Genomic DNA, 129210 nt, shown 5'->3' on the forward strand with positions numbered 1-129210 from the left:
TGTTAGATTGCATGACAAGACTACAATAAAAATAAATTGAAGAACATTCAGGACAGAGCAATACACAAATAACAATATAATAGAACGTTACGACATGCTTATAGTTATTAAATATACCAGGTTTATCATTTAATACGCCAGACGTGTGTTTCGTCTACATAACACTAATCAATGACGCTCAGGTCAAAATAGTAAAGAAAGCCAAACAAAGATGAAGAACAATGATAGTAAATAAACTTGGCTATGACAAAGAATTGTATAAAGGCAACAGTATCAAGTCATAAATTGATTGAGAGAAAACAAATCCGGGTTACAAACTAAATCCAAGAGAAACATATAAGAGGAAAACAACTAAATAAAAGAAACACTAAAGTGCAACAAAAACAAACGACAATGCAACACACACAGAAACGAACTAATAAAAGATAACAACTGCAATTTTCCTGACTAAGTACATACAAATAGAAAAAAATAGAATTATAACTGTCTAAATTAAACATATCTATACTAAAGAAGGAAAAGTTAATCAAGTTTAGCTGTGACAACTCATATCGACATAAAAACTATGAAAACCACACAAAATATATATTTGATCAAAGCACGGCAACTGACAATAATGAATCATTTTGAAAATCAAAGAACCTTAGGAAACAATGACCATAAAATGACCCAATTTATTGCAGTTGACGCAACGAAGAAAAAAATATTGGGAAATTTATCCAAATTAAATTGATAAAATATAAGGTATCCTTTGACAGCCACATTGCAATATGCTATCACAATTGAAACAGTAACAACGTATCAAATGTATGGTTTAACCAAACTCATATTAATCTAGGATAATAGAAGTATATTACCTTGTGATAAAATAAAGTGTATTAACATTCTGAATTTTTTTAATAGTGTGGTAGTATTTATATTTGAAAGAAAGTCAAATGAAGGTCTGTCATCACAGCGCATTGACCAGTCCGTAGTAAACAACTGGATGGACAGGCTTAATAAACTGTATCCGTATTTTGACAAAGTAATGAATGAAGTGTTTATATCGGAACATTCCATTAGTTATTTGTCATTTTATACGTCATTCCGTTATATAGTTTGCCGCTTTAAAATGACAGACCGGAAATTGGATCGCATGCGTAGAGGAACGAACATGAATTGAGAGATACTATACTGTTTTGCACATTGTATGACCGTTTACTGACCTTCATGTTAACATTAAGACCGTAGTCTTAATTAAATGCCTCGATAATTATATATAAAACAATTTATTTATATTTTTGCAACATAATACTTGTAACTTGAAAGTAACGAACACTAGTTACAGAGATCGCTTATTACAATCAAAGCGTGTAGTAATAGTTTCAAACGATGTTTAACCAGTAGTCTCTTTATGAAAGTCATTTTAAAACTTGTTAGTATATATGTAAATCCATGAGCTGTTGCATAATACATTTGGTCACTTTTTTGTTCATTTTCCTTGTAGGCTTTGTTTATGATTTGGGATTATGCATATATAGCCTTTGTAAGACCATTATACACAATAAACAGCAAAAATTTACCATGATATATAACATGTAATTTACATTTTCGTAAATGAGAGAAAAATATCCATTAGTTTTATTTTGATAATATTTAAAAGAAAACAAGATTTCTATGATTCGAAATTACATTTAGGAAGGTCAACGTCTTTATACTGTCTCAATCTTGTCAAAATCTGATTTTTTTTCTCAAGATAACTGAAATCGTACATCGGATTGGAATAACACTTGGATTAATTATGATTTGATATACGAATAAAAAAAAACTCTTCGTAAAATTCGAGTGTCGAAAGAGCTTTCTAATGAGGTCATTTGGGAATCTCTTTTAAATGTGGTAATTTTTATAAATTTACTGTTTACAAAACTTTGAATTTTTCGAAAAACTAAGGATTTTCTTATCCCAGGAATAGATAACCGTAGCCGTATTTGGCACAACGTTTTGGAATTTTGGATCCTCAATGCTCTTCAACTTCGTACTTGTTTGGCTTGCTTTATAAATAATTTGATATGAGCGTCACTGATAAGTCTTGACTTATGTAGACGAAACGTTTTACTAAACTTATGGAAACTGTTCGGTTTTAAAATAAACACGTCTTGATTTTACATACCTTTAGAAGAACAAACTTGAATCTAATCTGAGAGAAGTGGAGAAGGAGTGATGAAAATGTTGTTTTAGTACATAGGTTCAAAACAAAATATGCTTTGTAGACGTCATGACACACAAAAAGTTTCCTGTATTTAATACTTATTTAAAAAAAAAATTTAAATGTCATTTAGATTCGTTACAGCATACCTTAATCATTTAATGTCATGTTTCATTAATTGATTTTTTTTTTTCATATTAATAACATGGGTCCGTATTTACCAAGGATAAATGTCTGACATAATTCAACACCCCCTAATATTCAATGGAATTCTAAAGTAACTGGCTGTCAACTCGGATAGTTCAAAGCTCTCTTCACATTTGAGAGCACATGCAACAATTCTCTGATTGCTACGTAGTTGGTATATTGGAATAATAATAATAATAATAATCTGTCATCTTTCTGATGTAACATCGTTAACCAGTGAAATTTATTTTCTACCCTTCATTCTTGTCGACCCATCTTTTAAACGTACCGTTTGAATTACAACTCATTAGTGTTAAGTTTATACTGGTTCATCAGATCAACAAATAGATCATAAAAGCGTATAACGAATATAAAAAAAAATATGAGCCATTTTAGTGATGTTTCAACAAAGTTGTGAACCTCCACCTGACCCACAGGCACTTATCTCAGAAAAATATTCCTGTATACCTTAATATAGCCCAAGATATATAGTTTTTTTTCTGAGACATGTGCCAGTGTCCTGACTCTTATTTAAAATTACAATTTCTAGCTTTCACTTCATGAATCCACAAATTTTCCAAAATATTTAATTGTAAATGTTTTCTGGACAAATTTCATCTCCTTAGTTAATTGATGTAACAGTTTAATACTTGTACTTAATCAAGAAGAAAGGGATTATAATTATCTTTCATATAGTGGATATTCCTGAGTAAATATATATATACTGGTTTGTGAGCTAGAACAAAAACAACCTTCTCTGCACTGACGAGTAATGGATATATTATATCAATCTCATTATGTCTATTATCTTATGTACATAATCATCATTGCATAATAATTGATCCGGTATAGACAACCAGGAAGTTATGTAGAGGAACTATGTCGATAAAACCTCTTGCCGTAATGATAACTTATGTTATGTAATACTTTTGTCCAATGATGTCGCTCTATATCTGACTACATAAAGCTTTCAATTTATTTCGTCATGTACTTTTCGTTACAGATTGACATTTTCCATAAGTTATGCAAATGAAAAGAATTTTGAATACATAAATCACAACAGTACCAAATAAAGTGAAGACAAACGAATCTGGGTAGCTTTTAAGAGTAAAGGTCAGATTTCTTGTATAACTGGTTAAACAACAAAAATGGAGTTTAAATTTTATGTGAACTATCTATGTTTAATAGATTATATATAACAAACTGCCACTTTATATATACCGGGTACACTGTTGAATCATTCCAACACTGCAATATAGGATTGACAAAAAGGTCAAGGCACGATAAAATGGATACGACAAATTACACAAATTTAATTTATGAAATCGGGAAGGAAACAATAAAGCAATACAGCTTAATTAAACCGATTCATTTATTAAACATCTGGTGGTTTTGAAATTCTGTTTTCTTTACTTTTAGAGGAGGAATTCATTTTTGAGTGTGTGAATTTTATAATTGGAAATATTTTCAACCCCTCTCCAACCAATTTGATTTTTCCCTGTCTTTAAACGAAGCCATATGGTTTCTATTTAAGAAAAGGAACTGCTGGTTATCCAGTTCAAGTTAGTTTAGCATATTTACTCTCTACCCCTGAACAGATATAACAAGGAATATGATGCAAGATAGCGAGCGTTTTAGTCTTATAATGACATAGTACAGGAAGCAGATATTTAAAACCGCATATCGTTCTTGGTCATACATCGATATCTAGAACGATTAGAGAGAATGACGACAGAGAAGACAACCTATACAAATTGCTTTATAGAGTAATGTCTGCCCCTATTTTGCTATTACTCGACCTGAAACATTTGGATTTAAAACCTTTGAATGTTGATATTCAAAACTGGCCTATTACAAAATCTAGTTATTGTAAAAAGAAAATTCTGACTGAAAATGTATGCCTCAGGCATATGTTAATGACGGCTACAGAAAAATTCATGATCCGTTAATGTACAATACAAAGGGACAGGACATTGCTGAATCATTACTTGTAACAATGTTGACGTAAGTGTAATATGACTGCTATCATGGATTAGAGTTTAACAACCAAATATTCAGGACTTTATTGTCATCAATTTACATCATGCAACAAACGAAAGCAATGATTTTAAATTTACATATTCAATAGAACGCATAAACAAAAATGTTCAATATTTCAGCGCCAAACAAAAATGAACTATTGATTAAAACATTTGATCTTTCAATGCATGAAGCATCAATCAATAAAGATATAAGACAACAGTAGTTTACCGATGTTCAAAACTCCTAAATTGATTGAGACAAAGGAAGGTTACAAACAAAACATGAAGGCATCTGTTTTACAATACAGCAATTTGTGTGTACAAGAACCAAGGTAATCAAACATAAATATACTTCCGGTGACACGATCACGTGATATCGCAACACATATGAGGTGTCTCTTGTTTCCTTGTTTGTCTATTATTCTTAAGCATCACACATTTTTCTAAAGAAAAAGGTTATGAAGATGGTTTTCAAGTTGATTTAGCATTTCAACTGCATGGTTTGTCATCATTGTAGATCCATTTGATAGGTAAATCCATAGGTCTATTTCCCGTTTAAACGTTATTTTGACTACTATATGTATCTTACTAATTAAAAAAATCGCAAATTGGTACATTTATGTTTTGTCTCTGTCAAATCTTTATAGGTAAAAAGAAGACAAAGTATTGTTTAGCAAGGCGTTTAGCCCTCGAACTATACTAAACATTCAATAACATCGATTTGAGGGCCATCTTAGTCAATATCCCGCAAACAATTTGTATAACCAACCTTTATATCAATTTTTTTCATATCAACATTGAAATAATCTGACCTTACGAAGCAAACATTTTCATTATTTTGTCATTGATTGCACTACTTGTTGAACAGGCTACCTTTCTCAGCTAATGCTGGAAATATGATAGAAATCCGGTATATTAGCAAATACCCTAACTGTGGACGTCTATAAGATTTAATGAATCTCTCTATTGCATGATGCTTAACAGACGTAATTAAGATTTCAAAAGGTTTGTCAAATGGTTTCTAGTCCAGGATTTCTCTATGCTTCCTGTAGGAATCACAGTATCTAAATTAGCGGGCTACTCATCACACTAAAAACATACTTGAGACACCAATTTACTTATATTAATTAAACACTACTTCCATATAGGTTAAAAAGTTTACGAATTAATGATGAATTGTGGTCCTGTGAAACATGATGGATAGTCCTGCATTAGTCTTCTAGTTAAAAAAAATGAACTTCGTGCTATGTATGATTATTCCTGTCGTCTAAACTATCAAGATCGACTCAGACAGAAAGCTGGTATTGATATGTGGATTGATGGGACAGATGCGTTCTCAAAGACTTGTAGTCTGTAATCGTAGATATTTAATTGTACAAATGCAACTTTCAATGTTCACTACCCGAGCAGACCTTATATGTATCGCTAAAAAGAGTATCTTACCTTCGGTCTTCAATGCTATGTTTTAATTGAGCGACACAAATGAATCTTTTTTAAACGAAACGATCGTCTGGCCTACAAAATTTTGATCCTGGTATCTATCATGAGTTTATTACTAACATGTTGAGACCAGTCGGGTATTTGTCGGTTTTACCTTATACAGACGATTAACATTGTACGAACAGTAAAATTAGTTTTAGAGTGATAGTTTATTACATAGCAGGATATATTCAAGAGTAAAACAACATATTTAGACTTGTTGTAGCGAAAACATTTCTTATAATTAATTTTATCAATAAAACAAATATTTAGATCAATGGATTTCATCTTTATCACAAAAAGTTTGCGAAAAACTTCCGAACACTGGTAAGCCCATCTGCAGACCAAGTTCATCTTACAGCTGCCTTGTTGCCTGACTTACTTTTACCTATAATTTCAACCTCACCTACACTGCTAAAAACTGTTTGGGACTTGTTAGTTCGTTAATTTCTTTTTAATGTTTTTTGTTACCTTGAAACCCTCACTTACAAAGTATTATCTTTCTGTCTGCGAATTCCTGTTGTATTTAAAGTAACATTGTATTTGAAAATGTCATAATATTTAAGCATCATTACAAACCATCACACATCAGCGAAAGGACTATTGCACATCGGCGCGGCCCATCACATGATCGCATAACCATAAAACGTCAGCTTAAATAGAGACAACAGTAGTATACCGGTTTTCAAAAGTAACAAAACCATTGAGATATAACAAATCCGGGTTACAAACTAAAATTGATGGATAAACATCAACTATCAAACTCCGTACATTGATCGTTTCTGTTCCGGAACCATTTTCTTTACTCCATTAGTGAAGAGTAGTACGCGGATCGGAGCTGGAACTACGTGAGAGTTTGGTCAACTATAAAAGTTGACGCATAACCATCACAATTAAGCGTAACCTTCGCACCTCCGACTCAAAATATTGAAATATAATGTTGAGGTTAGACGATAATAAGATAAGACTGTATTCAAAATGGTTGTTCTCCACTCAATCACTTATAAACATGAAGCTCTCCATCATTGATACGTAGGTTAAGCGTTGTCTATTGGTACTTCTACAAGATAATTTTCAGACCCCTTTTCAGGATCAAATGTTTGAAGAATTTGTTTTGGCATTTATCATTTCAACCTGTTTGTTTGGTTTTAAAACGATTGTATTCATAATTCATAAATATGTTGTAGTTCAAGATACTTGATTACGTGTCTTTTTTTCTGTCAAACTTCCGTATTCATGTATAATATTCTTAGTAGGGATCCTTAACAAAGTAATGACATAAGTATTACAAGAAAGCCAGAATCAATCAGGAAAGAACTACATTTACATTTGATGACATTTAAAGAGCTAACTTTCCTGCAATAAAGATAAGGAAGTGAGGTCTCATTGCCAAGGAGATATATTTGTGTTTGTTTATTTCACTATTAACCCGTACAACATACTAACTACGTAAAAATGATCATCAACAGAAAGTTTGAATCTCGGTCAAATCTTTTTTATTTACAGTCAACAGTCAGCTGTGGTTTCATTCATGACATTTAAGACAAATGAAATAGATTTAAGACAAAAGAAATAACAATTATGACGTAGTAAAATGCAAGGAAATGTCTCCTCCAACCATGGAAAAAAATAATATCTAAAGTTATTTCTTCTGGTTTTATTTAACTTAACAGTTATATCTACTAAGAAATTTAGATTATAAATGAAGTAAAATAACCTCTTCTTATAACTGAATTGTATTTTTAGAGTTTTATGATAATACTATAAAATTTCTACTTTGAATTATTATCCATAAACACGGAAATGTGTCGTTTCCCCCTTAAGTTTATACCATAAATGTTTTAATGATTGCACTTATATTTTAGAAACATTTTTCAACATGAAAATATATTTCTTTGTGACAAATTCAGGGGACACTTAATAAGTTTCATTATCAGAAGTTAAAAAAAGTTCAAGCTTTAAGATTTCACAATTAGAATGAAACCAAAAAACGTCTAAAACATGGATATTAGAAAAGTACAGTAAAACATGGATATTAGAAAAGTACAGGAATCTGTATTGATGTTAGAAACTTAATGTAATAATCAGACCATACTACATCATTGTCTTCGACCTACTCTTCTTACGACTATTGTATCAACCCATACATTTTCATGTAAACTTGTGTAATTCAAAGTTTAACCTATGGCTATCAGAATTGCAATAACCCACATACAAAATACAAAAAAGGACCGTCATGGTCAGTTTTGGGGCATGGTTGATATGCTCAGAATGTCGTTTGAGAAGATGTATTTTTGAAATTGTTCAGAGGATTATTGATTTTTTTTTTGGCAATGATATTATCGTCAATAAAGATTATATTAATGTGAAAGTTTTTCCAATTACAGTTTTGTAAAACAATATATCTTCACATTGTATTAGATTTTTAACTAAATATAGACTTTTCCCGAGGAGATTAGGGCCAGGGTTTGGTGACAAAAAAAAAAACCACAGTGTTATCCCGCCTTCTTCTGTATTTGCCTGTGCCAAGTTAGGAGCCTACAATTTATTGGTGGTCGTTTGTTGATGTGAACCATTTTCGTTTTTTGTGCTTTATTTTGTTCATAAATTATGCCGTTAGTTCCGACTAAACGAAAAAGACACCTAAACGAAACATTTTTTATCTCTTTTTATGCTCATGTTCATGCACTATTTTTGTAATGAATGTTAAGCTCTGATAGATTACAGGAAAAGTCAGTCTGTCACATAATTGTCCACAATTTATTATTTAAGTGCAAAATGTAATAAAAGTCTGGTGCTTGAGGAGTTTTTAGATTTACTGCAATCTTGAAATATTGATCTTTGCTGTTTTGTTCGGAATTGATGTTACTTCTTTGATTTAGTTTATAAGCCTAACGCAGAAATGAAAAAAAAAATATCAAAACAGTGATCTTTATGAAGGAGACTAGAGAAGGTTGATTATATCATTCAGAAAATTATACTAAACATCATCCTTTATTCATGAATAATAACTGTTACCATTGTGTTTGGTCTGATTTAAATAGTATAAGTGTATATTTGCAGATGATTTACAGATGTTGTTCTTGAATGAATGAATGAATGAATGAATGAATGAATGAAGAGATATAAAAGTACAAATATTGTATTTATAGCTGTTTTTAATAGGACCAGACTGATCCTTTGAAATTCCAATTTATATGAAAACTAGAATGTTTTATGTATATTCATTTACTATGACAGGTGCAAAAGACATTTGTCTGAATAAAAAAAGGTGCAGCATGTACTATTTGTAATATTGATTACATGACATATCCTCAAATCAGTCAAAAATGGTTTTATCCGTTTTTTATCTTATGAAATGATAACATGATGATTAAGAATATCAAATTGGATAAATTTCCTATTATATTTTTTTTTGTAAAAAAATAAAATTCCCCTCTTAAAATATTCATGGTTATTACTTATTTTTGATATTTAGAAGAAAGCTATATATTTTTTAATTTACATCAGTTCATTGTTTTTAATGAAGTTATGTGTCACCTTATATGAATTGCAATATGTTAGAGAAGCAGAAGTATTTCGTAGTTATATGTTTTTATGAACAGAAAAATCCTGTTATTTAGAATTATCCCCGGCTTAGTATATTTCTAGGTATTTGATTGGTTAACGAACGTCGTAACAAAACCATTTTCCCCTGGGTGTTGCTTACCCATATACCCGGACGTTGTTAAACATTATCCCGGGGGACGTCACGCGTGTTTCCTTAGTTCCATGCTTGTTTCTTGTGAAATATAGAAATTATATCCACTAACGATTTTGTCCTATTCTGTCGATCACCTCGACTCAATTTTAGTAACTGCTTCAATAGGCTTCCACATTATCTCTCAATGGAACTACTGACCTGCCTATGCAAATGACCCACGTTGACGTCACACCGTCTTTGATGAAACTCTCATAACAAAGAGAGCTATATTCGACCTTTTCAAGTTTCACGTCACACTTTGTGGCCGAATTTCTCAAAAATCGCCAGATTCAGAATAAGACCGGGATAAATTCGTTATCTACGTTCGTATCCGTAGATATTGATATCTTTACATCCTTCAGTACCCTCTACACCATTCGGCTTCGCCTCAGGGTGTACTTGGATACATCAGGGTGTTAAAACGTTCATATCTATGGACATTAACGTAGATAACTTATAGAAGCTTATTATGTGATGAAAGGGATATATTCATTTCTTTAATTTTACTACATTTACATTTTGCATCACCTGCGGTTCGTTTGATCTCAATTTTCCATCGGTCAAACTTCGATTATGCATCTGATGTTCTTGCTTTCTTCGGAAATTCCTAATGTGATGTAATAAAAATGGTTACATGTCACACAAAAACAACCCATTTTTTTGCAGTTCATTCGATAAGAAGGATTATGATTGCCTGCATATCGTGTAAAAATCATCAATGATACAGATTTCACCTCTAAATCTCTTGCAATATGATATGCATCCACTCTCAAAGTTAAGTTCTAAATATTTAAAACGATCGGCGAGACTCGCATTCTAAATTCGAAAAATCAGACTTTGTGAAAAGTGTTAGTATTTCAAAAATATAAACGTTAAGCTGAAAGAAATGACCGAACAAATAATATTTCATGCCAGCATTGTAGTGCTGACTGCTGGACTGGTTAGACCCCAAAAATGAAACATACACAGCAGTGACAACAATGCATTTATATTGTTTGCAAAACATTCATTCAAATAAAACAGTATTACTGTGTTGATGGCTCTTATTAATCTAAAATGATCATAAATGCATGAAAGTATCATTTGTTATAAAAAGTTTAGTAAAAAAAAAAAGAAAAAGAAATAAACACAATTATCGAATCCATTCGTTTAATGTGTTTGAGCTATTGATTTCGACATTTGATACGGGACTTTCCGTTTCGAATTTTCCTCGGAATTGATTACAAAGGGTGTTGGTATTTTCTGCACTGAAATGATTTTCTTTTTAATTTCAAGGCTCAGGAAATCAACAAAGGCATTATATATCAGTTCCGTGTTTCTGAGATGAATTTATATGTAGATTGACAGGGGTAATTGCTGTCTACTGAAATTAAAACCGTTCTTTGCAAGTTTTCCCATTGTTAATCAGATTTTGATATATATGCTTATAATGTCCTTCAAGTGATCTTCTTGACTTATAAATTGAATGAGTAGTTATTGATTGCTCTATAAGAGCACAGGTTAAGATTTGAATTACTAAAAACAAAGTTTTAATTACCTGTTATCATATCTTTTAATTACTTTTTGGTATTCTAGTTATCTTTTTTTGTAGTGTACACAAGCTAAGGAAATTCAAATCGCAAAACTACCACAAAACTCAGCAGACCATATCAACCACCGAAATCCGACTCCAAACAAAACTCAATCAAGCCAAAGATATACACAAAAAAATAAAAACAACGAACACGTGGTCCAGATATCCTGTCTCTATGGTCAGACACAACAGTAGGGTTTAACAAGTTTCATCTGCGACGAAACCTCCACAATGTGCCTGTTGTATTTGGATTTGTATGATCATTAGTCTGTTTGAATGTAGATTATAACTTTATTCGTATATGTCAATGTGTATGTTTGTGTTTGTTTATGTTGCACTTCAGTGTTTCTGTTGTTTCGTTGTTTTACTCATATAGTTGATGTGTTCCCTCGGTTTTAGTTTGGAACTCGGATTTTCTCTCGATCGATTTTTAGATCGGTATGCTTCTGTTGCCTTTATTTACGATTGGACCTATAATATTCGAAAAGTAGTTGCTCGATGCTCTTGAACTTAGATTTTCGTTTGATTTTCTTTGTGGTTTGAGCGCCACTGGTAAGTTTGAATTAGACGAAACTGCGTCATTTAATAAAAAATTATCAAAATTGTATGAAAAATAACATGGTGTTTTGATTATGCCATTATGAGATTGATTTGTACAAGAAATGCAGCTGATCCGGTTGAACCAATAAACGATGAGTTGGATAAACTAGTACAAAACAGATTACTTTGCATAACTATAGTAAGACAGATTATAAAGCAAACAACATCACCAACATACAAATATAAAAAAAATACAATTTATAAATGTTAAATCTTGAAACATAGTAATGAGCAAAACCAAAAACCTTAATCCATTTAAAATAAACTATCTGAATATTATATGTTTCAAACAATCATACCGGGTGCATGCATGTTAGCAATATTTCATGTTAAAGTTTATTTTTGGAAGTACAAGGGAACTATGCGAAAAGAGTTTTTTTTTTTATATTCATAATAGAAATCAATTATCAGATGTTTAAATAACTGTGTATTACACACAACAAAAACTGAATTCAAATAATTATGCTGTAATTTACAATCCAAAATGTGCAAATTGTCGTCATGTTTTTGTTATAATTAAGGGATATTATCTTCGTACTCATATAACATTTATGACTGCTCATTTACTTTGAATAACATACTAAATGGAGGGTAAATAAAGTTCATAACTGAAATATTATCATCTTTTCTTTTTTTCTGACCGAAGAGATAACTGAAAAAGAGATAACTATCACCTGACCAACAAAATGGAATGCTACCTCTTGGATAGTAACATGCATCATCATTGCCTTGTCATCACCTGATCGGTAGCATGTAATATTATTGTCAAGCTAGATACATTCAATACTATCGTCACACAAAACAGAAGATGGAATCCCATCGCATCGTTATAAATATAATGAAGTTTGATGCAACTATCATAAAAGTGAGGGGATTAGCGCTAAATAAACAAGGTTCAATCCACAATTTTGTACGTTTTAAATTGCCTGTACCAAGTCAGGAATATGACAGTTGTTGTCCATTCGTTTAGTATGTTTTATCATTTGATTTTGCCATTTGATTAGGGACTTTCCGTTTTGAATTTCAGTATTTTTTTTTAATTTGACCTTTTATGCTATTGCTTAACTGGTCCTCAACATAAATTGATAAAATTCGACAGCAATATCGAAAATCCCACGCAGTAACAGTGAAAGCTATCATTTGCCAAAAATACAACCATGTAAATTGAAAACGGAAAAATATTACTGTCATGAGTCGATAAAACATCACACAGAAAGCCATAGAATGAGCATCTCAAACTTAGAAAAAAAAAGAGTTGCACTCAATGGTTCAATTCATGTTCTATTTGTACCATCCATAGCATTTTTAAGACAAGTAGTATTCCAATAAAAATTGTTTCAATGAAAACAGTGTAATGAAGTAAGAGAATGAGCTTCGACAAAAAGAGGTTGTTTGTGTATTTTTTGTTGCCGGATATTCCATAACGGAGATAAACTTTAAATCTTTAAAGCATTTACTTTTAACATTTTAGTGTTATATTTAACATTGCCATAAAAGCGGGAGGTTTGGCTACTCACAAAACCAGGTTCAACTCACCATTTTTGTCTTAGATGTCCTGTACCAAGTCAGGAAATGGCATCTGTTATTTTATACTTCGTTTCTGTGTGTGTTGCATTATCGTTTTGTTTTTTGTTGCACTTTAGTGTTTCTTTTTAAAATCTGTTTCCCTACGCTTTTGTTTGTAACCCGGATTTATTTTCTCTCAATCGATTTATGACTCTCGAACAGCGGTATAATACTGTTGGCTATATTCACATCAGTTAGAATATTACTTCTAAAACGCCATCTTTCGAAAGTATTACATCTCACATTTCAGAAAATAATATTAACGCATTACTGCCTTGTAAGAGACGATACCAATATTTGATACAAAACGTTAAAACGTTATCACTTGGTATGCAACTCAATCTACTTAGCAAGTATCACAGACAATTCTAATGACATATTACTACTAAAATAGCATCAAATGGTGAACAACAAATTTATTTTAAACACATACTAAAATATTATCGACTTATTAGAAACATGACTGAAATCAAAAATAAACTAAAGTATGATCGACTTACCAGTAACACAGCTTACACAAACAACAAACTATAAATATACAATTAACTAGACAGTAATACAAACAACATTAAATACTAAACAATTATATACATTCTTAACCAGTAATACTACCAATGTAAAATACAGGCTGTCATGAAACCATGCTTGCCAACCAGTACCGCAGCCAAAAATATTCTTTAAATTTCTAAATTGTATCAGCTGACCAGTACCACAGCCTTCATTTAAAACAACCTTGAAACATGCCATCGATGGGCTAGTCAACGATCCAACGTTGACAAATTGCAGGAATGGCATCAAATTCTAATTTGAGACAAAACCCTTCCGACTGTCCGATAAATCAAACAATATAAAGAAACTTTCAAATAATATTGAAAAACACAATCACAACTATAACGAAAAAAACCAATGACCACTGCTACTTGCCAGTGATGCAATATTTAATAAAGACAAATTACTGAAATACAAAAAGTGGTCAGTACCACAGACAACATTAAAGTAAAACTACTAAAATAGTAAACTAGTAATAAACTTGTTTGCACCTGTCCTAAATAAGGAATTTGATGTCCAGTAGTTGTCATTTGTTGATGTGATTCATAAGTGTTTCTCGTTTCTCGTTTTTTAATGAATTAAATTAGAACATTGTGTTTCCCGTTTGAATGGTTTTACACTAGTCATTTTTGGGGCCCTTTATAGATTGCTGTTCCGTGTGGGTCAAGGCTCCGTGTTGAAGATTATACTTTGATCTATAATGGTTTACTTTTATATACTATGACTTGGATGGAGAGTTTTCTTATTGGCACTCATACCATATTATCTTATTTTTGCATATGATAACTATTAAAAGCAAATTACTGAAATTCCAAGTCTTGCCATTACAAACAAACTTCTCGTATAACCTCGACTGACAAGTAACATAACCAACATTACAGACAAAAAAAAAACTAAAATGCAATCAATGCAACAGGACTGTTTTGATAAACCATTTTTCCATAGTTTTTAAAAAATATTTTGGTATATATCATCTACCACTTCCATCTGAGCAAGTATTGAATGTGTTTTGTGAGATAACATGGGTCAAAGAGGTTACAATAATAATTTGAATTTTAACTTGTAGATGTTTGATCCATAAGGAAGTTGAAAGTTGAGGGTACGAATGATTAAAGTCTTTCGTTGAATTTTGGAATAATATAAAAGATTTTCACAATGAAGTACTGGATGAGGACGGCAAATGGTTGCAAAAGTTTAATGTGATTAAAAATGATTATGCTTTGACTGCCACTCGGTCGATGTAGCGGGTATATAGAGTGGTAGGGTATCATTAGCCCATTAGCCAGTATCCGATACTGGCGTTAAAATACGGATTTTTTTGTTATTTATTAAATTTTGCTGATACAATTTTGGATATAATCCTGGTCCATTTGATAACTATTACAAAGCCAACTAAATACAAACGATTCCTTGATCTGCATGTACAATGCACCATTCCATTTTTAACAATTCATAATTTCACATTACGACTTTCATTATTCTCTAATAAATTGTACATGATATAACACAATTTCAGAATTAAGTTTACAGTGAACTTAAAGAAAAAGGGCATGATTACAAATTCCAAAATATAATTTTTATTTTAACGAACTAATAACAACGAATAAGCCGAATACATCACCCTCCAATTTCCATACACATTTCACCAGTGACACATCATTCACTTATTATTTATAAAAAATAACACAATTCACGATTACTTCTTGCATCATTCACACTTGTATCATACACAATTCACCATCGCACCAAACACCAAATAACAAGTAATACGTCAATTATTTAAAATAAAGCACTAAAATACCGTCGACATCAACATTAAAAACAAACTAACAGAATATCAAAAATTGGTAATAAATAGACAAATTTAAAGACAGACTACTTACATACCATCAGCTAGCCACTAAAACATGCTGAAATTTTCTCTTTTTTTTTAATTTTAAAACACCTATGCGTACATGTACATGTTCCTTTTTATTTCCTTCGGTTATTTTCTATCTATCTTCCCGTCAAGGAGTGGACTCATTTTTGAGTGTATATACTCCATCTATATCTTTATAATAGATCTGAATAAGAAAATATACATCGAAATAGTAAATAGCCGTTAAAGTCATAATTGTTTACACATTTATATATATATATATTGGTTGATATACTTAGATATAAATTACACACATATATATATATTAGTCAAATGCGTTTTGTTTAAATATACTTTTTCACTTTTTTGGTCTTTTGGAAAATGTTGTTTTTGCTGTATTAAGACCCTTCTACAACGACATTTGTTTTTTACATGCACACGTATAAAAATTGCGGGTTTTATCCAACGCAATCATAGGTTTGAACGAAGTTTTCAATTAAGACTTGTTTATAGTTTTTTCGTTGTGGATTCTATATGTTTTCCCTCCGGTTTATATGATCCGTTCATTCTATATTGACTCTTAAAATTCAAGAGTCTATTTTAAATTTAGGGTACGTTTTATGGCCTTCCAAATACCGTTTCGATCCCTAACATCACTGAAGAGACATTTATTGTCGAAATCCAGATCTGGTGTACACAAAAAAATATTTACACCTTATGTTTGTGGCATAACATCTTGGCCACAAGTTTATTGTTTTCTGTTTAGTATTAAATCTATATTAAGATCCATTTTGTTGCATCTTGTGATCAATTTTATTTGGCAATCGCCAATGGCAGTCAGTAGGGTTAAAGGACATCAGTTGTTCGACCTGTCAGTCAAATGCGTTTTGTTTAAATATACTTTTTCACTTTTTTTGTCTTTTTGGAAAATGTTGTTTGTACTGTATTTAGACCCTTCTACAACAATTTTTTTTTTTACATGCACACGTATTAAAATTACGGTTTTTATCCATAGGTTTGAACGTAGTTTTCAAATTAGGCTTGTATATATATTGGTTGATATACTCAGATATAAATTATGAGAAAAGATAACAAACTCTTTCTAAATGTATACTTAAGTTGTTTATTCATAAGGCTAAGCATCAATTTAATCTCCTTATCATCGGCCATATGTTCAACGTTTGTTTTTTCTGGACAGTGAATTGCGTTTATTGATAAAGGGATCGTAACCTACAGGATTATGACATTTTATTTCATTCTCTTTCACGGTATATGTCATGGCGAATGTTACTAAATGAAACGTTTATTGCCATTTGGTTTATTTTCAATCATAATGTAATTTTGAGTGTTAATTCAGAACAGAAAGCTGTGCAATAAGGATGTAAACTTCCAAGTGTTAATTCAGAACAGAAAGCTGTGCAATAAGGATGTAAACTTCCAAATGACAGAAAGCTGAGCAATAAGGATGTAAACTTCCAAATGACAGAAAGCTGAGCAATAAGGATGTAAACTTCCAAATGACAGAAAGCTGAGCAATAAGGATGTAAACTTCCAAATGACAGAAAGCTGTGCAATAAGGATGTAAACTTCCAAATGACAGAAAGCTGAGCAATAAGGATGTAAACTTCCAAGTGTTAATTCAGAACAGAAAGCTGAGCAATAAGGATGTAAACTTCCAAATGACAGAAAGCTGAGCAATAAGGATGTAAACTTCCAAGTGTTAATTCAGAACAGAAAGCTGAGCAATAAGGATGTAAACTTCCAAATGACAGAAAGCTGTGCAATAAGGATGTAAACTTCCAAATGACAGAAAGCTGAGCAATAAGGATGTAAACTTCCAAGTGTTAATTCAGAACAGAAAGCTGAGCAATAAGGATGTAAACTTCCAAATGACAGAAAGCTGAGCAATAAGGATGTAAACTTCCAAGTGTTAATTCAGAACAGAAAGCTGAGCAATAAGGATGTAAACTTCCAAATGACAGAAAGCTGAGCAATAAGGATGTAAACTTCCAAATGACAGAAAGCTGTGCAATAAGGATGTAAACTTCCAAGTGTTAATTCAGAACAGAAAGCTGTGCAATAATGATGTAAACTTCCAAATGACAGAAAGCTGAGCAATAAGGATGTAAACTTCCAAGTGTTAATTCAGAACAGAAAGCTGAGCAATAAGGATGTAAACTTCCAAATGAATACACAGAACAGAAAGCTGTGCAATAAGGATGTAAACTTCCAAATGACAGAAAGCTGAGCAATAAGGATGTAAACTTCCAAATGACAGAAAGCTGTGCAATAAGGATGTAAACTTCCAAATGACAGAAAGCTGTGCAATAAGGATGTAATCTTCCAAATGACAGAAAGCTGTGCAATAAGGATGTAAACTTCCAAATGACAGAAAGCTGTGCAATAAGGATGTAAACTTCCAAATGACAGAAAGCTGTGCAATAAGGATGTAATCTTCCATTGAGTGTTAATTCAGAACAGAAAGCTGTGCAATAAGGATGTAAACTTCCAAATGAATACAAATATTCTAAGATAAAGATAGCAAGTGTACAAGAAAAATGTAAATCGAAGAAAATCAGACAATGTTATGGCCAACATAAAAACGACGATAAGACAAGCTACAAAACACTACAAACAAAACAAACAAAATGATCAGCACAAACCACACAGAATTACATAAAATAGTGTTCTTTCTAACATTCACCAAGATTAAATAAATTAAGTACAAATTTACCCTGCAATTGGGTGTCTTATCATACAATAACAGTCCAACAAATATCGTTAGCCTGTATTTGTATACTATACATATATTGCTTTAAAAACTCCACACACTGCTTGATTATTTTTGTGTATTGCTGTTGACAAGTGTTGAATGAACTTTCTTCACATTACCTGTATTTCAACCGGAGTAATTCTTTTTCTGTGAATGTTCAAGTCTCCGATCTGCAACCCGACTTCTGCTCATAGATAGCAGGACTAACTTCATTTTCTATATCGCCAATCTTGTAAATATGGATCACACAAATCAATCATGCAACAATGTCAATAATAAGTGAATGCACTGACAATTCGCAATTCTAATGCGCAGGACAAATCAAACACGTTTGTCTCAAATATTTTATTATTTCTTTGAACAGTTGAAATTACTAGTAGTTATTATGTTTTAATAAATACTTGTTAACTTTGAGCAAAGTTATATTGTTAAAAATATGCTTTTCGGTGTACCGGCCATCAGTTGATTGTGTGTGTGTGTTTTTTTTTAACATACAAAATAAGTGTCAACAATCAGTGAATGGATTGACAATTCGAAATTCTAAAGCGTAGGTAAAAAATAACACCTTTGTCTTCAATGTTTTGTTATTAATTTAAACTGATGAAATGTATTATTGCTCAAAGTTAATAATTATTTATTATAACATGTCAACTTATTTAACTTAATCAGCTATCATCATCTTGTCATTAGTTCATTGTGTGAATTTGTTTTAAACATGACTATGGTGGTGTCAAAGTAATTTACATCGAAAATAAATGCAATAAATGTGAGTTTTCTGTCTTCCAAAGCAAAAATTAAATATTCGAAAATTAATTGCAATAATTTTAAAGTGTCTAAGTATTTAAGTCGGCTTGAAACAGGAGTTATATCTCACTGAACCTTGCGTTACATCGGTTTCTAAGCCTCTTAATAATACAGCTGATATTTAAAAGCACTAAACAGTTATTCTAAATATGTCATATGACAAATTATGCCGAGTTTTTACGTTTGGTTTGTGCTGGGTGCAGGACAAAATTAATGCCAACTATGTTTTTTTTTAAATTTTTTTTTTTATCGTTATTCAATTATTCAAAATTTATACACAATGCCAACTATGTTCTACAGATATTCGTTTACACTGCAGGCTGATATCCGAACCGACAGGTGAGAAGAGAGACACATATGAAATATTCACCTGTGTAAGTAACTGATTTGGCTAAATTCAATCAATCATAATGTTACATTAACTCCATTCAACCCACCATTTTTTTCTTTGAAATGTCCAAAATTACCAAATTAGGAATATGACAGTTGGTATCATATAGTTCGTTTCTATAATTGTTGGCATTTGATTGTTTTGCACTTAATTGTTTCTGTTGTTCCTTTGTTTCCCTTTAATAGTTCACGGGTTTAGTTTGTAACCCGAATTTGTTTTTCCTGTATAGATTTATGACTTTTGAACACCGGTATACTATTGCTACTTTTATTTACAATAACAATTTGTATTACGAAAAAATATAGGCTATTTATTATGGATACCAACGAGTACTCTAGTATTGCTCGGTAGAAGCAAGTATTAAATACCAGTATGATACTCGAGTAATCGGTTTCCGGTTAAAATGTTGTTGCTTTTTTGTTTTGTTTTAGATAAAATTGCTTTTTAATGAGACCTGCTCTCAGAGCAATTATTTTCGTTGAGTTTAGTTGAAACGGTTCTAGTCAGAAAAAGTTGCAATGAAGATATTATTCCAAATAAGAACAAAATCGTCTCATGCTGTTGTTTGATCTGGTTTGACTTTGTAAACATTTTCCATAGTTGTTAAATTTAAAAAAATACAGTTATAAATGATAAATAAGAAACAACACGAACTCCACTAAAAACTGGGAGTGAAATCAGGTGCTCCGGAAGGGTAAGCATTTCCTGCACCTTATACGGCACCCGTCGTGTTATTTCTTTGTTCAGTTCGGTAAATCGTGTCATGCTGTTGTTTGATCTGGTTTGACTTTATAAACTTTTCAATAGTCGTTAAATTAAAAAAAAATGAATATTGTTATCCTAATTAATACATGTAGTAAATGAGCTATTGAATATGTTTTTTTTAATTCCGGTGAATATTAACTAGTTAAGTAATCATGTTAAGGACTTTACATCCGACAACACGTAAAAAGGGTGCGTTCCTTTTTTTTAAGATATTTTCCCGAGAGTGTACTCGAATATCGTTCGGTAAAGCCAACGATTATTGGATTAGTAATTCCTCACCGAGTTGATATCCCTACTATATATAAGTAGGTACTAGATATCTGTATGGTACTTCTTTAGAACAGAATGCCAGATAGAAATATAGAAAAATATAGAATATACAAAACCAATAGTTGATACAATTTACAAAGACTTTGATAACGAGCCCCTTAATCAGCACTTTGTATAGATGCATTATCATTGATAGTTATAATTAAATTTTTTAACAGATTTAGATGCATTATCATTGATAGTTATAATTGGATTTGTTTAACAGATTTAGATGCATTATCATTGATAGTTATAATTGGATTTGTTTAACAGATTTAGATGCATTATCATTGATAGTTATAATTGGATTTGTTTAACAGATTTAGATGCATTATCATTGATAGTTATAATTGGATTTGTTTAACAGATTTAGATGCATTATCATTGGTAGTTATAATTGGATTTGTTTAACAGATTTAGATGCATTATCATTAATAGTTATAATTGGATTTGTTTAACAGATTTAGATGCATTATCATTGATAGTTATAATTGGATTTGTTTAACAGATTTAGATGCATTATCATTGGAAGTTATAATTAGATTTGTTTTACAGATTTAGATGCATTATCATTGATAGTTATAATTATATTTGTTTTACAGAATTTTTATTTTTTCCAAATCCCTTTTGTCTACCACCCCATAACTAGATTACCTTAGCTGTATTTGGAAAATCTACCATTCCATGACTAGATTACCTTAGCTGTATTTGGCAAATCTACTAACCCATGACTAGATTAACTTAGCTGTATTTGGCAAATCTACTACCCCATGACTAGATTACCTTAGCTGTATTTGGCAAATCTACCACCCCATGACTAGATTACCCTAGCTGTATTTGGCAAATCTACTACACCATGAATAGATTACCTTAGCTGTATTTGACAAATCTACTACCCCTTAGCTGTATTTGGCAAATATACCACCCCATGACTAGATTACCTTAGCTATAATTAGCTATCATTGATAGTTATAATTAGATTTGTTTTACAGAATTTTTATTTTTTCCAAATCTCTTTTGTCTACCACCCCATGACTAGATTACCTTAGCTGTATTTGGCAAATCTACCATTCCATGACTAGATAAGCTGTATTTGGCAAATCTACCACCCCATGACTAGATTACCTAAGCTGTATTTGGCAAATCTACCACCCCATGACTAGATTAACTTAGCTGTATTTGGCAAATCTACTACCCCATGACTAGATTACCTTAGCTGTATTTGGCAAATCTACCACCCCATGACTAGATTACCCTAGCTGTATTTGGCAAATCTACTACACCATGAATAGATTACCTTAGCTGTATTTGACAAATCTACTACCCCTTAGCTGTATTTGGCAAATATACCACCCCATGACTAGATTACCTTAGCTATAATTAGCTATCATTGATAGTTATAATTAGATTTGTTTTACAGAATTTTTATTTTTTCCAAATCCCTTTTGTCTACCACCCCATGACTAGATTACCTTAGCTGTATTTGGCAAATCTATTACCCAATGACTAGATTACCTTAGCTGTATTTGGCAAATCTACTACACCATGACTAGATAACCTTAGCTGTATTTGGCAAATCTACTACCCAATGACTAGATTACCTTAGCTGTATTTGGCAAATTTACTACCCAATGACTAGATTACCTTAGCTGTATTTGGCAAATCTACTACACCATGACTAGATAACCTTAGCTGTATTTGGCAAATCTACTACCCAATGACTAGATTACCTTAGCTGTATTTGGCAAATCTACTACACCATGACTAGATAACCTTAGCTGTATTTGGCAAATCTACTACCCAATGACTAGATTACCTTAGCTGTATTTGGCAAATCTACTACACCATGACTAGATTACCTTAGCTGTATTTGGCAAATCTACCACCCCATGACTAGATTACCTTAGCTGTATTTGGCAAATCTATTACCCAATGACTAGATTACCTTAGCTGTATTTGGCAAATCTACCACCCCATGACTAGATTACCTTAGCTGTATTTGGCAAATCTACTAACCCATGACTAGATTAACTTAGCTGTATTTGGCAAATCTACTACCCCATGACTAGATTACCTTAGCTGTATTTGGCAAATCTACCACCCCATGACTAGATTACCCTAGCTGTATTTGGCAAATCTACTACACCATGAATAGATTACCTTAGCTGTATTTGACAAATCTACTACCCCTTAGCTGTATTTGGCAAATATACCACCCCATGACTAGATTACCTTAGCTATAATTAGCTATCATTGATAGTTATAATTAGATTTGTTTTACAGAATTTTTATTTTTTCCAAATCTCTTTTGTCTACCACCCCATGACTAGATTACCTTAGCTGTATTTGGCAAATCTACCATTCCATGACTAGATAAGCTGTATTTGGCAAATCTACCACCCCATGACTAATTACCTAAGCTGTATTTGGCAAATCTACCACCCCATGACTAGATTAACTTAGCTGTATTTGGCAAATCTACCACCCCATGACTAGATTACCTTAGCTGTATTTGGCAAATCTACTACACCATGACTAGATTACCTTAGCTGTATTTGGCAAATTTACTACCCAATGACTAGATTACCTTAGCTGTATTTGGCAAATCTACTACACCATGACTAGATTACCTTAGCTGTATTTGGCAAATCTACCACCCCATGACTAGATTACCTTAGCTGTATTTGGCAAATCTACCACCCCATGACTAGATTACCTTAGCTGTATTTGGCAAATCTACCACCCCATGACTAGATTACCTTAGCTGTATTTGGCAAATCTACCACCCCATGACTAGATTACCTTAGCTGTATTTGTCAAATCTACCACCCCATGACTAGATTACCTTAGCTGTATTTGGCAAATCTACCACCCCATGACTAGATTACCTTAGCTGTATTTGGCAAATCTACCACCCCATGACTAGATTACCTTAGCTGTATTTGGCAAATCTACCACCCCATGACTAGATTACCTTAGCTGTATTTGGCAAATTTACTACCCAATGACTAGATTACCTTAGCTGTATTTGGTACAGTGCTTTTCGTCTTCGTACTTTATATGACTTTTATGAATAGAGCGTCACTGGTGAGTCTTTGTAAGACAAAACGCACGTCCAGTACATACACCACTTAAAGCCTGGTATATATGTCTTGTTCAATTACATATTACGATTGTACAATCAATATACTTTTTATTTTGACTTTTAACTTTGAACTTTTAGAATCACTTTTGTGATGTTTGTTACTTATGTTATTTTGCTAAAAGATTAATCTTGATTCTTCACACAGTTATCCTATAAATAAATTCCCTGGAATGAATTGATTGCCTTAAGCAGAATGTATGGAAAGGACGAAGATTGCTTAACAATTCGTTAGATTTTTTCATTTAAATATGCAAAACGATATCTTTGACATTGTTGTTTTGATTCAATTGAGGTAATTCTTTTTAATTTTAAGTTTTGTTTTCAAAATAAGACAGAATACAAAAAACATCAGTTGCCAGTCATATAACAGATGATAATTACAATATTACCATCCTACTGATATTTTCCAAATTCATAACATTCCCAATTAAACCTATCACCATGTAATTCACACTTAATTATATGCTTTCGTTTTTTGACGAGTGAATTATTGTAAAAAGGCAATTACTGGCTAAAGATGCAATTGTTTTAATTATGAAAAAGTATAACCACTTCAAGAACAATGAACTAAGAACCTGGGAAACGAATAATAAAAGCTTTTTGTGCGTGCTTAACATTGATAACATATGTATTTTAAGTGCAACAGTTACTTTTGAATGATTTATGTCAATCAGAATGCTGTTTTGAGGATTGTTATTCATATTTTCCTGGTACTCATCCTTTCAATACATAGTTTCAATAACAAGTGGAACAATAAAAAGACATGCAGCAGATTATATATATATAACATAGTGGATATGATGAAGATTGCAAATGACACTTCATAAAAATAAATTTTTATTAGGGAAATACGGTAACTCAATTTTAATCAAGTTGCCGGACTAAAAAATAATCTGCAAATAAAGACAACATTTATAACGCTGTTCAATAGTCATAAGTCGATGAAGCAAAAACAAATGTAGGTCACAAACCAAAACTGACGAAAACACATCAACTTTAAGAAGTAACCACAGGAATAACAGAATCACTGAACTGCCAAAAAAAAAAATTAAATTAAAAGCAAAAACAGTAAATCTTTTTAAATAAAAAAAAAATCTAAACAAAAAATGATGTGATATAATTGACAATGAGATAACTAAATGTTTTCACTCTGTCATTGATTCTGTTATTAAATTGTACTGTTAAGTATTTAATCCACTACATGTACACTGACTAAAATATTTGGATTGTTTTTCATTGGTGTACCGTTGTTACACCTGTATTCAAATGTTTTTAAATTCGGCTATACGGCCTAACTGTAGACGCATACTGATTGGTATTAAAGTTTTAGAATAATAGTTTATTTATATAAGAATTATCGAATTAGACTGATTACCGGGTTTTACTGTCATGAGCAACACAGGTGCCACATTTGAAGCAGGATATACTTACCCTTATGAAACACCTGATATCTCAGTCTTTAGTTTGTCTATATTGTGTGTTGTGTACTATCGTTTGTCTGTTGATCTTTTTCTTTTTTGGCATGGCCTTTTCAGTTAATTTTCTACATTTGGTTTGAATATCAATCTGGTGTCTTTCACCTCTTTCTTATTCATTAGTTTACATTTGAACTTGTTTTTTAGCTGTGATTTTACTTAGATCATCTAGTTTTGTGTTTCTTTAACATAGTAAGAATTTCTTTATTGTGATTTGCTTGATCGAAAAAAATAAAATGGATTGTAATTCTCGCCTTTTTAAACAGGATAATGAGCAGCAATGATTTCCAAGCATTCGTCATGGCCTAATATGCGGTGAAGAAATTAATGTCAAGTTATGTAATTAAATTATAATGATCAAACTCATAATCATGTTGACCTGTAATGTGATCTTTGAATTTCCAAAGCTGTTTTGGGGTTCATTTCATATGCTAGACTATTACTGTTGATACCCTATGTCAATTGCATGTCTGCTAAAAGTTATGAATCTTTGTGTTTCTTTCAAGGTAGAGATGGAATTTCTAAATTTGTCTACAGCTTCACAATATTTTTATGGATAAAATATACATTTTATGTTTTGATAAAACAGTGAAGATACATATATATCTCATAAAAATCATTTGTCAGAGGAATTTAAATTTGAAGAGCATTAATTTTTAATAATTTTGTTACGTTAAAATTTATCACCAACAGCATTTGGTTGAATTGTACAAGATATTTCATTTTCTCGTTTATCAGACAGCGTGAGTACATGTTTACTAGCAGAACTGTGTTGTACATAGCCTGTATGTTTGTACCGTTTGCATGTTTTGCTTAATGTGTCTTTCGATATCCTCTTTATTCTGTGTCGTAAATATTGTTTTAACAGGATTATATTCGAGACACACATTGGTATAAAAGTTATAATGATCGATGGAAAAACCTGTAACTTTATAGATATATGTGAATATTTTCTATCTCGCCCTTTACCTAGGATTATTAAATTTACCGAGCAAGTTAATGTGTTTTGTACATCTATACGGCGAGAAATATCACGAGAACTATAATTGTATGCAGTTTTTACAAAGCACTTTATTTTTGGAATACCAAAATACACCGGAACTGTTGAATGAAGCGGTGTTCCGAAACTAATCGTTTTCCTGAACCAAATCCTACAGGATTTCTTATATGTTTACAATGAATAAGAATAAGGCTCTACCGGAATTAATACCACGTCATGTAATATACCTATGAAATCATGTTATTCACTTGAATTACAAAAATACAATTATTTATTTCCCGGAGGCTTCCAACTTAAAATATTGTTGCATAAATTTTATTCAAATTACATAGAAAACAATTCAATCATGTAAGTATAGCACACGACACGGAAGATGACGAAATCATTTAAATGTTTATGACATAGTATTGTAGGGGAAGGAAAAACATGTGCACATGAATAATCTTTATTCCAATATATCACTGATAAAGGAACCAACCTACAAAACGGAAGCCGTTCGAAGCATACTTGTCAGACTATATGAGGACAATAGTCCTTTCGTAGAATGTTTATCCATATTAAAATGTACAAAGCTTTATAAAACATCCACAATGTAATTAGCTATATGTATATTAATATATATTTAACGGGGACCAAATTTTTAAATGGAAATATGTTTAATTAAGATAAGCATTCCATCAATACAATCAGCTGATAAGGAAATATCGTCAATGTTTCTTGGTTCAATATTAAAACATTTGTTTTTTCTTTTACCAATTACTACATGTTCTTCCATGGTTTTTAACATCTTAGTACTTAATAGATTTTGCATGATACTACACTCTCTTTGCAACCTGTTAAAACAAGAAAGGTAAGAAGAACTCATACACGTTTTATTTGTGTCGCTAAACTACAACTAAATACTATGATTCCAATTATTTTTTCGCAATATATTTGTTACTGGATATATGTTTTAGCATCAAGGCAGAACGTAAAGCAATATCACAGTATTGCACAATGAAAAAGTAGTCTATTTCATTTTTCACTTTGTTGATAATAACGCATTTTAATTTGAAAAATACATTTTTTTATTCTTATTTTTATGTTTAAGACAGTGTAAATCTAAAAGGCGTGTAAGATCGAAATGCTTATAAATGAGTGTTAAATTCACTTCACGAAAATCTTGTCTTTTGGATTTTAGAAGCGTTCTTTATAGTTTTTTTTCTGGAAATTTGTTTTATGTTCAATCAAGTAGATTTACGGTGAAAATAATGCATTATTAGCTAAATATTTTATCTGTAACAATCGATAAACATAAAGAAAATCTTATCATTAAAACGCCCATGATCTCAAACAACATAGTCAAGGAAAAACTGATTACGAAAAAATGTATTTTATTGATTTAAAAATAATATTATGTTTTATCTTTCACTTTGTTATAGGGGTTGTCACAAAATATGGAATATATTTATAACTGCCCTTGAATTTTTACTAGACAACATTTTTGTTCGATATGGAGATTCCGTTCAGGTTACCGGAATTTCCATTGGGATTAACTGTGCACCACTTATTGCGGACCTGTTTCTGTATTGTTAAGAGTAACAATTTACGACTAAAGTCAGCAAAGACCCATCGAAACAATATGTGATTCAAAAATCTAATAACACCTGTTTACAAAACTTTGATTTTTTTTTTTGAAAAACTAAGGATTTTCTTATCCCAGGCATAGATTACCTTAGCCATATTTGGCACAACCTTTTGGAATTTTGGGTCCTCAATGCTCTTCAATTTTGTACATGTTTGGCTTTATAACTATTTTTATCTGAGCGGCACTAATGAGTCTTATTTAGACGAAACGCACGTCTGGCGTATTAAATTATTATCCTGGTATCTTTGATAACTAATCAGATATTTAGATGATATATTGTCTATGAATAATGACAACTTCATGCAGTAAGTACACTAAGGATATTTATCCTGCCAAACTGACTTTAATTAAAGCGAATACTAACAATGAATACTGCCCTTTCCTGTATCTTGATATCTATCTCTTGAACGGGAAGCTTAATACCCCCAAAATTTACGAGATGATTTTTTATTTCCTATTGCTGATTATCAATTTTTAGATAGTGTCGTTTCCTTGTCACCATCTTATGGTATTTATATATCTCAACCTGTTCGATTCGCTCGTGTATTTAACAACCTATATGATTTCAGCGAAAGAAATCTCTGTAATACTGAAAAATTATTACACAAGGGTTTTGAAAATCACAAACTAGTCAAAACATTTACTTAATTTTATCTTCGGTACAAGGACATCATTCGAAAATATAAAATCAACATGCAGGCATCTTATACGTCGGAGATAAACACATTTATTCTGAAACCAGTTTTTGGCATGACATGTTCTTCTCATATATTTTGTGATGGGAGGGATCGTACTTTCTTTTCATATGATGAAGACATAATCTTTCAATCAGTTTTATTGAGGTCTAAAGCTGGCATGTCAGTAACTGCTAGTAGTCCTTTGTTAATTTATTACCTTTCTTTTCATATGATGAAGACATAATCTTTCAATCAGTTTTATTGAGGTCTGGACCTGGTATGTCAGTAACTGCTAGTAGTCCTTTGTTAATTTATTATCTTTCTTTTCATATAATGAAGACATAATCTTTCAATCAGTTTTATTGAGGTCTAAAGCTGGCATGTCAGTAACTGCTAGTAGTCCTTTGTTAATTTATGACCTTTCTTTTCATATGATGAAGACATAATCTTTCAATCAGTTTTATTGAGGTCTAAAGCTGGCATGTCAGTAACTGCTAATAGTCCTTTGTTAATTTATTACCATTGTCATTTTGCTTAGTTTCATTTGTTATCTATTCTGACTTTGGACTCAAAACATCAAACTTTTCTTTTGTATTCACCTGCTTATCACATAAAATATTTTATAAGACAGCCTACAGAAATTATTGATCGTTTTGGGATATAGTTTGGCATATTCTATAAAGAACCCGATTATAAAACATGCTACAGCGTAGAAAAGCAATAGGTAATCTGTAGTTTCTCATTAACAACATATTTGCTAAATTTGGAGGTAGAATTTTCAAGCAGGTTGTCGGCATCAACCTTTCCAATTTTTCTCATTTTAATGAAAGTTCCTTCAGCCACTTGTAAAAACAAAAAAAGATTACAGAAGCTAGATTTAATTCTGATAGTTTATATTGATGATATTCTTTCCATTAGCAATCCATTTTTTTTTTGGTATTATTGGATCCCATAATTATAGAGATTAAAGAACCTCTTGCTTTGATTTGACTATAGCTTTCATCTAAGTATTAGTGTCTATAGTAAAGGAGACAATTTTAATTTTTAAAATTTTTAAAATTTCCTCATCTGAGTAGCAATATTCAACTTCACACGTATGGATTATTCATTTCTACACTTATACGTTATCTATTAACTAGAAACTGCTAGAAAAAACAAATAAGTAAATAAAATAAGCGTTTATTTTGTCAAAGAACGTCTCGTCCTTTTTGTCAAAAAGTTCAACGAAATGTATCTGTATCTATTATTAGATCAAACTAGACGAATATTCAATAGACGTTATTCATCGTTTATTTACTTTACAACGTTTGTGTATTTGTACTATTTACGTTACTTTGAATGTATTTGTGCCTCCACATTACGGATTTTTAGCTTCTCGTGTCCCTGATGAGGTTGGATCTATGAGGTTTTATAGTGTTGGTTTCATTTTGTATACTTTAGTATTTATATTTTACTTAAGTTGTACTTTATTGGTAAAGAGTATATATAATCATGTTTTTCTATACTGTATATTTAACCTATATTTGTATCTTTGTTTGATTTTTTTAAATAGGTTGCGGTCTATGTCTGTGATGAATTTTGATATGTCAATAAATAGAAAAGTCCTATTGCTGTTTTCAAATACATATTTCCACTAAAAGTACGATGGTTTAAAGAGTATGTTAAAAAAGAGAGGCGGAATATACTAAAGGGATATTCACACTAATTATAGTAAAAACTTTAGAGCAGACTACTTCAACTTCATCTTAGATACCTTTTGGTTCAAATGCTACCTTGTAAAGACAGTGATCTCTTTAGGAATTTATTTAGAAAAAATTAAAATAAACAAAAGTACCTAATTCAAAATTCAAAACGAAATGTCCCTTATAAAATAGTAAAATTTCAATGAAAAGCTCAATCACATCAAACAAATGGAAAACAATTGTCATATTCCTGACTTGATACAGGCATTACCTTGTGTAGTATAAAACCTGGTTTTATAACCTCTTACTTGTATGCCAAAGGCATACAATTCCGTTATAGTGACAACAATAGATCATATTCTTGACTATCTCGAAAAAACGCTTTGTGTATTTTGACTTCACACTTTCCCAATAATTATATTTAAGAGGAGGCTTAGGTACACAAATACAGTACCAATGATATACATTTTGCAACGTATTGAGTCAAACAAGAGAAAAACCCAATGATACTGTATATTACCTTGTCAGGTTTTTTTTATGAATGCCCTAATGAAGTGGAAATACAAGAAGCATACGTTACAGACGATTGAGAGTTCTTTGTAGATTTCAGTAGATTCGAAAAAGAATCATCATCGACTAGAATATCTATTCAAAATATCGTTTCTTTTAAAAGTTGTTTTCCATTCGATTGATTTGGTTGAGCTTTTTATTTGGCCACTTTATAAAGAACGTTCCGTCGAATTTTCTTTGAATTTCGGTATTTTTGTAAATGCAGCGACCATAATTTGTCTTTTAAATTATACAAGTTAAATGCATATTAATAAATGAAAAAGACAACTTCTTATTCTTATTGTTTTGGTATTGAAAAGATTAATTTATGTTTGTCTTTTGATCTATTTTGTCCCCTAAACATGATACGTATATCGTCCTGGGAAATTTATCGTTTGATGTATGACTTCATGACTTAGTTATATTGGTTTTCTACCTCTCACAATGTTTATATCTATAATTCAATAACTGCACTTTATGATAGTGTTAACTGCACTTTAAGTTAAAGCTAATCGTTAAAGACATTTGACTCAAAAGTCTGTCAGTCGTAAACCATTTCGACAGTACCATGAATAAGGTCGGACAAATCTACAAAAAGAATCCACGTGTCGTTTCAACTTATTGCATAATGGATGTTCCAACGTTACTTTGTCACAAGAGAATAAGACAATCTAATAACAAGTGTTGAAATATTGGTATGTATACTGAGAGATAAAGAATCCTTCCCATGACCGTGCTTTAATGGATTTAACAGTCACCTGATATATATGTTTTACAGCAACTAGATACGCATACATTTTTTGCTCTTAAGCACAACACTGGGAATATGTTTGTCAATGCACTGTAATCAGAAATATATATTCTGAAGGCAGTTCATCATTATCCATTTTTATACTTTTTTTTATCTTAAAATAAGTTATGAACTTTTTGTACACAGGGAGTGATTATTTGATGATTCCTTCATTCTTTGGTTGTTATCATCGCATTTTCTCTCCTCCGTCGTACTGCTGCGTAATATTGGGATAGAAAAAACTGATTATACCTAAAAATCTTCTTTTATAATTTATAATGTATGACATTGGCGACACATCTCCTCTTACCAAGCTTTTTGGATCACATTTGTTCGTATTCAATTTACATTTATTTTGTGCGTGTGAATCGGATCCCACGCTAGTATATATCATTAGATATGGCCATTTCACTTTGAATAATACCATATAAACTCGAACGACATTCACTCAAGGGGGAAGTGTAACCACTCACAATACAACAGAGTTACAAGTGAACACTCACGAGTCTGTCTTATGTTTTAATGGAATTTCAGTCAAAGATTAAAAACTGTGACTCTGTTTATTAAAAAATCGTACGATCATTCGGAAGTTACCTTATGAGTTTATACAGTATTTTCTCTTGTGAGATTTTTGTGAAATGTGTGCTTAATTTTGATCTTCCCTCATTATTCTTGACACTCAAATGCTATTTATGTCATTCTAACACAGTTATATCGTCGAATCTGTCAATGCTGCACGATTTTTCTTTCGGAATATTAAAAACTTTATATATCAGATATATACGATTAAACATTTAAGGGAGTACTAGCTGTCAAATTCATGTTCACCGATTTGACTCAAATTCTCATATTTGGTTTATACCAATGTGAAACATTTATCCAAATTATAAAGAGTTTAAAATAAACAATTTACAGGGTATATGCTCACATATATGTTCCAACTATTGTAGCCGCCTAAATATGATTTTAGTAAGGACATCAAAAAATGCGATTAATCAATAGATTCAACACGACGGTCGAGTGCCACAATAGGGACATCGTATACTTTCCTCTATCGTTACTCCTGAATCAGTTCCTGATTTCTGTCGTTCTTAGTACTCGATATTTAGTTTCCTTATTAAGGTCTGGTTTTTATTTGATCAAAGTTGTTGTCTTACTTTTTACGACTTTTGTTTTTTTGGTTCCTTCCGAAATTGAGACGAAATAAAATAATAATCGGAAATTATTGATACTCATGTCATCAAATATGTATTACCAAATTCAATTTACAACCACAGAAATACAAACATTCATTATGTCTAAGTCGTGTATATCATGTTCAATTTGTTAATTCCTTTGTCTTTAACAAGAGAAAAGGTCATTCAAAAGTCATTGAACGTTTTTGTGATTAGACTTGAGGAGTATGGATAGCCCTACAAGCATGTAGCTAATGTAAGCAATTCCTTTGAGATCCTCTACGAAGCTATAAATATTTCAAATAGATGAACATAAGAGAGTTAAAACTGACAATAATTTGTGGTAATGGATTTCTAACATATTGTTCTTGATAGGTAGCATGATGTGGTCTTACTGTCCAAAGTCTTGCAACAGGGAAAAGTCACTGAATAAAAATCAAGAAATGAAACTCTGATGCATTTGAATTTTTAATGAAGAGACAATTGTGTATCAAGTTGATATCAAAGTAGATAACCCGTATTTGAAGGCGAAAACTGCCGTCAGTGGTTACGAGAAAAGAAAAAAACTAATGAATTTGTAGTTCTTCAAAAAATATCATATTTCCTCTCGTCTCGGTAGACATGAGAGAGGCGAAATGTACCAAAGTGATATTAAAACTCATAAGTCGATACCATTGCCATGGCAAAAACACAAAAAAAAACCGACTAAAATAATTAAAAAAAAAACAACAGTAAACATCACATATATATATAATTATAACAATAAACACAAAAGACTTAGTAACACGAACCCCGCCAAAACTCAGGGGCGGTACCAGGTGCTCCGAAAGGGTATGCATATTCTTATAAGTGATGCGATATTTTACAACTCAATATCTTACATCCATGAAAAATAACCATTCATTAAAACCAAGCTGAGCTTACAATTATCCTTAAATAATATTCTCCGCTTGTTCGCAGATAAACAGTAGAACACAATGTAATGTAATAACTGTCTTTAATAACAAGTCATTTCCCTCAATGAAAAGACATTTGGTTTTTAAATTGTTTTATGATAATGACATATAAAATATACAAGTCGATAAACTAAATCGTGTTGGAAGTACAGCCGCCGATATTAAATTGATGGAAGGCAAAATTTTGTTCTTCAACAAGTAAATGTTTTTTTCTTAACTGGTTTTGTAGTGTGTTCCTTTTTTCTAGTTACCACGTACTGTTCCACTAATCGAAATTAAATGGAATAGGCTAATAAGTTAAAACCACAACATATGTAAGTGTCCATCTCAAATATAGATTCATGTTAATGGTTGTCTAATATCGTAAAATTATTCACAATTCGTCTAGACTCGGAACGATTTGAAGTTTAACATACTGAAAGTAACTTGTCTGATAATGAAGATTGTTAGTTGACCTTACGATCTAGATGTCTTTTACCCATTATATCGTTGTGTTGCTGTCTAATTGACGTATATTCCATTTCTCCAGCTCTTCTGGTAGGATTTCAAACCGATTTACTGTTTGGAGGTTTACCAAATTTTCTGAAGGAAATAACCCATTCTTTATTAAGTATTCATGCCTGTAAGTTCAGTGATATAACAATGCGACACCGAAAGAAAGTGGTTATTTTCATCTTCCAATTTGTCAATTTTTGTCAAAATTTGTCAAAAGCGAAAAAACATGAAATACCTAAATATAATTTTAAACATGAGTTCATGTCACATTTATAGATACATTTTGTGGTATATTTGTTTTCTATGATGATCAAAACACTTGTAAGATAATGCTATGTCAATGTGAATAAAAAAAACAGAACTCCATGTAGACGCATTCACATTATCGAAATACTATTTTTTCGTTGAATTAAACGAAGAGTGAATGCGTTCCTTACTTAAACATGTGTTTTATTACTGATAGCCATTGTAAAAGTGACAATAGATTAAAAGTAAACAAAACCACGTGTAGTTACCTAACAGAAGTGAATGACGATGTTATTGCTGCGACAAATAGACTGACTGTATTGATCGACGAAACGAATAGAAAATGTATTCCGAGTAGCCTAGCGTTGTAGTGATAATCCATTACTACCTGGGAGATACATCGTATGCAGACCATATTCTTTATAATTAAACTGCATTTTAATACTTTGTGATGATTTGCAGGATTCTGAAAAAAACCTCTTAAATAAACAGGTAAGTCAATTTCTACTTTTGCCTTAGGTCAGTTTGCATAGATCTTAAAACTGTTTGTGTTTAATATAAAATTTTGTTAAGATAACTTCTTTCTTAAAGACTTTGAAACAGGTCGCTTAACATATATGAAATATCTCAATATATACTAGAATAATATAATGAAGATTGTGTGAAATCATCAAAAAGGCTATTATAAATAGAACATATGTCCTTTTGAAAAAAAAGTTAGCTGGTACCGTCGTGTAAACTCTTTTCATATCTAATTTCTGCCCTTCTTGAGGTTGAAAAGAATTTTTTTATGGTATTAAATTTTTGAAAAACGCATTCATTAACTATTGACGTTTATTTATAAATTGCATATATAGCAATAGAATAAAAAAGGTACGAACTTAAAGAGATGAATTAAACTATATTAACGTGCATACATTGGGAAGTTGTAAGAAACAAATAAAAAAAATGTTACTTCAAACTTCAAACGTGAAATATTTGGGCTAAAACAACCAACACAACCAGCACAACCACAAACAAGCACATGTAAAAACAATATCAAAGATTACATAAGAATAAACTGGTTTTTTTTCAGAAATAATTTCGACAACTGACAAATGAATGGTACCCAGAACGGCATATTTTTATTTTTTCATAGGCCTGCAGAGCTAAAATAAAAATTGGCTGATCAATTATTAAAAACCAAATCACCATTCAAGCGTGGTGACAGTTAAAGTACATTGATTACAAAAATAAATAATGTATAGCAAAACAAGACATGAACTATTAGAAACATGTCGAAACTTTATGTATCTTGTTTATACATAAAATGCAAACTTCTGAATAAAAGTGCAAACTTGTTATATCGTTTTCGTCTGAATATTTCACCGTTATAAACATTAAACATTCTAGTTGTGTCATTTTATCTTAAAATATCATCCTGCTCACAAAGATGCATATGTGAATGATTTCGTAATAAACTGGAATACATATAACTATAGTAGCAATGGTTTTATGATAGGTATATTAAGCTGTTACGTGCAATTCAAACTCATTAAGACTCTTTAGAGGTACAAATATAAGTTTCTTAATGTTCCTTAATTACTTGAAATTTCTTTTCATCGTAATAATGAACATACTATGCTTCAGGCGCAACTTTATTGTCTTTTAAGCTGAAAATAACTTGCCGGATATCTACCTCATACTATTAAGAATGAGTTGTATTTTTTTTTAAATGTACTTTGTTCTAATCTGAGAATAGCTGTATTCATTTAAATGCAAACATATACATTAATTATATACCAGTATTTACTCCTGCTTTGTTGAGCTATTTATGTATACATATCGAGGTACACAGTGCAGGCGGTGTTGTCTCGATATCCCAATTGCATGAGTTCGAATTCTAGCGAGGGAAAAACAAAAGTTTGCCTCCGCAAATTCGGAGATTTAATATTGTGTTAATATTTAAGAGCCATACAGTAGTGCTATATAGTATCCATGTGTATGTATCTAGCGTTTAATATTGTGGATAAATCTAGTGTTATATTCTAAATGTAACTGGCTTTCTATATTTCATATATATCTTATAGCGTTATATATTTTATAATCTCTAGCGTTCTATATTATAAACAAAGTGTACTAAAATTGAGAATAGATATAGGGAATATGTCAAAGAGACAACAACCCGACAACAGCCGAAGGTCACCAATGGGTCTTCAACGCAGCGAGAAAATCCCGCACACGGAGGAGGTCCTCAGATGGCCCCTAAATAAAATTGTGTACTAGTTCAGTGAAAATGGACGTCACACTAAACTCCAAAATTTATATTTGCAAACAATGCTGTTCACCAAAGTATTTGTGCTTATAAAAAACAAGACAGTTAGAGACACAAACCTAAATTTCCCCCATATAACATCAAACGATTAGGTATATGATATAGAAATGAAATTAGGTTAAGGTATTATCTGCACGTTATATTAGCTTTATTCCAACGAATTATATTGTCTGTAAACTTCTGTAGGTAAGAACTGACACATTGTTGTTACAGTTATAACAGATAAGAATTTTGTTAAATTACATTAAATATGTCACATTTTGAGCAAAAATACATGTACATGTAATGCTGACTTTTCAGATTTGCCAGAACTAGTAGCTAATAATCTTTGATCTGAGGGTGAGTGAACAATTGAGAAGAATAGGTTTTATTTTAAGTAACACAATTTTGAACAATTCAGCTTAAAGAGCAATTACGCTTAACGACCAATTAGCTTAAAGAATATAAGAGATGTTTTACATTTCTTTTTTAATGAGTTAATAGGGTATAGTAGAGACAAAAGTAAATATTTGCTAAGAGAGACATGCGAAATCGCGGGCACACCTTGTTTATTATGTTTTTTTTTCCCAATATTTACAGTGTGAACTTATTAAAAAAAAGTTCTTTTGAACGTTGACGGAATTTGTTCAAAAGTTTTCGTCAAGTCCAATTAATTTTTAATCAGTTGGTAGTAATCCGATTGATTTGGGTTAAAGTAGACTCCTATAATCAAAACTAAAAATAAATTAAGTTCATACAAACTATTAGACATTTTCTTGTTAAAATTTTCTAACGATCTTTTAAGTGAGATGCGCATGCTGATGATGAGTAAAAAAATCAATTACGACCGAAGAGCCGTGGTGTAGTGGTTAGCTCTTAAGACTATAAGTACAAAATTCAAGGTTTCTGGTTCGATCCCCGATCCTGGGTGTAAATCTCAAGGACTGAATTTTTGGCGCTCCCTTGACGCCATTTGCGAGTATGGTCTTGAGTAACGATGATAATCCGTCGAAAAGGGACGATAAATGGCGGATTTAACTTAAAATCTCTTGCACGTAAAAGACAATTTCATAGATTTCGAAAAAAGCATGCTAATGCCGCTACAAGGCAGCACTCGAACCAGCAAAGTGGAAAGTGATTAGTATTAGTTGTGTTCCAATCCACTATACATAAATTTGTATCAACTAACTCTAAATGTTATGTAAAAGTACTCTTCGAACGTTAAATGTCAATCTACTGTCCTTTTATCTTATCATGTACTAGGTAATACCGCTGTGAAAGATATTTTATTTAAAAACTATACCAATCAACTAGCGATCAATCGTATCAAAACATTAGCCATCATGATATTTCGTGTTTGCAATGTTTTTGTCATGTCAGTAGGGTTTTCTGTCAATTCAATTTCACATGGATTTGAAAACACTAGAATGATGACTCTAGCGATAATATTCCATTAAAAATTACATCAAAGAGTGACAATGCAACTAATTATAGGGATTTGAATCTAAGGCAGAATGCGACCATGCGATATCAGAAATATCCGACTGTGGCAATATGTGTTGTTATCTGCAAATGCACAACGTTACATGAAAATCACATTAAAGCGAACCCTGGAGAACACATTTAACAGCTTGTATTTGAACTTCTTACGACAGAGTGAAATTGACAATGTTCGAACATTTGTATTTATTGAACTTGTAATTTAATTACACAGCATCCTTAATATTTAAAGCTTAGTTGCATTTACGCAGATAAAGCTGCAATTTATCATGAAAGTAAACACGTGACTGCTAATCATATTTTGAATTATAATAAAAGATATAAAGTATAAGTTAATCTAAAAGTAATCATTAAATATATAATGCCAATAATTTCGTACTCCAGACTTTCGTATCGTCTTCACAAGACCCACCATTTGGTAGGCCAAAACAATAACGATGTTGAAGAGCATTTAAACAAGTGTTAAAAATCTATATATTGGGAAGTAGATTTTTTATTTAAGCTTTTATTTTTACCAACAGAATAACATCAAAATCCAGATACAACTACGATAATAAAACAACAAATTAAAAACACAATAAACAATAAAAGCAAAGAAAAAAAACCAAAACGATCCCATTATTTGCCTAAAAGTCCCACGACTAGATCTAGAGTAAATGAGAAGTTTAAACAGGTTCTGCTAGTCACTTCGTTTGGTTTAGTTAACAACAAAGAAATTTATTGTAAAAAAGACATCTTTTTCCAACTATTAGTACAATCTACATGTATGTGCTAAAAATGTAGAATTTGAATTAGGTTGATAATGTGTACCATTCAAAGAGGACCAAACGGTTTACCACAAGTTCAGCACCCTGTATGTTGTTGATAATATGCACCATTAAAAAAAAGGACAAAGCGATTTACCACATGTTCTGCACCCTGTAGGTTGAAACTAGTCTTATAATCAAATAAACAAAAGATAAACGTAATTACTAAAACTAATGGAATATTGTGTTATCTAGTGCTATCTGTATGGTTAATTTTCCACATAAATAAACACGGTTTCATCCTACATATGAAACTGTATAAATAATGATAAGGTTTAATAATGTAAATAATCGTTGGTTGATTGAGAATCATTTATAGTAGATGTTTGTCTCCCTGATATAGATGACCTGCAGCGGTCGATTACTACGTGACTATTGAGGCAAAATAAACAGACCACAATTTAACTCGAGAAACATTGACAAATGTAACTGTACTATAACAGTTGTTCTATCTACTACGCTTGTATTTTTTGGATATGAATTGAATCGCTAATTAACATTTAAGATAGTGTTAATCTTTGTTTTATTTACTTTTTTTTTCTCACTGCAACTATTGGGATTTCTCTGAACTCTGCTGTTTTGATGGTATTTTAAACATAGAACGGCAAAGATCAAATGTAACATTTTTGCATGATAAAAAGATAATCTTATCAAAGATTGCTTTAAGGTTTGAACATTTGTTGATGCGGTATTTCTTGTCCATATTATAATCTTATTCAAATAATGGTATTAGGTGTTTTGTTAGTTTTTTTTTAGTAGATATTTAGCATTTTATACCGCGCTCTTTAAGAATGAGAAGGTTACAATTCAGAACAAGTTGATAAGACATCCCTGTTATGACTACATAAAAAGTCAATGAGTTCGATATATTTTCCTGTTTTGGTCTATTGATAATTCGGTTTGGTTACATGATTCGTAGATTTTGTTGACTTTGTTCATTATAGATACATTATTGTTACGTTGGTCGAATTCGAGCTTATATTTTAATGTGGACGTTTTCCATTGTTTGAACTGCATATCAAGATTGGTAGACACATGTTGTTTGGTTGCTGTAACCTTGACGATTACATTATATTTGTTTTCTTTTGATATTTAATATTTACATGTATCGGCATTGTTCTCCTTAAATAAGATGTAGATTTCCAAATGCTATGAACTCTCTAACGTCTAAAAATTAACATTGGACTTTTGGGAATAGTTTGGTCTTCTGTAATTTTTTTTTAGCAGACACTGTGATTGGATTTAAATACATCTGTTATGCACTAATACCTGTATAGCGTGACTAGAATCGTTCACCTTTTGTATCTGAAGTAGACAACTTGTGGTTTAATAACTTTCCTGTCCCAGTAAAAAGCTTTTAGAATCATAGCTCTACTGAAGAAAGATATAGTCCATTCTACCATTTTATGAATTTTCGATTTGAACACAATCTTAGATTTGAGAATATTTAAAACACCTGTAACACGACAGATACTACCAGAGACAGACTTGTAATTACTTCTGTTGACTTAGGATAACTTCCGAAACATATAGCATAATGGCAGTTTATACTGCAAAGGATTCAGTTTTAAGTTTAAAAGCTGCTCCTCCTCGTACAATGTATCAGTAATTTTAAATGCATGTTTATTTTATAACTATTGAGTTCCGTTTTCTGTGTGTTGTATTATATACATATTTATTGTTTCAACTTAGATGTTTTTTTGGTTAATTCTGTCATTGGTTGGAAATATCACTGTCGTTCACCCCTCCCCCATCTCCTTTTAAATATAGTTACCCATGGATTTGTTGGTTTTCATTTGTTCTTTGGTCATCTATTATACTGTAATACCTTTTGTTCTACAATTAGCCAATTGACTTTTACTGTAAGGCATACGCTAGAATAAACACCATCGATTGTATATATCATGCAAATTTCTTTTCTGTTCTTACAATGCTAATATTAGATCCAAATGAAAACTGCATTGCGATCAGGAAAATTACAAAGAAAATCTCATTCCGCCTGATTTTGTATGACTATTGATCTTAGAAGGTAAAGAAACTAATAACATCTATTTTAAATGTCAAATCGGTACTAGCTAAAACTAATTATAACAGAAAATAATCTATAAAGAAAATAACTTTCATCGTAGGAATCTACTTCGACTTTGCAATTTTTATTGTTAAAACAAATATATTAAACATCAGAGAAAAATATGACTTTTATCAAAGTTCAAAAGTCTTTTGTTTTCTTTTATGTCTCAATTGTTGATTGATTATTTCATGTATCAATCTCTGCTACGACAAATGAAAACATTGCAATTTTCTAAAACGACTAATAAGTAGAAAAAGAACTCCACCTTTTATTTTGCAGAAATACGATATCATAATATCAAACAAAAAATCTTCCACAATCTGATTAATTTATGACTTTAAAGGTCAGCTAATTTTCAATGATAACGGAGATACAATTTCTTTTCATTAATAAATGACTTTAGCACAATTCTCGGAGGAAAATACAGTGTCAGACAGCCATTGGTTACCTTGTTCACCAACACGTTTTCCAAACCGTTTCGGTTCTGCTAATTGTATTAAAAAATTAGTCTGAAACGATAGGTGCACGTGGTGAAACGTTTAACATTATGTTTGACTGCTTTAATTGATACTCATGTTTATTTCTGAAGTTAAATACAATACACATTGAGATACTGCTAATTTCAGATGTAATAATACATATTCCAGAGAACAAAATATCATGCCACCCCTACTATTAGCTCATAGTTAATACAAAACAATAATAACAAGAAAGAATCAACATTTTTTTGTGTGTATATTTTAAGATGGAAAAACGTTTAATAGCATTTACATCGTATAGTACATGAAGCTTTGATCTTCCACAATCTTTGGTAAATGCTGGGCATATTTGCTTTCTAAATAGTCTCTATTAGGTCTCAATATACCTGTGTAATGTTGTTTCATATATATGCATCCCTTTTTGACTTTCAAAGAGTGTGAAACAATAACCGACTACAAAACGTTAGATGAAGGCACTGTTAAACTATTGCCTTGATTAATTTTTTCTTAGCACCTTCTTTACTTTTATTGTGATAATAAGTTTTCATATTATAATGCATGTAGACTGTGCAACTGACATTGTTTCTTGTACCGTGCCAATTGAAAGTATGTATCATTGGGTGGCAAACGGTATTTTTTTTAAATTCTGTCTTGTAACTTAACCTTTGTTTAAAACAATCAATCAGTTGTGATGGTGATGTTGATGGATGGCTTTTTAACGTCTAGCATAACTCAGAACGGAATCATGTTAATATAATAAGAAAATGAACGTTGTTTGTACAAGATTGACTTGCTGAGTCTGGTTTTTAAAGTACTAGTTCACATGGTACCAGCCCACAGGAGGACATGTCATCCTACCTGGACACATTGCTCTGACTCCGGCTCCATAAATCTTAGCTATTACCCCTAAATGCCATATGAAGAAGCAGCAATTTCTTACCAATTTTAAATTCCTTGGTTAATTTCAAACGTTGATTTATCCCATGACCTCCTTCGTACAAGGGGAGCGTGCAACTATGAGACAACCGAGGCTGTAAAGCATAATAAGTCCGAACAATGAAGATAAACAATTGCTCGTTGTTGGAATTTCATACTTTATGCAGCTATTGTGTCGATTTTGGTAGATTTGTTTAAAATGTAGGTAAAAATTAAGTTTTTACTTTGATCTGACATATAAAATGTTGGCTCTTATCAGACTGAGATAACAAACGAGACAGTAAAACAAGCCAATGTTTTACTCTTAATTAGTTAACAGAGTATCATAAGTTAATACGGAAGCGTATTAGCGCCACACATCTTTTTTTTTAATTTTTCTTCCTATGTTTGCGTTATAACGCAAAACCTTTGCGTTACAACGCAAACCTTTGCGATATAACGCAAACCTTTGCGTTATAACTCAAACCTTTGCGATATAACGCAAACCTTTGCGTTATAACGCAATCCTTTGCGTTTAACGCAAATCTTTTGCGTTATAACGCAAACATTTGTTTTATCTTATTTCTTATTCAAGATCCAAAGGAAACCGTAGTCATTAATGGAGGAGACTGTATATATTAAAATTTATCACCTTTGTAGTAATTGCAAAGTAAAATGCTTGAATAATTAGATCATATCAATGACTAATAATGAGCAGAATAATATAAGAAGATGTGGTATGAGTGCCAATAAGAAAACTCTCCATCTAAGTCACTATTCGTAAAAGTAAACCATCATAGGCCGAATTACGGTCTTCAACACGGAGCATTGGCTCACACTGAACAACAAACTATAAAGGTCCCCAAAAACGATATCCATGTTTCTACTAGTATATATATTACAAAGAAAATTGAGTAAAATGAGGTTATACCTAAGAAAAAAATCAACCCTGGTAATATAGCTATAACCGAATATAAATATACTTCCAAAGTAAGCTCTCGTTTGAGAACTGTGTAAAGTAGGTTAGATTCAAACAAGCTACCCTTTGGCAATAAATGTATAGAATGAAGATGTTTTATTAATAAAATTATGTTCTCTCTATTCAAATTGCTACCCAAGCATCTTAAAAATACTTCATTATATTGAAATGAAAATTCAATGACTTTTTATCAAAGAATCTTGATCATATTTTGAGATTTAAAAAAAATGTTTCCTTATTAATAATTCATTTTAAAGCAGAAAGATCATTTTGTCTATTTGACTTGGAGGTTGGTTTCACAATTGTATGACATTATTTTTGATCTCTCAACTTCAATTATTCCATTATTCCTATGCATATTTATTATAATGATTTGGCCTTGTATGTATGTTTCTTTTTTTTATCTACTAGTAAATCACATCCGAAATGAATGACATATATACAAAATTTAATGAATAATTGAAATCAAGATATTTGCGTTATAACGCAAATGTTTGCGTTATATCGCAAAGGTTTGCGTTTAACGCAAAGGTTTGCGTTATAACGCAAAAGGTTTGCGTTGTAACGCAAATATCTTGATTTCAATTATTCATTAAATTTTGTATATTTTGCGTTATAACCTTTTGCGTTATAACGCAAAGGTTTGCGTTATATCGCAAAGGTTTGCGTTTAAGTTTGCGTTATATCGCAAAGGTTTGCGTTATATCGCAAAGGTTTGCGTTGTAATGCAAACATAGGAAGAAAAATAAAAAAAAAATGTGTGGCGCTAATACGCTTCCGTAAGTTAATGCTGACATCAATAAAACTAAATCTGTATTATGGTGGATAAGCACAAGATTTCCAAAAGTGATTAAATTATCGAAATTTAAAAATGAAAAGATTAGTGAACATTGTGAACATTATAGAAGAATATGCCCGATATGTCTTCGTTATCTTTGTAGTTGGGTGTTCTTTAATTGAAGTATATCCAACATCTTCGTTGATTTGTTTGATTAATGATAATAAGAGTTAATTTCATGCACGTACTTATTGTTTTATTACTAATTAAAATGTTTTATCATGTTCAATAGATAAATGATGTGTAGTACTAACGTATAGAAAACATGTTTGGAGAAACGACCGGTACACTAAAATGTGGAATCCGAAAAATAAAAAAAAATGACCATGCACACAGACAAGATTTTAAAATTAGATGTCAAATATCCTCTTTGAAATAAAAACTTGATTGATTTTATCCCCGCAGCACCGAACATATAAGACACAGAAACACAAATTAGTATCATGATGTCTCACCAATTTAATTTATAAATGTAAATTTTAATCGATTTTGGAAACCAGTAGAAGACACCATGTCTTGAAGCCTCCAAAAATAGTGGTTTTATTTAGTTACAAGTTTGAACATCAAATCAATAGAAGTCAGTGTGTTACAGATCACATAAATGATACCATGTAACATGCATTACATAACATTCATTAGTATTTATGACTTTGTAATTTTTGCATTTAATGGAATTTGTCTTATGTAATCTTGGAACCTAAGACCTCTACCATAAAACAAGTTTTAATTGTGGAATACAATAGTCAGAACTAATTCCTATAGCGAATAGAAGACGAAAGAACAATTGGTTTTGTTTCTACTTAATTGTCCTGTACGTTATACTCAGCTGCGCATGACATATGGTCGTTTGGGGATTTGAAGTCGAGTTACTTTTCTAAATCTAAAAATATAACATTACATGTAAAAAGGATTGCGACATCTCATATTTTACTTCAATTTTGTTATCAATGACACGAATTAATTGTAATTTCAGCTTCTAAGGCCTGCATTGACTTTGAAAAACACTTTGTTGTTTGTGGTACGACAGCTTCTTTTTTGCTTCTTCAGTGACGTATGTAGCTCTCTCAAGTAGAGTTATTCAATTTTATATGTGATTACAGCTTTGTTTATCCTCGGTACGTATATTACTTTAAGTCAATCTGTGGCTACTACCATATGATTAATTTGACATTCAGGACATATGGCATGGGTTGTTAATTTAAGAATTATCCTTATTAAAACGCAAATTCGCTTGTTAGAGAATACAGAAAGCGACGGTTAAAGTTCATTCGTTTCGATCAGTGGATTCTCAGATTTTGAAAGATACAAATACTTCATGATAAATATTGCTGTTTTTTAAAAAAAAAAAACAATATTTTGACTGCCGATTATTTAAAAGCGCCAGTAGTAAACTGATGCCAAAATCTCGTAAACAAAAAAGGCTATACATAGTTACAAACATAAGCTAATGGAACAGCATGGTCTATAAATTGAGCAAAACCGGTGCGTTAATAAGTTTGTGTCTCCTACTATGCATGTTCCACCCTTAATGCGAATCCAAACTATCAAAATTTCATAATTGGTAAAATGATAGATCAGAAGAACATACTTATTTCTTAATATCTAAAAGCGCACACAATTCCGCTTATACATTTAAACTGCGACATGCAACTTTTTCGTCATTTAAACACGTTCTCCTAAATATACGACATTATATTAAAATCAGAAATCTCGTTATTGTAAATGGCAGACATAATTAATGTCTATTTAAAACAGTCTGATCATTATTATAGGGTAAAATTCTTATATCTTCATTTTCTTGGACAATCCCCGACAAGATAATAGGAAAATATTCCCAATGTGATTTGTCATTTAGGCATTAATTTATTAAAATGAGATAAAAAGTTATCCTATCTTATTCAACACACAATACTGATGTGGTTTCGACAACATCATTTCCTTTTTTGTGAGTATTGTAATAGCAATGGACGTATTGTAAAATCCCTCGTGGAACGCTTTATATGAACTTATTTTACTATAATCTCGGTCTCGAGTGATAAGTTTTACATCTGTTAAGTAAAACCACAATGACGTCTTAATATTACTAGCATTAATCTTTTTACAAAAACAAAATTGATGTCTAGAATATACTCTACGTTCGTAGTACATTACAAAAAAAAAAAAAAAAAACATTTGAGACTGAGTATTCATTGAGGGGCTGTGTTTGTAGGAAGTGACTATTTTTGTTTATTTAAGAAAGATGTAGGTTTTCACAATTAGTTTTCACAATTAGAACTAACTGTTCTATTATACTGCTCTTTTTAATTACCAACCTGGTAGGGACAAATACAATGTATATAGGATATGCATGAGTGCAATACAGGATCAGTGAGAGTCTTAGTTCCATAACGAGACAAGTGGTTCATACTTCTACGCTATAAGCCTAAGCATCAAAACATTATATATTTTGTCTTCCCGTACTATAATTTTTGTTTTCATTGAATACATTTAATTTCAGTTTTACTTCAACAAACATTATTTTTTAGATAGTCTTATTGTAGTAATAATCCATTATGTTTCAGACATTGGCCATCTTCAGTTTCTTTGTTTTTTCCCTTCTCATTTCCACTTTTTAACACGTTCTTCGTAATATACGACATTAAATAAAACAAGGACATCTCGTTATTGTAAATTGCAGACATTAAGAGAATAATGAAATATATGTTCCCTATTGGAATTTTTAAAACATGGTTTTAATTAGTGGTTTAAGAGATTAATCTTAGTCACATTTGTTTGGTAATTTGGCATGACTATCACTTTCCTGGTAAGCTACAATACATCAATGGTGATTAACTTTTGAATGATCATACACAGTTGTTCGAACATCGTCTACAAATTTTCAAAATTCTGATAAATAATAAACTCATCATAGATGCCAGGACTAAATTTAGTATATACGCCAGACGCGCGTTTCGTCTACAAAAGACTCATCAGTGATGCTCGAATCCAAAAAAGTTAAAAAGTATAACCCCCCTTATATATTTTTTTCCCGATTGTTTGTCTTCTCTTATTTGCACAAATTAAGTGGAAAAAAGTTTAAAAAATTGTAATGACTTGGAAATCATTATCTTAAAACATTATGAAATAATTACGTCTTGACATGGATCAGCCAAAAATAACCGAGTCGGTATGTCTTTTGTTGAAATTCCAATTATATTTAATCAATCTGTACATGTCTAGTATAACTTTCAAGATACTTTCAGCACTCTGATTTTAATCTTGTAGCATGTTACTAAATAGGATATAGCGTGCTTACGTTAAGAAACGACTGGACGTCAAAGATATCTAAACCATTTCTCATTACGTTTAATCAAAGCAGTTAGAAGGAAAATATAAACGAAAAATTGATTTTAAATCAGGTTATTATTTTCTTTAATGTACTTAGCGTTTCCTTTACAAAAAGAGAAAGAAGGGTACAAGAGAAACACCTTCATCAGGAACAATCAAGGCAAAATATTGGAAAACCGAGGATCTATCAGAACCAAATCAGTTAAACATTTTTTTAAATAGAACAATTGTGAATTTTATACTCTACTCCGTTTACTGGAGGTGGTCCTATATAGGACGGTTCTACTACATGACAAGACAAGACAATGGCTATGTAACAAAAGTGTACCTTAAACATACCCAAATGAATCTAAGGTCAATTTGCCTGCCTGAGTCAGTTAATATTTAAAGCTGAAAGTTGAATACTGATACATGACAACCTGGTCATGTACGATATATTTCCAACTGGAGTACCTCTTATATGATTGAAAATATTATTATCTCTCTCTTTAGGAGCGGCTGTATACAAATAGAACTATGGTCGTTGTAGACGGCTTAATAAGTTTTGCAAATAAAAAAACAATTAAGTTCGTCCATAACGTATGGTATAGAACGTGGCGGTGTAAATGTATCTTGAAATATTTTACAATTACCAACAAGACCCATATACATTATGAAAGAAATTGTCCAAATATTTTAGCAGCTTTCTGTCTTCTCTGTGAAGATTTACACAGCACATTATAATATTCTGTATTAGATGATTTCAAACGCTTGATTAATGATGTAGAAATCCATCGACACATGTCTGGAGTCTGGAATTCTAAATAAACCACTGCTGGTTGACCTTTTGTTATCGTTGCTATCACAATATAATGTAGTAGCCAATGGTATCATTTAAAAATATTGCGATTTATCTGTTGAAAATATGTTAAAATGATTTTAAGAGCCTATGGGGTATCTATCTACTCTAAGAATGAAGGGCCATATCCATATTAGTTTTGAGTTTTCTATTTTCACTTCATTTAAACTTCGTAATCGATTTTGTCATTTTAAGATTTTGATACTGAACGTGTACTTAGTTATGACATCTATGAGGAAATTTAAACGTGTTGGTTGTTGATTTTCCAACCGCAACTAAAGAAAATGTTCTTAATATTGAAAACTATATTGACTTCAATCATATTCTCGAAAGGGTACGTTTGAAAACGAGCCTTTATTGTTTATCAAAAAAGAAAGGTAGAATCACAAAAATACTGAACTCCGAGAAAATTCAAAACGGAAAGTCCCTAATCAAATGGCAAAATCAAAAGCTCAAACACATTAAACGAACGGATAACAACTGCCATATTCCTTACTTGGTACAGGCATGGGAGTAAGATATAAATACTTACATCGTACAGGCAATTTTTATGTAGAAAATGATAGATTAAACCTGGATTTATAGCTAGCTTAACAACCCACCTGTAAATTTATTTTTATTGTGAAAAAAGATACAAAGGAATATAAAAAACAGAATATTTTTTGTTAATATTTGTAAATTACTTGAATACAAGAAATAATTAGTGTTAGTATTTTCTATGATTTCTTGTAATGAACCTGAAGACAAAACTGTTATGACTTATCATAAATGATTTGTAATTTGAAGTAGAAAACGTTAAATTGTAATGGAAGAAACGACATGTTTAGACTTGTATAGTAATGCACTTTAAGTCCACCTTTACATTTCTTGGAAAATTTCATTTATTTTAATGAAATAAAATGAAACACTTGATGACAAAATGTAGTTACAGATTATTGCAAAGAGTATTTCTAGTCATGAACGGAAGCATTCCATTATAATTTCACTAGATGCGAACATATAATAGTTAAAAATTAAATCTAAATTTCTAAACAGGAGTGGACTAAATCGATCTATGTCTTAAATACATTTCTTGAAATCTTCAATCATCATAATTATTGTGAATGCAAATGAAATTTATATATAAACCTGGAGTCAAGATAATAGTTAAGAGTATTGTATCTAAACTAATGTTATTATATGTAAAAATATCTAAAGGAGCGTTTTGATCGAAGTACATTCACTAGAAACTTGAATGAAGCAACAATGAAAATAATAGAATAGAAAGACATGCACCCACGCTGAATAAGATTCTTAAAATTGCCCAGATTTCTTACAAGTTGTGATTAAATTAAACGGACATATCAATAGAAAATTCTTTGAAGGCCAAATTCGATAATGAAAGTATACATGAACATGTAAAGCTGAATACTAAAATTTATGATAAAAGAGATGATTTTTCATTTCCTATCAAAGTTATCCTTTTTTAGATGGTGACGTTCCCTTGTCACCATCTTACGGTGTTTATATATCTCAAGTTGTACGATTCGCTCGTGTATGTAACAATGTTTTAGATTTTAACGAGAGAAATTTATGTATTACTGAAAAATTATTACACCAGGGTTTTCGATATCACAAACTAGTCAAAACATTTACTAAATTTTATCATCGGTATAAGGACATCATTCGTAAATATAGCTCAACATGCAGACTTCTTATACGTTCAGGTATTTCACATCCAATTTTTTATGGAAATATTCTTTATAAAGCACAAAGGTGTCAGTATTCACCTCAAAAACTAACAAAACCTTTGAATAGACTTATTAAGAAGGGATATAGTTACGATACTGTTGTCAGGTAATTAAAGATTGCATATTTTGGCGTTAATATTGATTCACTTATAGGGTCTTTTCATCGGAACTAAACACATTTATTCAAAAACCAGTTGTTGACATGACACGGGTTATGTTCTTCTCATATATGTTATGATGGTATGATACTAAACCCCTAACGGGAAGGATTGTTCCTGATGTTCATATGATGAAATCATAATCTTTCAGTCAGTTTAATTGAAGTCTGGAGCTGGCATGTCAGTTAACTGCTAGTAGTCTTTTGTTATTTATGTATTATTGTCATTTTGTTTATTTTCTTTGGTTACATCTTCTGACATCAGACTCGGACTTCTCTTGGACTGAATTTTAATGTGCGTATTGTTATGCGTTTACCTTTCTACATTGGCTAGAGGTATAGGGGGAGGGTTGAGATCTCACAAACATGTTTAACCCCGATGCATTATTGCGCCTGTCCCAAGTTAGGAGCCTCTGGCCTTTGTTAGTCTTGTATTATTTTAATTTTAGTTTCTTGTGTACAATTTGGAAATTAGTATGGCGTTCATTATCACTGAACTAGTATATATTTGTTTAGGGGCCAGCTGAAGGACGCCTCCGGGTGCGGGAATTTCTCGCTACCTTGAAGACCTGTTGGTGACCTTCTGCTGTTGTTTTTTTCAATGGTCGGGTTGTTGTCTCTTTGGCACATTCCCCATTTCCATTCTCAATTTTATGTTTATGTTATAACAAAAAAATAATAGATCAACGACTACTCTGACTATGTTTCAGTGTCTAGTAAAATGTAATTCTTTGTTTCACTTTAATTATGATACCAACAATACTCTGTGATATCGTTGATGTATGTTCTTTTCAAATATGTTCACATAAACAAAATTCTCCCAAATGATATATAACTGTATTTATCAAGAAGATATAAAATAAAAAGTTTGATATACTAGTTTCTTCAATCCTGGTATCTATGATGAGTTTATTTACAACTTCTGGGTCGATGCCACTGCTGGTGGAGTTGTTACTCCCCGAGGGTATCACCAGCCAAGTAGTCAGCACTTCTGTGTTGACATGACTTATTATTGATGTGGTCATAATTTAACTGTTAACAAAACTTTAAATTTTTGACATACTAAGGCTTATCTACCTCAGAAACACATAACCTTATTTGCAAAACATTTAGGAATTTTTGGTCTTCAATGCTCATCAACTTCGTATGTTGTGTCTTGTGTGCTGTTGTTTGTCTGTTTGTCTATTTCCTTTTAAGCCCTGACGTTGTCAGTTTATTTTCTATCTATGAACGGTCTCGTTGGTATCTTTCGCCCCTTTCGTACTTTATTTGGCCTTTTTAACTATTTTTGATTTGAGCGTCACTTATGAGTCTTTTGTAGACGAAACGCGAGTTTGGCGCAAATACAAAATGTCAATCCTAGTATCTATGATGAGTTTATCTGCTAAGAAACAATCCTGCCAATTTCATATGTTAACTAGACTAACCTTCATTTGCGACAAATTCAAGACTTATTTAAAAAACTATTAATTATAATACATTAAAAAATAAACGATAAAATTCATTTTTGGTATTTCTGTTAGCATTATTTTATTACTTAGTTTACTTGATTTTAACAGCTGTAAACACGGCAATTCTAAAGAAAAATTATGTGTCCATTTCAAGTTCTTATAGTCTCGTTTACATGTTCTTATAGATAGAAATATATGATATGAGATTGTTCAATACTTGATGAACAAAAACCATGATTCGAGTTGTATGTACCATAGAGATGAATTTTATGATTGGGATTCATATTTACATACTTTTCGAAACTAAACTAAAAGCAAATAATACGTCATATACAAAAAGAAAAAAACCCGAAATACTAAGGAGGAATGAAAGCTTTCCAGTGATATCTGTTTTATTATATACAGTCGTTAGGTTTAGCAGTCTGTAAGTAGTGGGCTTTTTCATGTTACAAATAGCCTCTTTGTTATTACCGAATAATAACATAAGAAAAGAAACAAACACATAATTGTAAAAGCTCGACCAAAAACTACACAGTATAAAGAAATTATTGCAAGAAAATTAAGTTTTGGGAACTCTTATTTCTGAATGATTTATATTATAGATTTTCTGAAAGCCATTCGACAGACTTATTACATGTTTATTTTCAAAATGTTCAGCCTAATCACACTCGCCAATATCTAATTCCTCTCAACTGTCTGAGTGACGAAATCGTATTCCATATATAATATACTTTTATAGCAAACACATTGCAGATAACCATATTGACTAAATAAGTTACGACATATTTGGTAATATATGACATTACTTTATGAAACTCCTACAATGCCTTAAAAGCCAGAAAATGAAAATAATTAAATTGGATTTACTTCACCTTGAGGATAAGTGCTCTTCAACAGGCGAGACTAAAAACGGTCTGTTCATATGGTTTATGTATCATATAAATCAGTTCATACCTCAGGGAAGAGATAAATAAAACATCGAAGGTTGCCAATTAGGTTTGCACAAATGTATTGTTTATAATTATCTCATTATCAGCAGAAACAAAAATATAGCACTGTTAAATTTCAAACTCTTTCTTTAGGAAACTTGTCAATGCATGTATATATTCAACATTTAATACAGAGCCCATTTTTTGTGCCAACGCATTTATCAATAGGTACAGGGTCGAATGTAACCTTATCCAAATGGGTCCCATCCATCAGATTGAGAAAATTCAGTGGTAAAATTATGTCTCTAATAACATTATTCGGATTGTCCTACCCCAAAAATGCGTCGTGAAGTATGTTTTTTTAAAGCAAGAGGGCCACACAAATAGAAATAAGGCGAATAGGAACTAGACAACTTTGACGACAGACATTTTCAAATATTATGTGATATGTACAACGAAACTCTATCTTTTTTTTAATAAGTTTGACTTTGATTTGTTTATTTGAAATGAGACATGATAAGTGGCTGAACAAATAACAAGATCAAATGTCATTCAATACTTTGAAGTGACAGTCAGATAATTGGTCAATAGTTCTGTTATCTCCATTTTTAATTATTCCTTATTATTACACATTTGGAAAGGATGATGGTCCATTTAATACATACCTTGTGTATTGTATTCGATCTTACAATTAAAGAAGTAGTTTTGATCAACTGGGTCTGACTGAAGCACTATTCTACTAATGCAGATTCTGTTTAAAGATAAGAAATTTTATACAAAACAAAAATGATTTCCACTCAATGTCTTGTGAGCAATTATCGCTGCACGTCATCTTGATCTAACGACTCACATTGTTATATTTGAAACTCCGTACAAACAACGATTTCTCGACCAAAAATGTTTACTCGCGTTGTGACAGTAACAATATGTGGTCACAAATGATACAGGGTGCTTATGTTTTGTTTCAAGTCAAAAATATGACAGCTGTTTCCATTTGTTCCTGTGTTTTGTATAGTCGAGCATTTGGTTATGTCAGTTTTATGGATTTCTAATTTTTATGATTTACGTTGGAGTTCGGTAACTTTATGTTAACGGACTTTTTGTGTTTACACTCATTAATTCTGTCTTAATATTTGACTTCAATACTTTGATTGCTCTTGTTTCTATCGTATCAATAATATAAAAGTAAAATCACAAAAATACTGAAAATCAAATCGGAAAGTCCATAACCACATTGCAAAATCAAATGACAAAACACATAAAAAATGAATGGACAAGAACTGTCATATTCCTGACTTGGTACAGGCATTTTCAATTGTAGAAAATGGTGGATTAAACCTGATTTTATAGCGCTAAACCTCTCACTTTGTTGATAGTCTCATAAAATTCCGTTACATTTACAATGATGCGTGAACTACACAGACATAATGAAAAAAATAGTCAAAAATATGGGTACAGCAGTCATCATCGTGTTACAATTTTAAAAGGAACAATTTAACGGAACACAAAAACATCTATCTACAAACACATTCATTGATTCGCGTGTCTGACGTCAGAAAATCTTATAGTCACATATTTTTGTCGTTCAATGTTTATACAAACAATTTTAAAATTTCACATGGACAAAGTTAGCATACATGTTAAAAAAATCAAAAGTATGTAAGAATTAATTTCAGAAATAGACCGAGACTCTTTAAAGACCAGTTAGGCTATACAAGAGCATCATTTTAAGTTACACAATAGTCATAGATTTAATCTTGGACTTACTCCAGAGATTTTCTTGTTGTCTAAAACATTGCCTTACTTATGTGATGGCAACTTCAATATACTCTTAAACTTCGTACTTTAGACTATTTCAAATTATTGTATTCGAGCGACATGGATGAGTTTGCTTTAAGACAAAATAGATTTCCTGGCGTATAAAATTTCTCTCCTGGTATCTATCATGAGCTTATGATAGAAAGACGAAAGCAAAACAATCTTAAAATAAATGATTATGACTATATAAAAGCTGTATGAATTGAACAGTTCAAAAAGATATTGTTTTAGTAATATCCGTAAATAGCAACGACCATGCATTTACTTCAAAGGATGTTTTTGTAAGTTTTCAATAGTTGTAAGCAATTTCCCTCTGTTGCTTTACTTCATTCAAATTGAATAAACATAAACAATGATTGTTAAAAATTCAATCATACAGAAGAGGATAGGTTATCGTGGGTTTAACCCTTCATATGAAACAGAAATAGTATCATCAACAGCAAAATCAACATAACATTACTTTTATAAACAATGACCTTCACAGGGAACATGCAAGTATCTCAATATAAGAATGTTATGTAAATTAATGTTGGAAAGTCACTTTGGTTGAACATATTTTGTTACCTCTCATAAGAATGCAAATTGACGGATGCAGAAGAAAAATTGAGTACAAAAAAAAAGTTAGTTATTTTTATTGGAAGTTATCAATTTTTGTCTTTTTTCTCGATGAAGCCTTCTATGTTTCAGTTCCTGATACGGTAAAACTAAACTCGACTTTGTTCAAATGAAGACTAGACTAAACAAGGCATATACGAAGTTTTAACATTAAGTTAAACCCAAACAGTTTCCTATGCTATCGTGCATGCACAATTTAATATATCTTTGTCAAACCGACCAGTTACATGTATAATATGGTCTAGTAAACTAAACCTAATCATACAACGATTTCTTTTTTTTACTCCTACATCTATTTTAGGTTTTGAATTATTCATTAATAATTTGATAGTATTTTGTTAAGAACAATTTAGTACGTCTTGCAAATGTAGATTTTTCAGATGATTTGTTTAAGCAAAAAAGGAATTTGATATTCATTACTCATATGCTGTCAAGCGTGAAAATACATCTGTTCCGTTTGTAGAATGATCTGAAATCTTGAATAATTGGTCTATACGGCTAATTCTATATAGATTCATTCTAGCTTTTACTAAACAAAGAACAAACGTACCATGTAGGAAAACTGAAAGTTATATTTAAAGTTCATTTCAATTATCTTAAAGCCTCTAATAAGTGCATGCCATCAATCGGACGATGTCAGTCGGTCCTTTTTTTACCCTTTTAACATTAAACATACAAAATAAAATACCAATTAACTGTTTTCGCCAATTAAAATTATTCAGTCTTGAAGAAAATGAAAATACAGATTAGTTGTGAACATCTAAATAAAGTCATTATATAAATACATAAATACAAAATGCAGTTACAGGTGTTTCTTATTTCCAAAGTGAAGCATGTGTGGTTTTGTATTGTTTTTAAAAAGGCAATTTGATATCTAAATAAAAAAAACCTCCAAATGTTGTCACACAAAAATGTAAAGAAAAAAAATCATATGGCAAAATTCCTAGTACTATTTATATGATTAGCACCATGTGATTTAGTTTGTAACCCGTTCTTATTTTTTCTATCGTTTAGATTAGGTATACTACTGTTGCCTTTATTTAAGCTCTTTGACTTGATTTTTTCTGTACTAGCTGTAGATTGAAAATTTGAGTTTTATAAAACTTCCTGATAATCCAGTCATTTCCCCGTATTCGATCTAAAACTAACGCCTTTAAAAACTTCATAAGTTGTAAATAAAATATGCTTAAATTGAACTATTTACGAAATGAGAATAATGAAGCTAGAAAGAGTTTGTATACGAATAGATTGCAAAAACATGTACAGTTCACCTACATGAGGACACTTGTTGATTCGATATCAGAAACGGTAAATTTGCATTTTTATTTTAATATTTGTTTAATCTAATTGTAATGGTTGTCGTAAATATGACCGTTTTAAAAATTAGCAAAAGACCCCGAATTTTGTCATATGTTATTTTCATATTTATCTGAAGATTTAATATCTTTAACATCACTTATTTGTTTACTCTAATATCATAATTTTACTTATACTTCCACAGTAAGAGTCAAATATGTATTAAAGTTGTTACCATCAGACATTTCAATTTGGTAAATCAAATAACGTCCTTCTAAGAACAACCAGAATCGAAAAAGCAAAGCGCCAAATTAATAATTAAAAAAAAGCACACTAAAAAGAATAAAAAATGTCATGTTAAACAAGCAATAGTGATATCCAAATTAGATAAAAACAATCGCTTAACCGATACCTAAAATAGGATGACCAGTTATAAGTGCTCAGATCTAATAAGTTTCATTCCATTATTTTGCCAGATGAGTTACTTCAACTTATTGATTACTGCTAGACTTACACAAGACTGGGGAAATAGCTAGTTTAATTTTTTTATGTTACCTGGACGTTTTGTAGCATACTTTATGGTAAGGGTTGTACTCAATTGCAGTCGGACGTACGATGACGTACCTATTAGTAAAACCTTATAATTGTTATCTCTGGCAAAAAAGTCATTTTGTTTTACTAATATTTTACTGTCCATTCGTTTGATGTGTTTCATCATTTGATTTGGTCATTTAATTGGGTCCTTTCCGTTATGAATTTTCTTCGGAGTTCAGTATTTTTGTGATTATATTTTTTACTGCTACACCCCTATTTTTGACATTTTTACTTATCATGTCTGTTTGTTTTGTTCACGCATCGTTCATTATAATGGCATTTAATGCGACTGTCATACAAGTGAGAGGTTGGGCTACCTTTAAAACCAGGATCAATTTACTATTTTCTACATAAGAAATGCCTGTACTAAATTAGGAATATGACAGTTGTTATCTATTCTTTTGATATGTTTGAGCTTTTTATTTTTCTGTTTGATTAGTGGCTCTCCGATTTGAATTTTCCGAGTTCAGTTTTTTTGTAATTTTACTTTTTAATATGACCGTTGGAAAAACCTCCTACTCTCTACACACTTAAGATATATTCTTCTGTATCCTATCTCCTTTTAAGTGAGATTAATTTTACTAATCGTCACGTTCACTGAATAAGTATTCATTTGCTCACCTTTGTCATAATCTTTTATGTATTTAAGACTATTATATAGTTTTCATTTCCTTTCTACTATATGACATGACCTGATAATAGAGATATTAAGTAAATGTCTAACCATTTTGATATTTCAGAATGTCAGACACCAATCTGTTAGTGACGTAAAATGTCTAGCAATAGGAATTGATAATATGATTGAAATACACTTTTTATTGTAAAAAGATTTATATCTTATTTTTAGACAGGTCTATGATGAGATTTGTATTAACTGACAGATTTATAGAAGTTTGATGAGTCTTCAGGAATAATCTATTGGAATTTGATAAATCAGTAGGGCATTTAGGACAATGTCATTCATTATTATTTCCTTTGTCTTTGAATGAATTATAGCCAAGAGTAAAAAAAACTGTCTTACGGGGATTGTTGGTTTTGTAACAAACAAATAACAATATTGTTGTGATTCTTTCCTGCCTGATTTTTAACCCATTAAAATTTAATTACTCATCTCAGTCATTTAAGCATGTAAGTATATATATATATTTTATGTACTTTGTTATATTAATGTGTTAGTTAAAGAACCTCTACTCAATTTGTAAAAGCAGGTCTACTGCAGGAAGACGATTTATGTACAAGGCGTATCAAAAGGACTAATATTTCATTTTAATGAAAAACTTAAGTTCTGAGTACAAATTGTTATTTTTCACTTCACAATTTACAATAAGAAAACACAGAGGTAACTAAATAAAAATCTAGTGAAATATTATCACTTAAAATTTATTTGATTATCTGTTTGTTCCCGTTACATTGCTTGGCTATACATTGAACATTATAACAAAATTTAATAGTTCTGTGATTCACGAAGTGCCACGAATAAAAATTCCATTAAAGGCATTCATAATATTGGTTAAACATTTAGATGTATATAATTGCTGTTTTCCTTTTGTACAAAAAAAAAAAAAAAAACTGAACTCCGAGGAAAATTCAAAAAGGAAAATCTGGAATCAAATGAAAACGGACTTTGGTTGATCACAAAATGTTAAGTATAAAAAAATAGGGTGATTTTTTTTTCAAAAGTGTCGCTTGATTGTTAAAGTTTTTATCATTCCAATCGAATGTGTCTATGTTCGAAATACATTGCTCATTACTTCTAAAACATGTCATGTTGTGTAATATAAAAAAAGAAAAGAATTATCTTTCAGTTGTAATTGAGATATATCATTGCATTAGATTTGGAGAATTGGAGTCCAAGACTATCTTTCCCTTTGAAATATAAATTACACAAACGACCAAATATATAATAGTTGTTTGTATCCCATCTGATCCATACTCAGCAAAGTACAACTGACCTTTGCACCAACAAATGTTCAAATGAAACTCTAATAGATAATTCCATTACAAATCTTCTTTTCAGGAAATAATGAAACAATATAAAACGAGTTTTTAGTACGTGGATGCTGTAAAGAATTGTAATTGTATTAATAAACCACTTTATCGTTGCTGGAAATTCGCCAGCTATTAGATTCACAGAAAGTGACACCAGGATCATTAACTATTAAAGTGTTGGACCATATAGATTTATTTTATCATTTTTATACTCTCATCACGCGAAAAAAAAACCAGTATTCAATAGTACCAGTATAATTTTTTTTTGAATCAGTGAAAAATGTGATACGTGTGATGTGTTGAAAGCGCTTTATTTTTCTCACTTACATATGAAAACTCACAAAAAAAGGTTTGGCATCCATCAGCAGATAATGGATAAAAGAGTATATAAGTTGTGTAAAAAGTAAATTAATATACTTGTATTAATAGTTATTATTGGTCTGGTATAATCCTATATGCTTCATTTGTTATTAAATGTTTACTAAAAATTAACAAAAATACCGAATTCAAGGAAAATCTCTTATCAAATGGCATTGAATCCCATTATCATTTCAATAGGCGGAACAAATAAGCCAAAAATAATTTATACAGTATGCACATTTGTTGAACGGTTACCTGCACGAATTAATTGGTCGATTTGATATGTCCGTATACATGTATGTTTCATTATAATTCGTTATTTTGATTGGCTAACAACAATAAAGCGTCATTCTGAAATAGACTTTCATTTCAAAATTAATGTTACATTCCTGACGACACAAACTACCACGATAAAGTGCCAAGGTAAATTAAAGAAAATTAACCGTGTTTTCATGATACTAGCATACAATGTAATTATAAGTACTTTATGCTTCTTTAAGTTAATTTATACGGTTGTGAAAGCTTTGACCGTGCGCACGTTTTTAGAATGAGACGCTTTTGAGTTTCATACGAAATTTACTTCAAAATAAATTTACATAAGAAGCATTTAATATATATGAATCGACTCACATTCGACTGGTTTCAGAGTCGTCGCTTTATACTTCTAAGAAATTGCAATAGTCCTCTGGTCTGGACTTAGCAAGTTAGTGATATGTTCTAGATTAACAATTTGAAAGAGTCTGGAATAGCATTGCGGGTGAGGCATATATAGCAGTTCATACATACTGTACACACCGATGCTCTGATATTGCTTCAGTCTTAACATCTTAACTTGAACAGTAAAAAGGGTCAAAATGCGGTAAGAAGTAATAAGCCACAGAGACAAAATAGAGAGAAATTATCACTGTGATACCTGATTCTATGTTATTACTCATTTTATTTTATCTAAATTTTAAGTTATGAGAACGGAACGTTTTTAATGCAGCAAAACTGTCGTATTTCTCATTCCCTACACACAGTTGATTATTGAAACATAAAGCATGAAAAGTAAATATGTAAGCTTGATTATAATCTTTAACTCAAGATAATGAAACGTAATGACTAACAGTTGAAACGTAAAATTAATACATTCAACCTTGAACTCGATAAAACAAAACTCTGACGACAGATTACGGGAAAAGATTTTGAAACCTGAATATCAATAAAAACATTATAAATTAAGCCTTTAGAAAAAAGGCATCACTTTCATCGGAAATAATGAACATGATAAAGGACTGAAAAATTAACATACAATAACAGCTTCCGTTATCAACAAAACAAAAAGATGACGACATATATAAAAGTTTTGTAGTCAGCAAAAAGTTATATATATTTTTATGAGTTACATTTTGCATTAATGGAAAATGCAGTTTTTGTCAAAGCGACGATTGTTTTTTTTTTTCAAATGTAGCATTTACTTTATCAAATGATTATTTTGCGAGTAATCGGATGAAATGTTAGTCGTTGAACTTAAACTAATGTAAAAATGCCACCTCCAAATTCATCGTATAACGTCAACCTAAGACGGAAGTTTTGTCTCATTATAGGTATCAGACAAAGTTTGGTGCACCAGACGGGTGTTTTGTCTCATTAAAGGTATCAGATATAGTTTAGTACAACAGGCGAGTGTTTTGTCTCATCAAAGGTATCAGACATAGTTTGGCGCAATAGACGGGAGTTTTGTTTCATCAAGGATATTAAACCGAGTTTATTACACCAGACGGGAGTTTAGTCTCATCAAAGGTAACAGACATTGTTTGGTACACCAGACGGGAGTTTTGTCTTATCAAAGGTAACAGATATAGTTCGGCACAACAGACGGGAGTTTTGTCTTATCAAAGGTATGAGACATTGTTTGCTACACCAGACGGGAGTTTTGTCTTATCAAAGGTATCAGATATAGTTCGGTACAACAGGCGGGAGTTTTGTCTCATCAAAGGTATTGCACATAGTTCGGCACAACAGACGGGAGTTTTGTCTCATCAAAGGTATCAGACATAGTTTGGCGCAATAGACGGGAGTTTTGTTTCATCAAAGGTATCAGACATAGTTTGCTACACCAGACGGGAGTTTTGTCTCATAAAAGGTATCAGACATTGTTTGGTACACCAGACGGGAGTTTTGTCTCATCAAAGGTATCAGACATTGTTTGGTACACCAGACGGGAGTTTTGTTTCATCAAAGGTATTAAACCGAGTTTATTACACCAGACGGGAGTTTTGTCTCATCAAAGGTAACAGACATTGTTTGGTACACCAGACGGGAGTTTTGTCTCATAAAAGGTATCAGACATAGTTTAGTACACCAGACGGGTGTTTTGTCTCATTAAAGGTATCAGATATAGTTTAGTACACCAGACGGGAGTTTTGTCTCATCAAAGGTATCAGACATTGTTTGGTACACCAGAAAGGAGTTTTGTTTCATCAAAGGTATTAAACCGAGTTTATTACACCAGACGGGAGTTTTGTCTCATCAAAGGTATCAGACATAGTTTAGTACACCAGACGGGTGTTTTGTCTCATTAAAGGTATCAGATATAGTTTGGTACACCAGACGGGAGTTTTGTCTCATTAAAGGTATCAGATATAGTTTGGTACACCAGACGGGTGTTTTGTCTCATTAAAGGTATCAGATATAGTTTGGTACACCAGACGGGAGTTTTGTCTCATCAAAGGTAACAGACATTGTTTGGTACACCAGACGGGAGTTTTGTCTCATAAAAGGTATCAGACATTGTTTGGTACACCAGACGGGAGTTTTGTCTCATTAAAGGTATTAGACATAGTTTGCTACACCAGACAGGAGTTTGGTCTCATCAAAGATATCAGACATAGTTTGGCACAACAGACGGGAGTTTTGTCTCATCAAATGTATCAGATATAGTTCGGCACAACAGACGGGAGTTTTGTTTCATCAAAGGTATCAAACCGAGTTTATTACACCAGACGGGAGTTTTGTCTTATCAAAGATATAAGACATAGTTTGCTACACCAGACGGGAGTTTTGTTTCATCAAAGATATCAGTTATAGTTTGGCACAACAGACGGGAGTTTTGTCTTATCAAAGGTATCAGATATAGTTCGGCACAACAGACGGGAGTTTTGTCTTATCAAAGGTATCAGATATAGTTCGGCACAACAGACGGGAGTTTTGTCTCATCAAATGTATCAGATATAGTTCGGCACAACAGACGGGAGTTTTGTTTCATCAAAGGTATCAAACCGAGTTTATTACACCAGACGGGAGTTTTGTCTTATCAAAGATATAAGACATAGTTTGCTACACCAGACGGGAGTTTTGTTTCATCAAAGATATCAGTTATAGTTTGGCACAACAGACGGGAGTTTTGTCTTATCAAAGGTATCAGATATAGTTCGGCACAACAGACGGGAGTTTTGTCTTATCAAAGGTATCAGATATAGTTCGGCACAACAGACGGGAGTTTTGTCTCATCAAAGGTATCAGATATAGTTCGGCACAACAGACGGGAGTTTTGTCTTATCAAAGGTATCAGTTATAGTTTGGCGCAACAGACGGGAGTTTTGTCTCATCAAAGGTATCAGATATAGTTCGGCACAACAGACGGGAGTTTTGTTTCATCAAAGGTATCAAACCGAGTTTATTACACCAGACGGGAGTTTTGTCTTATCAAAGATATAAGACATAGTTTGCTACACCAGACGGGAGTTTTGTTTCATCAAAGATATCAGTTATAGTTTGGCACAACAGACGGGAGTTTTGTCTTATCAAAGGTATCAGATATAGTTCGGCACAACAGACGGGAGTTTTGTCTTATCAAAGGTATCAGATATAGTTCGGCACAACAGACGGGAGTTTTGTCTTATCAAAGGTATCATATATAGTTCGGCACAACAGACGGGAGTTTTGTCTTATCAAAGGTATCATATATAGTTCGGCACAACAGACGGGAGTTTTGTCTTATCAAAGGTATCATATATAGTTCGGCACAACAGACGGGAGTTTTGTCTCATCAAAGGTATCAGATATAGTTCGGCACAACAGACGGGAGTTTTGTCTTATCAAAGGTATCAGATATAGTTCGGCACAACAGACGGGAGTTTTGTCTTATCAAAGGTATCAGATATAGTTCGGCATAACAGACGGGAGTTTTGTCTTATCAAAGGTATCATATATAGTTCGGCACAACAGGCGGGAGTTTTGTCTCATCAAATGTATCAGATATAGTTCGGCACAACAGGCGGGAGTTTTGTCTTATCAAAGGTATCAGATATAGTTCGGCATAACAGACGGGAGTTTTGTCTTATCAAAGGTATCATATATAGTTCGGCACAACAGGCGGGAGTTTTGTCTTATCAAAGGTATCAGATATAGTTCGGCATAACAGACGGGAGTTTTGTCTTATCAAAGGTATCATATATAGTTCGGCACAACAGGCGGGAGTTTTGTCTCATCAAATGTATCAGATATAGTTCGGCACAATAGACGGGAGTTTATTACACCAGACGGGAGTTTTGTCTTATCAAAGGTATCATATATAGTTCGGCACAATAGACGGGAGTTTTGTCTTATCAAAGGTATCAGATATAGTTCGGCATAACAGACGGGAGTTTTGTCTTATCAAAGGTATCATATATAGTTCGGCACAACAGGCGGGAGTTTTGTCTCATCAAATGTATCAGATATAGTTCGGCACAATAGACGGGAGTTTATTACACCAGACGGGAGTTTTGTCTTATCAAAGGTATCATATATAGTTCGGCACAATAGACGGGAGTTTTGTTTCATCAAAGGTATTAAACCGAGTTTATTACACCAGACGGGTGTTTTGTCTCATAAAAGGTAACAGACATTGTTTGGTACACCAGACGGGAGTTTTGTCTCATCAAAGGTATCAGATGTAGTTTGGCACAACAGACGAGAGTTTTGTTTCATCAAAGGTATTAAACCTAGTTTGGTACACCAGACGGGAGTTTTGTCTCATAAAAGGTATCAGACATTGTTTGGTACACCAGACGGGAGTTTTGTCTTATCAAAGGTATAAGACATAGTTTGCTACACCAGACGGGAGTTTTGTCTCATCAAAGGTATCAGACATTGTTTGGTACACAAGACGGGAGTTTTGTCTCATCAACAGAGGCAGATTTAGGGGGGCCAGGGGGCCCGGGCCCCCCTTTTTGTGAAAAAATTTGGTTGCTAATATAGGGAATCACTGAAGCGTGACTGGAGCGGACCCCCTCTTAGGTCAGTCAGTGGGCCCCCACTTATGAAAATTCCTGGATTCAAAGGTATCAGATGTAGTTTGGCCCAACAGACGGGAGTTTTGTCTTATCAAAGGTATCAGATATAGTTCGGCACAACAGACGGGAGTTTTGTTTCATCAAAGGTATTAAACCTAGTTTGGTACACCAGACGGGAGTTTTGTCTCATCAAAGGTATCAGACATTGTTTGATACACCAGACGGGAGTTTTTGTCTCATCAATAGAGGCAGATTTAGGGGGGCCAGGGGGGCCCGGGCCCCCCTTTTTGGGAAAAAATTTGGTTGCTAATATAGGGAATCACTGAAGCTTGACTGGAGCGGACCCCCTCTTAGGTCAGTCAGTGGGCCCCCACTTATGAAAATTCCTGGATTCAAAGGTATCAGATGTAGTTTTGCACAACAGAGGGGAGTTTTGTCTTATCAAAGGTATCAGATATAGTTCGGCACAACAGAGGGGAGTTTTGTTTCATCAAAGGTATTAAAACTAGTTTGGTACACCAGACGGGAGTTTTGTCTCATAAAAGGTATCAGACATTGTTTGGTACACCAGACGGGAGTTTTGTCTTATTAAAGGTATAAGACATAGTTTGGCACAAAAGACGGGAGTTTTGTCTCTTAAAAGTTATCAGATATAGTTTGGTACACCTGAGGGAATTTGTGTCTTGTCAAAGGTATCGATCATAGCTTGCTACAACAGACGGGTTTTTGGTCTTATAAAAGGTATCAGACATAGTTTGGCACAGCAGACGGAAGTTTTGTCTCCTCAAAGGTATCAGACAAAATTTGGTACACCAGACGTTTTTCGTTTCAGGTATTATATACTTTATTGATTTTTTTTTAATTTGTCACAGATACAGAAAGTACCGGTACGTTATCCCGGCCTCGTTAAACATTAGATTGTATATCTAGAAAATTTGTTTGTAATTGTTAGTATTCAAATTTATAACATATATACAATTTATTGTATATATATATATACACGCACATAGATTGAAAAGGAGGCGTGAATAAAATCTCAAGTGTACTTGTAGGTATAAATAAGTATTCTCATTGTTTGACCTTATGATGTAATGAATCTAACAAATAAATTATATTTCAAAAGCAATAAAGAAATTGAGATTTAATTGGCTGTAAATTTGTCATGGCATTTATTGCAACAAAGAAACACAACCAACTTGTCAAACAAAACTTGATGACGATTGAATTACTGAAGGGCGATCCAGTAGTAATAAAGTTAGAAACAGGAGCCACTGGGTAATCCATAGCAGCTTAAAGTAAATTCGGCCTGTCCATTCACAAACACGAAAGCACTAAACTCGAGTCTGTTATTTATGCCATGACGCTGGTTCTATAATCAATCTTCCAAAACTGAAAAGATAAATGAAAAGCAGCAGAAAATATTCATAATGGGAAACGTGGAGGGAGGGTAAATCTTATAGCTTTGGTCAAGCTCCGTGTAAGGTTTGAATCCAAATGACCAAACTATACGAGGTAAATTGCACGGACTAACATTTTGCGGGCTAAACTAATTGGCATATTAGAGTGACCAGTAAAAAATGAATCAAACATATCGTCAATTAAAATCATACTAAGTTATATAATTACAATAACCGAATTTAATTATTATTGAATTAAATTCTAATATTTTTGTGTATCCATCAATATTGATCAATATAAAGAGAGAATTTTATTTAAGAGAGAGAGAGAGTGGGAAGGGAAGAGAAAATAATAAATAAATAAAAAAACAATTGCAAAACAAAAACAAAAACAAAAAATAAAAACAAAAACTATAAGAAAAAAATCAAACAAAAATCCTTGAAATTTGGAAATTGGCGGCAGTGTTTTTTTCTTAGGATACAACATTAAATAAATTTGGCAAAGTTGGTTTTCCATTGTAAATAATTCATACAAACACAAAACAGATATTTAAGAATATACATGCTCAAAACAAGAACAAAAAAACAATAAACAACGGATAACAGTATATTATATAAAACATATATATTGTGGTGTGGAGAAAGCTAAAACAATATACATAATAACATTACATAGGGTAATGTTAAGTTTTTTTAATGTACAAAATGTACATTATTTTAGAAATGAAAGCCAGGGGTCTACTAGAGGTTGGCAATGTGAAGAGGCTTTGTTTAAAAAAAAATATATTCTTTTTAGTATTAGATTTTCTTTTAGATAGTTTTTAAGCCCTGCAAAATTTACTTGATTTTCACACAGTTTTGTTCTATAGATGAAGAATTTTGATAAAAGTATTATTAGATTTTTTAGTTTTTTATTTTCTGTTTGTTTCTAAGTTTCCGAATAAAATTATATCCATTCTTCCAAAAAAGGGTTTTTACATCTTTTTATTGGGCCTTCATAAACTAGGTTTTCAATACTGATTTTTTCAGTACTTTCAAATAGCTTATTTAGTTTTGGGTTGTTTTTCAACAACCTTCTACTCTAAGTTAGTTTCAATCCTTTTATATATTTGTCAATATCTATCATTTTCAGCCCTTCTAATTTGTGTTCAGAACATAATATTTCTCTTTTTATCTTGTCAGGTTTGTTTACCCAAATAAATGAATAGATTTTGTCATTTAGTTGTTTTAAAGTATTTTTGTATGGTGTTTGTAATGTTAAAAACAGATACATTAAACGTTAATGTTTGTTTAAACCAAATTTTTGTTATACTTTCAATTTCTTAATTCTTGGACCATAGTTCAACAATTCCATTATAAGCAAATTAACAGAAAAGTTTATTTCTAGTAATGTAAATCTACTGGAACCCCATTACAATCCCCATTTAACACACATGGTGTCTTGACTATAGTTTTGTTTGTCTATCCACACCACCTTTGATCTGTCCAAGTTCATATGGAGACCGGACATTTCAGCATATTTTTTTGGAGTAAGCGAAGAGATCTAGAGATGTAAGTGTACCATCAAATATTATTGATGTGTCATCTGCGTATTGGGAGATAAAATATTATGTGTCATCAATATTAATTCCTTTCCTTTTTGTTCTTTCTGATTAAAATTCCTAGAATTTCAGCACGTAAAAGAAAAATGTAAGGTAATAAAGGATCCATTTGTCTACAGCCTCTTTGAATCTGAAAGAAATCTGATAAAAAACAGTTTTGGGTTACTGATGAGCTTCTATTTGTGTAATAGGTCTTTATCCAGTGTTTTATAGAGGGTACAAAATTGAAAAAGTCTAATACTTCATTAGTATGAAACCTGTCTGATCATTGCTAATAATAATGTGAAGAACAGTTTTTATACGATCTGCTATATAACTTGATGCTAGTGTATATGTTGTATTCAAAAGACTTATTGGTCGCCAATTTTCATGAACTGTATAGGTTTATCACCTCTTGGTAAACAAGTAATAATACCCTGTTTTTGAGTTATTGACAATTCCCCCCTTTTGTAACTATATATTATAGATCTACAGTTTATGGTGTTCAATTTCATTTAATATTTCCTCTTTTAAGATGCTTTCCTCTAATTTCTGATTTTTTCTTGTTTATCTCTTTCCTTCTTTTTATAAGATGCATAGGAAATAATTTTTCCTCTGATTCTGTAAGTAATATTTCTTAAAAGAGTTGGTCATTGATTGTAAAGTGGATTTCTAAATCATTTATTTGTTCTAAAGTTTCTCTATTATATACCAATGATGCATATTGGTCTTTTTAAGTATAGTGTCTTTTATAGTTTTGGAGTATTCAATATCATGAAAAATTGAGTTGTTAAACTTCCATAATCTTTTTCCAAGTATGAAACCATTCCTCTTAAGATCCACCCATGTGTTTGGTCCACAATTTTCTGAACAGTTGCGTTCGATTAGAACAGTTGGAAACGAATAATCAGAGAATTAAAAATCGATATAACAAAAAAGTTTTTAAAATGTGATCTACGAATGGAGGAAGATAATCCTATTTTTTTTTTTTAAATTTTGAAATAATTCTACATTTTATATAAACCGTAAATTTTACAGAAAAAAAATTCTAGATCGAAGTTCCTGAGGATAGTGAAATTAAAATAAAAATGAATGTTGTTGATAAACAGATTATTTCCAATAGAAAAAATCCAACATATTGAACTTTAATTGTTTCTTTCAATAAGTTTATAGTGTTATGTTTTACTAAAGAATTGAAATTTACATGTTTAGTCGTTTCATCTGTTTCACACCGAGTCACTCTAACCACATTACAAAGCATTTGTCAAAAGCTATTGGAAAACTGTTTTCAAAAGAAATGCATTTATCAGTTCTTTACTTCCAGTTTGAGAGTTTCCTTACAACATAGAATTGACATTTCGGTCTTAGTGATTGATTTAACGCCAAATAATAACACGAAAAATTCCGATAAAAATAAATCATCAAAGTGTTTTACTAACTCATTAGACATATTCAATTGCAAGCTTCCAAGGATAATACCAGAAGGACACGTGAAAGTTCCCGTAATATCTCGACAAAACAATACTTTACTTCATTTGAAACTCTGATTTATTAGATTTTCTGACGAAAGTTTCTGATTTATTCATCTGCCTATTTATTAAAGCTTTACAGTTTAATGTTTTACCGAAAATTGACAAGAAATAATGAAATAATCACAAATAAATTTTGCAACATATGTCATCATATTTTATGTTTCTGAACAGTTTCCATAGTTTTACTTAAAGGCTTCTATGTTTTGTGTCTTTGTAGCGTTTTTAATATTCCCTCTGTGACCTCCTATAAAATGGCCATATCTTATTACCATGTTAGTTTTTTGGTTGTATCGTACATTATTTATCATATTTGATGAACTGGGTTATATTTTCCTGCAATGTAAATTTATTATTTTTAATCGTGCATTTCAATAGAACCGACATATAACTTTGACACAAAGAAAGCAAAACAATAAACTCCTACGAAATAAGAGAAAACATTTATATACTATACAAATATCGCATTTTGTACATTTATATACTATACAAGTCTCGAATGTTCAATTCTAAAGCTAGTGAAATTACTAATTGCAAGATATAATATCTCATGGTTTTGCAATTTAAATTCGTCCGAAATACTATCATTATGACAGCAATAAGTTTATAAGGTTTGTGATTAATAAGAGAAAAATACATCTATGAATTCGAGTAAGTCCAACTGATCTGTTTTGTTCTTATCTGGTATGTATTAGCAAATTGCTAAAAACAATTATAAGGGTTTAAGTATCTTATTTTATCATTTCTTTTGGATATTTTTGGAAATATTTGCATCAATAAGCACAAAAAAGGTAGGACTTTGTAACTACGTAGATATTTCTAGCCAGCAATGAAAATTTCATGTCAAAATTCGGTCGCAAAGTTCCCCCCAGTTTTTTCTCTCAAAGTCCAGACGTAAAAAATGGCTTCAGCTTTATGACGTCGTAGGAAGGCGTCCCAGAAAAAATTCAAATAGCCTTGCCAGACGTCATAATTATGTGGACTACAATGGTACGAAAATGGTAATCTAATACGCCAGACGCGCGTTTCGTCTACATAAGACTCATCAGGGACGCCAAGATCAAATAGTTATAAAGTCAAAGTTGAAGAGCGTTGAGAACCCAAAGTTCACTAGAGTTGTGCCAAATACGGCTAAGGTAATATATTCCTGGGAACAGGAAAATCCGTAGATATTCGAAAAATTCAATATTTTGAAAACAGGAAATTTATAACAATGACCATATGATTGATATTAATGTCAACACCGAAGTGCTGACTACTGGGCTGGTGATTCCATCGGGGGCGAAACGGCCACTATCAGTGGCATCGACCCAGTGGTGTAAATACCAGGATTATAATTTAATATGCCAGACGTGCGTTTCGTCTACATAAGACTCATCGTTAAGAAAGACAACCAGCTAACTACATATACAGTTGAACATATATTTTGGCTCAAAATAAAAAAATCCGACAAACAGCAAATAAGTATCCAGACGAAAATACGAGAACAAGCTAAAATAGAAACAGAAGAATGAAAAACGATGATAATAAACTAACTTTAACTTACTTAACAGTACTAACTCTTGATGTCAAAACAGAAATGTCAGCGAATGACTCAGACAGTAAGCACAACCTACTTTGCCTGTAAGATCTTTGTTTTGATCATTTATAATATCCATCAATATGTTTTACTTAAATTGGGCAGGATTTGACTTAATCTGTCATTAATTATTTCATATTGATGTCATCATAATTGCACTCTTTGATGGCGAAAATTAGAGTTGTTAGTATATTCACCTAACTTTGGAAGATTTTTTGCTTAAGACATAGCGGGATAAATATTATTATTATTCATATCCATGTTTGACGTTTCGTCCCCGAGGGTATCACCTGCCCAGTAGTCAACATTTCGGTGTTGACATGAATATCAAGAATGTGGTCATTTTAATAAATTTCCTGTTTACAAACCTTTGAATTTTACGAAAAACTAAGGATTTTCTTATCCCCGGCATAGATTACCTTAGCCGTATTTGGCACCACATTTTGGAATTTTGGATCCTCAATGCTCTTCAACTTTGTACTTGTTTGGCTTTATAAATATTTTGATATGAGCGTCACTGATGAGTCTTATGTAGACGAAACGCGCGTCTGGCGTACAAAACTATAATCCTGGTACCTTTGATAACTATTTACACCACTGGGTCGATGCCACTGCTGGTGGACGTTTCGTCCCCAAGGGTATCACCAGCCCAGTAGTCAACATTTCGGTGTTGACATGAATATCAAGAATGTGGTCATTTTAATAAATTTCCTGTTTACAAAACTTTGAATTTTACGAAAAACTAAGGATTTTCTTATCCCAGGCATAGATTACCTTAGCCGTATTTGGCACCACATTTTGGAATTTTGGATCCTCAATGCTCTTCAACTTTGTACTTGTTTGGCTTTATAAATATTTTGATATGAGCGTCACTGATGAGTCTTATGTAGACGAAACGCGCGTCTGGCGTACAAAACTATAATCCTGGTACCTTTGATAACTATTTGCTTAATCCTTAATTGATAGATTGAAGTTTTTCGGTGATATAACGACTATAGGTGGAATGTATTAGGCAACCATAGTTTATTAATGTTCAATTCTCAACACGACGACAAAATTAAGGCAATACGAAAGAGAGAATAGCACGAGTTTCAAAATGCCACTGTGTGTTTGCAGGGTATATATGAAACATACCGTCCAACATAGCATATATACTGCTCATGTTTTAGTGTCTCTTACTCAAATATGATAAATGTCTTTTGCCATATTTGTGTGAACACGGATGATGCATTACATTTCATTAAAATGATAAATATAATAACTGGACATTTATAACAAAAACACTTAAAGTTATAATATTGAATTTTTCTCTCAAATGCAGATTTTGTATACTTACATTTTAAATCTCATAAACCATCTTGACATTTTATTTTCAGAAGACAACACTTTCTGTTTAACAATTTTTACATTATGTAAACTTATACAAAATTAAGGTTTTTTATATAGACCTGTTGTTAGTTATAGTACACAGTTTATACTTCAAATATCTTGTCCTTTTCATTGTCTTTAAGAACAATGTGAGGCAATTGATTGTAAGCAGATTTGAAACAAAATTAACCTTTGTCTGAGTTTCGCGAAAAACAGTTAACCAAAAACTTTGGTCTCTTGTTTGTTCCTTTTAACCCCTTCCATATCAGTTTTTAAACTTGATGTTCTTGACATGACGGGTCAGTGAACTAGCGGTTATCAGCTGACAAACATCTGGAGAACCAGCAGTGTCGCTCTGACTCTGCAGTCTTAAGTTTTGATATTGACGTCAACTACTGTATGAATCAATGAAAAATCCTATACGAAATTAAAGGTTGATCGTTGAAGTAATTAAACTATATAATAATAATTATGCTTTATTTTTGTATTTCATAGGAATAAATCTCAAGCAGAAAATATTTATGCCTGGAATTTTGGAATAGTATTAACCAAAAAAAAAGGACCTTACTATAACTGTAAGTATTATTATTATGTTTTATTAGTTAATTTAGGACGTACCCCATACTAATCGTAAATTTACAAGTTATTTCATATGCGGTATAGTAGCATCATTGACTGATTTTAGATTCTTACATCATGCATGCTGAATGTTTAGGTATACTACTGTTGTCTCGTTCACTTTGGAATTCATGAGATTCTCGTATCTTTTTTCTCTTGTAGTGTATGTATAATATCCTAAAAATATCTGCAATATTATTTTTAAAAACACTGATGTTATAACATTAAAGGTCTAGGCGAACCATTGTTTATAGAATATTTAAACAAACCAACAGTTTGACAACGGTAAAACATGCCTCAAACTCATCACTGTAAACGTCACAATCACTGATAAGGAACAACATATATATCGGATACATATTATGATACCATTGGTGTCTACTTTAACTGGGGCATGGTTTTCATGCAAGTTTCGTTTTAACTTCCACGGAACGATCTTTGAGTAGTTTATATGAACATTATCTCAATTTCACGTAACTTAATATGACGAAATCATATTTTAAGCACAAGGAAGCTCTTAAACCAAGATTTCAACATGGTGAAGTGGAAATCATCCCTTCGTTAATTTTACGGACGCCATCACGATTTTTTTAACCGTTATGGATAAACCGTTTCACAGATGATATCGGATATGTTTCGTACGTCGTTACTACAATCCCCATCCATTTTCACGAATGCGACGTACCGATTTAGACTATTTACCGGGTGTGTAATAACATGAGCAACACGACGTGTGCTATATGTGGAGTAGGATATGATTACCCTTCCGGAGTATCTGAGAACACCCTCAGTTTTTGGTTGGGTTCGTGTTGTTTAGTCTTTAGTTTTCTATGTTGTTTCTTGTATACCATTATTCTTCTGCTTGTTTTTTTCATTTTTAGCCATGGCGTTGTCAGTTTATTTCACCGGTTCGCGATTCTACTTGAATTATGAATACTAGAATACATAAGACTCGTTTGGATGTTTATCACTTTTAATTGCAGTGCCCTCGGGTTTTTGGGTTACTAAGGTGTAAATTGAAAATACTTTAGCCTGTGTATAAGTATGCACCTAAGTGCGGTCAGAATGAAGTCTTCATGGCCAATATCTCTTATTTTACGAGTGCCCTGATCTTTTTACCTTCGTACAATGAATTCTTTGATGGTCCTTTAGTTGAAATGTTGACAAGTTGCATGTCTAAATTTTATTCCAACATACCATTATTTTCCAATAGCAGACTAAATTCCAAGTAGACCCGCTTTAAAATCTTACTAAAGAGATTATTCAAACCATTTTTTCTGTAATATCGTGGCAACACTTCATTCGCTAAGGAAGTGGACTTAGCGCAGTTCGTGTTGCAACGATGATGTTACAGAAGCAGGGGTTGACTAATATTCTTAACTTTTAGGTATATTCTTTAAAATTAACGACTGTATATACTAGTTTGTTTTAAAGGTTTTCCGTAGCTTTGGTTTAAATATTCATCTGAACCTTCAACCATCAAAATATGTAAAACATTTTTTTTTAGATTTAAAATTATATCATATTTTAAAATAATCTTTTATTACGGAAATATAATCGATTACAACCAATATTGCTAGGCTAGAAAACACCATAAAATGAATCTATTTCTATATCGGGTGCAAATATTTATGTACAGATATATGAAAACTCGAGTAGAAAACAGAAAGCCATTCCGGCAATAGAAGACATTGTCTTCATTAATTTTTGTTCTAAATCCAATAATCAAACCAGTTTTAGACGCCTCTTCTATTCATTTTTTTATCGTAATTTTTCTCGATATTTTAATTCTATATTTCAAGTTGTTGTTTTAAAGTTGATGTAACAAAAATAATATAGTAAATGCGTTGACTGAATCTGATAAAAGTAATAACGACCATTGTAATGCCAGTTAGATTACTGTTTAATATGACGGCTTCATTACAATGCAATGTCTTCAGGTCTTGACAAGGCAATTGGAATCGAGCTTCAAATTACATTTTAATGTATAAGAAATTAAATGTCAAAAGTTCCCCACATAAATCACATGTATAATTAAGAAAAGTTGGAGACATCTGATAACTTTAATTAGTTCTATGTTACAATGCCGTTTCGACCAGATACACTAATGGTGAACATTTTTATTCTGATACTGCTAGGTAACTTATAATCAGGGATCATTATTTCTTACTTATAACGCAGTCAATCAGTGCTGTCTACAGTACATAGCAAAAATGTTCCGAAATAACACTTATTTTATTAGGGGTTTTGGAATAAATAAGATTGAGATTTGTTAGATTTAGAAATTTTCTTATTGATAGCATGTGCACATTTTAAAAAAATAATACACTTTGCATATCAACTTGTAGTTCTATTTTCTAAAGTACTGTCGTTTTTTAAATAGGATTCACTCGATAAGTATTAACATGATACCATATTGTACAGATATGGTTTAAAGATATTATATGCAATTACTACCATAGATAGCAAATGATAACAGTAGTGTCAAGCATGCACGAACAAGACGATAATATTAACAACAAAACAAGAAAAAATGAACACTTGCAATTGATGGTTTATTTTCATTTTCCCTATTGTCTACGGATACATGTATATGACATAAATGATTTTAACTAGTTGTGTCAGAACCATATGAATTAATATTAAATATGAATGTAGGCGAGGTTCATTGATTGGTTGTTGCTTGCTAAAGGTCCAATGAACTGTGTCTTTTAAGATTATACCACAGGAATGAAAAGGCCATTAACTTTTAGGTGAAGAAATTTTGTTAAATTATAACCCGGAGACCAATTTTTATTCGTGTGGATGCTACAGAAAAGCATAAAAAAAAAATAATACTGTGCAATTTTGTTATCTTTTGGCTGTCAAAACATCTCATAAAAAGTATACATGTTTGCCCTTCAATAACCCTAAACAAATATTTGTAAAAATTAACACCGAGTAAAACACGTCTTTTGGCATTTTCATTAAAGTGTGTAATACCACAGGAAGGATAATTAAAAATAACACATTAACACGGACATAAAAGTTGATGACGATAATTGTGTATTGACGCTACGATACCGAACAGTATAAGTGCTCGTGTACTAACGGACTTACCTTATAACATCGAAAAATGGGGTATAAATTGCCAAAACACCAACTGACTAAATTACATGCTTTTGACTTAAAATAGGCAGATGAAGAATGCGTCGGTGGTGAAACATGTTTGTGGGTTAAAGTGAGAAATGTCAAGCTGAAAAGGAGAAAAGAAAAAATGGAACTAGAAAGTTTTAATTATGAAATGACAAATGTCAAGTTCAAGTGGAAACTGTTAAATGTATTTATGAAACTGATAAATTTCAAGTTTGACTGGAGAGATTTTTTTAATAACAAGATATCTCATTCTGTCCTTACTACGATACTGTTGCTGATTGACTGCTAGTCACCGAGAGTATCATTAGCTCAGTAGTTAACGCTTAGTACTGACTTGATTTTATTCAGAAACCACAGTTCCAATTCCCTATGGCAGGGATGACCTCTGATGGAACTTGTTTGTCAAATTGCACTGAAACAGTTTTATCTTTGAAATGTGTGGGTTCCTGATTGATATAGTTAAATACAAATTGTTCTCTTGAAGGGTAACGCTTATGTATGATTTGTATGGTTGAATGAATATTATGTTGTTGAATAAAGACTAGGGACACATATTTCTTGAATATTCAGGACAAGAAGAAACTAACAATTGATAACACAAGTATTTAATGCTTGAAAATCGGTCGACTGGGTTGAAAAACTGAACAGACACTGCATTACGGGGTACTTTTGAAAACGACATGTTACATTTACAACAAGTCACCTTCGGACTCATGTAAAAGTTGTTGCATGTGTTCTTTAACGTGCATAGTTTGTGACTAACCCCAATACGATGCTTCGAATAAAAGTTCCAGTTTGGGTAGGGAAAACGGACACCTTATTAAACAGAAGTTTAACTGCAGAAAAGGGAGGAATAAGAAGTCTCATTTCTATACTCTAGTCAAGCCATTGTGGTCTTGCGTATGAGTGAATTGTTCAATTTGTACAAGTTAATTAAATATAATATGTATGTAGAAATTGTAGATAACATTAAATATGAAAAAAGCAGTTATTCTTAACAGAAATTGGGTGGTAAATGAAGGCAACAGTAGTATACTGCTGTTCAAAAGTCATAAATTAATTGAGAGAAAAAACAACAAATCCGGACTGAAAACTAAAACCGAGGGAAGCACATGAAATATAACAGGAAAACAACGACATAACAGAAACACTGAAGTGCAACAACAACAAAAAAAACAACAATGCAACACACACAAGAAGGAACTAAAAGATAACAACTGCTATTTTCCTGACTTGGTACAGGACATTTCAAGAAAAAATTGTAAGATGTGTTCAGTCTGTATGAGTATCGATAATTGTAGACAACTCTCAACCTAATTCAATAAAAAAATCCTTTTGTGGTGCAAACACTGTCATAGGAATAACCACGTCGTTAAATTCCGTAAATGTAAATGAAACATCAGATTTTAGCGCCAAAGATATGAATTGTATCCTTGATATTGGCCATAGGTGAGAAGACCATCACTTTGAAATAATTAGGTAACACCTGCTAGCATGAAATTCGTAGAATGTCCTCCAGTTCGTTTATCAATGTGAAATATATTGAGAAGTGATTCTGATCTTTCAAATAAGGACATAAACTATTATTATTATTATTATTCGACACAATATCAGGCAAATATTACTTGAAATGGTGAATTTAACTTTTGCTCGTATACCTGTCGCTGAGGTAGCAAGGGAGTTTTTACAAAAGTTGAGATATTTTTGTCAAAATTATCTTAACGTGACAACAGATTTTCAAATTTTATCAAAAAGTATAAGACATCACCGTGCTTGCAACGTCTGCTCGCTAAGTTGCAATTCGGCATATATAGACTTGAAATTTAAGAAAATCTTTAGACTGTTTATTTGCATGTATTCGCCATTCAATGCGATTGACCAGTCCGCTCATTATTGAACATAGTATTATTGGCCTTTGAAACAATTTTTCTTCTAAGGAAAAAACAATCACAAATAGTAGGCATCTTATTATATTTGTAAATAGCGTCCCTATTATTATTGTTGTTGTGCTATAATGACAGATGGTGTGCGCATGGTAAAGGTTTTCACCCAATGAACAACTTTACGTAGCTGTATTTGGCAACGCATCGTGAAATTATGGGTCCTCCATGCTCCTTCATCGTTTTTATTCAACCGTCACTGATGAGAGTCATTTGTACGCAACATGTTAATTCTTGTATCTATGATAAGTTTATGCATACGTGTTTATCTTATGAAATTCTCATGTATACTTATATCTTGGGTTATCCTTCAGATTATAAGCATTGTAATTGAATATAGCCAATAGTTTTCTTTTTTCTTTTGACGCCCTCCTTTGTGTAAGAAATTATGAAACGCATTACTTTGATGGTTGAACAGCAAGGAGGCAACATTATGAATTCTATAACATCTGTCACGTCATTACAACCACCAGCTGCTGAAAATAATAGAAACAAAAAAAGCACAAAAACATTCATTAACAGTATAATAACCTTGTTATACGAATTCAAATTATACATTTGTCTTTAATCTTTGTTTACTAGGGTGTGTGCTATTGTGTTTTATGTGGTGGCGGAATGAAATTGATTTTTTAAATATATATAGCCTGTTTAATGATGTACAACCTGTGCGTCAATACGCCTTGTAGTTTAATGTTTTATATTTTATATATAATATGGTATTTACAAGCTCAGTGGTGGTGACATAAAATATGACCTATGTGGTTAGTTTCTATCACTTTTAATGTTTGAATCGTACGTTACACTTGTTTTTATTTTACTAAATCAGACACAAGTCTTTCTAGATACACTTCAAATGTTTGACTTAGATGGTCCTTTCGCTGTTATGGTTCCGGCGCTGTTGTTAAGTCTTGTACAGAAAAAAAGCGCTTCAGGCGTATTTATATAAAAATAATAAGATGTGAGGTAAATGCCAATACGACAAATTACCGTCAGATCTCAAAGACAACAAGGAATGTGAAACAATTCAAAAGAGATACCAAACGTCCTGATTTATGTTTATCATAAACAATCAATTCAGATTTATGCTTAAACCAGCAAAAAATAAAAAAAATTAGGACAGTCAGCCACAATCGACAATCACTGAATAACAGGCCATCGATGTAGATAGACAGATAAAGATATGACGGAATATGGATTTGAGTTCTGAACCCTACAGCTAACCTTTGGCAGTGGTGTTATAGCACAACATACAAAACAAACTATAAATATCAGCTGCATGAAGCGTAACAGATTGGCACTAATGATGATCACTAGTTTCCTATATAAGATAAACTGACAGCTAGTTCAAAGTCTATTTCAAGTAATACATAAACCATGTTTATTAGACTTTTCAGTATACATCCAATGGAATGAGAGTTTAGAAATAGTTTTCGAAAAACATTGCCGTGTGCAAAGCCAAAATATAAGTGTTGGAAGGATGTTGAACCAACAGTGCTTATAAATTATAGCGGTATAGCTATTTATATCTAATTATATCTTAGTTTATTAAAAACCAATGTTATTACCTATGAAGACCATATTCAATGATCCCATGATCACTAAGGTGTAATGTTGATTTTTACTCAAAGGCTCGATAAGTTTACATTGAGCGCACCTGTACTTGTGCTCTACAACAACAAATATTGTTTTAAATGGCAGTATATATAAGGTTTTGTGTATTTGCAACAAAACTTTATGAAAATCGAAAAGTGTTCTGTATTCGATAATTTTGGTAAATTATATATTGTTTATTTGTTCATCTGCTAGTATGTCAATTATTTATTCTACAAATGACTTTCTAGTTGTTTGCATTGATGTTTTCGTTTACTTCAAACCTCCCTCTCGTTTTTATTTTACATGTACATATCTCATTTAAATCATTGATAAAGGGTAACTTAGATACACACCATGTAAATAAAACAGTTTCTGTGTTGATTTAACGTTAAGTTAGATACACAACATGTAAATAAAACAGTTTATGTGCTGATTTAAAGTTAATCTTGAGTTTTTCGTAATACAAATATAAAGTAAACGTATATATATGAAAGAGGGGCGAAAGATACCAGATGGACAATCAAACTCATAGATCGAAAATAACTGACAACGCCATGGTTAAAAATGAAAAAAAAAGAAACAAACAAATAATAGTACACAAGAGACAACACTGAAAGTTAACATGTTTTTACATGTTACGGTACTGTGTATTGTGTTCTCTGTTCGATAAATCAAATTGCCACTTTACTTTTTATTGGGTAATTTGGTGATCTTTTACTTGTTTCGTCAGCCAATACGTTGTCACCGGCCTATAAAACTAGTCTAGGGTGTCATTTCAAATTGGAGCCCTGGTAAACAAATTTTGAACTGAACGTCCATTTTGATTTGAACAGCTATTATGAGACTGATTAATAAATTATTAATTCATGTTTAGTTTTTCAGTTATTGTTCAGACTTATACTTTGCAGTAAATTCAATACTGTCCACACAACTTGCTTCCAGTATGTTAAGATCTGTTCAGTTCTTGTTAAGATTGTTCAGTAGTCTTTAATTACATTTACCAAACAACAATCTACCAGTTGTTTATTAAATAAGTAATTGAAATAGAACTACAGCAATACTGAACATCAAAACGGAAAGTCCATTATCAAATGTCAAAATCAAAAGCTCAAACACATCAAACGAATAAATAACAACTATCATATTTTTGACTTGGTACGGGCATTTTCTTAGTAGAAAATGGTAGATTAAACCTAGTTTTATAGCTAAGTAAACTTCTCACTTGAATGACAGTGACATCAAATCCCATAATATTGACAACAATGTGTGACCAAAACAAAGAGACATAATAGCTAAAAAAAAAACAAAAAATAGGGGTACAGCAGTCAATATTGTGTTACAATCTTAATCACAGGAATCCAAAAGTCTGAACAGTAGTGCTTGGTGTTTTTATGTTTAGACTTGTCAAATATTACTAAAATCAAAACGCTTTTTTAGGACTAACAATCATTAACTAGTGCACAGTTTAGTTGTATCTAGCTATCATGGATATTTGAACGTCGAGTTGCTATACTTGCCAATGACATGTATGTTTTGACCTAGATTAAGGCTCGTGCCAAGTTTACCTGGGTTTCGCCTCATTAAAGTCAGACATATTAAGAAGTTATTTCCTGGCACAATGATTACCTGTTTCTAAAGACCTTTAATCAATCGTATCTTTTCATAATTAAATAATTACACCAAGGTCATGTAAAATTAATTGTTTTCCGTTCATATCTTATTATGTAGTACTGACTGTAGTTATCTAAATGGTCTCTTTGTTTGGCTAGAACAAAAATCAGTTTCAACACTGTACATCGACTTATAACTTATAAATGTTTCATTTATTTTCATGCTCCTTAATTATACACACGTTGCTGATTAAGATAGTTGTGTGCACTAGCTGATACTATATTCTTTATATTAGTTTTCATTACAAAGTTGTTTTTTTTAAATTGTTTACGAAACAGTTACTTATATATATATATATATATAAGTACGTCTGAGCCAGTGACAACTCTACAACAGATGTATCCATCGGATCACCAGCAGTGATGGTGATACATGGCTGTGTACATTATGTATATACAACTCGTCTAAACATCAACCCAACAATGTTAGATCTGTAAATTTGCTTTCGCAAATACATTTTTGGTTTTTCCGTCGCCAGGATTCGAACCCATGCTACTGAGATATCGTGACACGAAATCGCCTGCACTGTAACCGGTGCACTAGACCACACGACCACCTGGGCTTCATAAAAATGAAGCTTTCGGTGGCCGAGTGTTACCTATCCACGTCAGTTTTAATCTAGCGTCGTATTACAGTACATGATATATAAGACATGATATAGTATATAAAAATTGTTGAGTTAGATTGCTGACAAATAATAAATACATTGTGTATGAAAATAACAATATAACATCTACACACGCTTAAAAAAAAAAAAAAAAACAACAACACGTGTCTCATGTCTATCTCTAGATTCACCTTCCGTGACAAGGTAACACTACGACTATTGAAGTTATATTTTTATATAGCGGATGTGGTCGAGTGGTCTAGAGCGCTGGACACGAGGCTAAGCGATTGGTGCTGTAGTGTATCAAAGGTGTGAGTTCGAATCCCGCTGAGGGACGGACAAAAAATTTGTCAGTAAAAAATCTAACTCTAACACTGTTTGGTGTAATTTTCAGACTTATATAAATATTTGCATTAACCTTGTATCTATATCACTCTTAGATCCAGTGGACATGTATATTGTATGGTTTGTCACTTGTTTAGACTTGTTTGTATAATATACTTATTTCTAGTGACTGTATAATGAAATTAATCATGATCTCATATGATATATAAAAATTGTTGAGTTAGATTGCTGACAAATAATAAATACATTGTGTATGAAAATAACAATATAACATCTACACACGCTTAAAAAAAAAACACACGTGTCTCATGTCTCTCTAGATTCACCTTCCGTGACAAGGTAACACTACGACTATTGAAGTTATATTTTTATATAGCGGATGTGGTCGAGTGGTCTAGAGCGCTGGACACGAGGCTAAGCGATTGGTGATGTAGTGTATCAAAGGTGTGAGTTCGAATCCCGCTGAGGGACGGACAAAAAATTTGTCAGTAGAAAATCTAACTCTAACACTGTTTGGTGTAATTTTCAGACTTATATATATATATATATATATATATACTGCAGATATGTAAAAGTGTCCCAAAAATAAACATTCATGAGTGCACATTGTTAAATTATTTGTTTTAGTGGTAGGTAGGATTTTTTTCTAAAAAAGAGTAAACACAAAATTACTACCATCTACATATTTAAATGTTTGCATGGAGATAATAGAACAAGTTTATTTACGCATTTTAATTAACTAAACATTGAATGTTGATGAATTTAAACAAAAAAACATTATTGACATTGTGTTTTGGTAGCCGATATGGGATGACGTGGGATTATTCGCGTAACGTTTTGCGGTTGAAATAGTAACCACATGCGCTTCGTTCGGTTTTTAAAATATTGGAATAGTGTGTTAATCGTCTTTCTTTGCAGGCAGATATTACCTCAACCGTATTTGGTCCAACCTTTTTGGAATTTTGGATCCTCAATGCTCTTCAACTTTGTACTTGTTTGGCTTTATTACTATTTTGATATGAGCTTCACTGATGAGTCTTATGTAGACGAAACGCGAGTCTGGCGTACTAAATTATAATCCTGGTACCTTTGATAACTATTTGCGCAATCCGTCTTCTTGTATAAGTTATTCTATAAGCTCGTTTTGTTCTGACGAATATACCATGCATGATATTATTACATCTAAATCAAATATGTATGATTTTTTAAACAGGTAGGAATAAATTGATGTATCGTGTATACACTTTTTCAGAACCTTTGAATTATTTACAATTAAAAACATAAATAAATTCACCAAAGAAACATGAAAATGCATTTTATTTAAGCAAATAGATACATGTATATAAGTACGATGCACACAAATGACTGACTGCATGACCAATCTAAACGATCACTCAAGTTGTTGTTTATTTATGGAAAAAACATGGAAATTACGTTGTTTTAATATAGCAATCAAAAGTCTTGTAAATCATGAAAATTATCCAATAATATCCAGAACTCTGTATAATATATTACGAAATAGACTTAGAGGCTAATACAAAGCTAATATCAGTTAGTTTGGAGTATTTAAGGAAAGAACACTGATTTCCATTCTGTTATACTAATGATGCATAGAGTCAACATGATGGTGCACGTAATTCATGAATAATGTGGTTCGATTAAACAAAATCGGGTTATATAACGAACTGATGAAAGTCAAATATCAATCGGATTATAAACTTAATTGTAAATTAAATGTGTTGATAAAAAAAATGCATTATTGAACAAAAAATCAATTATAGCTGAGATCGATCATTTTACTGGGTCATTATATCCAGATTTTATGAGTAGTTCAACACCGGAAAACTTAAGCAACATATGGATTTTACTCCTTGTTAGTGAATATGTAACTTATTTTTGACATTATATATATTTTGCAATACGTCTTCTCATTTTTATTTGGATTAAACTTAAGGACGGTAAGTTTACGATTTTATTTTACATTTTTATTTTTATTTTTTTTAGAATACATTATTCTATTATAAACATTGCGGAATATATTGATTTATTCACCTTAAGATTTGTCAATATCATTTCTTTTTTGTTCTTTTGATTTCGACAGAAAATGGGGCCATACAAACTAATACGGGAGCTTACTTTGATTCATATTTTTTTGTATTATATTTCCTAATCAGTATAACACAGGATGTGATATGGCTCTTACCAATTTTGTTTTTAAATATTGTTTTTTCATCATTGTTCTGATTTTGATGGCTTTTTATTTTCAGTAATTTTTCCTTTCATACTTATTATCATTTATACATTTTTTTCCTGTGTCGGAGATAAAAAGGAGTTATAACGGACAAACGAGTGTTTTTTTTTTTTTAATTAAATATCTCACCCTCAGTATTTGACGCCTATAATATATACGCCTTTTCAATATATAGTGTCTTTTATAGTAATCTGTTACAAATACAAGGGCTCAGGGTATATTGTTTTCACGATGGCGTTTTGTTTGCATTTGCTTGACTAACTCATCACCACACTGTGGTCGTATGATGCTGAACGGGGATTTGCTGTACCCGTTTTGGTATCACACCACAAAAATAAAATATATGCTTTTGTTCGCTTAAATTTCAAAAGAAGGACCATGAAAAGTATGAAAACATGCTATTTTTTATATTATATTTTGATTTAGAAACAAAGAGATTTATTTCCTAAACTACAACGATCACAAGTTATCCAAGTTCCATATTCATAATTAACATGTACTCTTACCAAAGTTCTAATATAATTACCGGTCCCAAAGTTAGAACATAATTACTCGTATCAAAGTTCTGATATAATTACCGGTCCCAAAGTTAAAACATACTTACCGGTTTCTAAGTTAGAAAGCACATTACTTTAATTTAAATATAAAGAAGTTCAGGTTATATGCCAACTAGACGGCAATCACATAGTAGGACTTCTATTCAAAATTTCACTTCTGAACGCATACTGTAAGTGTATCTCAAGATACAGATTATTTGCGTGTATGTGGTACCCGTTTGCACCAGATCAGAAAATAATGATTTTCAAAACATCTTTATTCACATGTCAATTTGATCCTGATAATTGATGTATACGTGACTTTTTCTTAAAATCGACATGTTGTTATGACCAATTAAAGCTTTATAAGGTTATTTTAGTTAAGAAATACAAACTTGTACATTATAAAAGGCATTAGATTATGACCGGCTTCTCTATTGACCATATTGTATCAATCATGTGTATGCAAGTTCATACAAATATGGTATAACAGTAAATCCTTATGAATATTCTACCCACTAGAACAATCGCTGCCATATGTCTCGTCAAATTAACAGATGCCAATAACATAATATAGACCTCTTTAAAATAGAAACAATAGTAATGATCTCTTCATATTAACCTGTTACAATAGTCAATTATAACATTTAGCGATAGATTAAATACAAGTGTGTGTACAGTTAAAAAAATATGTAAGTATTATAAAGACTTTTGGTTTAAACCTTAATGTTATCAAAAAAAAAAAAAAAGGGTTTGTTATTAAAAGACAATTGAGCTACTAAATAGAAAAATATATCAGGCTTATAATTCTGTACATTAGACGAGCATGTTGTCTTCAAAGACTCACAAGTGAAGCTCCAATAAAACAGTAAAAGGCCAAATCAAGTACGAAGTTGAAGAACCTTTATCCTAAGAGTTCATGTTATTTTAGTTACTAAATATTTGTAATTGTGTTTATATCAATACAACAAAATATTACCTGAAGTTTTGAAATTAGCTTACTGCTTTTAGAAGTAGTATTTGCTTTTGATAATCTTTGATAAACACCAAATCATCAAAGCACAAAATTTGTAACAACATTTAGAGCTGCGTGATACAAATGCTTGTTTGTCTTACAATAACAATCGCTATATTGTTCTGCACCCCTATGATGCATTTAAAGAGTTATTATGAGTTTAAGAAATAAAAGTTCTTGTTCAGTACAGATTGATTATTGTTTGTCCCCAGAAGGAAACCAGATACTATTATCTTTGGCTCATTGTTGTTTGTCCCCAGCAGGAAACCAGATACTATTATCTATGGCTCAATATTCAGAAGCAATATTATGTCATTAGGAAATTTCTGTATTGAAGTTCGAATTGAAATGGATACAGTTTCTCTCAAGGGAAATCAACTACACAGATAGTGGTTCGTGGTTCACCGTTTATAGTTTGAAATTTGAACCAATAAAGAATAAAGTGGATTGAATTCAAGCGGGTCTTACATCCAATTAAATGAGGTGTCACTGAAATTTGGATATGTAATAGTACAAAAAGCTCTATCACTGTTTTTCGATGACTAATAAGGGCTTATGTTCTTTTAATGCTTGAAATTCTGTCATTTTGACATTTAATCAAGATTATGAAATACTCAGAATGTTAAAATGAGCTTTCAACAGAAACATTTCTTTCCTGTACTTAAAGCCAGGTAGAACACTAATTACTCAAGCAAAGTAATTATACTAATTATTCACTGTATGATGAAAAACAAGCATATAAATACAAGGATAATACTATTTATTATCCTAGGAAGTTTATAATTAGTTATATATGGAGAGTAAAAATCTGCTTTGACCTGTGGAGTAATATATATTTTTGTTCTAGTTGTTTTTGTTTTATAATTTTGCATCGAAATTCGATATGAATTGTTTACTTGTTTATCATTGCATCAAATCTACCCTTAAGGGGCAGAGGGGGGGGGGGGGGGGCAGAATTGTTGTCAAACTCTATTGTATAAGTAATATAGTTCTTTGTTCATTGTTATATTATAAACTTTGCTGTTTATTTGAAAGGGTAAATTAAAATTCTTATTTAATATATTTACATCGAGAGTGTGTACGTTTTCGTGATTTTGACTATCAGATCAAAAGTAAGAGAATTTTTTTTTTCTTTTCTTTTTTTTTTGGGGGGGGGGGGGATAGGCATTTGTTGCCCCCTTAACAAAAAAATGAATAACAATTTAATAGGGCCAGGGCTTATTTCGCCCTTTATTTAAATGATTTCAAATACAGATTATTCTGTCCTGCTATCTGTTCAATATCTTTCACTCGCTGTTCTGAGTAAAGAAAGTTCCTCTTATCTCTGATATCTAACCAATGGTCATGGCTTCTCTTGACATCCTTAAAGAAAGCCTCATTGACTTGTTTCTCTATAAGTCCTTGTTCTTTTAAGGTATCACTATTTGCTTTAAGTATTGTTGTTTCTCCTTCCACTTCTAGTAGGTAAGTCTTTTGTGGAAGGTCTAGTGTGATTTTTTGTATTCTTATCTTCCCTTTTTGTGTTTACGGCGTTCCTTTCTTTCTCTACCAGTTGTCGATGTACCCTCGGCACCTAAAGAGGAAGTGGGACCTTTTGGCGATGATGTGGCTGTTGGTAGTGGAGGGGCTTCATATTTCTTAAAGATAAGCTCAGCCGGTGCGTCCGTTGCCGAATCTATCTCTATTGGTTCAGCGGTATTGCCTAGCTCGTCAGATTTTGAGGAGTCATTGTCCAACATTTGAGCTGGAGTTCCAATCTCTGCAGTTGACTCAGACTTTTTGTGTGTTTCACAGCCGTCATCAGACATTATGAGAGTTTCCAGTACATATTGTAAACACGTCCGTCCAGGTGAAAATCTACTCACTCATCAAAAGTACGAGAAATGAACTAAACATGACACGCTATTAACACTAGCCCTATAGATGTAACCTATATAGTAAGAGAAATGAACTAAACATGACACGCTATTAACACTAATCCTATAGATGTAACCTACCATGAAAAGCTTGAAATCGTTTACAATTCATAAACAAAAACGTTATTTTACAAATGTCCTTATTGATATTAATTCAATACTTCGAAAGAAACAAAGTAACACCACGACACTATTCTTGTAACCTGTTTTAGATGTTAATTAATTAACCTCTGGACGACACAAAACGAGATGAAAAATTGATTGGAAAACTTGGACTGACCACCAGTGTGATATTCATATTGGTCAAGTTTTTGTTACATAATATTTGTGACGCCGTTATTCTTCATTATTGTATATAAATTGCACACGTTTTGTCCTGTAAGGTGTAATGGTTTATGGATTACTCAGGTGAGAATGAACGCAGTATTTTTTTTCTACATAAATTTTCAATCATTGGCAATTGTTTCCAAGTTTGAGATTAAATTGTTCTTTATGCCCTCCTCTTTCAATCCACAACAGACGCTAAACTAAAACTCTCTCTAGAGTATAAGTAACTAAGTTATAAAAGTAAAGTATAACAAACACAGAAATGATATTGTGAATTTTTACTTCTCAAAGTAAAATTGTCAAAACATAAAGTATTACGTAAAGTATAACATAACTTTAACCTATTTACAACATATAAAAGATAAGTGAAAAATGTTCTTAACTAACATAAGTAAATTACATAACAATAAAATTGTCACATACCATTATGTAACATAAACTCTTGGCCTAGAATGGGGTGACATATGCCCCAGCTAAGGCAGAGTAGAAACTTATAATAATCTATGAAGAGGAAAATTTAAACTATACTAATAAAATAAAATCATTACAACCTTACTAAGTGAAGATATGTTACAATAACTAATCATCAACAAAATCATAATCATAATAGCACATGAATTCTTAACTTTATTCAAAAAAGATAGGAGATGAAGGGGAAGGAGGGTGGGAAAATCGAAGAGATCAAAGATAACTCATTGATTACAAATAGTATCGATCCTCTGTCTAATAAATTGATTATGGAATATCCAAAAAATAGCTAACCAATCAAAACTCTTTATCTTGATTTAATTAAGAGGCCCTCAAAGGGTATCGTTAAAAATGAAAATTATATGTTAATCTAATGTATAAAAAGATTTCAATCATCAGCATAAAAATAGTTATTAAAATAACTTGCCTTTATTATAGTGTTGCTCTCATTTCTTTACAACTTCTTCCTAGAACCACTCGTTCTGAACATACATCTAATAGTTTCCACTGGACGTAAAACAACCAAAAATGATATCAAATATTACTATCAATGTTTTTGTTTAGTTGATATAGTTTTAAATAATCTGGTGTTTAGATCTGAAATTTTAAAAATATTCAACAGTACGGAATAATTGCAGAACCAATTAAGAAAACAAATATTTCAACATAAATGTTAAACTCTTTAATATCTAATTTTAATGGTAATTGCAACGAGATTAGTATTTTCTATACGCATGAATAATAACCTTCAAAGTTTTGGTGCAAAGAGATAACATAAAGATATGCTATTCGCGGTAACAAAATGTAACATGCATATATATGTTTGCCGTGTAATGTATATAGGATAAAAATCGGAAGAATATCTATTTTACTAAGAATCTCATCTTTTGAATATTCTCTTTATTCCCCAAATTGTTCTTAGACACCCGTTCCTTCCAACTAGATGTAAATAATTCCTTGACAGGCATTATGTTATCGTATTCCTTATGTTTTTTTTTATATCTTGCTAGACACTGATAAACTCCGATTTAATATGTTATATTGCTGTTTTTCAACAAAAAAAAAAATAAATTCCGTTTTCTAGGTAATATATCATAAATTAAATACAGATTACACCTAACTCTCACTTACGCATGTTGATATTTTTTATAGCATGAGGTTGAAAAACGCAAATGCTTTTTAAAAGTTTCACTAAAATAAATTTGATAAAAACTTTCAAATGGATGACAAAAAACAACCGCGCTAACAATTCATTCAGACTAAAAAGTTAATAACGATAAAATAGCTAAGTGATAAATGAACGGCGATATAAGAGGGTTATCAGAGAACATCTGAATGATTTAATTAACTGTTAACGAAAGCAGAATAGTAAAAAGGCAATAATACTGTTAATTATAACAAAAATAAGCTAATGATATGGTATTATCTTTCACGTTCAAAAGAAAGAAGATTATTCGTAAATAGCGATTCTATGCAGTAACTTCATTTGTTGATATATTATAGACAAAAGCAAGATTAAATCCTCGATTAAATCATCAGTTTAACTCGGATGATACAAAGATTATGCATATATTGTTAACAAGAAATTGTAAATACCAGAATAAGAAAACATTGGGTAACTTTCTTGCAAATTAGATATTTAACCAACGGTAGTGATTTGTAAAGGTCATCCCTCCGAAAGTTTTACTAACGTCATTATGATTTAGTTGACCTTTAAGGAAGATCTGAGTCAAGGACGACCATGGATATGCCTCAATCGTTGTAACCCTACTTTTGTTTTCCAAACATTGCCGATTAATGAGAGAATTTCCCATCCCCGAATTTTAACCTGTCATGATTTGACGGGTGCCACTAGATGCACAGGGTCTACTTACCATTTATGAGTACCTTATATCATCCCACGGTTTGCGTTGATCTCATGCAAGTCATTTTATCGTTATACTAATGTCTGTTTTTCTTCGACTTATGATTTTTGATTGTCACTTTGGTATAATATGTGGTTTTTTTTACTGTTTGGGTGTAAATATTCCATACCTTTGTGCGCTCTTTAAATGTGTTTCACCTTCGAGGGGGACTGTGGAATTCAAATATGGTCACGTAGGTCTTCTTCCGACCGACAGTAAAACCTTCGCCGAAGTGGGGCACTAGTTTGGCTATGCGGGATTTACATGTACGCAGCGCACTCTGTCTACACGAGACACCGGCTTTAGACGTCCCCATTCTGACCGAACTTGCACGCTCTCTTCACGTTTAGAAACCTTGCAAGAACTTTTTGAGGGATCCATAGGTGGCCTTTTGCAAGGCACATTTGCTGCCCCTTTCCATCATTTCCCTGTGACAGCCCAAATTATTGTAACTTTGCTATCGTCCTGAACATGTATGAAACATTTGCCACTGCACGTTAAGCAAACAACAATCAATCAATCAATTAATGTGTTTGAAAGTAACGACTCGTACATGCATTTGGTTTATGTTATATGCCAATAATTGCCTTGTTATCGGTCAGTGTTAAATTTTCCAATTTGTAACGACCATTGTCTGCGATAAGAGAACCTATATTGCACAGAGAGCTTGGCATTTCAATCATGAACCAGTAAGGTATGTGGCTTACTGTATTAACACTTGGATACTTCAGTAATTGCCGAGTTGTATGTCTGATTTGCAATGTTCCAGTCAGTCATTATGTTATTTTCAGTAAAATTAAATCACCACCCGTTCCATATCATTTTAACATTCAAATGACAAAATCTCCTCTTGCGAGAATTCATGGCTAAACTCTGTGATGATACATATTCCTAGGGGGTTTCCGTGAATCGTACAGGAATTGCTTGATAAGGTCTAATACATCCGTAATGGAAAGTGAATTTAATTAATATTATTAATAATCATTCCAGGAATATAACATATTATTAGTGTAAGTACGGTTGATACAATGTTACATAACAATAATATATTCACACGTTCCTTGATCGATGACCTGTGTTATATTAATATTCAGGTGTTAAAAGGGAACGTCATAAATCATTAAGCTTGGCTTGGAAACTTAAAAAAAAATATCCATTTTTCTATTTTAAATTTACCATCTTAATTGTACTAATCTGTTTTTTGGCATATCAATTATTATTAACTTTATTAATGATTTTTAGAAGTTTATATTTTTAACAAATGACAAACTATCGGCAAGATTTTATAACAAGTATTCCTATGGTGATATATAGAGTAAAATATTTCGAATATAAGGGTTAAACAAGCTTATTCTCCTAAGTCAGGAATCTAGTGGTCACTGGTTGTCGTCTGTTTATGTGGTTCATAAGCGTTTCTAGTTTTTTTTATATATATAGATAAGACTGTTGGTGAACCCGTTTGAATGGTTTTACACTAGTTTTGAGGCCCTTGATAACTTGCTTTTGGTGTGAGACTTGGCTCCGTGTTGAAGACTTTACCTTGACCTATAATGGTGTACTTTTATAAATTATGTTATGGATGGAGAGTTGTCTTATTGGCACTCATACCACATCTTCCTATATCTGTTATTCTAATTAGGAAAAAAAACCATTACAATGAAACTTCCTCCTTCTCCCTTTTTCATATGTTAGCAGCAAAGTTTTGCCAGTAACTTTGTTTACAAGCCAATTACCACCAGGAACAAAATGCAAAGCGTACGAACATTACACGGAGTAAGACTAAGGTTTATCGGTATGACCAGTGAATGTGTAGATCAGTGCTATGCATTGAAAATATAAATGGAACCCAACATCCACATATTCCAATATCCTTATCTAACTCATGTTTGCTTGCTTGCTGTATAAAAACAAATTTAAAAAAAAAAATAAAAGTAAATACATAAATTTACATGTATACATACAATGTAATTCTTGTTAAAGTCATTAAATGACAAAGATTATACAAGAAATTAAACAAGTAATAAGACGTTTTCTACAAATACTAAGGTTATGCTACAAAAAATGGGCTGTCATTGATTTTGATCAAAGTTTGCAAACAACTTTGAACTTTAACTGAAAATCTAAAAAATAAGTCTGTTATCTCGTTTTTTCTCTGAACTATTGTTGAAATCTTTCAAACTATGTGAACAGTAACATATTGTATGGAAAGCAAATAAAATCGAATAAAAGTTCATATCTTTAATTTCAAATCCATAGGTATTTCATTAAAAGTTAAGTATATATAACGTTTTAATGGTGTAATATACTCTAGGGTCAAAAGTTGTCCATTCACAAGTATATGTTTGTTTGTCTTTTTTAAAATACAATCAACACCTTGATAGAAGTGCTTAAACACGGTACAACATGCATGTTAGCACGTGCCACACATATATGACCCGGTACAAACGTTTTATATTATTTTTTTTTCAGCGTGAGCGACCTTTTTTCTTATTATAAATAGCATTTATTGATATAAGTAAGACTTTTGTTAAAACAGAATTTCTTACAGATATTTTTTTATTAATACTCCTACTCTTTGTTCTAATAAAAATATCGTTATATGTTTTACACACCTCTGAATAACTATTATAAATCCTGCCACTTTTATAATGAATCAATAAATAAATATTTTTGGAAGCCGACAGTCAAGCTAACTTTCGTGAGACATTGACGGAAACTGCCATATAAGGCGTCTCTGATCTCAGACGACATTAAGTGTTGTTAATTGCTACTTCAAGTTAGGATTAAAATCAAATATACAAGATCTTGTAATATGCTTTGTTGGCATAGAATAAATTGAAGTTCGTTATGGATATATCGTAATATTGAGATGAAACAAAAGAGCTTTACCAATAAAATTCATGGTTTTTTTTCAAAAATTCAGAAAAGTAAGTGTACTTTTATCATTAAGATATATGAAACTTAACATACTTTGCACACACATCATTAACATACTGTGCATACACATCATGATTTGTTTTGTTGTTGTTGTTCTATTAAGGAAGTATGTAGATTCTAGTGTTTAAACAACACAATTGTAATCGTAAAAGCTTTTGCTGTATTCATGTGTACAATGTATTATATTTTGAAAGATATTTCTCATACAGAAAATCGTTTGATGTTTAGAATGCTATTATTGTGCGTTTCAATATTTACTAAAAGAACGAATGTTCCGATGATATTTCTAAACCCTTATGTAAATTCGAAGATGGTTGTGGTAAAGGAGTTTTTGTTTGATTTTTTGTTTTCTCCTTCTCAAAGAAAATAAAGTGCAAATGGCAATTTAAAAAAAATGCGTTTTGTACAAACTGATCTGCAATGCATAAACGACAGAAATTATATCTGAAACGAAATAATTAATAAATAACAGAGATGTGATTGAATATCTTTTTGTTCATTGACAAGTCCTTCTAAAAAAAAGAACAAATGGTAGACTTCTATGTTCTGGTAATTAAAAATCAACTTGCACGAGTTGTTCCCCTTAGAGGGGAGACATTCGTTTTGCATTCATTTTCAATGAAGATATAGAGAAATATCATATTTATCTGTTCGCTATGTGTTTATCAAATCTTATGGTACCACTGCATCCTTGTTATTGTAAACAATTTAAAAATCCCTTATGGTATTTTTCAATGTCAATTGGTTATAAAACGCCAATATAACACTTCATGATTTGCAGGGCCAGCAGGAAAATTTGACTGGTTTAGAACCAGTTCTCAATTGACAAAGAGAAACAACTTATGACAAAATGTTTAATAACAGAAATCAATCGGTAATTAGCAAATAGACTAAATCTCCAGAGTGAATAGCATCAATAAGTGTTGATATCGTAAATAAGCTTTGAAAAAGTTAATTCTTGATTTTGTGGCCGATGAAGGTTTTAATCGTGATATAATAAGATAAATCTTGACTTTTAACAAACGACTTACCAAAACTGGTTTACATGTTGTGATTGATTCCATACGAATGTTTATATACTACTTTTATCAAAACAAATTATCTGGCATGAACAGTATGGAAATAAGTAATACCCAAAAGAATACTTGCTTTTAATCCTATCTATTTAATGTAAAATTCCTTGCTCCCTGTAGGTTAACAGTCAGACATCGATATGGCCATTATTGTACGATTTTGTAGAATAATTGTTTTCAATGCAAAAAACTGATATAGCTGAAACAACTTTAATGAAAATTGGTTAAGATTTATTCTGTTTGACGTATGTAAAGTCACGTTCAAATGGATTCATCGAAATGAATTAAGCAAAACATCGTAACTTCACACCCTTGACAGTTTATATATATATATATATATATATATATATATATATATATATATATATATATATATATATATATATACCTAATACTGTAAACTAACTTTCCCTGATACTTTTCAAGCGGTTTGCCTTTTCTAACTTATTTTAATGCAATTCATTTTCTTTATTATACTGAAATTCAGGAAATCAAAATTCTATCCAGCTATACACAGTCAAATTATAATTGATATTTTTGCAAAGTATAAGGAACGACATCAAAAGTTCAATGAAGGATAAAAAACTTAATTCACATAGTTTTTTCACTGAACCCACCCCACCCCCTCTTAACTTAATTTGGGAAAAATTGATTGACCCATATGGATATATATAAAAATCAATGTCGGATAACCAAATCTTGCAGCCGTTTTTCTAGCTTAAATGAATTGAAGTTTTAATATTCTAAATGGTTATAATTTCAAGATGAATATTAAACATTTAGTGTTATTCATATTTAAAGACTAGTCAGAATGCAAGGCAGTAGAAATTATTTGTTCTAAATGTAGGTAAGACAATCATTTAAGGCTACCTTCTACCCTTAGGAAATGCATATAATATACATTTACGGTTTCATTCTATCCTTGCATCCATGCAAATATTTAGATGTTTATTATGCCTTGTTGGTTTACAAGTACTAGTATTACTTCATTACTAAAATAATCTATGAATCAACTCTATATGAACTGTTAGTAAATCACATTGGGACATAGGTCGCCATTACAACAATGCTGAAAAAATAAACGGAAAGGACCGACACCAGTTTTATTACTCTTCTTAAAAACTGTATTATAATTGAAAAAAATCAACTTGCTACAATAAACATTGGTTTGATTGCTTGACGTTTGTATGTTTACTTTGAGACTCGACCTCCAATCGAACCTCGTTTGTCGTTATCATCTCTGTCCACATTTGAGCGTCTTGTAAGTCAAATGTTTCTAGACTTCAGTAAAAAATATTTTCACCATTCAATGATATAAAATGTTAAGTTAGTTTTTATTATGTGTTAATTTTGTTGTTGGAGATGTTCTAATTATTTCTTTTATTTTACAGGTTCAGCAAACATGAAGATAGCGTTAAGTGAATAACTGTGAGCAGAGCAGATGTTTGTACACAAATTGAAAAAATTGTTCAAAAATCCAGTAAATGAACAAATGTTTGATAAGATGAGGTTTTAATCATTTAAAGAGCATGATGACAAACAATGTGTCTGTCGAAGTTAACAATTCAAATATTATCGTAACTGAACCAAACTTTAGTTTATTATTCGAAAATTCAACTCAAATATGGAACTCGACGGAAAACACGTCGACTCAAACATTTTCGTATGTTCCAAGATACGAAACAAGTCATATGGTGATTATTGTTATAATTCTCGGATGTATGATACTTTCGACGATACTTGGAAACGTTTTTGTGATTGCTGCTATCGTTTTAGAACGCAGTCTGCAAGGAGTGTCAAACTATTTAATTCTGTCCTTAGCAGTTACCGATTTAATGGTAGCCGTTTTAGTTATGCCGATAAGTGTCGTCAACCAGGTGAGTGTGTTCTGGTACCTCGGCTCAGAACTATGTGATATGTGGGTATCTTTTGATGTTCTTTGCTGCACGGCATCTATACTGCATCTTGTTGCAATTTCGTTGGATCGGTTTTGGGCTGTATCAAACATTGATTATATTCGAAGGCGTTGTGCAAAACAAATACTAATAATGATTGTTATAGTTTGGATTGTATCTGTCTTAATTTCGATCACACCTCTATTTGGATGGAAAAAAGAAGAGAACAACCCCGAAACTGTTGGGAATTGTTTAATCAGTCAAGATTACGCATACACTGTTCTTTCCACTGTTGGCGCTTTTTATTGTCCTATGATTCTTATGTTAGTTTTGAATTATAAAATATACACAGCTGCAAGATCGAGGATTCGTAAAAAGCATTTTAGTAGTAGTGGAAGTAACGCCAGACCAATTCCATGTCAGACTATTACAAACGCTGATGTCACTACACATCATAACTCATCCGGAAGTGACGTCAGTCAAGATGGCTTCACTGTATATAACGGGTCTTGTATAAATGGACCTGAATTTGAAAACACTGAAACTGTTCCTACAGATTATCAGCTAAACGGGACTGGAAACATATCTGATTCTCAACTCAAATACTTAACAGTGCCGACAAATGTGTATTCATTTAACAAACCACTAAATCCGAAAACATCTTCAGAAAACAATAACTGCAGTAAAGAAATCAAATTAAAAGAAACTAAAGAGAAAATGAGAAAAGCAAAACTTGAAATGAAACGAGAACGTAAGGCAGCACGGGTTCTTGGAATTATTACAGGTGCGTTTATCGCCTGCTGGCTTCCATTTTTCATTATTGCTTTCACTGCTCCCTTTTGTGGTGAATTATGTAATATTCCACCAGAAGTGTTTAGTATATTTCTATGGCTTGGGTATTTTAATAGCTTATTGAATCCCATAATTTATACAGTATTTAATCCTTCTTTCCGAAATGCTTTCAACAAGTTGTTTTTCAAACGGAAACGACGATTAAGATAGCTAAACAGAAAAATAATTGATAGATTATAAGTTAGAAAAAGCCTTAACTGAGATTCAAATCCCTTTTTTTATACTCAATACCAAACTTTAAATGATTTTATAGCTTTTTCAAAATATGTTACTTTCATGTTATAAATATATGACTATTTTTATAACTAATTTGATAAGAAACGTGTGATATTTTTACTCAGAACTGTTACGCTGTATATGTTATATATGTAAAATTGAAGCATTCCATTGTGTAGAAAATTGTTCTTGCTTACACAGTCCGTATAGAAATTCCAAAACATTCAATCACAACATAAGTTCTTCAAACATGCACAATTGTCAATCTTTGTAAATGAAAAATAGCTTTTAGTTTTTTCTACTTAAAATGCTTCTCAAGTAAATACACTTCAACTTCAAGAAACATATCTTTGCTTTAAAATGATGCAATCATTATGAACGGTAATATTTTTTGATGAAAAAAAAACCACATACCTTTTTGTAATACAGTTTTGTAATTCATGTAAAGAACCAACGTCTACCACTTACTTGTCTTTAAATATATTTGTAAAATACAAACATCAAATATAATAAAATTCAAAATTCTAGACGGACACAGTGATATTCTTTCAGATGTTGTATATTTAATGGTGCAATATTTATTGAATCAAATTGTATTCGTTTCAAATAAAATCAAAATGTAAGTATGTAAACCGTGTTGAACACGGACACTCAAACATTAAAAATGTACATACAATGATGCACTAAAAGTGAATAAAATACGTAAAACGTTTCTGTTTGTAATTCTTTCTATTATAATTTTACATGTACTTGCACTGGTACTATTATGATCTTATATGATCTACAAGACAACAGAATATCTAATATAAAATATCAATATCCCAAAAAGATAAACGTACACAATTATTATGGCGTTCATTATCACTGAACTAGTATATATTTGTTTAGGGGCTAGCTGAAGGACGCCTCCGGGTGCGGGAACTTCTCGCTACATTGAAGACCTGTTGGTGACCTTCTGCTGTTGTGTTTTTCTATGGTCGGGTTGTTGTCTCTTTGGCACATTCCCCATTTCTATTCTCAATTTTACAATAATGCAAACATGCCACACTGAAATGCACCTTGAGAACCAAACTGAAGAAATCAGTTATTTAATCATTCTACTGCTGCCATAAAGCCAAGAGTCAGAAACATGGAGTCGATAATAATATGTTATTTTACCTGTACGAGAAAAAAACAAACTATTATTAATACTTGTAGTTACACGTCCAAGTGTCAAATTCACTGATTTGAATGAATGTTTCTATGAATCATTATATTTTCCGTGAACGCAAACACACAGCCACTTACATAAAGTAATACCCGTGCAAACAATGTTCGCATTTTCGCATTTGAAATTAGATAAATGTCAGATTTTAGTCTTGTGTGGACGAAACGCCCGTCTGGCGTATTAAATTTTTAACCTGGTACCTTTTGTTAGATATAATTCGTGTGTTTCTCTGTCCTATATGTTCTCACATTTATTTGTATTGTAGTCCTATCATGTAATGTTGTCATTTTATTGTTATATTTAATATTGCCATAAAAGCGGGAGGTTTGGCATGCCACAAATCCAGGTTTAACCCACCATTTTTTTTATTAAAATGTCCTGTACCAAGTCAGGAAAATGGCCATTGTTATATGATAGTTTGATTCTGTGTGTATTACATTTTAATGTTGTGTTTCTGTTGTGTCGTAGTTCTCCTCTTATATTTGATTTGTTTCAATCAGTTTTAGTTTGTAACCCGGATTTGGTTTTTTTTCTCAATCGATTTATGAATTTCGAACAGCGGTATACTACTGTTGCCTTTATTTACACAAGACGCACGTTTCGTATTCAAAAGACTCATCAGTCGTTGAAACGGAAAAGTTAAAAATGACAAAAAATGTCTATTACATACCAAATTCAACAAGTTGACATTAAATCTCTATAGTGTATCATAGCCCTGGAACGACAATAACAACTCCTATAAGATAAATTGATTTTAAGAATTTACCATGCTGAAAATTCAATACCCCATAATTTGTTGGAATGATATGCTTTTCCTGAAAATTGAAATTACCACACTGTACGTTATTTGTATCATACGCTTCACCGGTGTACTATTCGTTCAGTAAGTTTCCGAATACCTAACTCTCCATTGAAAATCTTATAATAAAGCTATTACTACTGAACCGAACTCGCTCATCATTTATTGTGTAAAAGATACAAAATGCCGGATGAAATATTCTAAATTACATGTTAAGGTTCTACTCGATTACCTCCCATTAACAGGATTTAATGGCGCCATCTATCAACTGTGGCGATTTAATGCATTCTATGTAATGACATTTCCCGAAGGACTTGGTTTATCGTCTTATAATAACTTTTATCCGACATTAATTGCAAATTCTATAATAGAACAAATGTTCTTGCACCAATAGCGCTAAGATATATAGTTCAACCTCAAAGCTCAACAAATGCAAGTGAACATCAGACATTTCAAAATGTTAAAGTTTAGGAATGACGTGTCTACAATAATTGCGTCTTGAAAGAAGGAAGTAGAAAGTGCACAATATTCTTCACCGTCGCAATTGATCAGACGAATACACGATAAATTATTATACTATGACATGAACATGCTCTAAATGAAGCGAATTTTTAATAAATTTTATATTTTAACTGCCTAGAGACTATATGACTAATTCAAAATAAAATATATATTTAATTAGACCTAAAAAAAACACCACAAAATTATTAGGGTATTTACAGATAAAACTCAAACTATAATAAATAGAAAAAAAAACAACAGAGATTAAGATGAACTAAGACAAAATGAAAGTGTCAGTATGACATGAAGACAGATACAACACTTATTCTAGATACGAATTGTAAATTTGAGTTTATGGAATAATACTCTCGAGTATGAATACATTTGTTCTCTGTCTTTAGTTCATAATCGACCAATACTTCATGCAAAACAATGGTTTTACATGTAATATCATCTTCCTTAATCATGTCTAATAAGTCTTTTTTGGGTTTGAAAGATTATGAATGGCACTCAGGACCTAGTAATTGTTCAACTCTTGGTTAAATTTTAACCAAGGGTTAAATATTATAACCCTTGGTTATTTTCTGTTGAAGACTCCGCAACTGATTTAACCTCTAGGATCTACTAGGTTATAAATTATTGTCGCATCAAATCCGGCAGTTAAACCAATGCAAAAAAGGTGTCTGTTTTACTGCGCGGATTGAAATTTCAATTAGGACTTCTAGATAACCCGTATAAACACATTTTATTTGAATGGAACAAACTCTGCAACTTTTATTGTCGACATGTTCTTTTATTTACTTGAGGCATATTTTGTACAGGAGCTTTTGGCGAAGAACGAAATGAAGATTTTCCATCCACTTCCCCTTCCCCTATAAATATGGTTTCTTCTCATTGAAAACTTCTTAAAAATTGTTGAACATGTTAAATGCATGCATGTGTCTTTTGGAATCGAAATAAAGGACACCCACCATAGATACAGTTAATGTGCCTTATATCGTAACTTACATATTGAAATTGACACTGAGGTCAGTTTTGAACGATTCAAGAGGTCATTTCAACTTTTCAATTGTGAATATTTCAATTCTTTGCCACATCATTCTAGCAGCACCTCCATATGGTGTATATATTATTAAGTGAATACGATACCCAGAGCTTGGGTTTAAGTCATTCGTAATTTTCCAAAATACAGAGTTGCTGCTAATCAAGGTGATTTTATAACTAAAGGAGTTTGCTTGTAAAGTAGGTCGTATCAGCAATCCTGATTTCCTAGATATTAACATCACCAAACTTGACTGATCACAGAACGTGTACTTGCAATGACCTACACGACGAAATGCACATATGGAACAGAATCTGTTTATTATTTCAGAGTTGTTGATGGGATCATTGATGCTCAATCTTTTTAACTCTGTGTTACAGTGTAGATTGTCGTTTGTCTTTTCGTCATTTTGGCTGATTTGTCAGTTTTTCTTCGACTAATGGTTTTTAATTTCCCATTCGAATCTTCTGTCAGTTTGTATAAACGTTAAAGAATAACCTACGATTAATTGCAGTCAAAAGTGTTTTTACAGAACTATGACTTTGCTAATTATTCTTTTGTTCGTCATGATTTGATAGTTTTTCGGGGGGCGGGGGCAGAATAATAAGGCATTATTTTGGTACATTATATTTGAAAATCAATACATCTTCTAAATAACATCCTTCAAATGTTCACAAGATATCAATATCTATATTTATTTTTAAAAACTTTGTCTAGCACATTGTCATAAGAATACTATTCCAGGGTATCACATCTCTTCATTAGCGTATGTTGGTACTACTGTATTAATAATAAATGTTACAGATTTTTGCTGTAGTAATTTGAATCAAACATAAAAAAGGGTGCTTTCCGGGATAAATCTGATCTATTTATAATTACAATGGGTGATTTACATAAAAAAAGGAAAACTTCCGGCTAACACCTTAAATTAATACTATACGTCAACCAACCTAATTCAAGATTTATTTGAACATATCCTGTAATAGTATGAAGGAAATTGAGGCTCAAAATCTACAACGGCAAATACCTATGGCATTGTTCTCAATTTTTAGCCTAAGGTCTATGATTGCAAATCAATATACCACAAGTCGCATATAATTATGAGTAAGAAGATACCATACCACATAGCTTAATTTAAATATTTCAGATGATAAAAATTAATTTAGAAAAACACATGAGCATGGTAGGTTTCGTAAAGGAAGATTTTGATATGAACATAATATTCCTAGAATTAATCAGAAAACACCATTAGTACATTTATCATTAATACTAGAACACACCAGTGATATCGCGGGTCCGTGACTGAATTAAAGTATATAACTATGCGCAAGCCTTATTTTAGTATTAGTATTGTCATCTGATAAAGTCATGCCAATTATAAGATACACAGTTTTCCCTGCTTTCAAATCTATCTGTTTGAACCCGTCGAACTGGAACTTATCAATTATTGGTAATATTAATTATTTGGAAAACAAAAGGTCCTGGAATGGAGTATTTTTGAATCAACAGCATTGTCCTATATTAGTTATAAATAAAGTTGAATTCTTTGATTCGCTGTTTTACGTCATGCCCGCTAACAAATTGAAAACTGTACCTATACGCCTTATTTTTAGTCCAGATTTTTAGTATTCGTATTGTTATCTTAGAAAGTCTTACTGATTAAAATACTACAATAGGTAACAATTTGACAATTTAGTAGTGCCAACCCTTTGATTATGACCCGTGTATATAGCATATTAATCCTGAATACACCGTTTGTTGGTGCGCCTGTCGATGCGAAACGTACAGATAAGGTAATAGGTAACAGGTGAATATACTATTGTTATCGGTATCGGACTTGACCCGGAACTTCTTAATTATTGGCAATATTAATTACGTGGAAAACAAAAGGGCCTGGAGTGGTGTAATTTTTAATCTACACCTTTGTACTATATTAGTTATATATAAAGTTGAATTCTTTGATTCGTCGTTTTTACGTGATGACGGCTGACAAATTGGACCTCGTAATTTTAGTATTATAGATGTTGTACAATTGTCCTTGAACTTTCCAAATTATTTTGGATTGGAAGCAGTATTATCTTATTGGGACGAACTAGAACTAGAAATGCGGAACCCAACAGATAACAGTATAATTATCAAAGGATTTAAAATTCATTAAGGAATGACTGTAATATTTTTTCTGTCTATGAAGAAATAACATAAAAAATTTGGTGTATACTGAATAACGAGCGTAGCGGGTTATTTAACAGTGTGCACCACATTTTTTATGTTATTCCGAATAGACAGAAAAAATATTACAGTCATTTCTTATAATTTCATTCTAAATTCCATTTTAAACCGTAAAAAAACATGAAAAAACGTTGATGACGTCACAGTCAACATGACTAAATTATGTCTATGGGCTCATACCAACATAACGTCAGCCAATCAGAAGACGCGTTACATCCAAAATTAAATTATTCCTGGATAATAACTTTCTTATATTTTTTTTAAATTACCACAGGCAAAATTCTGAAACACTTAAAGGAACTACAGTTGCACCAACATAGGATAACGTAGCTATGTTATACCTTGAAATATAAATGTACTGAAAATTCTTTTCAGTTTTGTCTAAGAAATAATTGAAGATATAAACCTTCAAGGAAGAAATGATTGCGTTATTATTTGGAATTAAACAATGAAAGTTCTTATCAAATTTGTAATACTGTTAAACAGTATTGCTGATAAAGCACGCTTCACAAAACGATGTACCCATGGATAAAATAAAAATCGATAATCATTTTTAGCTTAACTCAAAACAATGTCTAAACGTTTGTTTTAATTCAACCAGAAGAGTGTGTACCATTAAACATTAAACGAGGGCCAAAATACAAGAAACACCAGATTAGGATATACAAAATATTTTTCTTGAAAAGTACATGTAAAAATGATCTCATTTGTTTTATGAAAAGTATGACCAAAGTGAAATCAATGATTTTCTTTTAGGAATGGAATAGTTCATCTCTTTATCGTATTCTAAATCCGGTCTTCTTTGTTTTGTCAATAGAATCAATGAATCTTAAACGACACTAGATTCGTGCTGGTCATAAACAACACGACGAATGGTCGAGTAGAAAGAAAATATTCGTCAGAAGCACCTAAGTACATCTCCGGATTCAGCTTACCTCAGTCTTTTTCAATCTATAGTTTTCTGTTGTATATTGTTTATTGTTGTTTGGCTTTTGACCGTGCTGTTGCTTTTTGTTTTACTGTTTTGGTTTCCCAAATAGGTTCAGGTAACTCGTAATTGTAATAGTAGAACATACACAGTGTCTTATTTAGAAGTTCCTACTCATGATAACCATGTTAAAGATGTTCATTGTATTTGTTGTTGTGTGCTGTTCCAAGCTGTATATTTGTTTTCTATAAGGATATATTTCTTTGTATATAGTTCATTTTGCTATGGTGTCCAAAGTTTTAAAATCTATATTGTCTTTGCTATGTTATGTTGTGTTTTGTTATACTGTGTTATGTTGTACTATTTTGTGTTGTATTGTGATGTGTTGGTTTATTTATATACATTTCATTATTTTTTTTTATAAGTATCTTCAAATTGAAAGGGATTGTCAAAATGTCAAATGTTATATTAAATATATTTAAGATTTGTAGGATCCTTTACAATAGATAATTCGGCTGATCTTTACGTGACAATTCAATCTTAATGCCTTATATATCATGTACTGTGTTAAGACGCTAGATTAATACTGATGAGAAAAGGTAACAACCGGCCACCGAAAGCCGAATAATTTTTTATGAAGACTATGTGGTTGAGTGGTCTAGCGCGTCGGGCATAGGTCAAGGCGAAAAGGTGCAACGATGTCTCAGTAGCACGAGTTCGAATCCCGGCGAGGGAAGAACAAAAAAATTGCGAAAGCAAATTTACAGATTTTACAGATCTTATATTGTTTGCCTTATGTTTAGACGAATTATATATATACACATACTATAATGTTCAATGCACAGTTCTGTTTTTTGTCACATATAATTATAAAATGAAACGAGTACTTTATTTTTTAACGGGAAAACGTTGCAATTTAATACGGTTTCAATGTCTTCTAATTTGTAACATATTGTAAATATATATTTTATAGTTAATTTTAATATGAAAATTATCACAAAGCAGAAATAAATATGAATTAAGACTCAAGGCTGAACTTAAGCATTTAATTTATGTTCTAATTATGCTTTCTCAGGATGAAAATCGTTTCTCTAGCAAAAAATGTTTACGCTCCTTGGATAAATGTAGCATTAATCAGGATCAAAGAATACTTAACTATATATTTGTGACATCTGATACAAATTGAAATAACCTTAGCCCTGCAATCAAACTCTCGATAGATAAAATTTATTCGGAACATTTGGTCAACTTGTAACGAGCTTATCGACCTTCAGTGGATTTATGCCAATTAAGCAGTCGCATCTGTCTTTTCACTGGAATGCTAACAATTAATAACAATGTATTATAATCAGAAACAAAGTAAATGATCGCTTGGAGTTTATTTTTTTTAAACAAGTAAACATATGTTACTGCGTTTTGTGTATACACTAACAAACACGGATCACTTTAAGGCAATCATAACAGTGTCATATATTGAGAATCGACAGCACTTGCAGGTTGTGACATGTGTTTTTTTTTTATGTTTTGACACGTTCTCTTTGTATGCTGTTACATTTTTTCAATGAAACATCTCCAAACTTTATTATTCTTACCTCCTTGAAGAAATATTTTTATCTGACATTAAAAACCTTCCTTATGTTAATCTTTGTTTTTAAGTTTAAAGGGGCACTAGCTGTCAAATTCATGTTCACCGATTTGACTCAAATTCTCATATTTGATTTATAACAATGTAAAATATTTATCCTTATTATAAACTATAAAAATAATTTTCAGGTAATGGACTCGTTTCGTGAGTATATAAGTCAAGATGCTACCTAATTTACTATCGAGTTGATCTCCGAAGACCTCCGATTGTCATATAAGCGATATAAACATCAATATAGATATAAATAGAAAGAGAACTCGCGCAATTGGATTTTTGTTAGTCCTTCTTAATTTCATATTATAAATATATGTTAATAATCCTTTTTACCTGTAGAAGTATATTTTTTGTGGATCGAATCGGTCATTCAAATGCTTTACCCTTTTTCACTTTCAATGTTAACATTCTTTCCCTTAAAATTATCGAACACGTTATATGCATATGTGCGTTATACAAATCTAGCTAAGGGCTTAAATGGAAGTTAACACGAATTAAGATCGAATTTTTCACTTGCAGGAAAATAATTCATCAACTTTTCTACGCTTAATTTGGCAAAATTGAACCATACTGGCTGCTAAAAGCGAATTATCATTTATTTTTTACACTTTCATTAATGATAAAAACCAAACAAAAATCATTATTTTAGATTTTTCATATATCTCGTAGCTAGTGCCCCTCAAATTGTTTGCTAAAATATATACCAATGCGCGAAATCCTCAAAGTTACACGTTTCGAGAACATCTAATTTAAATATTATTCCTATTATCCCTTATCTCCTTCAGGATATATATTGCCCTTATTTTTTAGCCGAGTAGATTCCTTAAGGGCCAAAAAAGGTAGGTAGTAAAATCCAAGGGTGACTGGGGAATAGACATATGGTCATCATTTGTCTTCTTTTGACCCGCAATAAATTCCTCACAAAAAATTGGCGTTTGTTAGGTTGTTCGGGATACACACATTTGCCGTCATGTCCTGTCAGAATGGGGACGTTACATCCGATTTAAGTGCAAACAGAGAAAAGTACCACACTCTTTGACCATGAAAACCCTTGTACTAACTCTTTTAAGGGTTCGAAGGTGGTCTGTTGCAAGAACAAATTTCTGTCTTATTTTACATAACCTTATTTTCCCGTGGCAGTTCAAATTTCCAAGACCTTCAACTCGAACGGCCTATTTCACAGAGCCTACATTTTATATTTATTCTTCAGGATTATAAGCACCTGGCTTAATGATTTGTTTTTTTTGTTTTTTTTTTTTTTTTGAAAGAAATATTGCGAGAGTAGCCAATAACAATAACTGAATTACAGGCTACTGACTTAGGAAATATCAATTCGGATGTAACAGCAAGAAATAACTTGGCTCATCAAATCGACACAAGCAAACAAAACAAAAATCAACAAAGTCCCTAAAAACACAAAAACATATATAAGAGTACTCGCAGTAACTGGAAAGTAAAATAACCAAAATACTGAACTCCGATTATAATTCAAAAAGAAAAAGTCCCTAATCAAATTGCAAAATCAAAAGCTGACGAACATTACACGAATGGATAACAACTATCATATTCCTGAATTGCTTGTTCAAAGTCAAATGCAACTAACGAATAACATGTTTCTTAGACTAAAATGTGAACGGATTAAGTACAAATAAAGGCAACAGTAGTATACCGCTGTTCAAAACTCGTAAATCTATGGACAAAAAACAAAATCGGGGTAACAAACTAAAACTGAGGGAAACGCATTAAATATAAGAAGAGAACAACGACACAACACCAAAATGTAACACACACAGCAACGGACCAAGCACCAGACAAAGAACGTTTAAACAGTCTAAATAACATGCTTCTGCAATACCAAAATATAAGTATCAAAGGTAGAAGGATCGTCATAAGTGTTATAATGTAGAACAAAACATATTCCTACATTCACTTCATCATAAATATGTTCAATAGCATTATATTGTAAGATGATAATCAAACTTCAAAAATGTTTCCACTGTGTTGTTTTACTTCTACGTCAAGTCAGAAAACATATACTGTTCTCTTTGTTTCAAAAGTGTGTGTAAGGTATGATTATACAAAGATATACTGTTAATGATGTTCATGAATTTCATTAAGCAAATTCAAATAAAACATTTTCCCTTGCTTTCGGTAGATCTGAAATGTCGTAGCGACGTTGTTAAAATCAATGTGGTGCTGTTTTGTTTGTCAGTCGAATAGTTTGCCACACATATGGAGCAGGATATGCTTACTCTTCCGGCGCACCCCCATGTTTGGTGGGGTTTGTGTTGCTTAGTCTTCAGTTTTTTATGCTGTGTCTTCTATACTGTTATTTGTTTGTTTGAAATTTTATTTTTGCCCATGGCGTTCCCAGTTTGTTTTCAATCTATGAGTTTGACTGTACCTCTGGTATCTTTCGTCCCCTTTTTTGTCGCTTGACGAGGAGTATTTCAATAATATTTTGAACTAGCAAAATCCTCTGAATATTAAGGCAAAGTATGACGCAGCTTGCTTCACAGGAGATCAGAATGATGATAACATGAAAATAATCATTTTCAAACCACGATTGCAGAAATTGTTGTATATTTTTAAATGAATCTATTGTAATCTCTTTTTGTCTCTTTTTCATGACATCGTGAAGTTTTTTTTTTGTTTTTTCTAATATAACATTTCATCTGATTTTTTTTTATGTTAAATTGATTTTTAAGCTATTTACTCGTTTTATCAAAAAACGTCATATACAATAATAACAGACAGCCCTAGAAAAAAATATCGAAGCAATTTGCATTATTGTTGATCCTTGTCAGAGCTATTTAGACAATTGACAGAATGAATTCATACATGGCATTTTGTTGTCATTTCTTCTGAAAGATTAACCTTATTCTATAAAGTAAATATAACTAGCGTCTGGTCTTAAAAGTACGATCGCGTAAACCATTATAAGATTTGTTAACCCGACATGTCAGGACAAATTACGATATCAAATGATGATGTATTTATTTTGGTCTAACTATTTAAAGTAAAATGAATCTAACAAGATAATACATATTTTTTAATCCCATCAAACTTTCACTTTCAATATAATACTTGTTATGAGTGCGACGTCTTTCCAAAGGGTAATGTATCGATTTTTGCCATGATTGTATAAAAACAGTTAGGGATCTAATGAATAAAAAGTAGAAAAACAACGATACCGAGCTCCGACGAAAATTTAAAACGGAAAGTCCCTCACCAAATGGCAGGATCAGAAGCTACAGGCACATCAAACGAATGGATAACAACTTTCATATTCCTGACTTGGTTCATGCTAAACCTCTCACTTGTATGACAGTCGCATAAAATTATATTGTGTTTACAACGATGTGTGAACAAAAAAAACAGTATTAATAGGTAAAAATGTGGAAAAAAATGGAAACAGCAGTCAACATTGTGGTATAATCTTAATAACTATAAAACAAACAAACATATTAGTAAAAAACGGGGGAAAACGATGGTGCATGTATATAATACGATTCCTGACGTTGAGATTACTTCTTACCAAACGCAAAATTATTGCATTAACAAATATACAGCCCATATAACAAGTTCAACTAACGGATGATAAAAGTTTCATTCAATAATACAATCTGGTAGAGCCACTGGGAAAAAAATTCACGCATGATTTGAAGTCAACAGCGAACAGTGTTTTACTGCTGAAGTTAATATCAATTGCTTAGTCAAACCATTTTTCATAAAGTACATTTTAGTTTTACTCTATAATATTACAAAAAGCATTATAAGTCAACCATTATTCTAACTATTATGTTATGATTATGATGTCCGATAACTACTTTAAACAATTTACCCATTTAAGAGCCAATTTAAGAATCAATTTAACCCCATTGTAATTCCGTGAAACATTGCGTGACTAACTGAAACGTATTAAGTTGTACATTAGAGTGAATCCTATTCTTAAAGAGGTGTATGATAGCATTGCTGTTTACTGTAGATGACAGCTAAAGCCCATGAGAACGGATATATAAGTGACGATTATAAAATAAAATATCTTATTACTTTAAATTGTTATTGCTTATTCATAATACTTGTGTATGACTCATTCAATAATTCAAAAAGCTACTCAAATTTCCTCGTTTGGTTTTTCTAAGAAAGAAATCCAGCCACGGCATGTTATCATAAGGGATACATAAAACGATCCTAAAATACAAGCTACATCATACATTAAAATTTTGGATCTATATTTATTTCGGAAAAACTTTGTTTTAAATAATTCTATTCTTAATTGATTATCGTTTTTGTGTTAAAATAATTATCGATATCTAACCCTCCTATTAATCAATCAAATTCTTTAATCATTTGCAGATATAACGGAGTAATATGACATTGTCAAAAAGTAACTTCGCAGAAAGGCAATACGTTGTTGTTAATCGGAGGTTTAGAACCCAGTGTAGACAGATCAAGTGAGAGAATTTTTGTTTCAAATCTAAAAGTTCTTTTTCTGTCTACTTAGAATAACACAAACTTCTTCAATTTTACTATATTCAGTCAAAATCTTGCTTAGCGATTTTTTCAAAAGTGATCCAGTCTTGGCTTGTTCGCAACGCTAAATGGATAAACATTTATGTTTAAACGTGTTATTTCAATTTTATGCTTACACTCGCTAAATGATAATAAGATGCAAATAACTTTTTTTGGAAACATGTAAGCTTAATTCTCTGTCGTGATGTTTTATTAACAGTTTTGCATTTGTGTTTTGCAACTTGATTATTCAGTATGTGTGCTGAACCGTCATTACTGACATAATTTATCTTTGATTGAAGTCATGCTAGATATTCATTTCTGGCAAACAGGCTTGTAAAGGCTTGATTTTCATACAGTGAATTAGGGATTAATGCATGCCTTTTCGCAAGAGACTAAAGATGAACAGTTAATCATCACCTCTGAAACGGTATAATAAAGGCAATTGTAGCATACCGCTGTTCAAAAGTCATAAACTGATTGAGAGAAAACAATCCGGGTTACAAACGGAAACCGAAGGAAACACATCAACTTTAAGAAAAACAACAAAACAACAGAGACACTGAAGTGCAACAAAAAAAAAAACAAAAAAAAAAAAAAAACAAACGACAACACACAGAGAAACGAACTATAAGATAAGAACTGCCATTTCCTGACTTTGTACAGGACATTTTAAGAAAAACAACGGTCACCTTTTTATTATGATCATGTCCGTCATTTTATGCAAAAGTAATCCGTCTCGTTCTTTCGTGAGACAGACCCGGGTTTATTTGTTACTAGTTTTTGATAAGCTTGATTTACTAAACATTTATTTATAACAAAAACAGGGAGTACACGTTCTTTTGGTTAATATAACTTTGTGTGAAGAAGTTGTTAATTTCTTTTTATCATTGTATGTTTTTTTATTATTACTTTTAAGATGGTTCAAATGATCAGGATTGTGATCGTTGGGTAATTCATTTCTTTTTCAGTAGAATATATTTTTAACTCTCGGTTCGTTTTCAATTATCCATCACGAAATTAGATGAGTATGCTATAGATTGTTACCTACTGAATAAACTCATCATTAAAACTAGGCCTAAAACTTTGTTCGCATGTGTACAAAAGCTCAAATCCAAAAGTTTGATGGTCATATCGTTGGATAAAACATGCGTGGAAGAATTTAAAACGTCTGCATTTTGAAGTATGCATATTCGTGTGAGTAATAAAGTAAAAGTGTATTTGTTATAATATCGACACAAGCAGTTGATAAACAAAAAGGCGGATACAATTTACATAGTTATTTATTTACAACTGATATTTGAACTGTGCATTTCTTACTTGCAAACATTTCCTCGTCAAATTGGATACGAAAATTCAAGGGAGATAGGTGATTTTGTTATGTTTTAGTTTTGGTACAATTGTAATTCAAAGTGAACACAATCAGCACGCTATAACTTCAAGGCTGGAATGGATGATAATTTATTATGTACGACATTTCAAAAACAAAATTTTTTGAAGTATTTATTGTTTGTTCAAAAAGATACAAACAGCCGATTAGCGTCTAATGTTTTAATAAATGGATTTCAAACATAAATTTTATTAAACAAGGATGTCAAAATCACATTACATCTGCAAAAACACTTCATGCGATGAATATCACCGGCATTAATTTCAATCATATTTCAATTATTAGAGCTAAAATAAAAGCTAAATTTCTCGTTAAATTGGTAGTGCCAGATTCTTACAAAAATCAGATTTAAAGGAGTAATTCTGATATAATTGCTTTTCTTTCCATGATATTAACTAAAATTAGAACGTTATCTTTTGAAGCTGTCACATTTGGTTTACTGCGAGGATTATGGATTACTCGACTCTTTATATAAAAAGGCGTAACGATGATCTATAGATTTGAAGGTATTGGTTTCGGTATCATTTCTACACTACTTCTTATTTTGTTCATAAACGTAATTCAGTTATATATACTATGATCTGAAAAAGATAACAAAAATGTGTGTGTAGACCTACCTGTTCCCAAGAAAAGAGTATGAGTGTCTTGTTTTAAAGACTTTGGTCCTTTAAAACGTTAAAAAAAGATTTTATCTCAGTAATCTACTCTACAACATGACATGAACCTCATTTCTACCGATAGAACAAATCTGTTAGAAAGTAAAGTTCATTGTAAAAGTCTAATTTTCTGCTTCATCAAAGATTAATGGAGGAACGTTTGGGAGATCTTCTAGTTGCTTGTCCATATATCCTTTATGACTACTTCTGAATTCGGCTGTATTGTTATTGATTTCACTATGGCTAATCTATTTTGTTGTTTTTCTAATTCCTTGCCCTTAATTTGAGGCATCTGAATGCGAAGTACCATGGCGTATAAAGATTTGTATCCTGTTAATACCTTGGCCCAATTGCTTTACTGATATCATCCATAACTGTACTTAAGATGTTAGTTCCTATAAGCAAGGGTGTGGTAGCATTATAATTGCTGTCTCGATCTACGAGAAATAATCCTGAATATGTTTTCATGTAAGGTGCTGTGATTCCTTCCAGTTGAAGTTCTGCCTCTAAATATCCTAAATATGGTAGTTGTAAGCCGTCTGTTCATTCAATTTTTAATAGTCCTGATAATTGTTCTAATGGCATTGCTGAGCAGGGTTTGTTGTAAAATTCCTCTCTCATTGCTCGCTCATCGTAGATACAGTCGATCCAGTATCTAACAATCCATGTGTTTTCATTCCATTCAAGAACACTGTAACCTCATTTGCCGTTCCTGCCTAAGAAGTATACTACCTGTACCAAATTGAGAACCTTATCCTGTAAAAATTGATTATTTGGAAGAAATCTTAATAGCAAAAAAGGTCAAACTTCACCCAGATATAAAAGTATTTTTTTAACTCATTGGAAATAAATGTTCGCTAGAAACCCAGTTTTCATAATGAGAGTAGTAATGTGGTATATATTATCTATATATAACATGTTATTTGTGATCTTTAGAAGGGATATGAGCTGATATTCATTGTCAGTGTTCTATATCGCCAGAGCATCCAGGTTAAAGGGATACAGTGCACTGCATGATGAACAATTATATTACACGGGAGTGTCAAAATTTCAACTTACTAACAATTCTTATCTTTTTTGTGTTCGCAGGGGAACATGGACTTATGTGCTCTGTCAAGGTAACTAATCAAACTGCAGGATTATAAAAAAAAACAGGGAGTACACGTTCTTTTGGAATATATTTGTATTTTGATACAGCCAATGCATACCATATATAGAGTAATGGTACAAAAAGACATATACCTTGAATACGTTTTTGAATACAACGAAAGGTGCGGACTAATATAAACAATGAAACAAAGCTTAACTAAGAGAGCAGAGACAGTTATTGAGACCTATATGTTACATTTATCACCGACCTGTCTATTGGTACATAGGCTACATTATTTGATGTCCAAATTTCAATATAAAAGCCAGTTTAAGTAAACATAATTTATAGTTTGTTGCCTTTCTTGAGATTTCTTATCGGCTGACTATTTTTAGTACACTTCTGAGAATCACATGAATGGTTATTACGATTGATAAAATATATTGTATTATAAAAACAAAATGCTACAGCACGTTTAACAAAACAAAACAATGAAAAAGAATACTCAGGTATTTCTTGATATCTCATCACCAGTGTTTTGAAAACTAGTTATACATCAAGCAAATACATCAAGCATGTCGAAATACCAACAACAACGATATCCAAAGCAGTACCTAGCCATTTCAACCATCTCGTGATGATTTTAACAATTATGTGTCCAAATGAAGCAGCAATGGTATTTAAGATTAAGCATTAATAACTGTAGAAACATTCCTGATTTCGTTGAAGCAATGGTTGATCCTGTAGTTTAGGACCCTTACACAGTGAAGAGAATTTTGTGTGATTGCCCCTGAAACATCTGTTTACATTTTTGACCTCAAGTTTCCAAACATTCGCGTAAGTCCGAAGCTTTTTGGGGTATTCTCACTCACACATATACTTGATGTTAAATAATGTGCACATTGGGAGCTATCTGATAAAAAGGGATAAAACAAGAGTAAACCAATTCATTGAATGTCAACTTTGACGAGGACGTTTGAACCTAAGTCTCTTAGAATATCTTTCAATATGTAATTTATAGAACTTATATTTAATAAACAGAACAGATGCATTTGATGTAATTCGTTAACGATTTATAGAAAATAATCCCAGCTATATGCTCGGCTGTACAAAAGCCAACATTGATTATATGATTAAAATTATATCAACACTTCTATATCTTATCTTTACTATTGTTAAAATGGATGGAATTTATATATGTACGGTTTATAACATGCAAAAACTTTACAATCAATATTTATTTCAAATGCACAATTAAAGACTGTATTGTCAAGATAATGAGAATATAATATATATTTATATGCATTTCAAAATCAAATTTAAATAATAAACCACGTTTATGAATAGGTAGGCTGATATGGAACCGTTTGGTATTGTTGATAGAAAATATGGCAATTATTATATGCTCCTAAAAATTTAACTGCACACTCTATAATGTAAATCTTATAAGCACATGGATTTTTAACAGTTCAAACTAAAAGACGTCATCATCACACCTGTTTGCATAAGACTGAAGTAAAGCTAGATGTAATTGTACACGGTCTATATAATCATTCAGAATATCATAAAATGAATTGAATTATGTAACTTGACATAGTTTTGGAAAAACAACACGAGAACTGCAGTCTCATTATATAGAATCTACAATAGTGTAGATGTATGGTTATCTTCTAAATTATCCATGACTAGCCATACTATAGATTCACATTATTTGCAAAACGTTTTTACATTTATTTTCCTTTTTAATATTAAAGTTTGATAACATGCTATTAGTCGCTTGTTATAATGATAACATATTACATGTTCACAATTAAAACCGTATACAACGATTAGTTATTACACATTGAGTGGGCTAGATAAACCCATCATAGATACCAGAATTGAAATTAAATAGTGTACTCTAAACTCTCTTTTTGTCTACGAAAGATTAATCAGAGATGATCGAATCAAACCCTTAAAAACGGGCAAATTTTAAAATTACGACGTTGAAGATCCTTGCTGACCTATAATTTCCAAATGAAATTACTCAGAAGTGCTTTGACATGCAACCTTTGTGCTTAACTTTATTGTTTGTTTGTATTGAAATATCTAAAGACTTATGGGAATCAACTAGGAAAATGACATAGTTTACATGTCACAAGTCATTTTTTTTTGAAAGATACAGTTAGCATGAAGTAAATTGTTGAACTAACTCTAACATTTCAGTATTTTGGGATTTCTTTTTAATATTCCACACCTGATTTGCTACGCTCCTCTTAGAGTGTACTCATAGTACAAAATGAGTTTGAAAACAAATGTCCTAATTTATTCAGCGTCATTTACGCACAAAACGATTCTGTTCTATTCTTTCATAGAAGGGACCATAAAGAAATTATCCAATGAAGACAAAACAGTGTAATACAACAGTTGGGTCTCTATAAGATAAATGCAAGTTTAGTAAGTGTGATTGAATGTCACGGGAAATGTCAAAATAATAAGGTTAGACATTCCTTAAAAAACTATTTTGGTCAGTGAACTTTCTCTAAAGTTAAAAGTGCATATTTCTCTCAATGCATTATTAGATACTCAATTATTTATAGAAAACTAAGAATTGATAACTCATGTACCAATTCTGTTTTATTTGTCTTTAATTTCATTCTTTTTGGATAGCTGAAGCACACCCTAACAATCAATTGACCGAAAGTTTACGAATAGTGAATATGTTCCGGATGTCTGTACAATAAATCTTAATCTGAGTTTAATAGATAAAAACGCCGGCGTCAAGTGTGACAAATGTTTTATAAAATCACCTTGTGGATCTCTTATTTCATCCGTCAGACAATTTCCTTTAGTGTTTCAGATGTTGTGAGGAGTTTCTGGAGTGTAAATTGTTCATCCGGGACACTAATGGAACGCGATATTCGTGGTGATATCACATAGTTCGACAAAAGTGTTTCTTTGCTGGTTTTAATGGAAGGTTAACCGTTGTAAACGGATATTAAAACATTAAATATTGAGGAATAATAATTTGTTGATCAGGATTGTCATCTATCCGATGTTTTCTCGTAGAAAAATCAAAATAAATCTATAGATCATCTTTATTTAACTATATGACTGGCGGAAATTGAATGATAACTCTATGGGGCAAAAAATAATCAAGACTATTTCATATTTGCACTGGAAGTAGTTAAACTCTTGGGAACATTTTAGAAGGACATGTGTCTAGGTCATTGTAGGTCAAATATATTATCCATACGTAATATGTTATTAGATATCATGTATAAATACAACTTTTGACTGTGTAGAATTGCTTTCAGTTAGAAAACAAATATAGAAAATTTTAATGCTAAATGAATAAACTGATAAAAGGGGTTTACTAGATATACAATTTACACTTTTATTTGCCATTTACAACACGATGGGCGCAATTTGTGAACATGTACCTGCTAATGGCGGAGTTATTTAATTTATACATTCTATACCACTGTCCCAGGTTAGGGGGAGGGTTGGGATCCCGCTAACATGTTAAAACCCGCCACATTATTTATATATTTTGTGCCTGTCCCAAGTCAGGAGCCTGTAATTCAGTGGTTGTCGTTTGTTTATGTGTTACATATTTGTTTTTCGTTCATTTTTTTACATAAATAAGGCCGTCAGTTTTCTCGTTTGAATTGTTTTACATTGTCTTTTCGGGTCCTTTTAAAGCTGACTATGCGGTTGTTGAAGGCCGTACGGTGACCTATAGTTGTTAATGTCTGTGTCATTTTGGTCTCTTGTGGACAGTTGTCTCATTGGCAATCATACCACATCTTCTTTGTTATATATATTTTAGTTTCATTGTAGTTTTTTTTATTCCTGAGGTAGAAAAACGTGAGTATTTCAAAAAAGTTTTGTTAACATTTAATTTTTAATCATGACCATATCACTGATAATTCATGTCAACACAGAAGTGTTGACTACTGGGTTGGTGATACCGTCGAGGAATAAAAAATACACCAGCAGTGACATCGACTCAGTGGTTATAAATAAACTCCTCATAGGTACCTGCATGGAAATTTTGTAATTGTGTCATACGCGCGTTTTGTCTACAAAGTGATTATAAATGTCAAAACATATTTATAATGTCAATTTTTTATCAGAAGAGAAGTATCCTTTTATCCGTTTTTCTTTTCTTTTTTCCTTATCTAGGTAAAAATCGTAACAATTGTTACATTTTTGTCTTTTACTTTTTGCTGCTGTGCATTTGCACATGCTACGTAGCAACACAGGGTATTTCTGCTGATGTTTTTACGCCGAACATCATTTTTATGAGAAGAATAACATTTTAGTGCTAATTTGGCTCCGATATTTCAGTATTGTTGTGCATGAAAGAAAGTTTCATTATTCTATTTGTAAATATGATCGTGAAGCTCAGACATGGAAAACTACATCTAATAAGGAAATTAATTACTTCCCGAATAAAAATTAAAGATGCAAGATATTTACCAATGAAACAAAAAACAGTTTGAATCAACGTACATTATGAGTCTTCTCTCATACAATCCAACAGAGAATAACAAAGATCTACTAACAACATAGCAGAAAATGAAGAAGCGTGTCAGTTAATAATCAACCAGTAAATAAGTGAATAGATAAAGACAACAAACTAAATATAAGGATTTGTCAACGATAGCATAACTATAAGCTCAATCAATAAGTCTTTTTTATATAATAGATGTTGATGTAATTCAAATGTGTATCTATAGTTATTCTTCATCTTTTATAAAAGCTTTGGATTTCAAATATTTTGGCCACGAGCATCACTGAAGAGACATGTATTGTCGAAATGCGCATCTGGTGCAGGATCATTGGTATCGTTAATGTTATTACTACCCCTGGGCCGATGCCTCTGCTGGTGGACTGTTAGTCCCTCGAGGATATCACCAGCCCAGTAGCCAGTACTTCGATACTGGCATGAAAATACGGATTTTTTTGTGTTATTAAAATTTGCTGTTACAAAATGTTAGAAATTATTATAAATTATGGAATGTATCTCCCTTATGCAAAGCTCTGATTCCCTTCACGGATTTGGCTATACTTTTTGGACCTTTTGGATTATAGCTCTTCATCTTTTATATAAGCTTTGGATTTTAAATATTTTGGCCACGAGCATCACTGAACCGACTGTATTGTCAAAATGCGCATCTGGTTCAGGAAAATTGGTACCGTTAATGTTATTATAAAGACTTTGGTAATAGTGATATATAGTATTTGCCCAAAAGCAATATTCAAGGAGATGTTCATCTTAAATATGCATTCTGAAAATAATATGTTGTATCTGATTCTGGCCTACAAGAATACATTTCCCAAATTTTATGTGGATCAAATATATTTGAGATAAAATAAAGTAAAATTTAAGCTATCCTTATATTTTAACTTTTGTTGTTCCAATTAGAAATAAGTTTTGATAAGGTTGAAAGAACGCAGAAAACTTACAATACAATTAGTTGTCTGTTTGTCTTTTTCATTTTTAGCCATGGCGTTGTCAGATTTTTTTCGATCTATGTGTCCCTCTTGTATTTTTCGCCCCTATTTGTGAACATGATTAGATGAACAACCGATGATAGCAATATTTTTCCAAAATAAATGAGAATTCGAGAAAATTCATGGCCCTTATGCAATAAGGTTGGTGATATCTTACTTAATCTATACTCTGTAAATCAAAACTAACTGTATGAATGTGTTATTGCTGACAACAAATACACAATATTGATATATATATATAACCTTGGATTAGATATCCTAGTCAGGATCGTAAACAGATTTCCTTACATTACAAGTAAATAGAATTTAATAAACGCCAAGAGTCACATAGCGGAGTAATAAATGTCATGAGTTTACTATCATCAGTCAAAAAAGTCATTTTACTTTGTACTTTAGTGCGTTATCTCCCTTAGGAGACAAGTTGGAGTTATAATATCCAATCAATGAAGATTAAATACGCATGGTAGGGTCTGTTTTACAGTGGTGCTATTCATCACACATTCCCTTAGAGGACAACTATCATCTATCTATATATCAGTGTCAGACGTTTACATGTGAATTGATTTGATTTCATTGGTTCGTAAATTCTACGTTTATACTTTTCAGATTCAAACATGTCAATACATTTTACGACTCTACGTTGGAGTCTGAATTTTGATACGGGTTTCAGTTTCAATGAAATTGCCAGACTGAACCATTCAGAAAGCTTGACTATTTTCATTCTTGTTTCGATATACTATTATTCAGTTCACGAACTATTAGAGTTTCTAATAAATAAAATAAATAAGTATTTAATAGTTGAATTATTTCACTATGAGTTCCCTTTAAACGTGAAAATCCGAAATGTGTTGTGTATTTCTTTTGTTTTTGCAATGTAAAATATAATATATAGTTAAACGTATGGCATTGAATATTCCCTATCCAATTGACATATCACAAGCTCTGCATCCACCAACGAAGAAACGAGTTATTAATAAAAGGCTCAACAATAGATGAACTAACTGATATGTTCGCACAAGCACTGAGGAGATTGTTTCTGTTATAATTGCAATTGGCTACGTTAGTATGTATGTTAGAGTAATAAGCACTCTCACTTTAATATTGACAAAAGAGAGAACTCGAACTTCACCGAAAGTGTAATCAAGTTCAACTCGACATGTGCACACGTCGTATTGCTCATGTGAGTAGAAACACATTATCACGATGATATTAATTTCACCACTTGAAACTCTTTGTTTCTTATCCCAGGAATAAATTACCTTAGTCGTATTTGGCACAACGTTTTTTTTTTAATTTTGAGTCCTCACTGCTCTTCAACTTTGTATTTGTTTAGCTTTATAACTATTTTGAAATGAGCGTCACTGATGAGTCTTATGTAGACGAAACGCCTGTTTGGCGTATTAAATTATAATCCTGGTACCTTTGATAACTATTTACACTACTTGGTCGATTACACTGCTGGTGGACATTCCGTCCCACTGGGTATCACCAGTCCAGAAGTCAACACTTCGGTTTTGACATGAATATCAATTATATGGTTATTTTTATAAATTTCCTGTTACAAAACTTTGAATTTTTTCGAAAAACTAAGGATTTTCTTATCCCAGGAATAGTTTATCTTAGCCGTTTTATAACTATTTTGATCTGAGCGTTTTTTTTTTAGTTTTATGTAGACGAAATCAAATTATTAATCCTGGTACCTTTGATAAATATTAAAACGTGCTTTTTTAAACAGCAAATCTCTGTCACGGAAATCATGATAGGAAGTGCAAGCTTCGGAATATCATATCAACTATGAGATTTATAACACATAGGCAAACGCTGCTGGTATGGTGCTACGTAGGAGTGAAAAGTTCACAACCGAAATGCTGAAATTGTCTCTTTGGTAGATAAGTTTTATTCTCAGCCGACCATCATTGTCAATTTCTAATATAAGTTAAGATTTAAAGGCAAACTTAACCATATCTGTTGTATACATGTTTTCAAGTAAAATGGAATAGAAACGTTTAACATAATCAACATTTTTTTACTTATTCGTGAAATCAAAATAGCGGGGGTGCAGATAGAAATAATAATAAATTATTTTCATTATTTATATGAATAAAGGAAATTATCGGCTAGAAGGGGATCACATGATAAAAATGTCGGCAGTCACATATCAATCAAATCCTTTCTGTTTATAAAAGGACACACACAAATAAACATTATTTTTGTTATCATTGCATCTTTTATAATGATAATATCAATTTAAAAAGAACACAAATACAAAACAAGCAAAATACAACACAAGAAACCTCAATAGACATAATTTGAGGACTAGAAACCGTTGGTATGTTCATTATGAAATCATTATAAAGCCAATTTAGATAAGCTGTATTTTGTAGGCTTAGGGACGTTTCGTGGTAAAACTTAACTGAATTTTGTATATATATGATACTCAAATATAATTATGTAAAACTTGGAAATCATGATAATAATGTAGAAACAAAAGTGTGAAAAAAAAACAGAAAATCAGTGCATTTATAAAGACATCATTTAATACATAAAGAATGAAAATAGTCTTTTTTTTTATTTTGATAAGTTACCTCAATTACTATGCTATTCAGATTGATTTTAGCACAGATCACATCATTTTTTAACATATTGCTCTTTGTTACATAATCACACATTTGAATAATTCGTATGGACACAGTTAATTAAAACTCAATATGTGAACGAGAGATGAACGATTGAAGATAACAACTGAACAAAAACGTCCGATCCTGCAAAAATTTGTTTTTGCAGAAAGCACATATTACAAGGAAATTTATGCATTTTATTTTTTCAATCTTATATTAGACACATATGTTAAATGTTGTAATAATATGACTAAAATATTATTCGCAGTACCAGAATCTTTAACAAACGAGACGATTTGATTTTTTGGTAATTATCAATTTCTCCCACCTTAGTATCAATATACCATATATGGTATATACATTTTTATATTCAATAACTTACAGATGCTACTCAGACTTTGTACAACGTTACCAGTGTCTTATCAGATATTTGATAACCAGGGATATGTCAAAGATCGTCTCGTACATTTTCAAAACAAAGTTCATCGGACGATGACAAAACCTAATTGATAATTAAACATTCCCTATCAACTTCACAATTTATACGCGATGGGCTTGCGGTAAAGAATCTAGGGTCTGACAGTGTTTGTCATCTTTATTACGTTTTTTAAGGTTTTTTTTATATGTCCTTGTAAATTATTTCTACATACAAAAATGCTTGTATTGTTCTAAATAAGGGTTATAACAGTAATGGTCCATTCTTTTGATGTTTTGACCTGATTTTGCCACTTGAATAAGGTCCTTCCGTTTTGGAATTTTCCTCAGAGTTAATTTTACTATTCTATTCTTTATAACTTTATATATATTTGTTTTTAGCTTTACAATATTATATATAAAGACATTTTGCTTACACTTTGTTCTATATTATGTTTTATGGCTGTGTATTTTGGATGGCAATTCGTTCCCTTTGCCCTTTGTACAGGTAGATATATTGTTGCCAGTTTAATTTTTATACTGGCATTATTCAATCGAATTTTGATACAAGCGTTACAGATGTCTCATGTCAACAGTTTATTGTTAGATGATTTAATTCGAATTGCAAATTACATAGCTATATCTGTATTCTATATTATATAAATTATAAATTATAAACTGTCATTAAAGTTTCGAAATAGTGCAGGATCGAATTGCCATCAAGAATTTTTTTGTAATTTTTAAAGGTTTTTCTTTCAATATTACAGGGATGTACAATGTTTAATGGATGATAACAAACGATACCATGGCAACCAAGACACAGAAATATTTCTGATCCTTTATCAATAATGCAAAAATATACATGGTGACCCAGACAAGAGCGTGGTGGGATCAATGCATAATTGATGGGTTAATATATTTCTTGATTCATAAAAAAATACAAAATACGATGAGACAAAGTACTTAGTATTCCAGTTTTAATTTTACATATAGAAAGGACGTGTCAATCTTCAAATGTGGTTTCAAATTTAAGCCTTTAACTCGGGACTGGGATTGATATTTAAATCATAGAAAGTGTAAAGTTATTATATCAGAGTGTAGGCAAACTGCAAGGAGAGATAAGCATACATAAATTGTATATAAACCGGTTGTAAAATATCAATAAAGGTTCAGAGACACGTTATTTTTAATCCATGAAAACTTCTGTATAAAAAAATGCCATAAAGAAATTCTTTAAGCGAACCGATCGCTGTAAATAAGGATAAAATAATTCAGTATTTCGTTTCATTTGAAAATGATATTGATAAAAGTTACTAAGGTACCAAAAACATAAATGTTTTACGTTTTATGATATCTTTTAAACAGTAATGTGAATTTTAAATACAAATAAATAATGACATATTTGAAAGATCATCATGTAATACTTTAATAACAAGTTAAGTTTTGTATATTTCTTTTTTTAATATCATTTTATGTTTTATTTAATATTATTATACCTCAGTATGATTTTTCTATATAAAAAATAATGAAATAGTTGTGTTATTTTATTCCACAGACTATTTGCCAGTCAATAGTGTCAAAGACTATTACACCGATTAATAGTTTTATCATCATAATTCCCGTACTTTTTCATGCTAATGTTTCATTGGACAATAATGGACGTCATTAAATATTCTACTAGGATTTGTGTGCTTGGGAACGTCAAACTCTTATATCGTAACCGGTATAACATGTTTGTGTTGATCGTAATTACACTTACAAGAAGCAATTTTAAAAGAGAAAGAAAATTTTCGCGACACATTTTTTAAAGATCTTAAATATAGTTTTTAATTTATAATATGGATTTGTCGTCGTCTTCTAAAACTGTATTTGCGTTTATTGTACGTTAGCTAGAATTTTCTAGCCTTGATTGCAATTAATGAAGATTTTACTGTTTACAAATACAACACGGACTATAAAAAAATCGCATAGCTTATCTTGTGCATTTCAAGTTATGTGTCATTTTCCTTTCTTTCAGATGGTATATTACACTTTTAGAAAAGTGGTTAATTTGGTATAATAACACTCTTAATGACTATGTTGTACAGTATAATAAAACACCTAATGACTGCTTGTGCGGGTAATAGCAAGTTTGTTGTCCCTTTGCATACCAACTATTGCCCTCGGTTTTGCCTCGAGCAATAGTTGGTATCTCAGGACAACAAACTTGCCATTACCCTCAAACCCAGGCAATAGGTGTATACTGTTTGTCGTCGCTACTCAAAGAAAAATAAACATTGATTCATTAAACATGCTTGGTGATTTTGAATCTGTTCAAAGTTTTGATTTTTCTACCTTGTATACCATATTGCCTCATATTCTCATTGAGAAAAAATTCACACACCTCATTAAACGGGCATTTAAAAAGTCAGAATGTGAATATATATGTTCAAACTCTTTTAGGTAATTTTTTAGTAGCAATAAACAAAAAACAAATATGTCAATTGGACATGCTTTGATACTATATTAGCCCTTTATTCGCTTTGGAGATTCCGTATATCGTCAGGTTATCGGAATTCCAATGGGGACTAACTGTGCAACACTTATTGCGGACCTGTTTTTGTATTGCTATGAGTTACAATTTATGACAAAAATCAGCAAAGACCCATCGAAACAACATCTGATAAACAAATTTAATAATACTTTTAGATATTTGAATGATATTTTGGCTCTCAATAATGACGACTTCAGTATGTATACTAAAGAAATTTATCCTGTTGAACTTACTTTAAATAAAGTACACGAGCAAATCGTACAAGTTCAGATATATAAACACCGTAAGATGGTGACAAGGGAACGTCACCATCTAAAATGGATAATTAACGATAGGAAATGAAGAATCATCTCTTTTATGATCTTCCCGTTAGTGATATAGATATTAAGGAGGAAAGGGCAGTGGTCATTGTTAGTATTAGCTTTGTGTATGTAACAACGTTTAAGATTTTAACGAGAGAAATGTATGTATTACTGAACAACTATAACACCAGGGTTTTCGATATCACAAACTAGTCAAAACATTTACTAAATCTTATCATCGGTATAAGGACATCATTCGTAAATATAGCTCAACATGCAGACTTCTTATACGTTCAGGTATTTCACATCCAATTTTGTATGGCAATATTCTTTATAAAGCACAAAAATGTCAGTATTCACCTCAGAAACTAACAAAACCTTTAAATAGACTTATTAAGAAGGGATATAGTTACGATACTGTTGTCAGCTCATTAAAGATAGCATATTTTGGCGTTAATATTGATTCACTTACAGGGTCTTTGCATCGGAACTAAACATATTTATTCAAAAACCAGTTGTTGGCATGACACGGGTTATGTTCTTCTCATATATGTTACGGTGGTATGATACTAAACCCCTAACGGGAAGGATTGTGCCTGATATTCATATGATGAAATCATAATCTTTCAATCAGTTTAATTGAAGTCTGGAGCTGGCATGTCAGTTAAGTGCTAGTAGTCTGCTGTTATTTATGTATTATTGTCATTTTGTTTATATCCTTTGGTTTCATCTTCTGACATCAGACTCGGACTTCTCTTGAACTGAATTTTAAATGTGCGTATTGTTATGCGTTTACTTTTATACATTGGCTAGAGGTATAGGGGAGGGCTGAGATCTCATAAACTGTTTAACCCTGCCACATTTTTGCGCAAGTCAGGAGGCTCTGGCCTTGTTAGTCTTGTATTATTTTAATTTTAGTTTCTTGTGTACAATTTGGAAATTAGTATGGCGTTCATTATCACTGAACTAGTATATATTTGTTTAGGGGCCAGCTGAAGGACGCCTCCGGGTGTGGAAATATCTTGCTACATTGAAAACCTGTTGGTGACCTTCTGCTGTTGTTTTTTCTATGGTCGGGTTGTTGTCTCTTTTACACATTCCCCATTTCCATTCTCAATTTTATTGTCCTTTTTCTCGTTTCTCCGTTTTTAGATAAATGAGACCGTTTGTTTTCCTGTTTGAATTGTTTTTTCACTAATAATTTTGTGATCTTTTATTGTATGAAGAAAGTATCGCAGAAAAATAATGGACTGAGCAACAATTCCACCACTCATGATGAAAACATATCATATTTTGGTGAGGTACGTTGTTTTCAATCATTAGTCTTATATTTTGTGTTTTGTGTACTGTCGTTTGTTTATTGCTTTTTTGTCATGGGGATGTCAGTTTATTTTCGACTTGTGAGTTTGGTGTCTTTCCCTTCGGTATTTTTCGCTCCTCTTTTGCAAATATTTGACGCCGTATAAAATTTATGAGATGTGGTTTGATTGATGATATGGCAACAATCTACCAGAGACCAACTAATGTTGATGAAAGCCACTATAAGTTTATCTTAAAACATATCTCGATCCTTCTTCAAAAATATCATATATCATAGTTTTTATTTGATCAATAAAATCAGATTCGAAATACTATTATATATTGTTTTCAAACAAAAATTAATCCAGTTCAACGACATCTTGTGTTGCATAAACAGTAATGTTTCTTCAAATTCCATTACACAGTATGTCATCGAAACCAGGTGGTGACCGATATATTATCCACTAAAAGGCACAATAAACTTTTGATAATCTTAATTATGTCTCTTGTGTCTCTCGATGACTTAATTCAATAATTAAGTTGGTGTAGTTTATGTAGGTAGAGTAATTTGTTTCTGTATAGACATGTTTTATCTTAGTATTTTTTATGACTGTATCCATTAGTATACAATTATTTATCACGTTAAAGAATGTTATGTGAAAGGCTGAAATTTCTTCTCTAAACCTAATTGCCGACAGTAAGTAATGGATTATCGGTAAGTTAAGATATATTTTTCCCATTATTAAAGACAGTGTATCAGAATAAAATATTTCAAGATCTAAATTCTTTAGGGTCAAAAGTGGGGAAACTTAGGCAAAAGTCATCCACATATGTTCAAGATGAAATCACACTTATACTATGCTTTTTTTATTTCTTGCATCTACGGATGGTTTTGCCTAGTCTTTAGTTTCCTATGTTGTGTATTCTATACATTTGTTTGTGTTTGGTCATTTTCGCCATGTGATCAGTTCATCTTTGACGTATAAGTTTGATTATCATTTTGGTATCTTCCCCTCTCTTATAATTGGTACGTTCGTTGTAGGCAATCAGGTTGCAAATCGAACGATATTTGTAAGATTCCACCAGGTATAGTCGGTCAGTAGGTCAATCGTGTAATAATTGATCTCACCGCGACTGCTGGTACAATATTAAATGTACCTATTAAAGCAACGTTATTATAGAAGGTTATATAAACGACAAATTGCACGGCATTCTGCAGGAAAGTATAATATATATTATTTTCCAGACTTAATCTTCTATTTTATTTCAAATTGCACAATTTTCCTTAAGGAACGATACTTTTATATTCATTAGACATTTTAATATTGGTTGATATCAGGAAAGCCTTTCTACAGATATTAACGACCATATTGATACTACAATAAAGGCTCCTTAGTAGAGTAATACCATTTCCTGGAATATGAATACATATCTTATATATTCTTGTATTATGTTACTGAGAATTGTACCAAGCTGCTATATGTTTGATACTGTTAGCAATTGTTTTTCAATTTAAAAGAAAAAAAAGTGTAAAACTTTATAAATGTCATTGCCTTCGTCACGAACGCATAAAGCCGAATAATTGAAAGTCACGGATGCATAAAGTAGAAACAGTTAAAAAGCTGCATAGCCAAAAATGACTTAAAAAAATATTAGCCATTGATTGTTGTATATAAATTCTTTAATCTAATTCGTACCCGACTTATCCTGAGATGTTTACTATTTTCATTTAATCAACATGTTTTCAGTTTGATCTCAGATCTCACTGGCCGAAATTTGACTATGACGTCTTTATGATTTACATGATTTTATTTCCGAAAACAATATTACCTATATATAGGTAGCTCTTTACAAGCAATATTTATACATCTGAAAAATGTCGCCGATAATTTGCAGCGATAACGTCGAAAAAGTCTGCCAGCGACGTCATGCACTTACGCGATAAGGGGAACGCAATTTTTAGGATAAATCGCGATTATCAAAGAACCCAGCACGATGACATATATTTTTTTTTATGTGAGATTTGAAGAAAGCATGACAAAAATGCAGTTTATGCAGAAAAATGATTAAAATGACATTTTCAGAGACACTTTATTTCCATTTTTTTGGATTAAAAATATACCACTTTGAGGATCTGGTCCGCAAGGTCAAGCAAGGCTTGAATAATTTTATAGTCATTCGTGAAGGCATTTATTTTTTTCCTCATTGTCACTTATCACAGCTTCAAATTGAACCCGATCTTAATAATTTACGACGAAGAATATTTGCTCCAAAAATTTTATAACATTGCCTACCTTTTTTACCAAATTTGCACAAATCCCCAATTTTCAGCCTCAATTTTCTCGAAAACGAGCACGGTGACCTATGTTTTATTTTGTGTTTTATTTCATAACTCGCCAAGGCATACAACATATTTCAAAACTATAAAAATGACATTATATCGAAAAACTGTATCGGATTCCCTTAACATGAAAAGAGCTCATCGTTTTGCAGATCATTCGAATGGTTGTCTGCATATCGCCTAAAAATTAATCATTCTCGACAGTTAAATGTTGAATACGCGAGAAATGCGTTTTAATTTGAATAATGCAAAATGTATCGAGTGGATAAATATCGAATCACATTCAATGCAGTGATAAAATCTATGTGTATATGTTCTAACTGTTACTTGTCTATTTTCAGTTAATATACAACAAAGACATTACATGGCGTTGCAAACACAGCATTAAATTATCGTTTTACTTTTAGAGAGAGTCAATTGGTTATCGTGGTAAAGTGCAAAATACTATAAAATTCCCTCTATTACATTCTAAAATTGTTTATATTTTTAATATCTGTCACCTCCCACTACCCTTACACGTAATGTTAATGTTTATTATGATTTTGAAAGGCTTTTATTCCTTAAACATGTTAGAATAAAGATTCATATAAGGCCT

General features: G+C 31.6%; 1 protein-coding gene across 1 annotated transcript; it reads left to right on the plus strand.

Moving 5' to 3' along the window:
• Positions 1 to 34911: 34911 nt before the first annotated feature.
• On the plus strand, positions 34912 to 98325 carry LOC143065178 (5-hydroxytryptamine receptor-like). The gene is made up of 3 exons (XM_076238593.1): positions 34912 to 35110; positions 72810 to 72889; positions 96042 to 98325. Exon 3 carries the CDS (start codon positions 96180 to 96182, stop codon positions 97545 to 97547), a length of 1368 nt encoding a protein of 455 aa, XP_076094708.1. The 5' UTR covers positions 34912 to 35110; positions 72810 to 72889; positions 96042 to 96179; the 3' UTR covers positions 97548 to 98325.
• Positions 98326 to 129210: the final 30885 nt, after the last annotated feature.

Source organism: Mytilus galloprovincialis, chromosome 2, assembly GCF_965363235.1.
Source record: "Mytilus galloprovincialis chromosome 2, xbMytGall1.hap1.1, whole genome shotgun sequence".
Lineage (NCBI taxonomy): Eukaryota > Metazoa > Mollusca > Bivalvia > Mytilida > Mytilidae > Mytilus > Mytilus galloprovincialis.

What these genes read in the sequence shown, in the direction of transcription:
- LOC143065178 (XM_076238593.1), top strand. Translation starts at nt 96,180, where the DNA reads ATGATGACAAACAATGTGTCTGTCGAAGTTAACAATTCAAATATTATC.